This window comes from Salvia miltiorrhiza, chromosome 8, assembly GCF_028751815.1.
Source record: "Salvia miltiorrhiza cultivar Shanhuang (shh) chromosome 8, IMPLAD_Smil_shh, whole genome shotgun sequence".
Classification (NCBI taxonomy): Eukaryota; Viridiplantae; Streptophyta; class Magnoliopsida; order Lamiales; family Lamiaceae; genus Salvia; species Salvia miltiorrhiza.
The window spans coordinates 18,155,254-18,299,432 of record NC_080394.1 but is presented as its reverse complement, the minus strand read 5'-3'; the positions used below and the strand labels follow the sequence as shown (position 1 = coordinate 18,299,432).

The window sequence follows — 144,179 nt, the reverse complement described above, 5'->3', positions numbered from 1 at the left end:
GCTCTTTCAACTTATGCACTCTCCACATCCCTCGGCCGTGACTAGACGCACGAAGATCGAAATTGCAGTTGTCAGAGTGCTTGCACGAGAAATAGACTCGTCCCGGATCTGAGCGGACAACTTTTGTCTCAGTGCCTCGCTTCATGTTCCACAACCAACAGCAATGATCAGGTCGTCTTTGCGTGTTGTAAAAAGAATTCTTCTGCAGATCATCAACTCTAGAAGGGTCACTCTCGCGAGCAACCAGCGAAGCCGAGGCGTCCACTGGAATCAAGGGAACTAACCAATTAGTTAGATCACCGGTCTCGGTTGTCGGATCTCCGTCCGTGTTGTACTTTGTCGGATCCAACCTGCTTGCTCGGTCTCCGTGAAATCGATTAGATCGTCGTCTAATAAATCCTCAGAGGCATCAGAAGCAAGTGCCCACCTCGAGCGCAGGGTCAAATTCTTCGTCATTAGAATCATCATCGTCTCCTGATGCAACCGAGCCTTCAGCTTCGTGCTCAGGTTCATCATCTGTCCGCACATCGTTCAATCTCCCACATACTTCATTAAGCCTTTCGGTTTGATTCCATGCAGATTCGTCTAGCGGTTGTCCATCCCATGTAAAATATTGTCGTGGAGGCGAGCTCTGGGACACCAATGAAAACGACGTATGATGATAATACGACGTCTCATACTGACTGCATTGTGCTTCATCTACGTGTCCCGAAGGTTCAGCAAAATTAAAAGTAGGGATGTAGGCTTCTTCTACAATCGGACCGTTGTAGTGCTCAACGTACACCATGGGATAGTCGGCAGTTGCCAACAAGGCTTCCACGTCATCGTCTGTGGCCAAGCCACATTTCATCTCCCTACCAAATAGATTGGTCGCCAAATAATACAATTGGTAGCTCGAGCTCAACGAATGCGTCCTCATAATATTGTTGACGCTGCACATCAGGCTCTCAATAGTTTCGTTGACGAGGGGAAGGACCTCTGTAGCCCCACCAACATAGTGTATACCATCGACGAGTCCGTTGTATCTCACATATATGTATCTAACGAATTCCATCTATAAAAACACATAAAATGTAGTATTAAAATATGCATAAACACTTTAAAAATTCTCATAAATATAACATAAAACATTCAAACTATTAATTACACAAACAATATATGAGAAAATCACCTCTTCAAGTAGAATTTGAACACCAATTGCACCAACTATCGCACAAACCACTTCTCAAATCTTTGAGGGTTTCAATTTCTCAATTTTTTAACTGAATGCTCTTTCTACGAGTATTTGGATTTATGTTTTCTCATTCACAAGTGTAGCCATTATAGACTAATATTAGATTCCTTTGTACAAATTCACGTGAAATGTATTGTTCATTCATTCAGTACACTTCAATCTATTATTCAATGTGCAATCAAATGCATGCAGAAAGTGAGCATTAAAGCCTCATTACAATCCAAATTTGTGCAGTCACCTTATCTCTTATTTCATGTGGACATGTACTTTTTTGACTAAAACATTAACAAATAAATAGAAATACACAAAAAAGGATACATATGTTACTTTCAAACATTCATAACAAGGTAAAAAAATTTACAACCATATGTATTACTTCAAAATGATTTTTTGCTCCCAAAAAAATATTAGCCGCCACAAAATCGTAGCCGGATTCACTAGCCGTGTGTGAAAAATTTCACACGGCTAGTACGACCGGATTTGCATTTCTGGCGGCTAATTGTTTTTTTAGAGCTCAAATATTTTTTTGGTTACATTTCATGAGTTTCAAGTGTTTATTCAAAAATAGCCTATTATTTTATGTGTTTACTGTATTATTTTGTGTTCAATCAAATCATGCATAAAGTGAGTATTATTACCCCACTATAATCCAATTTTTTGCAGATTCAGTATCTCCCATATTTGACATCAATGTATACTTCTTGTAATATAAAAAAAATAAAATTAAAAATTTAAATAAAAACTCTAAATTAAGGTATTCGTGTTATAATATAATATTACTAAGAGGGCTCAAAAATTCACTATTATGTATATTATGCAACAAAAAAATATTATGAAACAAATGGATTAATTAGCCGCCGGAAGTTCATAGCCGCTGACCAGTAGCCGTGTATATTTTGGACCGCCGGCTACTGTTCACGGCTATGAATTTCCGGCGGCTAATTGTTTTTTTAGAGCAAAAATATTTTTGTGTTTACATTTCAGGAGTTTCAAGTGTTTTCTTCAAAAATAGCCTATTATTTTATGTGTTTACTGTATTATTTTGTATTCAATCAAATCATGCATAAAGTGAGTATTTTTACCCCACTATAATCCAATTTTTTGCAGATTCAGTATCTCTCATATTTGACACCAATGTATACTTCTTTTAATATAAAAAAATAAAATTAAAATTTAAATAAAAACTCTAAATTAAGGTATTCGTGTTATAATATAATATTACTAAGAGGGCTCAAAAATTCACTATTATGTATATTATGCAACAAAAAAATATTATGAAACAAATGAAGTAATTAGCCGCCGGAAGTTCATAGCCGCTGACCAGTAGCCGTGTATAGTTTGGACCGCCGGCTACTGTTCACGGCTATGAATTTCCGGCGGCTAATTGTTTCATTGGTTTCTGAATATTTTTTTGTTGCATAATATACATAATAGTGAAATTTTTAGTCCTCTTACTAATGTTTTTATAACGCAAACGTAAGCTAATTTTTTATAAATTTTCAAACATACAGTATACATTAGATTGTGAAAGTGACGTGAGTTGGGCAATTATTGTCTCTTCATCACATTTTTAACTTGTGAAATTGACGTGAGTTAGACATTTTACAAAAACCGAAGCATGTCAGGTCTGCTTTTCCAAAAAACCAAGCATGTCGGCTTTGACTTTTTGGACTTTGGCTTGGGTGGGTACTTTTGTAAGACAAGTTATAAAAGTGGGTACTTTCGCCTATTCACAGAAAAGATAATTGCAATCGATTATTCGCATTATCTGTAATAACTCAAGATATAAATTAATAGTAATTGCGTCATGCATGCGTCTGGAACGAGACAATAAAAAGCGAGCTCAGCTTGTCCCCAGTCATTGAGTAGAAAATTCGCACAAAATTAAAAAGAGAAGAGAAACTAAAGAATAAAGAAAAATCTAGCCGATGACTTTGTCAGCATTGTGTCCACATTTTGATTGAAAAGGTGTTGACGAAGTCAGCATGACCACTTTGCTCATAATCATGTAATGAAAACTACATTTAGTGCAAGGAAATGTTTATCACGCGGCTAATTAGACACTGAAATGTCCTACTCTAATTGGTGGGCTGATAAATCAACACTATATTCTTGAGTTAAGTAATGATAGGAATATCCCAAAAGAAACATCCTATCCGTAAATAATGATCGGGTTTCCGATTCAAATTCCACCACTTTCCTTAATAATAATAATAATAATAATAATAATAGAAAGTAAATCATATCTATTAATTATTTATACATAACAAAATATATTAGAGTCACCACAATCATTATCAATCTTAAGTTACAATTTTCACAATTTTCATTTTATTTTTCTTAATCTTACAATTTATGACCTTTTGATTTATATTTTTTTTCAATAATAATTATTATGAATATGTTATTGCATAAAGCATAATCTGTGCATTTATGCAATACAATTTAGGATTAATGGTTGCATTTATTCCCTCCTAAAAGACAAAAAACAAAAAATATTCATTAAAGAAAAAAAGCATAAAAATCAAAACTAAAAAAATTAATGCAATTTAAATTTGAATTAAATTGTGTTATTTAAATTTGAGTAATTAAATTTAAATAAAAAGCATAAAAATCAAAACTAAAAAAATTAAGTAAGCTATCAAGTAACCTCACTGTGACCTCCTTACTCATTGTGATCCCCTTCTATCAAGTAAGCTATCAAGTAACTTCACTGTGACCTCCTTACTCATTGTGATCCCCTTCTATCAAGTAAGCTATCAAGTAGAGGTTATCAAGTAAGTCCACTGTGAATGTTGTAAGTGGTGTATATTTTATGTTACTCTTGTTTCAATTTTCTTAAGCTAGCCATCAATCAAACTTGCCACAAATTACATTAATTAGCAATTCTTATAACCACTTATTAAGCACTTTCGGGGCATTATGAGTTTTTATATTATATAGTGTGTCCACAAACATTTATCACTTAGCATGGGTGAAGTTATTCTAACTCTTAATTACCAGCACTGAGTTAAATATTAATTAAATTATGTGAGATAAGAGTATTATTTTGTTCTGAGCCTAATAATGTCAAAGTAATCATGACAAACTACTTTACATTAAAGCACATGTTCACTGGGCTTCGGATTAAATTATTAAGGTTCCATATTTATTTACCACATTCGCAATCGGGCTCGTCTAAGCAGGCTCCAGCCTCCTGCCAGCGAGCCCCATTTGCTGCTGTAACCCTAGCTTCATAGGGGGCTCGTGATTTCGAAAGGCCTTATATATATATATATCTATATAGATGAATGTTATGCTACATACCTTATGTGAGCACCTTATGTGAGCACCACTCACGTTTAGCTATCGTTAACATTATCTTTTTTGTTTTAAACATTTATTTTTATTCTAATACTTCATAAATCGTTATTAGGATCATTAACTTTATAAATAACATAAAAAATCAAAGACTAATTTGTTCTTTTATTAATTATTTGAAGTTAAAGGGATTATGAACAAATCGGACTTTGATTTTTATGTTATTTATAAAATTAATGATCCTAATAACGATTTATGAAGTATTAGAATAAAAATAAATGTCTAAAACAAAAAAAATAATGCTAACGAGAGCTAAACGTGAGTGGTGCTCACATAAGGTATGTAGCATAACATTCATATATATATATATATATATATATATATATATATGTGGCGTGTGCGTCGTCTACACTTTAAAAAAAGTCACTCTTTCTTCTTTTTTTTTATCTCTCTCTCCCTTTTTTTTTTTTTAAATTCGGCCATTGTATTTTTCGAATGTTTTTTTAAATCCAAAATAGCTGTTCAACTGCTAGTTTTTTTTTTTTTTTTTAAATCCCCAAATCTCTCTATAAATATAGACTAATTTCAATCATTTTTCATACAAAATTCATTCTACTCCATATCTCTTAAAATTGTTTTTTTTTTCCAACTCTTCTTTTTACGATACTTTGGAGACTGATACCAGTTAAAAAAAAATTCAAATTTGAAGCACTATTAAGACGATAGTAAGGCATTTAACGCCACAGAATAAAAAAAAATTGACGAAGATGAAGATATACATTTATCGCGATTGTGAAATCACTAACAACCAACTTTATAAATATTACCTCACCTCAGAGCTAGTATGAGGCGACGTTATTTTCCGTCGACGTTTTTAGATGAGGAGATCCTTATTCTTGCGCTGGAATCATTAGATGCATACTTCCAACAGCGCGAAGATGCAATCGGAAGAGTCAACTTCACACCGTTACAGAAATGTACGATTGCAATTAGTCAACTCGCAAATGGTAGTGCAACCGATTAATATGACAAGTTCGTGCGTATTGCCGTCTCGGGACGCTGCAGTTTTTGAAGAATTTCTATCAATGCGTGGTACACATCTTCAGCGCGGAATTCAGGACGCAGATATTATAGGGTTACTTTCATGTATAATACAACATTAATCATAATTTATAACTTTCATGCAAATTCTAAAATATTATGATTGCTTTTTTTTTTACAGTCACAACATCGCTAAAAATTTGTGCAAAAATCTATCGAACGCGTACAACAAAAATGACTTGGTTCAGTCGATGAAACAACATAGGAGTATATATAGTTAGACTGCTAAAAAAATCAAGAATGTTTAATTGCAAATGAATAAAAAATAGTATGGAAACAATAAATTTGAATAAGTACTTTGTTATTTGGTGCAACTAACAATAGTAATTTGATGTGATTAAAGTGAAGGATGCTATTATTGGATAAGATATAACCAATTTCTCTATTATGAAATGATCATTTAACATAATCATATTTTGTATATTCTGGGGTTGGACTATTTTTATAATTTTACTTGAAAGGTTCGAACCATGCAACTTTCGTCGTCAATAATGTATAAATAAATATACCTACAATCACTGTACAACTCATAAGTAGAATATTTACTTAAGAAATGCTATAGAGTGCTATTAATTGTGAAATGTGCTACATTATATATATATTCGAATTTAGTAATAAAGCACACGTTTATTTTGCAAGAATAATTCCAAAATCAAAGTGTATCTTTATTGTTTCTGTGTGGGAGGAATCGAACGTGTTCATACTAGAAACAAGATGCAACCCCCGGTACACGTGTCGTAGCCACTACAGGACAGATAGATAGATAGATAGATATATATATATATATATATATATATATAGAGAGAGAGAGAGAGAAATATTAGGATTATTGGTATCTAAATACATTAATTTTGATCGAATTTTAAATTTTTATATGAATTTTAAATTGAAACTGACATAACATTGACGTGACAAATTGATATTATGGTTATTGGCACCAATTTTGGAGGGATTTTGATTTTTAATATGAATTTTATTAAATAATACGTGAATTTTTAATTTGTTGTGGAGTAAAATTTCCTCTAAATTGAAAGTGGCGTGGTATTAACGTAACAAATTGATATTATGGTTAAAATTGGTGTGTAAAAACACCAATTTTGGACTAATTATAATTTTTAATATGAACTTTAAAAGTTTTTATTTATTAGTCCGAAGTTGATTTATATATACGCAATAACCATAATGTGAATTTATCACATTAATACCACTGTTCGTATCAATTTGACATGTCAATATCATATCAGTTTAAATTTGAGAGAATTTTTTCATTTCATGATAAATTTCAGTTTCACATTTTTTAAAATTTATGTTAAAACTTTATTTCGGTTTACACACTAATAATCCAAATATTATAGACATGACGGAACATTAACTACTTCTCTGTTTAATATGTGTTGCAATATTTTAATTTTAATTCTAAATCTGCTTGTATTGTAATTATCAACGTCGGACTCTAGCAACGTCTTTCAGGTGTAGCTGAGTGCCACAACTACATTTTGCGTTTTTAATTCAATTTGGCTTTCATTTGAAGTTATTTTTTTATTTAGAAAAATAAATAAAAGAGTTGATAAAAAACATTATAAAAGAGTTCATACTAGCTAGTATATAGTATGTGAACTGAAAATCCAATTATTGTATTTATATGAGCATCGTCGGCACCTACCACCATTGTAAAGGCTGCCAATCATACGCTTTGCCTTCCTCCCTTTAAACTGGAACTAGTAAAAGTAAAAGTGTAAAACCTCTCTTCTCTCTCTCAAACCGGGAAAACTAAATCTGAACCCATAAGTAATTTTACTATTTTCGAATTATTATAATATTATACTCCACTTGACTATCAAAACTACAAAAGTTGTCTTTAAAATAAAAAATCTTTTCAAGATGACCTCATAATAGTAAAACTTTTACAATTGGTTATTAGTAATTTTGTAAGCAATCGAGATATATAGTTGGTGCATACAATTACATAATTCAGTACAAAAAATATTTAACTATGAGTAGTAATTTTCTTTCTAGGCGGAAGAAACGAGAAATTTCATTCACTCAAGATCGTTTGATACAATATTCATTTAGAGAAGACAATGATTGAATATACAAGCCGCTAACAATTTCTGAATATGAGTAGTAATTAACTGCAAAGAATTGTGATTTTAAAAATATTCAAATTAAAAATTGAAATAACTTAATAAAAAACACTCAAATGATATACTCGTAGTTGAAAAATGTGGGACACACTCCTGCCCCTCTATGTCGACTTCACTCATCCGAACATTGTTCAATATTATTAGCGTATGAGACTTGCATCAATAATAACGAATTTTGATTTTGTCAATGATTTCCTCGTATTCGAACGTATCGGACTCCGTTCTATCTTCCACTTTCATATTCCTTCGCTTCACGAGATGAGTGACATAGATTTTCATTAAGAAAAATATTATTGAGTGTATTAAAAATCATGAATAAGTATTTTAATTAATATTGAAAGTAGTGAAAAGTGAAAAGTAAGAATAATAAGATATTTATAAGTGGTGGGGCATAGTCTAAAAATAGATAAGAAATTCTTTTGTGGACGTCCCCAAAATGAAAAATAGAAAGTTCTTTCGTGGACGGATGAAGTATTTTTTTTGTTATTTTTAGTTCAGTCTCCCAATTTTATATATTTTTCTATTTTAAAAAAAATTACTACACACAATTTTATAAAAATAGGATTTGAATTCCGAATTTTTTTTTTATTCTCCACAAGTATTTTAGTATTTCTAATGTATTTTGAACTTAACTGCATACGTTAAGACGAACTTCCCAGTGGGTCACCCATCTTAGTCGTGCTCTAATTCAAGCACGCTTAACCTTGAAGTTCTTTTCGAGTGGTCACCAGTACAGAACACGCGTATTATTGATATAACTATCACCTATTAATTAATTTAAACTTTATTTCAATATACAATATCATTTATTCATAACCTTAGAATATGCTGAAGTCATATCTAATACTTGTGGTGCCGACGAAAGAATGACGGTAAATATACGATCGAATTTAAAATAATAAAAAATATTAATATTATAGTTAGTTAAAAATATATATATTATTGTTAAAAATAACAATAAATTTTAAATATTCTCAATACTTTAAAAATAAGAATAAATTAGAATATTAATTAAAAAATAATAAAAATATATTTAAAAAAAATAAAAATAACAAAAAATTAATATTTACCGACGGAATTACCGATGGGATTATTAATTAAAAAAATAAAAAATTAAAAAAAATAAAAAATAAATAATATTTAACGACGAATAATTCCGTCGCTATTCCGTCAGTAAATTTAAAAAATAATTAAAAATAATAAATAATATTTAACGACGGATTATTTTCCGTCGCTAAATAATTCCGTCGGTAAATTAAAAAAATAATAAAAAAATAAATTAAAAGTAATGAATAATATATAACGACGGATTATTTTTCGTCGCTAATAAATTTTGAAAACATCTTCGTCGGAATTCCGCCGTTGTTCCGTCGGTGATTACCAACAGATTATTTTTCGTCGCTAATTCCGTCGGTGTCCGATATATTTTTTTGCAGTGTTAATTACCTTAACGTTATCATAAAAGTGAAATTTTTATTTCACTCACAACACATTCAACTATTTTATTAAAATTTATACTTCATTCGTTCCATTATAAATGTATCAATATTACTTTTGGCATGATAAATTAAGAAATACTTCCTCCGTCCCATAAGAGTGTGACCTTATTTCTATTTTGGGACATCTCACAAGAGTGTACATTTGCCATTTTTAGACACTATCTCATCATTAACTCCTTATTTCTTACTATCATTTTATAATAAAATGAATCACTTTTTCAACTCTCAATACACTCATCTAACATTTTATTAAAACTCGTGCCACCAAAAGTGATGCCTACTCTTGTGGAACGGATGGAGTATATAATTAGTAGATCAAATGAGTTTGTGGTATTATAGCACCCGCACCAGCCATTACAAATGTCTCTATTTTATGGATATTTTTTTAGGAAACTTTATAAATATTGTTAGTATTAGAGCACCCGCACCGGGGCTCGCGCCCAACTCGCGCAAGCCCCCTGCTGTTGTTGAGTTCGGATGATGCATGCTGCAGTGCTTATTCGTGCGCCCGATGCATAGAGAGGAGAGAGAAAGTGCGTGAGTTTCACGTTCAAGAACATTAATTAATCACCCAAAATTACAAAACTACGACGACTAGGCAAAGGGCTGCACTTACAGACTTGGAGACGGTGAAGCATTACATCAAACAATTGGTATAAATTTACCGATTTTTGATCAAACTCTGGTTGAAGACCCAAATAAATTAGATTCAATTGCACGAAAATTCGTCAAATTGAAATCCGCATGTCGATATATCACCATCTGTGATGGAATTTCCTATCAACAAAATCTGTCTAACTCTTTTCCTCACCAAAACTCAAATCAAACTCTAATATGTGAGACTTGCTTGGCTGCAATCGAGACAACAAGATGCGATGGAAAGGATGAGAAGAAGATTATAGAAAGGCACGAGAACTCTTACGACTGCGATTCGAGGAAAAAGATGAGTCAGCAAATCGAAGGAAGAATATCAAGCCAACGACGTGCGAGAGGATGAGAAAAAGATTCTGAAGAAGCACGAGAAGCCCGACGACTGTGATTCGAAAAAGAAGATGAAGCCGGCGAATGTTGTGTACCCAAGGAAGAAGATAAAGCAGACGGCGTGCAAAACTTAACAGATTAATTATAGGGATAAAATTGTCTTCTTTCACAAAAAATAATTAATTTTTTTTTATTTTAATAGATATTTTTATTTTTACTATACGAAAATAAATTAATACTTCGATGTATTTACTTTATAATATATGTAACATTTATTTTCCTGTAACGTGTGTATATAGTGACGTCACAAATGAATGATATCTAGATGACATATAGCCTTCGATTTTATATTCATATATTATAGTGTAAATAAAGAACGTTAGAATATGTTCTCTCCATATTTGAAGTTACTACAGTGGTCGTCAATCGTCGTGGCATGTTATTCAAGAAAACATTTTAGTTTAATATGGTTGCATCTTTCATAAGCTAGCAACTGCAACTTATTAAAACAAAGTATTTTTAATTTATAATAATAATCCAATTGAAGTGGTCTGGTAGTGAAGTTGACGAGCTTAAATTTATCTAATTTATTGTAAACTCGAGAAAGGAGGAGAAGAAAAAAAAATAGCGTGAAGAGAATAAATTTATAAAAAGTATATTATTGTGAGAATTAAATACCTCTATTTATAAAAAGGTACAGACTTAGGGTCTTGGTCATTATTTATAATTGGAAAGATATATGTATTAATGTATATATATTTACGACGTATTGAATTGTCAGTTTCATATATAATTCTTACTCAGTTCATCTGGTCTTCACCTGGACCGCACAACAAATTAATATATCAATGGTAAAAATTTTCACTCTCGCAAAAAATAAATAATTTAATGCTACTTGTAGCATCTTTGAATTTTCGAATAGATCAATAAATGAATAAAAATTCTTAGAAACTTCAGCGCATAAATAATGCAAATATCCATGCAATATATAACTAAGAAAGACTGTGAAGTTGACATAGTCCCGTTGAAAAGAGGTAGTCACCGCACAAGACCAAAAACAAATTAATTTACAATTTAAAGTTGAAAATTAAAAAATATAAATACAAATTGTTTTGACATTTCCTACAATTGAATTGATGAGTCTTTAAATTATTGTTCGATCCAATTGGATATTTGAAATCATGTGCTTTTGGTTGAGTCGTACACCTGTAGCCTCGAATTTATTTAATTACTTAAAACGAATAAAATTAAACTACACATAAGAAAAAATTTAAATGTTACAAAATCCAAACATGCATCTATATTTTGATGGATAATGTACTATTATCCTTTTTAGTAATATGATTTTAAAGGAATCGAGTTACTTAAAGTTTGGTTCAATAAAAGCTCAAATATAGGATAATGTACTATTATCCTTTTTAGTAACCATAAAGCCATCAATGGGAGAAGAGCAAAGAACAATATTGCAGGGCTTCAAGTGAAGGATAGGTGGATTGAAGAACCGTGGGAGGTCAAAAAAGAAATCCGAACACATTTTGAAGATCAATTCAGACAAAGAAGAGGCATCAAACTTTCCATTCCTGATGATTTCGTTCAAAGATGCATTCCAGAAGACTTGAAACCTAGGCTTGACGCTCCCTTCACCGAGGAGGAGGTTAAGATGGCAGTGTGGAATTGTGATGGAGGAAAAAGTCCGGGTCCCGATGGCTTCAACTTCCATTTCTTGAAGAAGTGCTGGGAAATTTTAAAAGATGATGTCATGAAGGCCATGAGTGAATTTCATTCCCATGGGTCTTTACCTAGAGGATGCAATCCGTCGTTTATTGTACTCATTCCGAAAAAGGATGCTGCCTCGTGTTTGAAGGACTTTCGACCTATATCCCTCATCAATTGTCTCTATAAGATCATCGCAAAGGTACTTGCTTCTAGAATGAAACAGGTTTTGAACTTTATTATCACCGATTGCCAAAGTGCTTTTGTCGAGGGGAGATTCATTCTGGATGGGGTTGTGGTGTTGAATGAAATTGTTGAGGAGTCAAAAAAGAGGAAGAAAGGTAACTTTCTGTTCAAAGTGGACTTTGCCAAAGCCTACGACACTGTTGATTGGAGCTTTTTGGATCTCATGATGGAAAAAATGAAGTTAAGCCAACGATGGAGGAAATGGATTTCTGGATGTCTTAGATCAGCTACAGCTAATGTCCTGGTCAACGGCAGCCCGTCGGGAGAATTCCAGCTCGAGAGAGGCCTTCGGCAAGGTGATCCCCTCTCACCTTTCCTTTTCTTGATTGCGGCTGAAGGCCTCAATTTACTCACCGAAAGAGCTGTCCAAAGGAATCTTTTGGAACCGATGGAGATTGAAGTCGATAAAGTTAGAGTTTCACACTTGCAATACGCGGATGACACCATGTTCGTGGCCCCGGGTAAGGAAACTAATGCCTGGGCATTCAAAAGCATTCTTACTCTTTTCGAGAAACTTTCTGGTCTCAAAGTTAACTTCGACAAGAGTAAAATTTTCGGGGTTGGCATCCCTAGTCCGCTCAGCTCCCAGTTGGCTTCGGTGCTTCAGTGCAAAGTGGGCTCTTTCCCAACTAATTACTTGGGCATTCGGATTGGCTCAAGACTGACCAGAGTGGATGAGTGGAATTATGTGGAGGAGAAGATCAAGAAGAAAATCAGCACGTGGAACAATCGAAAAATGTCGCTGGCTGGGAGAACTACTCTTATCCGTTCGATTCTTTCTTCCATCCCGACATTCCAACTCTCTTTTTCAGTTCTCCCAAAAAGAGTTTTACATAATATTCGAGTTTTGCTGAGCAATTTCCTTTGGGGAGGAGGTGGGGGGGGGAGGAGGAGGGGGTCAGCGAAAAATTCATTGGCTGAAATGGGAAGATTTGTGCGCCGATCATAGAGATGGGGGCTTGGGCTTTATTGATTTAGAGAAATTTAACAAGGCTCTCATGATGAAATGGTTGTGGAGATTCTTGAATGAGAAGGATTCTCTTTGGGTCAAGGTGATGAGAGCTACTAAGGGAGACATCGATTGGGATGAAGGGGGTTTCAGACTTGAAAAAAATAGGGTGACAGGTGGGGGTTGGTGGAAGAAGGTCCTGGACCTGAGCAGTGGGGAGGAAGGGGGCTGGATTCGAGAGAACTTGGAGATCCAAATTGGGGAAGGTAATTCTTTTCTCTTTTGGCAGCATGTGTGGGTCGGGGAGACGAGCTTGAGAGATAAATTCCCTAGACTTTTTCGCCTCAATAACAAACCGGGAGGTACTATTTCAGACATGGGAAAGTGGGCGGAAGGGATTTGGGATTGGAAACTGGAGTGGGTTAGAGAATTGAGGGAAAGAGATCTTTGTCAGGTTAATGAACTTCTTTCTTTGATCAACAATGTCTCTTTGATTTCAGGCAAGATTGATGGGTGGAAGTGGAAAGCTTCCCCAAATGGCTCCTTCTTGGTCAATTCCGCCTATAAAGCGATGTGCAGGGATTCAAGAATAAATACACAGCCGAACGAAGAACTGGAGTTTCATTACATTTGGAAAGCAGCAGCTCCTCACAAGGCAAAATTTTCGGCATGGAGAATTCTTAAAAATAGAATGGCGACTTGTGAAAACTTGAGTCGAAGACAGGTGAGCATTCCAATTGCGGATTCTTTGTGCGTATTTTGCAGAGCACAGCAGGAAGACACCAATCATCTGTTCTTCGCCTGCCAAAAAACCTCCGATGCTTGGTACGACATCCTGGCTTGGCTCGGCTTTCAGACGGCTCTTCCTTCATCAGCAAAAGAACATTTTCTTGCTTTCACTAGTCTTGGCAACAAGAGGGATTCAAAATTTCTCAGGAATGTTTGGATTTGCATGGTGTGGTGCATCTGGAACTCAAGAAATGATTGTAAATTCAATCATTTCACCTGGAACAAGGAGCAAATGGTCAGAGAAATTAAGACAAGAACGTGGACCTGGAGCACGGCTTTTGGATCGGACAATTCAGCAGGCGATTTCAAATCTTGGATGAAGAACACCCGTTGCATGGGTTCTTCGTGATTTTGGCTTTGTTCTTCTTGGAAGTCGGTCCCTTTCTCTTTTTCCTGTTTTTCTTTCTTCTTCCTCCTCTACTTCTCTGATGTATTGACTCTCTGGGGTACCTCTGGTACCATTTTTTTTAAATACATCACATTTTCCTGATCAAAAAAAAAAAAAAAGTAATATGATTTTAAAGGAATCGAGTTACTTAAAGTTTGGTGCAATAAAAGCTCATTTGAGCTTGTTAAATCCCAACTACGCTCATGTATAAATTTTTGAGCTAGTTACTTCTATTGTTCATAGCAAAAAGCAAATAAGTTCTTAATTTATGTCTTCTTGTAGTTTCATATTATATTTTTATAATAACTTTTATGGATAAATTATTATTATTTAAACGTAATTTATGCATTTATTCAAGATAATTTATGTATAAGTGATTATATTAGCATATCAATACAATTAGTGATTCAGATTTTCTCTTTTATATATTTGAGATTTTACGAGACATCGTCTACATCATCTATTCATATTTATCTTTTTTTTTTGAAGAATATTCATATTTATCTTAAAATTCTCATTTTGTGCATTTTCAATTCATATATTTTTAAAAATATTAGACACATCAAATTTTTAGTGGTCATCACCGACTAAAGTTCCTATATAAAAATATATACTCCCTCTGTCCACCAAAAATAGTCTTAAAGATGGACGGCACAGATTTTATTATATTGTGAGTGGAGAAAATGACTCACTTAAAAGTAGTGTTTATAATGATAATTAATTGTATTGTAAGTAGAGAATGAGGTCCACCATGTGATAGAAAGTTTTTAAAAATGAAAATGAACTAATTTTTGTATAGACATCCCAAAATAGTAAAAATTGACTATTTTTTGTGGACGGAGGGAGTAGTATACTATAAATAATATAAAAAAGTAATTTAATCTTGTATTCTACATAATGTCCCCATATTATTTATTTTTATTTATCTAAATTCTCAATTTAATTTCTTTATATTTAAATCAAAAATCTTTTGATTAGGAAAATTGTATAAATTCTATATGTTAGAAAAATCGTATAACTTTAGTATTGATTTAGATCGACACAAATACACATAATAAATCTCTTTATGTAATATTATAGGACGTAGATCATGTAGATCCACCACTTATCATAGTATATAGATCCAAAATATGGACCATACAATGTGTGTATGTGGCGCACTAAGAGCGTGACACGTGACATATACCTTTCAAGGCAAAATACACGTAGGGATCAAATAGAAATAAATTTTTTGAAAATTAAAAAATAATAATAATATTTTTTTTATAATTTTTTTGGTTGATAATTCTTTTTTTGGCACAACAACCATCATAATTATGCATATAATTGAACACAAATATATATAAACATAAACACATATATGTATAGCGATTGATAAAAATATGCATGAGACTATACAACCCGTCAGATGCCTCTCGCTACTGGTTATTTTGTGAGTCGCATACTCGCATAGTGCTATGCATATTTGTGTGTAACGTTTACAAATTGAGACAGATAAGTTCCTAAGCCCAACAACTGGAAATGATAATAGGTCCCCAATTGTAGCATGGTTTGTATTCGCTGGTGGCGGTGGCAGCGGCAAAACGGTAGAGTAGACATCAGTTAGGGTTTGCGTGTAGATTTCCAATTAATCATACCGAATCTAATTAGTATTAAATATGTATAGCTTGTACTTAGTGATATGATAATAATTAAAAAAAAAAACATATAGTGTTTTTAGAGGAAATAAATATAGTTTTATAAGGGTTTGCGATGATAAATTAAAACGCACGCAATTTTCATGTAAGAAACATTCCATTCCCCACTAATCCATCTATCATTTCTAGCATTCCCAGTCAGTTTAGACCAAGCATATACTTATCTAGATTTGAGCTTGTTTAATTACTGATGAAGTAAATGCCGAATGAACTTTAATCGAAGCACATGATATTTTTATACTTAATTTATCAGCCCAACCTAAGTTCTAGATTTTACTATCAAATATTCAAAACATGTTTTAACTTATTTGATCATATCATATGCATGGAATTGAGAAACAAACTTGTAACGAACGACCAATCAAGATTTGATTTATTCATTTAACTAGTACACTACCCACATATGTTTTATAAATTTAATAGTAAAAGTTTGCTGCAGATCATATTAGACTACAACTACAAGAACATGAAAATCCAGATCTAAGGATTCAACACGAGCACAATCAACATTGAGCTTTAATAGTTGACCAGAATGGCGGACTGTCCATTTTATTAAATTCCAAATTCATTTTGGAAATATTTTTCTCAATTTATGAGTTTTGAGTCAAAACACATGCAAAACGAAGATAGAAATTGCAGTGAGTATTAATTAGTGGAGAGCAATATTTGTGGGGTCTTAATAAAGAGTTTATATAAGTACATAACAAAATTAAAAGATTTTTAGACAATAATGAAGGTAAGAAAAGAGGGGGAACTTTTGGCAACCCCCTCTTCCTCTCTCCTCTCTCTCTCTCTCCTGACCAAAAGTCTCTTTGACCATTGCCCACCACCTCCATCTCCTTCTTCCCTTCTTCCTCCTATCTGCTTTAATCTTTCCTCTTGTAATAAATAATACTCCATGTCTCATCATTTCAGATTATATTCCCTCCAATATATATTCCTCCCCTTTTGTTCAATTTATCCACCATGTCCATGTGTGTGTACGGCTGATCATCGCTGCTGATTTTCCGTCTTCGAATATTCAGAATCCCTTGATTTTTTATAGAGAGAGAGGGAGGGAGGGGGAGAGAGAGAGAGAAAGTTGGAATCATTGGGGTTTTTGTTTTGCTTTTGAGAAATGGGTAGCTGTTTTTCAACCACAAAAGTTAGTGGTTCCAATAGCAACACCCCTTCAACCACCACCACCACCACCACCGCCACTGCGGTCAACAACCGCCGCTCCTCCTCCGCCGCCGCAGCCAAGCCAGCCTCCGCAACCGCAAACGCTCCGGCAGCTGGGCCGAGGAAGCAGGAGAGCTCTCACAATAATCATCATCAGAAAGCAAGAGAGAATCACAAGAGTCAGCAGCAAAAGCCATCTCAGAATCTCAAGAATTCTTCCAAGAGGCCAAGTGGGGCGATTCCATGTGGTAAAAGAACAGATTTTGGATATGATAAGGATTTTGAGAAGCGGTATACGATCGGGAAATTGTTGGGACACGGCCAATTTGGTTATACATATGTTGCGATTGATAAGTCCAATGGAGATCGTGTTGCTGTCAAGAAAATAGATAAGAGCAAGGTAAGATTTTTAGCTACATTTTTTGTAGTTTGATTAGCTATATTTCTGTATATCGATAGGAACTTTGGCTCATGCGTAATTGTTTTATACTATTGAATTGACTTGTTGGAATTCTTAAGAGAGTGGGAATCTTGTATCTGGTCACTCCTCTATCATTTGTGTTTTCCTGTTTGAGGTTTGTGGAAGCTCGAGTTCAAGTGATCCTATACTCTATAAAGATGTAATATTCAGCAAGATTCTTCTGGTTGAACTTTTATGGTGGTGTTATGGGCATTTACTGTGTATTTTTTGGATTTATCACATGTGAGTGGAATCCAATAATCAATCATTTCCTGCTATTGTTTAGTGGCAAGTGCAACACGTAAATATGCTCGATTGTCTCTACTCTCTTATTAAGCTAACGTTTGAATGAGAAAAGCATAGTTTAGGCCAATAGATAAATTCCTTTTCTAGATAGTCTATATTCTGGAATGTCTTTTCACACCCCGCCTTTGTGGCATGAATCTGTATATATAGCATCTATTTGGAGTAGATGACTTTCTTGGGAAATGTTAGGATTAGCGTTACATAAGGGATATGAGGTGTTCAGATAATGGATACCTATAAGCTGTGTTGCTGACATTTTCTCGAATACATGATTAGATGGTTCTTCCGATTGCTGTCGAAGATGTCAAGCGGGAGGTCAAGATATTGAGGGCTTTAACTGGCCATGAGAACGTGGTTCACTTCTATAATGCTTTTGAAGATGATTCTTATGTATACATAGTGATGGAGTAAGTTTATTTTCAACTTTTCTGGACAAAATTATTTTCCACATTGAGCTGTTTGTGATTGAACTGGTGTTAACGAGATATTATCAACCTTTGTCGTTTAGGTTATGTGAGGGCGGAGAACTGCTAGACCGTATCTTATCGAAGTAAGCACTCCCCAAGTTCTGCACTATCTTTTGTTGTTGCTTGCATTTGTTGTATGAGTTTTTTGCTTTGCCTGAAGCATTTTCTTGTACTTAAAAGCTTATTATTTTAACAGAAAGGATAGCCGTTACACAGAGAAAGATGCAGCAATTGTTGTAAGGCAGATGCTTAAAGTTGCAGCTGAGTGCCATTTACATGGTTTTGTACACCGTGATATGAAGCCGGAGGTATGTGCTAGTGTTTTCCATTGTTTTTGTTGAGAATCTGATTGAAGTCTTTAACTCTTTTTCTCTGCAGAATTTTTTATTTAAGTCTCCAAAAGAGGACTCACATCTGAAGGCCACAGATTTTGGTCTCTCGGACTTCATTAGACCAGGTATTAGATCCGAGCGTGATTATTAATTATGAAGAACCTACTGTTTTACTACCCTGATCACCAGTTCATATTTGAAACTCCATTCTAAACCATCTATGTTTATCAATTGTTTACCATACAAAATCCATGCACAGCATATTATATTCTATGTGAAATGCAAATCTATGGAGATTCTTTGAATTAATATCTCACTCTTCAAAATTCCTTCAAATTTCTATCAGGAAAGAAATTCCAAGACATTGTTGGCAGTGCATATTATGTTGCTCCAGAGGTATTGAAACGTAAATCCGGTCCCGAATCAGATGTATGGAGCATTGGTGTGATTACTTACATCTTGCTCTGTGGACGGCGGCCTTTCTGGGACAAAACTGAGGATGGCATATTTAAGGAGGTGGAATACTTCTGTCTTTTTCACTTATCCATAATCTGGATTATATGATCCCATATTTTGGTGGATATGAGCGTAAACTTGAATTCATGGGTGGTGCATCAACTGAATGTATTTTGCTGTTTTATCTCTGTCCTCCTTCAATTTCATTGATTCCTTGTTCTACTATTTCTTCCAACTGCCATCTTCCTTCTCGGTTCAATTTACAAATCCGGACTTTTATGACACGACGAATCATGATACATGCATGATTTTCAGCTCCGGATAGTCCATTTTGTTATTTGTATGCTAGTCTATTTACGACTTTATCTTTCATGTTTATAGGTTTTGAGGAACAAGCCTGACTTTCGGCGTAAACCATGGCCCGGGATTAGCAATGCTGCAAAAGATTTTGTGAAGAAGTTGCTAGTAAAAAATCCTCAAGCACGACTTACTGCAGCCCAGGCTTTGTGTATGTCCTATGTCTCTCGTTTATCTTTGTAGCTAGTAAATAATTGCTTCAGCTGTCGAGTTAGAGCTTTTTCCACATCTACTATAACTCTTTATATTCTAACATTATGTTTGTTAAACAAACAATTGTAGTTATGTAACTGTGAGCAAAGGTTTCTGTTATTGTGAAAGTTAAATGTTTTTGTTTTTTATCCATGTTATAACAAGTGTACACTTAGCTGCGCTTGGGTTAGTACATTGATGCTTTTAGCTTGTGCAGCACATCCATGGGTTCGAGAAGGAGGCGAAGCTTCAGAGATTCCTTTAGACATCTCTGTTCTATCTAACATGCGGCAATTTGTAAAATACAGTCGATTTAAGCAGTTTGCTCTTCGGGTTAGTCGTTCTTTTAATGCTAGTGAAATAGTGGGCAGTAAAAGATAAATACACGAGGCACGACTTCATTAGTTGTGAATTTAATGTCACAGGCATTGGCTAGCACACTGGACGAAGAGGAGATATCTGATCTTCGAGATCAGTTTGATGCGATTGATGTGGATAAAAATGGTGTCATCAGTCTCGAGGAAATGAGACAGGTTAGTTGCTTTTTGTGAATTTGCTAGACTGCGTTGCTATTTGTTTATTTGAAGTTGTCGTTATTACCTTATTATATGCATTGTACAGGCCATGGAGAAGGATCTTCCTTGGAGAATGAAGGACTCGCGAGTTCTTGAAATCCTTCAAGCGGTATGTTATGATCCACCTTTTTGTTGGAATATGGCTTGAGTTCGTATTCGTGCAGTTCTGAGCTCTGATTGCTGTTGTCTGTTTGTGTTGAGCAGATTGATAGCAACACCGATGGACTTGTAGATTTCTCAGAGTTCGTTGCAGCCACCCTACATGTCCACCAGCTGGAGGAGCACGACACGGAGAAATGGCATCACAGGTCGCAGGCGGCTTTCGAAAAATTCGACGTTGATAGAGATGGATACATAACTCCAGAAGAACTCAAAATGGTTAGTACAACCCCCCGCCCCAAACCCCCTTTGCATCTTTCAACGTATCGAAATTTTCGAAGATCATAACCGGACCTTATATTCTTCAATGGCACCGCAGCACACGTGTCTAAGGGGTTCCCTCGACCCGCTGCTAGAAGAAGCAGACATCGACAAGGACGGGAAGATCAGCTTGTCTGAGTTCCGCAGACTTCTAAGAACTGCTAGCCTGAGCTCTCGGGGGGTGGCAAGCCCGTCTGCGGCCCGAGCTGCTGCGCTCAAGATGTAGTGGGTCGGCCCGATGGAGTGCCCAGTGAGTAGTGATTAAAAAGAGAGGTATGTAATGGCTTCTCCATTCTGCAGCATGTTTCATTGGAAGACTGCTCGTTTTTTGTTGTCTTCGTCATCGTGGTCTTCCCTTGCCGAGTTGTGGTAGTAAGAGCAGCCCTCCACATTATTTTGGCAACAATGTGGAGGGTTGATGTGTCTGTAAATGATGTGGTGCTGCCGCTGCTGCTGTTGTTGTCTGCTTTTTTGTAAGATGTATGTATGTATGATGGTCGTCAATGAAAATCTGTTGTCGTCTGCTTTGGTTTTTTCCCTTTTCTGGGAAAACAAGGATCCCTGATTCTAGCTTGGGATAATAATGTCTATAATCTGTAGAGCTATAAATAGTTGATATGATATGATAGCACGAGACCAACATATTTGAAAAAGCGTTTATACTTATTGTGTTGATACCATAAATACACAAAAGTTTTAGTATAATGTAGTTGAATCCACCTGAGTATGCGGATACTGTATTGTTAAACCTTAATTTTTTTTTTTTGATATAAATAAAGAAATTCAACCTTAATTTGTTTATTTTTGATATAAATAAAGAAATCACAAGAAATAGCCGCCTCAATGACAAGGATCACATTCAAAGACAACAGAAAATGGAAAAAAAAAGCACACTAATAATTTACAGTCTCTTGATATCTTTATCAGCTGAGAAACTCTTCCGATCATCATCGGCAATCGTAAACTGAAACGAGCCTCAATCGCCACCGTTTCTTGGCTTCTCTTGACGTTGTTTGCTCTTGTCTCTCGCTGACAATTCCTGCACAATTTTGCAAAACAGTAAAAAAATTGGAACAACCACTTTCATCTTCACATCACAGCTTCTTGTGTTCAACCTTAGATCCTGGTATCTTAAGCTCCAAATCAGTTGCAACGTCAGTGGAATTTGCAGTTCCAGCTCTTGGCCCAGAAGCTGACACATTCAAGGCAGCGGGCTGGTCGACTCTAGGCATAGCAGGAGCAAGATAAGGAATGTAAGTCGATGGTGTGGCATTGGCAAATAAAGGCGGCACCTGTGCTGCTCGATGATGCATGGGAACAGCTATAGGAAATGGATACGATGGTGCCATCAGTAGTTGAGAATCCCACGGAACCACAAAGCCTTGAGTTTGTTGATGCTGCTGAGCTCTGAGGTTCTGCTGAATACTGGATTTCAGAGAAGCTTTCTCTTCCCTGATCTCGTTTTTCTCCTGTGTTAGCTGTTCAAGAGACCAAGTGAGAAGACAGACAAGGGTTGCAACCGTGTTTTGTATACAAAGATGGTTACCTCGTGTGTTTCTTCGCAAAGTAGTGCATGCTCTTTCTTGAGCCTTTTCACCTCAGAATTCAATTCCTTGAGCACTTGGATTGTGTCGGAGACAATGGTGCCCTTGTCGTTCTTGGGCCTGTCTGGATCTGAATGCTCAAACATATTAACAAAATCGCACGCGTCAGAGCTGTAAACATATTCGTTCCGTCTACTACTCTTGCATATCAAGAACAGTGGATACAAGATTTAAGTTGTTTTTACCTAGTAAGTTGCCCAACTCCAGAAACTGCTCATTTAGCTTGTCTCGTCTCAATTTCTCGCGATCTGCTTTGAGCACTTTTCTAGTTGCTAATGCATTCCCGACCTCCATATCATTGTCTTGTCTGCAATGATGAACATACAATTGTCTTAAACGAGGATAAAAGTGAAATGCAAGAAACAGACCAGGAGATCTTCAGAGTATGCCAGACTTGGCCACTACAGATAAAAGTGAAAAATGGGAATTTTGCCAAATATCCATTTCTCTTTGGAGGCAGAAATTTATAGGAAGAGAGATGGAATCCATTTATCTCTGCAAAGAAAGCTGATGCAAGTATCCTTACTCAAGAAAACCAATTGTGAGGAGCAGAAGATGAACTGCAAGTCTCAACCAAAACCCTACAAACATGTCTCATTTTTAATTCTTGATTCTCACACATAAAACCTCTCAGGCATTTGGAATCTCTATATAAAGCTATTTACTGCTCACAATCTCGCTTCACCTCAATCGCATTCACTTCCAAATTCAGTGATACATGTTAGCATGGAAATTGAAAAGCAGCACCAAAAAGAGGCATTTTCCTATTATTTGGCAATAAATCAGACAACAAAAGATTATCTTCAGATTCGTTTATGATCATCAATCACTTAGCATTTACATATACTGAAACTAGCTTGTCAACTCTATCAGTTATGCTAAAATGATTGCTGTAACCTCAATAAATACTAAAAATGATCATATTGTAGAAGCCAAGAACAATATTAACTAATAAAATACTCCACAAGAAGAGGCATAACCAAAAAAAGAAAAGAAAAGGAAACATAGAAGCAAAATAAAACCTCGGTTCAAGAGAATCTTCACTGGTTTGGCCTCGATCCATTGATTTTCGAGGGTAACTTTATTAAGTATGATGTGGGTTGTGTGATTTTCTTCCCAAGAACTGGAATTCTGCAGCAATTTTTTAAAGTTTTTTCGTCAAGACTTGTGCTGTGCACAAGCCAGCTCGAATATTCTGCGTTGACTGACCTGCTTTATCTAACCGTGGTTTAAGGACCCTCAACAATGGTTAATGTACCCCCTCTCTCTCTCTCTCTCTCCTCTCTCAGTTAGCACCGTTGCTCCCGCCATTTTTCATCCCTACCATTTTCTGTGGCTGCAACTATAATGTGTATTTTGGGCTTGAATTAGTACAACATCCTCTTCGAAAAAACAACATTGCTGTTTTTGTATAAATTGATGATTGCTTTCAAGTATTGGGCCAATTTTTAGGTTGATGGAGAATCAATCCATTCAATACTGCTTCGAGGGTTTTCGTAAAAGGATCGGATTTTAGGTATTTCTCGTGATTTCGGATTAGTGGTTAATTCAACTGTTTTAGCCTTTTCAAGCGTAAAATGAACCCAAAAGAAGGTGAAGAATGAAGATAGTGACGTACAACGTAAACGGGCTGAGACCTCGAATCTCACAGTTCGGCTCTCTTCGCAAATTGCTCGATTCCTTTGACGCCGACATCATCTGCTTCCAGGTTTCTCCAGCATCCTTTCTCTATCCTCCTATACAGTCATTGCCTATGTTTTGATGCTTAATTTTAAACCAATTTCGTTGATTGCTTCTTCATCAATTCTATCGATCTGACGCGCAGGAAACAAAGCTCTCGAGGCAAGAGTTTAGAGCTGATTTGGTGCAGGCTGAGGGTTACGAGTCCTTTATCTCTTGCACTCGCACTACTGAGAAAGGCCGAACTGGATATTCTGGTCATCATCTTCTTCTCTTTGTGTTTCGTCTGTATATTTTTTTTCTACGGCCGTTTATCTAACTCTAATTGCGTATTAGAACTAATTTCCAGCAAACACATTCATGAAATAGTGGATTTTTGTTTTCTTCTGCAAAATATCTAAATAAAATAGCTGGCTTTTTTACTAGGCCACGGAAATAAATAGTATAATCAAAGTTCTTATATGAGCCACCTTCTGCAAGGTTTGTCATCTATAACCATCACACGTCTCTTCTCAAGGTCTAAAAATTGATTCCAGAGGTGAAATAATTATGATGTATTTGAGTTATTTTAAAGGTGGAATCAATTTCATTTATGAACATGAAAACCATGTTAAAGGGTCCAGATTGTATGTATAATGGTTGATTACTGAGACTCCTTTTGTGCACGTGACGCGATTTTGATATTTTAAATGCAAAGCATCGTCTTTTATTCATTAATTGCTCTGTAAACTACCAAAATGAATTTGTAGATAATGATAACTACAGCTGCTTCGCCTGGGTATTTGACTCCTTAGTAAGTCCAGTATAGTATGTGAGTTAGGCTTTATGAGCTAAGCAGTTGTTATAATGGTTAGGGATATGATGCATTTTGCTTCTGTAAAATAGGTACTTTTTAAGTATTTAAAAAGCGAAATTTGCAGCCTAACTGGTTCTATAACTCTGGAAATGCATTTTCTCCCTTTTTATCTGGGATCTGCTTATGTTATCTTGAGAACCAGGTGCATCTAGTTTACATATATTTCTTTTTTAACAAGGTGTGGCGACATTTTGCCGTGTCAACTCTGTGTTTTCGAGTGATGAGGTATCTTTGCCAGTTTCTGCCGAGGAGGGCTTTACTGGTGTTCTTAAGGATTTCTCAGGTTCAGGGTACAGGAATATTGAATATTCACCACTAACGGCAGAAGATGTTTCTGCTGATGAGCTTCTGAAAATTGATGGTGAAGGACGTTGTATAATAACTGACCATGAACATTTTGGTAAGTGACATAATTCTAGTATACTGCAATGGGAGAGCTCCCTATGAAGGCTTATTCTCTGCACAATTGACTTTCAGAATCGACAGTAGCCACTGCGACACTTAAGTAACAGATGGATGTTTTCTTCTTCAGTTCTTTTCAATATATATGGCCCTAGAGCTGTAGCTGATGATACGCAAAGAATCCAATTCAAGCATGATTTTTACAACATACTGCAGGTAAGGATTCGTACCTTTTGCTTGAACATTATGCATTTTGATATGATAAGTTAAAGCGCTGGTGTAGAGATGCCTGTACAAGTACTGGCATGTATCACTTATTCTGCTCTGATCATAGCAGCAAGTGAATGAGAATTTAATACTGGGACATAGCATTCAACCCTTTATTATTGTTATTTTCAACTTCCTTATCATTGTCATCTGTGATGCAATATTATAAGTTAATTTGTTCCTTTGGATCAGTTGATGCTATTAATAGTATAACAGGCTTTTCAATTTAGTTGGTTGATTCTCTGATAAGGTTTGTGCTTTTACAATAATATTGCTGATTTTGTTTTAGAAAAGGTGGGAATCTCTTCTAGATCAAGGGCGGAGAATATTTGTTGTTGGGGACCTCAACATTGCCCCCTATGCGATAGATCGTTGTGATGCTGGGCCAGATTTCGAGAAAAACGAGTGAGTTGCTTTCTGAAATTTTTCCCCTCTTTCTGATGAGTACATATTTTGATGTAAGTGAAGGTTTGTGGTATATTACTGGAAATAGATTACTATAATAAAATTTTCAATTTTGCAGGTTTAGAACTTGGTTTAGATCTTTGCTGGTGGAAAATGGAGGTGGCTTTTTTGATGTTTTCCGGGAAAAACATCCTCAGAGGTTCAAAAGACTCTTGACTTTAGTAGTTATTCTTACTGGTGGAATGATCATATCAATTGTGATAAATACATGTATGCAATCAACTACCATGTGCTGTTTGTTTGTTTCTTACTATCTTACTAACACCTTTTGTTTTCTAATTATATAATAGAAGAGAAGCCTACACCTGCTGGTCGACAAATAGTGGTGCAGAGGAGTTCAACTTTGGGTCACGTATTGACCACATTCTTGGTGCTGGGCCGTGCTTACATAAAGAAGAAAATCAAGAACATAGCCTCATCACTTGCCATGTTAAAGAGTGCGACATATTAGAGCAGTTTAAACGTTGGAAACCTGGTAGTACACCCAGGTAAGTAGTGGATATAGTAAAAAATGTCATTTTGGGTCTTTTGGTGGCAAGATCATACTTTTCTGGTTAAAGCATTTGTTGCAGTTCCCTATGTGTTTGCAAAGTTTTGGACATAAAACATGCCTGTGTTTTTCTATTTAACATTTCTCTTCTATTCTTCATTTCTATTTGGAAACTTCTAGGCATAAAGAACAAAAGACGAGAAATGGAAAAATGGAGGGCTCGGATCATGCTCCTGTCTACATGAGCTTGGTAGATATCCCCAATATTCAGAAACACAATACTCCTTCACTGTCTACTAGATATTGTCCCCAGGTCTATGGATGTCAGCAGACACTAGGTGCTGATTTCTCATAATTACTTAACCATATATGATATATCTCAAGAAAATGTGACCATGTGCATTTTGAGTGTTATTGCATCATTTGATTTGGCACTACATGAATTTGTGAAAAGGCATTTAAAAGGTATTTTGTTGTATATAGACCGATATTGACTTTAAGGAAAACTCCTTTGATTTTATGCTTAGTTTAGTTTTTTATGTAGAGTTTGTTCTAGTTTATTTGACTATTGTGGATTACACACTTTAATATCTTTTCTTAACTGTATTAAATTATCTATTACTACTTGAATTGAATTGATAATCTGAATTATGATTTCAATAATTTAACATGTGAAATATTATGGCATATTTGCGTATTCTTTTGGTTGCCAATTAGTTTTTTTTAGGTATTTAGTACAAAATTATATCAAGAAATATATGATTTGTAAGTGTTCGCACTGAAACTACTATGTAACACTTTCAAAATATGAAGAATATTAGTGAAATGTTGCAAGGTTATTGTACTGAACCATTGATTTCTGAATGCTAAAATATAATTGAATTAATCTAACAACTTTATATTAATATAAAATTTTATTTTCAAAAATATGCATAATTCTTTTCCATTTTTATACTACTGCTAGTCCATTAGTTGGGCTCTCATTCCTCACAATCAACATCCTCTACTATAATCAAGCTGTTTTCTTAACCATGATGCCCAATTTAGACACTGTACAATGCTATTCACAATTAATCACTGAGTTTTAGAAAGGTAGCGGACACTTGAGAGAACTTATCCACAGATTGTCTAGGGTTGCACTGTACACGTGAATATCTTTGCAACTTTGTATACTAACATAAACTAGTAGATATGTTCTCACAACTGTTATCCACGTCTCATGGTTTACAGTGTCGATGTTTGCGAGAAGGCAATCTGCAGAAGATAGTAACTTATCTGGAGGATCCAGTTCCATTTCAGATGATAATGACGTCTTCGAGAAGTGCAGTCAACTCAATAAAAGACCTCTCCATTCATGTAGCTCAGCTTCATCAGACTTCATCCATCAAGGCGTACTTTGTACATCAGGTGTCTGTTACAAAGAATCATTTAAAGAACCATCTTCTGGCTCACAGACTTCCTCTACAATTGGTCATACTAAATCCTCAGTGGTTTGCAAGAAAAAAGCAAGAAAAAGTCAATCGTCTCAGGCTCAGCTTTCACTGAAGTCATTTTTCCAGAAAACAGTAGGTGGTTGTAGTGACTCAAGCAGCTTTTCTTCTGATAAGGAGCTTACTCAAGAAGATATCTCCATTGGTGAACCAAATGAAACATTCACTGAAGGTAGTGAACATGATGATGTGAAGGAATTGCAGGCAAAACAATGTGCATTAGTGCATGAGGATATGTCTCAACCTGCTGAAAAGAAGAAGAATAATGCAGCCCTAGTTGAATGGCAAAGGATTCAACAGCTTATGCAAACTAGCATACCTCTTTGCAAGGGCCACAAGGAACCTTGTGTCTCCCGCATAGTGAAGAAACCAGGACCTACTTTAGGGCAACGATTTTATGCATGTGCACGTGCAGAGGTATCAATTCACGTGCTCTATGTGTATATGTCTGGCTTTTAAGTTTGTTGAAAATGATAGATTAAAACTTTTATCTTAGTGATGCCTACTATAAAAAGTTTCTGTTTTCATAGTTGGTTACGCACTGTATAGTGATAGTTACATCAAATAGTCTGTCCCGTAATAGATATGTGTATTCATTGCACGATTCACATCCGACATCCGACAGTAAAGCTAATTCTGCAGCTTCATTATAGATAGCTCCTTTTTGGTATATAACTTTGATTCCTTCTTGCATTCACGTTAGGAGCGAGCTAACTTTTAGAAAGAAAAAAAGTTAAATAAAAGGGGGTTAGGTAGTAGAAGTTGGATGGGTTTGTAAAAAAGTCTAAGTTGCTCATTGAACTAGAAATGGTAGTTATTGAGCCACTAACTTCAACTAAAATGTTGTTATTTATTGTAGGCATAAAACAATGTAGATATAGTTCATCATTATGTGCAATGATGACCTAGAACCTGCTGTTGTGTCCTAAACTTTGAGCTAATAACTTATAGAGAGAACCGCAAGCAAAAGTTGATGTAGCACACTCTTAACCTCAACTTCTTTAGCCAGATACCAAGTCGCAAACAAAAGTTTCCCTTGGGTCTGTTTCTTTTGTTCTGGGTACTCCACTTGGTGGTGCTTGTCCTTTGCTTAACAGGTACAAGTTCAGTTTACATTGATTGCATGCAGATTTACTCTCTCCCATGCTTTAGGATATATATAGTGTTTACATATGGACAGGTTTGGGGGGCTAATAAAACTAGGATCAACTAATAAAAAAGTTTATGTGCACAAATATATTTTTCTTGATGGAAATTTATACATTTCAGGGACCGGCATCTAATCCAGAAGCAAACTGTGGATTCTTTAAATGGGCTACTGCAAAGTCAAAGAACAAAAGATGATTTTGATGGAACAAACCATGAAGATCTTGATCAATATTAACATTCAGCTATGAAACTAAGTGAGACTTCTCAAGCTCCCTCTGTTGTCTAAGAAGGTACCAAATTTAGTTAATAATGTTTTAATTTTGCATTTTTGTTGAAGGCGCAATTGCGTTGTACTTTTTAGTAATTATGCTTCTTGTACTTCTTAAAATTGTTTAACAGAAATTATAAACAAGATAAAATTTATGTGTTTCAGTAAACTTGCTTAAACCATCTCTGTCCTGACTTTTCAATTTTTTTTTGGGAACCCAAGATCAACCCATCAGCTTGCTAACCAGCAAATTTTGATTTTGAGTTCGGTTTATCAGCTGAGAGGTTACAGTCTTGTAGATTTCTTGTGGCACTTCGACACCCTTAGGCATCACAAAAACCAATTAACCTAGTTAATTCTCCTGATTCTAGACGATCCTTCTTGAGTTAAGAATGTAAATCTTCGTGCACGCGGACCAAACTTGCTCTTTCGTATCATCAAAGGTTCTTTATTTATATGGCCTTAACTTTTCGTGACGTGGATACGGCTTTCCATATCTGAAGTGGGTCGTAGTTTATCATGTGTCCAATAGGCAAAGAAAAGTTTGCTGTATTCTACTTGCCTGATTATTTTCATGATGGTCTAATGTTTAATTTTTATGTATTCTGTGTGAGTGCACATGGCTTTCATATGGTGCCCACAAACATTCCATAGTCCATTTTGGCCCTCTCGATAATAACCTCAACAGCAGATGCCCAAGATAGCAAGAGATGTGACATGTTTTTGTATGGTTGTAGAGATGTAAAAAAAAGTATGTTGGGCTATAGAGCGCAATAAGGGCACGTCTTTGGTATAATCACATAATCTTCTTCCAAAACGATGTGTATCACAACTCTTTGTTACTGGTTATCATTGTGAACTTATCAAAATATGGCTGCTTGAACATGTTACGTCGCACAGTGTATCTTGCAGGAAAACATTGCAGGTGTATTCTATTTTGCCCGATTGGAGAAAACAGCATCATTTAGGAAATCGGAACTGGAGAATCCATCCAAGTTGCACACCAGGCAGGCCCGGTAAGCCCCTCTAGAAGGGTCTAGCTTTTGGCCCTCCCCAATGATGCTCGTGATGTTGACATATCAAATTTGGATGCATTACTAATACTATTTTTGAATGTATTCTTACTATATGTGCCACACATTTATATGACACTTCCCAAGTGTGGACAAGCTATATTATTGAATGAGGACAATATTCACAACACACACATTTTAGTACGGTGAGTTACAGCTGCCTTTATCCAAGAGACATAAAGATCTGTTATATTTAGAAGTTTGCTGATGAACAACTGTATTTTTTTACGAATAATGTGGCACGATTGCTCTCGTCTAATCTGTTTTCTCTCATCAATCATCACATGTTACTATACCCAGTTCTTTTCACACATGTTTGCAGACAATGGCATGTTCTGTTTCAGACATTTTCATAGACATACATTCTCTATAAATATTCCATTTACAGACGCAACACCCGCGTGTATATATGATGCATGTTTGCTTTGCATATACACTATTACTATTATTGTAACAATTGATGTGAGTTTGTAGTGGGAGTGTAATTTTGTTTGAGTTGGAGTTGGAGAGGAGTGAGTCTTGGACTTGGCAATATAGAATTCACTGTATTATTATTAGCATCTGCATCCCTAAAGGAATGTCAACTTTTGTTGTAATAATATTAATGTGTGGAAACAATATTCAAAGCTGTCTTAAAACATACAAATAGGAGTAGTAGATAGCATTTGAATGAGTGATGAGAGCCATAATAGCGTCATAGCTACAGCTGGGGCTTTGAATGGTTAATTCCCTTTGAAATTTTCCATATTCTCATCCTTCAAATAGTATTTCAATTATAGATTTTCTTTCCTAATTTTATTAGGCGGCCGTTAACGGTTAGCCCTCCAAAACAATGTTGCTTCCAGCTTACATACATTTTATTATAAAATATGGACCAACAAAAAAGACAAAATCAGCCTTATATAAAATTTCAGTATAATTACAAATCTTAGCCCTAACTCTCTCTCTCTCTCTCACACACACACACACACACACACACACGCACACGCGGTGCCTTCCACACCAGTCTTCAGCGTGCCACGTGAAATTTTCGGTGCTGAAATTTTGGGCTCAACACAATTTGCAAAAATATTGAAATATTATGTATAAATTTTTCATGCTTTCAATATTTATAATGTTATTATAAAAATATTAAAACGTTATGCCTAATGTTTTTAATATGTTAAACGTTGTTGTAATAGTATTGCAAAAAGGGGTTATTGCCAGAAAATACATATACTTTGTCAATTTTCTGGTTTATATCATGATCTTATAATTTGACCAGAAAATACATCAATTTTCAATTTAATTGCAATTATAACATGACTTTATAATCTGGCCAGAAAATACACAAAGTTTCAATTTATTCTCAATTATAACATGACCTTGTAATTAATTTAGTATAATAATATCAAGTTTAATACATTAAATATTTTTAATTTTCTTTTCATCTCACAATATACTATATATAAATACATATATATTTGACAAATATACATCTATATGTAAATAATATATATTATTTACTTTTTAACATAGTTTCTATTATATATGTACGCAATTTTTTATTGGTCATAATATTTTATAATTTCATAATTTAAATAAATAAATACTTATTATATATATAATATATTAATAGAACATTAAAATCAAATATATATATATATATATATATATATATATATATATATAACAAGATATTATATTGATGGCTTAAAAATACATACATATATATTATGAAATAATTATTATGAAATAATTAATCATCTAACTTAATTTTTATAAAAATTAATCAATCAATTATAAATATTTTGTACATAACAATTTAATATAAATACAATAAATATTAATACATCTATGATGAAAAATAATTTAAATAAGGCCATGTTATAATTGAGAATAAATTGAAACTTGGTGTATTTTCTGGCCAGACTATAAAGTCATGTTATAATTGTAATTAAATTGAAAATTGATGTATTTTATGGCCAAATTATAAAGTCATGATATAAACCAGAAAATTGACAAAGTATATGTATTTTCTGGCAATAACCCCTTGCAAAAATGTCGACAGTGTTTGGTATTTACCCTTATATCGTTTTTTTCTTAAACGGAAGAAATTAACTTAAATGGTAGAACAGTCAGTAATTAGAGTGTGTTTAGTTTCGTAAGATATTTTTCTCAGTTTTTCGTTTCTTTTTATAGAACCATTTTTTCTCAATTTTGATGGTGTGTGAATTAGCGCATCCTTTTCTTAAACTGCATTTAATTAAGTGTACATAATTTTTACTTATTTTTTTAAGAAAATTAAGTGTAAATATTATATTAGAAAAAGAGAATGGAATACCCGTTAAGCCGTTAACCGGGGCCGAGATTGCTCTCTGTCTCACATAAGGGTGCCGTGATTTAAGGGCGACACTTACAAATTTAAAATAACTACTCACTATTGTGAACAGAAGTATGAGTTTATTAGTTTTTTTTAATGAAAAAATTTGTTTATAGTAGGAAATTGGTTATTGAGTTTATCAATATTTGACTAATTTTTTAATACTGAAAATATTTAATTAGCATAATTAAATGGCATATGACATGATCGTTCTACGTCTCGAGTAGATGAACGTAGTATATTTATTTACTCAAAATCGATTTTCGATGAGTGAGAAATAATTATTAAAGTTGGGTACTTGAAATAAAGAGTTGTGTGAAAGAGATAAGCATTAAAGATATATTAATACTTATCTCACATTGATTTGTGGACAATAATTAATACAATATATAAGTCATTACATCGGTACATGTAATAAAACTGTGTGTACATGTGATGGGTTGTAAAGCTCGGACGTGCGCGCCGCCGCTGTCCCGGCCTTGGCTCCCGGCGTCCGGTCCCCGGCCTCGGCCTCGGCCGTGGACTTGGACTTGGATCTTGGTCTGTGTGCCAGACCTTTGCCCCCAACAGATTTGTTATTTTGGATTACCGATTCCTCGACCTTAAGAGATCGAGGCCCAATATGTTGGGCCCGTACGTGCACACGGGGATCCGTTCCCGTCGGGAGGACCCTTGGTCTCCTGTCTCACAACTTGAAACTCCCGTCATTATGGGACGAGAGGGAGTTACATGGCTGGATTCAAACAACCTGCTGTTACACCTGTAACTCCCAACAGCCTTTGAATTTCCCTTAATGAGAGTAATGACTGCAGGCTCCCTCATGGATGGACCGTGTCTATAAATAGGATAATCACACCCTGCATCAATACACTAGAAATTATGCATAACAAGCACTCTCTGCACTCCTGCATTCATATAGTCCAGAGCTCTGCACTCCTGCATTCATTCCAGTTCGCCCAAGCTCGTTTGTCTGTGGTGCTGCTACCCACGAGACGAAGTCGTTTTATCTTTGGAGACGACACGCCAAATCGTGAGCACTATCGGGGCATATCTCGTCTTGCGGACAAAGGATTCTCCTCGACTCGGCCTGCTGTTTTCCTGGTTTCTTTTCTGTAACTTCAATTATGTTTAGTTCATTGTAGTTATGATCTTCTACCTTTCCATTTCATGGTAATCGCCAGCAAGCAGGCCTTATTTCCATCATTTATTAGTTTTACTCTGATTTATTCGAGAGATAGTTTCTTGTACATCTGTTCGCACCGTGCAGATAGATTCGACCTGCGTCCCGCTCTGCAGCCTTGACTCGCGCTCCCTTTCCTACCCCAAACCTTACTTTTCAATTGTCCTCCTCCATCTTCTCGCTCTCTCTCTCTCCTTTCCCCGTCTTCTCGACTCTCGTTCTTTTCCCTGCTTGACAATTCCGCTGGTTTTCGTCACCTATGGCGCATCGAGTGTTGCGGTGCTTCTTCCCCCTCTTTTCTTTCCTACTTCTTCCCCTAATTTCAAAATTCCCAAATTTCTAGGGTTTCAATTTTTTTTTCTCTATGATTCTCGATTCTCCGGTAAGCATCATTGTCGTTGTTGCGCCTTTCCTGACTGATCGCGACCTCTTGAAGTCGTGATGTTACGTTTCTCGTCTGTCTCTCACTTTGTATTCTCTCTATGTGCTCTTTGTTCTCTCTCTATCGTTTATGGCGGTCGCTTTAAATCCTGCTGACGACAAACCTTTTCATGATCCTTCGCAGCCAAATAATCAACGGCAAGCTACTCCACATCAACAACACTTGTAGCGCGCAACACTTGGAACGACTTATACGAATTAGGTTTTTTCGTATCATTTGTCCCAAGAACTGGTGGGGTCTCTTGGGACGAATGGTACGAATTTGTCCATTCATATCATTCGTACCAAAATCTAGCGCACAACACTTGGTAGGAGTGGTACGAATTGGTCCATATTCATCCGAAGAATCGACGCACAATACTTGGTGAGAGTCAGGCACCCAGCATCATGACATGCTTGGTACGAATAATTCCATTTCGTACAACTGAATGGAATATCATGAATAGATCTGGAAAATAAGTTTTTTTTAATGAAGAAACACAAAACTCGACTGGTCGAAAAAGTATATTCAAAACCTAAATCGAAAAAGGAGGTAAAACACAAAAGTAGCTGGAAAAGTATACGGAGAAGATGACCGAAAAAGTACATAGAGAAGATAATCGAAAAGTAAATAAGGAGAACAAAACTTTTAGAAAAATAAACACATGATAATATGAACCCCGTTGCCGGAGAAAATCACCAACACTGGAAGGAGCTGAGTTTGAGAGAGAGAGAGAGAGAGAGAGAGAGAGAGAGAGAGAGAGAGAGAGAGAGAAATATCAAACTCGTATTTTGCTTACTTAACCTTAGGTTAATTTAATTTGATGAAAGAAATAATTTTTTCCCGAACCTCTCCTACTTTATTTGATCTGGAGAATTAGAGGATTGGGAATGAATTGTTTGTAAAAATTGACCAAATGAAAGAGAAAGATATGAGAAGTAAAAGTAAAGGCAAATTGATGCCTTTAGCATAAAATTGACTAGTATTTATAGAAACTATGTTTGTGGACAACTATTGATTTTCACTAACTTGAATAAACATTTTGCTCTATTAACATTATATATAATAGATACCAACCCTACCCATATCTATAAATTTAATTAAAAATATAATTTTAACTGAGCATGTGTGAGTTTAATATAGACAAAAAAAAAAAAAAGAATTCACAATAATAAAACTGATATTATGAAAAAGAAAATAAAATAAGTTAAAAAATGAATATAAAAATAAAAAAGAATTGAAAAATAGATTTATTTAAACAAAATGAGAGGGGGGCGAATTTTGTAAAGTTTTAATCTTTAAATAAATAGTATAACTTTTAAACTTTAAATCTAATACTTGTATAAAATATATAAAATTAAAGCACTTGTCATGATTTTTAAGTTGATATGCTTACATAAATTGCAGATACCATCCAATCTATACTATATTAAAAAAATATATTAAATCTATTTTTAAAATTTGTGTGATAAATGAAAGGTGACTATTTTGATGGGACGGAGGGAGTGTATCTTACTTCAAGACTATTTTATGAGGGAGTTTTTTTCTACGCAATATGTGATAATGTGTAGTATATTTGACTGATATGTCTTTTACTATATATATACCATGTTAATATTGTATTTGCTAACATGTACGATAATATTTGTAATATATAATCTATTATTTGATATGATATATTAAATGGTTATAATTATTATTTGTATTACGTATATTGATGGTACACATAATCAATTTGTATAATGTTTCGAACTTTAAATTTATAAAATACTCCCTTTGTCCCTAAAATAACTTCCACTTTTTCCATTTTGGGACGTCCCCCAAATAACTTCCTCTTTCTTTCTTTCCATTTTTGGAAACCTACCCCACCACTAATAATACTTTATTTATTCTTACTTTTCACTTTTCACCACTCCCAATACTAATTATAACACTTTCACAACTTCCAATAATAATTATATCACTTTTTCTCCACTATCAATACACTTTACAACTTTTTATTAAAACTCGTGCCGTCCCCAAAGAGGAAGCCATTTCAGGGACGGAGGGAGTATATATTTTATACAAATCAAAATATATTAAAATACTATAAATATATTATACTCACAAATTATATTATTGGATTGTACTTATTTGGTTATTGATTTATAATAACATGATTATTATTTGATATATAATAGAATATGTATCTTGTATCTAAAAAAAATAAAATAAAATAATGAGGCGACACTATTTATGAGACGTCCTTTAAAAATTAAGACACCACATATATCGAACATAAAAATTTATAATTTAAAATAGGATTAATTGCCACTAAATCCACGTACTCTTTGGTTTTGGGGTTTTTTCCCATGACCAAATTTTTTTACTTAAAAATGCATGAATTGAAAATTTGGTAGGGAATTTCCCCCGCATTCGTCTTTTCCCCCAAATTAAATCTGAGCTGGCAGTCGAAAAATCAGGGTGTACTTGTCGTCCGATTATTGAAACGATGAGGTTTGACATTCAACTAAAACGATGTTGTTTAAGTTGTTGATGTTGAGAAATTAACCCAAAAATTAGGGTTTGTCTGCATTTCATCTTTGTAAACGCGATTTAGGGTTCTTAGAGCACACCCATGAATTTTTACTGGAGCACAAGCTCGAATTCAGAAGCTAAACAATCATGTAGACGGAGAGGGATGTTCCGATGGAGAGGTAGGGGCTGGTTTGCGAGGGTTTTGCAGCAGCGCACAACTCTCTTTCTCTTTCTCGGACGTGCAGACGCGCGCATACACACACACATGATGGCCAAAACGGTGGTGACCGAGAAGACAGAGGAAGAGCTTCGGAAAGAGATCGATGAACTCCGCCACCAACAGCAGGAGGTACTTCTTTGTATATACAAAACCCTCGCAAACCAGCTCCTACCTGTGTTAATCTGAAAATTAACATACTCAAAACAATTGCACAAAATCTGGAAAATAAGGCAGAGTAGAAATTGTAATTGCTTTCCTTAGGGTTTTCAAATTTTATGATTATTGCATAGATGGAAAATTGATCTTATGTGGCGTCCATGTAATGTTTTAAACTTAACACCTGGACTAAATTTCGACACATTGGATCTGAGTCGGTGGCCGAAAAATGAATGCGAGGAAATTCCCTACCAATTATCCAATTCATGTATTTTTAAGTAAAATTTTTTGATCATGAGAAAAAACCCAAAAACCAAAAAGTAAGTAGATTTTACGACAATTAACCATTTAAAATAAAATAATTCCTTCCAAATTTTCGTAGAGCAAAACTTCCCATTTATTGTACTTTTATTCTTTTCCCCATTCAGTTGACTCGAGAGACTTTTTTCAATTCTTTATCCCCAACATAACTAGTTACGTTCATCTTTTCCCATAACATTACTGCATCAACAAATTTGTGACATTTCATTCACAAAAATTATGTCATATTATAATTGAATTTTTATAATTGATTCATTTGAATTAAGTTCTTCAATTATTATTATTATTATTATTATTATTATTATTATTATTATTATTATTATTATTATTATTATTATTATTATTATTATTAAATGGCATACCCACTTAAAATTGCAGTCAATTATTACACAACGTAAAATATGACCCAAATTTATGAGAAATTCTAGTCAACTTTACAAATGTTTTTTTTATGAGAGGAGCCAACTTTACAAATGTTTGAAAATCATATTCCCAAGTTTTAACGAACTAACTAGGACAACTTGTTAATTCGTTCTATTTTACTTTTCCATACATCAAATCAGAACTCTTATCACCCAAATTTTGCCAACATATCACATTTGATACATTCCTCACGTAAACCGGCACACACCACAGCTCTCCCTCCCCTAAATTAAAATAAAAAAATAAAAAAATGGCATTAAAATAATAAAAATAAAAGGCCCTATAATAATTATAAAAATAAGTGAGATGACGTGTAGTTTATTTACAGAATAAGCACAACCATAGCAATAGCATCTGCTGAAAAATGAAAACAAAATAAAATAATTGTAACGTAAAATGCTATACATGTAAGATGTGCTGTCATGACGAATTTAATTTAGTGGGTAAAATTTGATTACTTCAACACCAGAATTTGTTAACAGTTGACCATTTTGTGGTGGTTGGGCTAAAGAGTGGCCACATTGTCAGAAATAGGGTTTTCTTAAACATGACAGCCGATTATACATTAAATTAAATAAAATTAATCGTCATATTATTACATACGTGTGACAATCCATCTTTACAGCCCATATTTCGTAAATTTTGTTTTCATTTTCTTGCTGTAAATCTTCCAATTTTGTTAGCCTTTTTTAGGAGAGGGTTTATTTTGATCTAAGAAAAGCCGCGTTTGACCTTGTAAACCCCGTCGTCTTCATTTCTTCTCGTCTATCATAAAAATTCGATCTTTTCTTGCACGAATAAATCCAAATTCCCAATCTTGATGCACTCCCGTCGATTTTCTTCAACATCCCAGTTCTAAAAGTCCAATCTTTTTTCGATTGGATCTTTTTCTTTTTGAATTGTTTGGTTTGTGCGATGGGGGATTTGGTGAAGCAGACGCTGGCGACGCCGATCCAGCTGACGGACCAGGTGATAAAGGCGGCGGACGAGGCGGCGACGTTCAAGCAGGAGTGCGCGGAGCTGAAATCGAAGACGGAGAAGCTGGCGGCCCTCCTCCGGCAGGCGGCGCGTGCGAGCAACGACCTGTACGAGAGGCCGACGCGGCGCATTCTGGACGAGACGGAGCAGGTGCTGGACAAGGCGCTGGCGCTGGTGCTCAAGTGCCGCGGCAACGGCCTGATGAAGCGCGTGTTCACCATCATCCCCGCCGCCGCCTTCCGCAAGATGTCGTCGCAGCTGGAGAACTCCATCGGCGACGTGTCCTGGCTCCTCCGCGTGTCGGCCTCCGCCGACGACCGCGCCGACGAGTACCTGGGGCTGCCACCCATCGCCGCCAACGAGCCCATCCTCGGCCTCATCTGGGAGCAGATCGCCATCCTCTACACGGGCTCCGTCGACGACCGCGGCGACGCGGCGGCGTCCCTGGTGTCCCTGGCCCGCGACAACGACCGCTACGGCAAGCTCATCATCGAGGAGGGGGGTGTCGGCCCCCTCCTCAGATTAGTGAAAGAAGGCAAACAAGAGGGCCAAGAAAACGCCGCCCGCGCCATCGGGCTCCTCGGGCGGGACCCCGAGAGCGTCGAGCACATGACCCACGCCGGCGTCTGCTCCGTCTTCGCCAAGATCCTCAAGGAGGGCCCCATGAAGGTGCAGGCCGTCGTCGCCTGGGCCGTCGCCGAGCTCGCCGCCCATTTCCCCAAATGCCAAGATCTCTTCGCTCAACACAATATCATCAGACTTCTTGTTAGCCACCTCGCCTTCGAGACCGTGCAGGAGCACAGCAAATACTCCGTCGTCAGCAAAGCCACCTCGATGCACGCCGCCGTCGTCCTTGCCAGCACCAACGCCGCCGATCACCATCATTTGGATGAGGACAAACCCTTGATGCCGCGCCCTTTAGGCGCCAACAAGCAGCCTAATCAGATGTACAACGTCGTCATGTCCGCCGGCGGTGGCGGTGGCAATGGGAAGGTGAATTCCCTCCACAACAACCACCTCCACCACCCGAGCATATCCCTCTCCGGCGCCAGCAACCGCGCCAGAGAAATGGAGGACCCCGCCACCAAGGCGCAGATGAAGGCGATGGCGGCGCGGGCCCTTTGGCATCTCGCCAAGGGCAACTCCGCCATCTGCCGGAGCATTACAGAATCGCGAGCATTGCTCTGCTTCGCGGTTCTGTTGGAGAAGGGCCCGGCCGAGGTGCAGTACACCTCGGCCATGGCCCTGATGGAGATCACGGCGGTGGCAGAGGGGGACGCGGAGCTGAGAAGGTCGGCCTTCAAGCCCAACTCCCCGGCGTGCAAAGCCGCCGTGGATCAGCTCTTCCGGATCCTGGAAAAGGGGGAATCGGAGCTCCTGATCCCCTGCATTAAAGCCATAGGCAACTTAGCTAGGACTTTTAAGGCCACCGAGACCAGGATGATTAGCCCTTTAGTTAGACTGCTCGACGAGAGGGAGGCCGAGGTGTCACGAGAGGCGTGCGTCGCCCTCACCAAGTTCGCCTGCCCGGAGAACTACCTCCACCTCGACCACGCCAAGGCCATCATCCAGGCCGGGGGCGCCAAGCACCTCGTGCAGCTCGTCTACTTCGAGCAGCTCGTGCAGAGCTCCGCGCTTGTCCTGCTTTGCAACATTGCTATGCACGTCCCCGACAGCGAGGACCTGGCACGGGCCGAGGTGCTCACAGTGCTCGAGTGGGCGTCCAAGCAGGCTGCGCTGTGCCAGCTCGAGGAAGTCGAGAGGCTGCTGCCAGAGGCCAAGGGGAAGCTTGAGCTCTATCAGTCCAGAGGCTCCAGGGGGTTCCACTGATCATCACATTTCTTTCAAATTTTTGGTTATTCATCTTGCTTTTTTGCCACTACTTGTATCATTCTGTTTTCATTCATATGGAGTGTATATAGCATTAGTTGGTGCCTGTGATTCTTTATAAAAAAAAGGAATGTCAAGAATTGGTTTTTTTATTGGACTTGTGATTCATCTGCTGTTAGTTTATGGAAATTTTGATGAACAATTAGAGTTTTTCAAGAATGTGTCTGAATAGGAATTGGTATGGACATGTAGGTGAAAACTAACAGCAAAATCAATGGATTGGTGTAGTAGATGGAGAATGTTGGGAAATCAATGAATTCATGTTTCATCACATTATAATTAGATTGATGTGATTCCAACATGTAGTATATTTTAGATTGTCTTGGTTATGCCAAAGGCACCAAGTCGAAGAAGAGAGTTGGAACTTGAAATGCATGCAAATTTTGAAAACGATTTCATCTTTCAATTTTGGTGTGCTGCCTTCGCCGGCTTGGTTGATTATCATTCATCAAAATATTGGGATCTGAACTTGTTCTTGGAAATGATACACGGTGACAAATTTTTAGGCCTACCATAGATATCATTGTCTTGTCACGTAATTTAAGCACTACAAATGATAAATTGGTGCCAAAATTTCTGGTCAAATACTGTTGATAATCATGTGCAACAAAGAGCATTTTGTTGTAAATATATCTTCTAGATATATCTTATGTGTGTTGACCAAGAAACCTAGAGGGAGAATAACACTTGACATCTTCAAGCCACCGGAGTTGACTGTCCTCCGTTCACACCGGACATGTGTGAACGTTCACACTTGGTTTAACACCTATAAATATGGGTGTGTTGTGAACTTCATTATAACGATATTCGTATTCTCTACTATATTCTCTCGCTTCTCTCTAGTTTATAACACGTTATCAGCACGATAGTTCTAGTCCTCTCATCTTCCTTCGATCGTAAAAGGATTGGAGGTATGCCCTAGGAAAGAATTGTGTCTTTCCAATAAGGTACGACTAATTTTCTTTTCATCTGAATTTCAATCCGTATAATTTTAGTAATCATCTAAATCCAGACGAAAGAAACTTTGAAGTATTAGAATATTATACTGTTTAATATGTTTATATCAATAAATTGGCTTGGAAATAACCAGAAAACGGAATCATGGTAACATATATGCTTTGCATAAAAGAGATTGTTATTGAAATTTGTGCAAATTCCCCTTATATTTGTGGTTTGATGCAAATATGTTATATTTGTTTATTACAAATGATATAATTTTCGTTATTCTTGAAGAAATACAAATAATCCTAAAAGTTATATTTTGATGCTATTAAAATAGCATTTGTTTGAGCATATTAAATTAGTGATGCATTTCGAATGATATTGATCTTAATCATTCCACCAAACAAAAGTGAATTTTGATTGGAATTTGGAGGATATAAAGTAAATTTTTGATCTGTACTTAGAGGGAATATGTCATTTTATGTAAACTTGTATTTGATGTGGTATAAAAAGTCAATGTGAAATAGTAGATTTTAGAAAAATAATAAAGAAAAATATGAAAAGTTCACGCAAAATAGAAGACTATTTTGATAATTGGAGACATAATAGATTCGCCCGATTATGTTAAAAAGATATGATGCCAATAGATTTAATCTCAATATTTTTGTACACCCTTTCGGTGAGATGACAAACATATATAATTGAGTTTTATTTTGTTTGTTAAGAGTGCAATATTTGATTGGATCTTATTCTACAAAATCTTGAATATGATTTACTACTACGTGGCAATTCTTGTTTCATATTATTTTATATAATCAGTAAACTTCGATGTTCTACTACTTGAATCACTATTGATATTATCATGTATTGGGAAATTTTTTAATTCATAGTGGATATATACTTTGTATATTATATATATACAACGTATTTTTTTTAAAATAATCTTGAAAAACTCATTGATGCTATTCAAATAGCACAAGTAGTATTCCTGAAGAATATTACATTCAAGATCTTAAATTGATGCTATTAAAGTAGCACAAGTAATATTCCTGAAGAATATTACATGCTCTAAGAGCAAGTAAATTAAATATTTGGATAACATATCCTTGAATCTTTATCTATTTGATTCATATTGTTGCTCCCGATGTAGCACAATCAATATTCCATGAAGAATATTACATACTCTTCAAGAGCAATCCATATTACATGCTCTTGAAAATTAGACCTTGAAGGTCAAACGGCCCTAAAGGCCGAATGGTTGTACTCTTTTTCCCTTACTAAGTTTTTCCTACGAGGTTTTCTTAGTTAAGGTTTTTAACGAGGCAACTAGTGTAATATATGAGTAAATATATATATCTTGTACTCTTTTCCTCTACCGAATTTTTCCCATAGGGTTTTTGCGGAGAGGTTTTTAACAAGGCATGAATATATATACATTAATATCATATGAAATCTTGTGATATTTGTCTTGGAAAATAAATACACATATTATTCTTCAAAAGAAGAAGTATTTCCTTGAGTTGACATTAGATGAGAATAATGTTAACACAATATCAGGTGCATCAAAAATCATTGAAGGCTCCGGAAGAGCTTGTATCATTTTGCCAAATGATACTAAATTAGATATTGAAAATGCCCTGCACTTTAGTAAGTAACTTACTAAGTTTCAAGGATATCCGAAATAATGGATACCACATCGAGACAATTATGTGAAAGGTAGAAATGAATATCTTTGCATAAATTCTTTTGTTTCAGGCTATAAGCTGACAAAAGAAAAATTAGCAACACTACCTTCTGGAATGTATTACACATTCATAAAAGCAATTGAGACAAACCATTTCATGAACGTAAAGTTCAATGATACAAAAAGCTTTAAGCTTTGTCATGATAGGTTTGGACATCCTGGAGCGACTATGATGCGCCGAATAATCAATAATTCATATGGGCACAACATAAAGAATCAAAAGGTTCTTTCTACAAATGAATTCTCATGTGATGCTTGTGCGCAAGGCAAGTTAGTCATTAGACCTTCATATACGAAGGATAATACTGAATCTCCATATTTCTTAGAAAGAATTGAAGGAGACATTTATGGACCTATACATCCACCTTGTGGACCTTTTCGATAATTTATGGTATTAATTAATGCCTTTTATAGATGGTCCCATGTATGCTTGCTTTCTACTAGAAATGCAACATTTGCTAGACTACTTGCTCAAATCATAAAATTAAGAGCTCAATTCCCAGACAATTCAATTAAAAGAATTCGTCTTGATAATGCTGGTGAGTTTACATCTCAAGCATTTGATAACTATTGTATGGCTATTGGAATTGAGATTGAACATCCAGTAGCTCATGTCCATACTCAAAATGGTTTAGCGGAATCATTTATTAAACGTCTTTAAATTATTGCTAGACCATTACTTATGAAATCAAAACTACCAACTACTGTTTGGGGTCATGCCATATTACATGCTGCAACATTAGTTCGACTAAGGCCATCAGCAAATCATGAATACTCCCCAATGCAAATTATATTTGGCTGAGAACCTGATGTTTCTCACTTACGAACTTTTGGTTGCGCGGTTCAAGTCACAATTGCACTCCCACAACGTACAAAAATGGGTCCCCAACGAAGACTTGGGATATATGTTGGATTTGATTCACCATCGATTATAAGGTATCTAGAACCTTTAACAGGTGATTTATTTACTGCACGTTTTGCAGATTGTCATTTAGATGAAATGACATTTCCAACATTAGGAGGAATAAATCTACATCCAGAAAAGCACAAGGAAATCTCTTGAAATGAGAAAAACTTATCACATTTTGATTCTAGAACAAATCAATGTGAACAAGAAAATGAAAAGATCATTCATTTGCAAAATATTGCAAATCAAATTCCTGATGCTTTTGTAGATACAAGAAAAGTGACACAATCTCACATACATGCTGCAAATACTCTAGCTAAAATTGATGTCCCTGAAGGACAAATAGCTTTGGCAGCAAATGAGTCCAAAATTCGTCAAAAACGTGGTCGACCAGTTGGTTCCAAAGATTCTATGCCTAGAAAAAAGAAAGGGGCAAGATATAAACCAAACAATGACGAAAACGACTAATCAATCAAATGAAAGTGATGTAATTCCTAAAGAATTACAAGTATCTGAAAATCATGAGATCTCAATAAATTATTTACATCAGATACTAGGGAGAGAAAATATCATTGTTGATGATATATTTGCCTTTCATATAGCTCTTGAAGTTTTAAATATCAGGATCCTGAACATACATCTGTTGCTAAATGCAAACAGAGACTTGATTGGCCAAAGTGAAAAGAAGCTATAGAAAGGGAATTAAATTCCTGTGATAACCGGAAAGTATTTGGGCCTATAGCCTTAACTCCGGAATCTAAAATCCCTGTTGGATATAGATGGATTTTTGTTAGAAAGAGAAACGAGAAAAATGAAGTTACGAGATATAGAGCAAGACTCGTAGCACAAGGTTTCTCACAAAAACCAGGAATTGATTATGAGGAAACATACTCTCCAGTAATGGACGCTATTACTTTTAGATTTTTGATTAGTCTGGCTGTGTCACAAAGGCTTGATATGCGCCTTATGGATGTAGTGACTGCTTATCTATATGGGTCATTAGATACTGACCACAAAGGCTTGATATGCGCCTTATGGATGTAGTGACTGCTTATCTATATGGGTCATTAGATACTGACATATATATGAAAATTCCTGAAGGATTTAAAATGCCTGAAGGATTTCAGTCACAACCTAAAAGCATGTATTTAATTAAACTGCAAAAATCGTTGTATGGGTTGAAACAGTCTGGTCGTATGTGGTACAATAGACTGAGCGAGTATCTTTTGAAAGAAGGATACAAGAATGATGATATCTGCCCTTGTGTTTTCATTAAGAAAACCGAAAGTGGATTTGCAATCATAGCAGTTTATGTTGATGATTTAAATTTAATTGGGACTCCTGAAGAGCTCAATAAAACTGCTGAATATTTGAAGAAAGAATTTGAGATGAAAGATTTGGGAAAGACAAAGTTTTGTCTTGGTTTGCAAATGGAACGTATCCGTGGAGGTACGTTTATCCATCAATCCACATATACAGAAAAAGTGTTAAAACGCTTCTATATGGATAATGCACATCCATTAGCATCACCAATGGTCGTTAGATCTCTTGATACTAAGAAAGATCCATTTCGACCAATTGAAGAGGGTGAAACGATACTTGGTCCTGAAGTACCATATCTAAGTGCAATTGGAGCATTGACTTATCTGGCTAATAATACTAGACCAGATATAGCTTTTTCTGTTAATCTTCTAGCAAGATTTAGCTCTGCACCCACTTTGAGACATTGGAATGGTGTTAAGCACATTCTACGTTATCTAAAGGGTACCATTGACCTTGGATTATATTATCAAGAAAATTCTGATAATACTCTAGTGGGGTATTCGGATGCAGGATTTTTATCCGATCCACATGAAGCTAAGTCACAAACTGGATATATTTTCACATGTGGTGGAACTGCTATATCATGGAAGTCTGTGAAACAAACCTTGACTGCAACATCCTCAAATCATTCTGAAATCATTGCAATCCACGAAACAAGTCGAGAATGTGTATGGTTGAGAAATGTGACGAGTCATATCCAAGAGTCGTGCGGGTTAGCTTCATCAAAGGCCAAACCAACTGTTTTATATGAAGACAATGCTGATTGCATCGCGCAACTCAAGGAAGGATACATCAAAGGAGATAGGACGAAGCATATTTTTCCAAAGCTCTTCTACACACACGACCTTCAAAAGGGTTACGATATCGACGTGCAACAAATTCGCTCAAGTGAAAATCTGGCGGACTTATTCACCAAGGCATTACCAACATCGACATTCAGAAAGTTGGTACACGAGATCGGCATACGTCGACTCAAAGATATTCAATGATCTCAAGTTCAGGGGAAGCAATTGTACTCTTTTTCCTTCGACTAGGTTTTGTCCCATTGGGTTTTCCTAGCAAGGTTTTAATGAGGCAACATTTTTTAGGGATTGGTCAATCAAGGGGAAGTGTTGTAAATATATCTTCTAGATATATCTTATGTGTGTTGACCAAGAAACCTAGAGGGAGAATAACACTTGACATCTTCAAGCCACCGGAGTTGACTGTCCTCCGTTCACACCGGACATGTGTGAACGTTCACACTTGGTTTAACACCTATAAATATGGGTGTGTTGTGAACTTCATTATAACGATATTCGTATTCTCTACTATATTCTCTCGCTTCTCTCTAGTTTATAACACATTTAGATTTTTGCTCCAAAACGTCATTTTTGTTGTAGGAAATATACCACTTGGAGCTGGAGATATAAATGACAATAAATGCTATCCTAGAGTAGCATTGTCACAATTGTCATAGTCATGATACACTGGTAGATTTTAATATAAATAATACTCATGTTGATTCTGTGAAACTAATAGTCCACTTATGTAATCAATTTAAAACTATTCAATATCAGTATTTCTCATAGAACCCTCAATTCGACACTATTACTACTTTTTTAAATATCACAAAAAACCAACTCCAAAAGAGAAAAGAGTTACTAATTTACTATTATATACTATTATTTTCCTAAAAAATATTACGTTTTCCTTGTAAACACTTACGAAGTTCTAAGACGTGAACGTCCACCACACGTTTTTTTTTAATGTGTAGTTTATGTTTTATTTGTAACGATGGATCTAACAGAGTAGCACTATTAAGACCTTTATCGAAAAAATTAAGCATACCCCCAATACGACATAATATCCACTATTGCTCTTAACTTGAGTAAAAAAAGATAAACTAGATTGAATCAATTTTATAAGAATAGAGTGTTTTGTAGTAACAATTAAAAAGTGTATCAAAAAGTGTGTCGTTTTTCATTAAACACACCAATACCGTCTTCCAATATTTATTAGCTTAATCTATTTATACGTCAACATCTATAATCTATAATATATTAAAAAGGCAACTTTCCATTTAAAATCAATTTCAAATCAATTTTAATTGAAATTCAATTTAAAAATTAAATGACAATTTTATAGTTATAATAAAATTAAAAGTTAATTTATAAACTATATTTTTTCTTTTTTTTCTTTAACTTCTTATTTTTAATTTTATTTCTTTCCAAATCGTGAATTTCGATTAATTATAAAATATTTGATACTATGTTTTATGTAAATATTTGATTTAAAATATAAAAATTATATTTGTTTAAATATTAAAATTTAAAAAAATTCTCTCTCCTCTCTCATCTTTTTGAATAAATTTATTTATTAATCCGCCTAAAAAATTAATTTTTTAATTATTTTTTAATTTTCTTTTTTCTTTTATCTTTTTTTACTTTTCATTATATCAAATTTTATAATTGTGAATTCTTCTTTATTTTTTTATTCAGTCAATATTCAATTCAAATATATTGAGCGAGAATTAATTTTTTATTATATTTATCAGTATGATAATTGATTTAATATTATTTTAATAGAAATTTAAAAATTTAAAAATATTTTGCCGTGCATAGTATTGAGCATCGAAATAAACAAACGTGACATACAACCCGACTAATCATATCACAGTGAATTGAATTTGTATTAATTGAACCTAGCCCATCAACTAATGATCTCTAGACTCGTCGAGTACTAATCTCGTGGTTTGAATTAATTGATCATTATAAAAAGGTTTTTTCACATAAATGTGGAAATAAACATGTAGTGATAACCGACTTGTTGGATTGTTGTGTAGTTACAATCCGGCATAAATGAAGGTTCACGCTTCTCTTTTACCACTTGTATAGTCTATTCACTACTTTTTCCAACTAAATAAAAGTAAAAAGAATAAAATCTCACCACTTTTTCAAAATGCATGATGATGTTTCGATAAATCAATACTACATGTGACATCAATTATAAGCAAAATACGGATAATATAATATGATAATCAAATATATGTACATAATTACATAACTACAACTCCCTAAGCATTTTTTTGTCAAGTAGCTGAATTTGTGTACTATACATATCGTAAGTAACGTACTTAATGAATATGAAACTAAGTTGTATTCATCTGTACAATATATTTGTGATGTATCAATTTCTTCTTTGAGAAAATAGACTTTTAAGTACTTTTTTTTTTTTTTTTGGATCCGTCTGCCCCTATGTCTTTGCTAAGTATTTTGATCATTTATTTCGGAGCAGCAGCACAATAGCCATTGCCTTCGCTTTCTGGGCCCAAAATAGTACAATCTTTCCAGCTTGGCTTGTTGAACTCCTAAGTCCTAATTTATTTGCAAAATAAGGTATTTATAAATGGTGGAATATAGTTTAAAAATAGATAAGTTTTTTGTGGCCATTTCAAAATAAAGAAAATATAAAGTTCTTTTATGGACGAAGATTTCTTAAGAGGATCTTTCAACTAAGGTAATGTAGTAACCATCGGGCCTAGGTTCCTAGCCGAAGGGTGTTGTTCGAGAGGATGGGCCCCAATGTTTGGTTCCGCAATCGGTAAAAATTTATACTGCTCATTTTCTCAAATTATAAATCATGCAAGTCTTGAACGAGACATTCGAAAACTTGATGCAAATAAACGAATTTTTGTTCTACATTTTTAGGCTATATATAAAAAATGTCCAATTTTATTAAAATATGTATTTTCCAAAATTAAGGTGATTGGACTAATATACCATTGAATATTGATTACTCCCTACATCCACGAAAATAAGACGTAAGGGAGAGTGAAAGATTTTAAGAAAATTTGTGTTGTTTATTTAATGAGTGGAGAAAGGGGCCCATAAATTAAGAAAAGTGGAAAAGTTAATTAAATTAGTGAATAGAGAAAGTAACCCACAAATTATGAGAGGAGAAAGGGCCCACAAATTATTCAAATCATTATTAAAAATAGGTTAGGACACATTTTCGTGGATGGACAAAAGTGACAAATTATGTCTTATTTTTGTGGACGGATGGAGTAAAAGTTTGCTTGGTTTTTGTGAAAAGGTCTTATAATTTCTTATACAATTGTACTTGTAAAAAAGTGTGAAAAAAAAAATTGTACTTCCTCCATTCATAAAAGAACTTCATGTGAGGCACTGACATGAGTTTAAGAAAATGTTGTTGAGTGTATTGAGAGTAATGAAAATGTATTGTAATTAATATTGAGAGTGATGAAAAGTTGAAAAGTAAATGTATTTATAAGTGAAAGGATATAATTCAAAAAGAGATAGGAATTTTTTTTTTTGGACCTCCCTAAATGAAAAGGTAAAGGTATAAAGTTCTTTCTTAGATGGAGGGAGTATTACACCATTATTGTACTGCTTGGACAATGATTTCCTTTTATGAGTTATTTTAATTTTATTTTTTAAATAATGCAGGCGGCTCTTTACTAGAACGTCAAAGTAATACAATATTTAAGACTACCCAATCTCTTAATAATTCTTTTTTTTTCACATATACAATCTATAATTTAATTAAATTCTACAACCTTTATACTTTATCAATAACCCACTATAATCTATTTTTATTTTTTCTATTATTTATTATCATATTTTTTTTAATTATAAAATGCAAATTGACATTATCTCATTTGATTGAAATAAGGTGATAAAAGGTTGGTCTGCAGAATTCTTCAGCAGCCGATTACTAACTTTCTCAATATTTTATAATTTTTTTGATTTTTATTTTTTTGTCCTCTAATGATGATCGGTTGTGTTTGATTATGGATAAATATAACCTAAAATATGATTTTCTGCAATGAAATTTAAGTTGTCGCTAAAAATATAACACAAGCAGAAGCCACGCGTAAAGAGCAGTTAACTAGTTAGTTAGCATTTGTTACAGATTGTTAGCTCAAATCTATATACTCCCTCTGTCCCAACTTTTTGTATCCAAGTAAATACTACTAAAAGTGGATACAAAAAGTTGGAACGGAGGGAGTATTATATAAAAGAGCAGTTTAACGGCTATTTTTTCCCGCCAACTGCTCTCTCCAATTTTAAAATTTTCAAAATTTCAAATTTGTAAACTAATGTAATTCTAGACGTTGTTCTTTCGTAGCTGTCATTTTGCAGATTTTAGAACCCACGATTTTATCAAATTAAAAAAAAAAAATCAGCACCCACGATTTGCGTTGACATCCTCAAAAAAATTTGAATAAAGAAATTATTTTTTAACACCCACGATTGAATTTTCACAACTGCATCAATTAAACAGGTTTAACAATTATTTTAATTTTAATTATGTATTTTAGCACCTAGACATTCATTTAACTACACCACTACATCAATTTAAAAAATTAACTCCCATGATTGAATCAGTTACTCCACGATTTTATAAACAAAATTCATAATTTACACCATCTATAAACATCACTTCTCTAACCCTCATTGTACGAATTCCATAGCAAAACAAATAAAATCATTCTCATTATTTTTATTTTTCGTTTAAATGGCCCCTATGTTCGGCGTTTACATGGCATGTATGCACTTATGACTCACTGATGAAACCAATTTTCAAATAAATATTTTCTTATTAAAATTTAAACCCCAACTAAAATAATGCAGCATCATTATTCAATATTATAAAATCAAACTTAATAAATTTACCATTTTATTATGAAAATGAATCCTGTTTTTTTCGCAAAATCAATTCTTAGGATGTTGTATAGGAACTTTATTTTAGAATTTGTATTTAAACAAAATGACCACATAAATATGATAAATATATATGCAATCCAAAAATATACTATTAAATTATATGCAAACAAATAGTTTTGAACATCTTAAAATATTATATGATGTATAATGATACTCATTATCATTTATACTTACTTTTGATGGTGAATTTATATATTTATACACATCATCAATGAAAATCAATTAATTGGTAATTGAAAATACAAAATTGAAAATTTATATATTTTCGAATTCATGTTTTTTTATTGAAATTATATAGTAGATAATTTTAATATTTTATTTAGATTTATATTTACATATTTATATCTAAATTATATATATTTAATATGTATATTTATTTATTTAAAATATCGTTCAGTTTCGATACTGATCGTGCATCACACGAGAGGGCGTGAGCTAGTTAGGATATAAAAGCGCAGCTAAGAAGCTGATTTTGTATGTTGAATCATACTAGCATTTCTGCCTCAGCAATTATTCAATATATTTTCTTTCATTCAGCGTCTTCATCTTCAATCTCACACGCACGCACTCGCACTAGACTATGGTAACCTTCGATCGTAATTGAGTAGCATTTGGTTTGGAATGAATCAAGGCCAGGGCTCGTATATAGGATCGTCTCATCCTAACCCTCTCAAATTGTCGGTCTAATCAAGCCAGTCTACTACTCAAAACCATGAGCTTCACTAAACGATAAACACTTGTTTGATGCAAATGATGAAGCCAAAAGATAGAAAAGAAAAACAACCTTCTTTCTTTTCTCTCATTTGTATTCTCTCCTTTCCTGTGCAAGGAGTTCTACAAATTCCCCTCTTTGCATGAAGTGGATTCAAGATAAGCATATTGGACTGAAAATCATCAGTCTTCACATTCACTTCTTTCTCCCAGCACAAAATTCACACTTACACTGTTACAGATTAGTTTCATATTATGTAATGTAACCACAACATCTCACTGAATTAACATCAATGTCCTCAACTCCTCATCAAAGCCAACAAACAACTCATCAAATTTTTATAGCAAAAAGGCTGAACTTGGATCAAGATGTCAAGCACAATATATGCAGCATCAATTTATGAAGCAAGCAGATACAGACAGCATATGCTGATTCAAGAGATACCGAGAAGATTTGGGAACTCGGAATTGCAGCCTTTCCTCATAAGCTTAGCATTTATCGAGCCCTTGGTATTCTTCTGATGAGCAAAGACATGTAAAGTTCATCATGGCAAATACGAGCCTTATGCGAGCAGTTCATCAAGAAGTTCAAATGCAGGCAACAGCTTCCTCTCTCTACAGATTAAATCAATTAGAACAGTCCATGTAGGAGGATCTGGCTTAAACCCCCTCTCGACCAACCCAAACAATAGCCTAACAGCATCGTTCACCTTTCCTGCATTACAAAGACTAACTAATAACTCATTTGACGTGCCAACATGGGGTACAAAACCCCTGTGCAGCATCAGAGCCAGAAGCTCCACCGCCTTCTCAAGTTCGCCTTCTTTGCACAGAGAATTCAACACGATTCTATAACTAGCCTTGTTAAGATAAACACCATCACTGGGAAGCCTCTGGAGCATGTTAAGAGCCTCATAATATCTGTTTTCCCTGCACAATCCACCCAGAATGACGTTAAATGTTACCTCATCTGCCTTGCATTCTTTTTCTTTCATCTCCTTAAGCAGCTCGATAGCTTCATCCGTTTTGCAAGACCTACACATCCAATTAATCAAAGTGGTGTAAACAACAGTATCGGGACTCAGCCCAGCGGCTTTCATCTCGTTCAACACTTCCTTTGCTTCCTCAAGCTTACCATCCTTACACAGTCCATTCATTAAGGATGAATAATTGAATATATTGGGATGGCATCCATTTTTCTTCATAAATTCCATTATTTTCTTGGCTCCATCTGTTTTCTGTCCACGACAAAATCCATTGATTAAAGCATTATAAGTCAACGCATCCGGCACTATCTGATGCTTAGACACCATTTCCTCGAATAACTGAATTGCATCTTCTAATCTGCCACTTGCACAAAGACCATCAATCACAGTTGAGTAGGTTATCAAATTCGGTGTAGACACTTCAGACTTCTCCATCTCTTTCATCACTCCAAAAGAAGATTCGATATCTCCTTTCCTACAGTGATGTTTGACCAAAATATTAAAGATGCACGTGTTCGGCTCCAAGTGGAAGTCTTTCCGAGTACTCAGGAGAAACTTCCTTGCCAAATCAGTTTCGTTTGCATCAACCAGAAGATTAAGACATGTACTAATAGCTTTCAGGGAGGGCTGTGAACGAACAATAGGCAGTATAGAGTAAAACATTTCAAGCACTCTCTCATGCTTGGATGCTTTAGAGAAATGTTTCATGAGATTAAGGAATATACCTTCATGGAATTTACATGTCTCATAGGTCATCCGATGAAGAACCGCATCAAGGGCCTGATATTTCTTGCACTGAGCGAGCTTATGAAGAATTATCCCATAAGTGGAATTATTGTGCTGAAAACCCCTCTGCGATGATACTTTATTAAATATTTCCAACGCGTTTTCTGGGTTTTTCTCACGTTTTATGAAGTTGATGGCGGACTCATGGCAAATGTATTTGCTTTTCCTAGTAAATACTGTTTCCGTAGCTGTAGTTTCAGCAGGTGTATCTCCTCTGTCTGTGGAGACCTTCAGGTTTTGGAGAGGAGAGACGAACTGAGCTGAAGATGATGATAATGGTTCGACAGATAATAAGTGGCGGCTCTTTCTGGAAACAACGTTCATTGTATCCACATAAATAACTGGATCTCCGATTATATCATCTAGAGAAGTTATCACCTACCTGTAAGCAATCAGAACTGATAAATGAACACAACGAAAGGTGTTACAAACATAAAACGACAAGCACATATAAGTACAAACATCATAAAATGAACAGGAACCAATCATCACCTTCAAGCTTCATAGATGGCTTATCTTACAGATCTTATAACCTATTATCAAGTTTGTAGAGCAATGTTAGACCTTATTTAAGAAATAAGCTTACTAAATTATTCAAATACTTGCAATATAGAGGGCCAAAATTGAAGGAGTACAGTTTCACAAGATCATGTTTTTAAGAACCTCACAAACACTTAGAAAGATTTAGAACATGCTCAGCTCAATCAAACACAAAAATCTCCTAATGAGTTCACAAATTCAAGCACAACACCATACCACTGATTATTATGCAACAGACAAGGTCAGACTTTGCAGTTTGCAGAATTAGTTCGCTTAAGCCAAAGAAATTAGAACATAAATGAAAACAACACGAACCCTTCAAAACTTACAATTGTCTTCATATAAATGCCGAAAAATCCCACCTTACATTCCTACAAATTCGAATTTGGGAAGAAGGGATTCAATTTCAATTGAGAGTTGTTGCCCGTCACATTATCCCGATTTGTGTGAATGATGAGAGGTGAAAGAAGGGGAAATAATAAGTGCAGAGTTAATCAAGCGAAAGATCAAATGGATTGAGGAAGAAACTCATGAAACTTCACAACTTTAGAAATAAACTATAAACTATGAAAAGAAATGGCGAAAATGAAAAACGCAACAAAAGGAACATAAAGATAAAAGAAAAAAGGGTAATTTTATACAAAACCTCCAAATTTCTCAATATAGCTCTTCATTAAAAATTTAAAATATATAATTGAAAATTTAAAATACTAGTAAATATGCATTTTTACACTTATGGCTTCAAAATTAAATTTTTAATAATTAATTCCAAAAAATATAGCCCCCATTGCCTTTTTCACTTACCTTGAATTTTTCTGGACCACCTTGTTTCCTTCTCTTGTTCTCCACAAGGAAAAGAAAAATATATTAATTGAGTTCGTCGCTAATTCATTTTTCTTAAATGTTTTGTCTAATATGGTCTAATTACTAGTATGCGTAAGTAGGCGAAATTCAAGTCAGACGATTATGATAATGTTTTTCTTGGTGACGATGCCAATAGGGATCAGTGCAGGGATTGGCAGCCCCATTGCTCTAATTGTTGAAGGGATTTTATATTCTCCCAATCACTGGAGAATGAGCAGAAGCCAAATCTCACCAGCTAGGTTCTGATCCTCTCTAAACTTCCAAAACCAAACTCATTCTTCAGCTTATTACAACAATAATCATTTTCCCCCAAAAAACTTATACTGCAACACATTGCAGCAATAGATTAACTATAAAATTAGAGGCAGCAAAAAAAAAGGCTCCAAATAGATTACATGATAGCTATTCAATTGTATGGAGTTCAATGCTCGAGACTTAAGCATATGATTCATTCTTACTAATTCGAATTTTATAAGAAGTGAAGCAAAAACAGAGCCATGTTTTCCACATTCACTTAAAGAAACTTGGGACGAACACAATCAAAATTGAAATTTCTTCTATACAAATATTTTTTGACAACAAAATTAGCTTCAAATTGATCAATGCATCAAAATATAGCCAGCATTTGCGAGAATAAAATAAAATACAACTCACCGGAAAATAATGCAACAGAGGATTGGCAAGACCAAATATGAAACAAAAAAACAGGAGGGCGACGGCGCCGGCGGACAAGCAGGGCGACGGCTGCTACAGTGCGGGTGGAGGGCGGCGGCCGGCGGACGGTACGTGAGCGAGGGACGAGGGTTTTGTGAAAAAGAAAAATAGGAGTGTCTGTGTCTGTGTGCGTAAGCGTAAGAATTACAATTAGAAAATAGGAATTTTTTAATTAATTAATATATATATATATATATATATATATATATAGGATTATTCAGCTTAATCGATAATCGAAATTTTTATAAATATAATAATCAAATAGTATCAGTTCAATTCGATTATCGGCTAACCAAATTTGAATTGATTCGATTGTAAGATTGTGAAATTGAATTAACCCAAAATTATTTAAAACTAATTTTATAATAGTGAAATTAAAATTTACTCCCTCTATCCCATTAAAAATGACGATTTATTTTATTTCACATAAAATACAGAGAATGTATAAAATGATTAAAAGTGATAGAGTCTGTACATTTTTATAGGTTCTATAGTAGCCTTAGGAATGCGGAAAAATGAGTTACAAGCCGAGGGAGTTTGTGGTTGACTTTACCAATAGGCCCAGTATGATTGCAATGAATAATGTTGTCCATGCCGTTGGTCGGATGAAATGGATGATTATCCTGAGTTTCAGTATTAAGTTGTTTTTTTTGTTTCTTAATTTTTGCTATTTTAGTATGTTTACAAAAACTATTTCTTTTTTATTTTTAAATACTATCCTACAACACAATTAATTAATGTGAGACTCAAACTCCGCTCTTCCACCATATATTTTTAAACACTACCCCACAATACACTTTTAATGTGGGACTCAAACTCCACTCACAACATAATTTATTAATGTGAAATCCAAACTTCACTCAACCACCACATATTTTTAAACACTTAATGTGGGATCCAAACTCCATACACAACACACTCACTTAACATTTCTTAAAACTTGCACCAAAAAGTTGGGGAATATTGATAGTGAACGGAGGGAGTAATTAATATTTTTTTTATCCTTGCAAGTTATAGCCTTCATTTGTCATCAATTCTTTTATAAATTACCAAATAAAAAATAAAAAATTAATGACCATACCATGATGAACTCAATTCCAAAATCTCAAACCATGAGCATTAATCACCTATCGTTAAACCAACATACGAACACTTTGTCTTCAATTTTTTTTTTTTGGATAAATTATACTACTTTCGTCCACGAAATAAGTACCTATGTGAGGGTGACACAAATTTTTAGTAATTAATTAAGCATGTGTGAGTGGAATAAGGAACCCACTTTTATTGTGGGTAGGTTGTGTGAAGTAGACTTACCAAAAAAAAAGAGTATTCATTGAATGGACGACTCAAAAAGAAATATGAGTATTAATTTTGGATGGAAGGAATATAAGTAAACCAAGAAATTTTAATTACCGCTTCACGATGAACTCGAACCCAAAATCTAAAATTTTAGATATTAACTACTTACCACTAAGTCAATACAAGCACACTTTATCTTTAATTCTTGATCTTACTTTCTACAAGTGTAAGAGCTGTTAAAATGATTGCGTCGGGTCATCATGTTAAATGTATGTCCAAAAATAGACAGGGTTGCATATTTTCCATCAGATTTAATTCGGCCCAGAACTTTAAAAATGAAAAAATTATTTTCGTGCGAGTCATATTAAAGCACAAAAAAGTAGGGATGAGCAAACCCAAACCGAGCCTACGAGTTTGTTCCGGACCGGACCGACCTAATGTACATGTACGGTCCGATCTGGTTCAAATTTATAGGACCAAATTTTTTTCGAGTCAGTCTGGGTCGAAATCCGATCGATCCCGCCTAACTCGGACCGCCTCATACATTTATAAATAAATTATTTAATTTATATATTTAATATTTATAATAATATTAATAAAATTTAAAATCAAATTTCTACACTAAATATGGAAACTGAAATCATAATAAACCATATTTAATATTTCGAAAACATTGAACTGAGTCAGCCCTAACCTTAGCCGCCGCTGCCACACCACCCACTCAAACCCACCGCCCCGCCCCGTACTGGACCGGACCTTCTCCAAGCTATTACAAAGCCGATACCTGATCAAGACGATCCGATTATGACGGACTATGTTTCTGAGTCAGATTTCGAAAGTGGAGAATTCAGTTCATCATCTGGACAAGCTCGAGTTGTGGGCAACTTACATTCTGGGCAGAGCAAAAATGGAGAATTCAGATTGCCGCCGGAGCAGGCTCAAGATGTGGTGACAGGAAACAATAACTTCCGTTTGGAGTCTGGCCAAACGTAGGACAAGATAATGGATTCACCCTCAGCCGATGTGTCTGTTCAGATCAGGAGTCTTGTAGCTGCAGCTGATGGGTCTGGTGCTCATTCTAGTTCGAACAAGAGCCTTCCAGTGATTGAGACAGACATCAAAGTGAAGCAGGGGAGGAAATGTTTCGTGAGAAAGACAACATGCTGCCTTTTGAAATGGTGAAATGTTGCCGACCTCCAAAAAATTACATGCCGACGGGTCAGACCTGGACCGAATCATACCAGTTGCTCGAATTCGGTCCGGTCCCTGATCGGTCCACACTCAAGATTCGATCCGGATCGGTCCAATATTTTAAAAAATTCGATCCATCAAACTTGATGGGTCGGTCCGGGTCTGACCCGTTGCTCACCCCGACAAAAAAGGGTGAAAGGGAAAAATGTATAATGATTTTTGATTACTCGAATGGGGTAAATCTTGGGGCTCAATCCATTATTTTTTTTCATCTATTTAAATTTAAGGACTATAAGTTTATAGAAATGTACTTATATGAGTTTTGGATATTGGCACACACCAAATCTTCACTTGGGCTATCTACGCGGGCCTCCGTTTAGGGCACTAATTCTAATTTTGGCCCCTTTAGCCCAATAAAAGAAACAGTTAATTTTATATGATCGTTTATTTATCTATAAGTAAGATATAGAAAAATATTACATATTTCATGTGAGCACCGCTCACGTTTAGTCTTCATTATCTATTTTATACATTTATTTATGTTTTAATACTTCATAAATTTATCGAGATCATTAATTTATAATTTATATAAAAATTAAAGTCCGATTTGTTCTTTTTATTAATTATTTGAAGTAAAGGGAATATACGAATCGCACTTTGATTTTTATGTAACTAGCAGAGATGACGTCCATTCGCTTACAAAAATAAATTATTTTAATAAATAATTTTTTATGAGTGTAATTTTTTTTTTTGATTTCATAGTAACATTTGGAGTATATTTTTTAACTAATTATTGGATAATTTTTTTAAATGATAATATTATAAAGCTCATCTAAACTTAAGATAAAAAAATTAATTTTAATTGTTTAAGCACCACCTAATTTTGTCGTCACTATAAAAAAACATGACCAAAAATAAAAGAAGATTTATATGACATTCGTTTTTATTTTCTAAGTTTCATCTCTACACAATTAATTTTTATTTCATGGATTTTAGCAAAATTAAACTTTTAACAAAACTATTATATAAATCCTTTGGAGTATAATTCTAAATTAAATTTACATAATTGAAAATACTAACTTATGTTGTTAGAGTTAATGTTGACTCCGACAATGTTGGGATCAATGTTGATAACATTCGTGTTTTAATGTTGGGTGGAATGTTGATAACATTCATGGTGTCAACATTTCTGGGTTTCAACCAACATTCCGGAGTCTGCCTTGACTCCATACTTTGACTCTACATTGGTAATTGTATATTTTTAATCTTTACATTCCTTTCACGTTTTCTTATTATTTGGTTGTGAAATAATTGTTCTATGCTTGTTGACCACGTTTTTAATAAGTGGATTGGCGGTTATGCATGGTTCAAAGTAGTGGGCAGGTTGTTGCTATTTTTCAGGAACCATGATCTCGTAACCAACATTCCAAGGCTGGTCGACTAGCAGTTTTTGAAGACGGATTGCAGCAGTTATAGGAAGGTTCTGGAAGTGGGAAGTGGATGAAACCAACCACGACATGAAGGCCTATAAATGCAGCAAGAAGCTTCAATCATTCTTATGTTTTGGGAGTGCGTTTTCACCGACCTAACATTCGCTCACAACCAACTCGTCATTTTGTCTTGCTGCAAACATGACACCAGTTCTTCAAACCTTGCTTTGACGGGGGAGTCTTAGGCAGCCCATCAGTAAAGGCTCACTCTGTATTGACGGGAGGTCAAGGGTAAGGGTTGAAGATCGAGGACATCGGAGCGCAGCAGACTGTTTTGTCCGTGTAATTCGGCTGTGTTGTTTCAACATTCCTGCTGCAAACGTGATACCGGTTCTTCAAGGATTGCTTTGACAAAGGGGGCTTAGGCAGCTAATCTGTAAAGTCTCGCTTTGTATTGACGGGATGTCAAGGGCAAGAATTGAAGTACAAGGCCATTGGAGCGTAGCAGGGTGTTTTGGTTCTGTGTTGATTCGACATTCTAGTGCAATGAGTAGATAGGTTGATTTATCTTAGGCAGCCATTCTGTAAAGATAGATCTCCAAGAGATCTCAAATCTGTACTTTGTATTGTTGATGATCATAGTGTTTTTAGCCTTGAGGCACTCGCGGATTATAGTGATATAATCCGTGAAAAAGTATTCCTGTGTGTTCTTTAATTTTCGCTGCATGTTGGTTTCAATGTTATTAACATTCCTATCAACATTACTCTTACGAATTACACAGTGTTACTTGTGGTAATTTGGGGCACTAAATTCTTTCATATGTGAATGAAGAGGTCTAATGGATACTACTACTTAAATAATTTATTCAAATAGAAAACATAAACCATAATATATATTTAGATTTATTATATGTATAACATATTAAATTAAACTATTGATCTTAAATACATATATATGAAGGATACAATAGGCAAATCAAATTTTGTAAAACAAGACTCATTGATAATTGGTATAGATTAATCAATTAATTAATTATCTCAATAACAATTTATAAGACATTAAAATAAAAATAAATATATACTCCCTCCGTCCCACTTCATTTGACACTTTTACTTTGGGCACGGAGATTAAGAATAACGGGTAGTGTGTAAAGTGGGTGGGGACCATTTGTTTAATGTGTGTAGAGAAGGTAGGGACCACATGCTATTTTTGGAAAGTGTCAATTGAAGTGGGACAAACAAAAAAGGCAAGTGTGCCAATTGAAGTGGGACGGAGAGAATATAACATTAACAAGGACTAAACGTGAGCAATACTTATATAATTAAACTATGTTCTATTGAAAGTATAATTTATTCGAATAAGCAGGAGGGATGCGACCCAAAATTGAGGACAACTTCGTTGTTAAATGCGCTTCTGGAAATGACTTGTTTCAATTACAACCATAGGAGAGACAAATTCAAGCCATACAACGTGCAAACTTTTCTACATTCTTGATTTTCGTGCAAGCTCGTAGTCTAGACTTACTAATTACTAACAAAACACAATACATATGTTGCATGCATGCTCAAAAATCTCATATATACACACTAAACCCAGCTAATCATTATAATAAATTCCCTATCATATTTGGTTTCATCCCCAAAATCTATATGTATACTGATAATGTGATAGTCTGCACGCGATACCAAGTTGTTTCTGGCAAAACATAAATCGATCAAATCGAATTTCAAGATCCACTTCCAAAACCGAAGAAAATAGAACATCAACATTTGAATCTTTCCGAACTGGCCAGATGAAAAAATTAAAAGGAAAATAAATATGTTAACTTAAACCTAAAAAAGATTTTTCTGAAAGAAGAAAAGGAAAAGCAGAAAGTAAAAAAGAGAGAACACATGAATGCTCGGATATATTCTAAAAAAAAAATAATCATCTTCTTCACTGCAATCCTACTGCCTCTTCATATATGCAATATATTGCCTTCTCAAATTTAAATTGAAGGATCAATATATATGTATTTCAAAATGGAGATAGATATTTATGAGAAAAAAACTGCCTCTAGCTAATTATTTTGCTATTTCTCATCCCAATTTGGTCTGTTCAACCCCAACGTGAACTCCAGGCTCGGACTCTTATAATTTTCATTCACCAATATCTCGTAGCTCTTAGGACACGAGCTTTCATTCTCCTGCAAATCATAAGCAACATCTACTAGTGAAATAAAATACGAGGTCGAGATATAAGGTAGCTAGAAATGAGCTTTGGGGACTAATAGTATTATAGTTGAAAACCCTCAAAATTTTCTGTCAAAAAAATATCCTCAAAATTTGAACAAACTGTTGATGCAGAATGTACCTCTATCAAAGGACATGCATTTGAATCAGATGGAAATGATGATGATCGTACGAGGCCATGTGATTCACCAACATTATTATTTTGTGCCCAACATTCCCTGTATGTTGAAAACATTTAACATTATATAAGATAACCATATCTTCAAAAAGAAAAGAAAAAAACATTATTATAGTTTTATCAGAAAGAAAATTCAAAAACTGGGAATTTCTGATGAATTTTCAAATTTTCAATTTTTTTTTCTTACGACATCACAGAAATATACTATGTTTTCCAAAAAACCTTGGAAAGCCTACAGTTTGTAAGCAGCTTATGAATTTGTGTCATTTGGAATATCCAGTGGAAAGTTAAAAGATTTAAGTTCTAGGTGAAGAAAAAGTAAATGTATAAAAGAAAGTGGATTATATAATGTACATGCATTAAGTAGCATAAAAATATAATAGAAAAAAAAAACAATGTATCTCTAGTAAATTAGACATTTGGTGCAAGAAATAGATATTGGATACCAGATGGGATCCTCTGTCCCACAATTTAGTTTGTACCACCATGTACCACTCTTAATTTGTCTATTTTATAATTGTTTGTTATAAAAATAAAAATATTATTATATTATGAAATCAAATTAATATTTATCATTAAAAATTAAAATTTTAAAAAAATATATACTCTAACTTTGAATTAATTAACCCAAATAATCAATTATTAATTCAAATAAATATAAAAAAATAATTTTAAACCATAATTGTATGAGTGAACCCTTGTTAATTATTTTTTTATTATATTAAAGCATGACAAATTAAAAATAAAAAAAATATAATTAAAAATTATAAGAAATTAAGAATGGTACACACTAAATTGTGGGACAAAAGATCCCATCTGATAAGATCATACATATATATACATATCCTGATGAATTATAAATCCAAGAAATACTATGTAAAATTTCATAGGAGTATTTTTTTTTAGGCTGTAAAATTTCATATCTTTTCATCTTAATCTAATATCATTTGTAGTCAACTTAGCTCCACATACCTATGTCAAATCGTATTTTTCCATACAAATATACAGACATTATGGTCAACACTCAGAAAATGTCAGCCATTTTAAATTTCATTGATAGTTGAATATAAAAGTGGAAAGTTTTGGATGGGTTAGTAAATTTGTTCCCCAAATTCAGACTTTAGAGATGTGAAAATTCAAACTGCTAAATAGAGTAACATATATACCGAAAAAGGATAATAAACAAGTGAAAAACAACCATGTCACTGCAAGGAAACCTACAAAACTAAGAACCATGCATCCAGGAAAAAATGATAATTACAAAAAAAACAATATCCATATTAGATATAGAATCCGTTTGATTAATAGGAATTAAAAAGGAAAGATTGAATTTTTGAACAAATATAATTGTCACGCGCGTTCCAACAATTCTTTGAATTCACACAGATTATATTTTTCTAATTTTCATGTTTGATTCATCAGTAGAGGGCAGGTGAACGATGACAATATCTAAATCGTACACAACAAAATCAGTATCGTGGTTCGAAAAATCCTACTAATTATATTTGATAAACTTAATTATGAAGATATGAAGAAATAGTGTATTACAGAATTGAGGATAAAATTAAGTCAATATACTGCTTCTCTTTTGGTTGTATATGCATAGATTTGTTACCTCGCGCGTGAAGAGAATAAGAACAAGAGTGTAAGAATTAAATAAAACTTTATGAACAGAGTTAAAGAAATAATTCAAACTAGAAAAAGAAAAAGTACTACAGCTAGCTAAGGTTTTGCGCTTTATTATTTTTAATATTAATTCAGGCTTTTGATTTTTGTGTTTTTCTCTGACCTTTTGTTTCAGTATCCCATCAACGAAATCTCGCAAAATAAAAAAGATTAAAACACGGATTATAAGAAAATTTAACGAAATAAAAAGAAAAGAGGAAAAGCAAAAGCTGCCACACAATTAAGAAGCCTTTTATTGTTCAAAAATGGTGGACGTGAGAGTTGGCATTTTGTAAATTACCATGCAACAGGAAAAGGAAAAATGTTTAATATTAATATGAGTATGATTATATTGTTGGTGTGGTACCTGGATGAGTTGCTCCACAATGTAGAGGCGGCGGTGGATGGATACTCAGCATCTTGCGGCGAAGATTCATCGGACGTGAGCCCTCTTTGATCCATGAACAGCCGCAGTCCCGCCACGTCGCCGCCGAGATCGTCCTCGCCGGACCCATCTGCGTGTGCGTGTGATTTACTATTATATAGCTACGAAATTAATTAATTAAAAGGGTAGAATTTAAGCTATTATGTACCTGAGGAAGCTGCAGGTTTGTCAGTGGTTTTAACAGTTCGATACATCTGCAATGGAACGCAATTTAATTTATAGTAAAAGAAAAAAAAGTAGTTGTCTCTCTAAAGAGTGTAGTGAAGAAGAAGAAGAATAAGAAGGTAGTGTTGTTTGTGCGTCATGTCTTGGTTTCATCATTAATCACGAGGTCCATGTTTGATAAGGTAATAGTTATGAGCTGTATTATTGACAAATTATGACTTTGTCTCTCTTCTTTTATTGATTCACTCTCTCTCTCTCTCTCTCTTCTCGTTACGAACCCCAACACTTCCTTCCCATTCATTCATTCACTCTGCATTCATCGGCTACTGTGCCGGAGCCACAGACGGACTCCCAACCCCCCACCAGACATCACTCTCTCTCTCTCTCATTATTTTGGCTTGATTGTACTAATTCCTTTTCTTTAATTTCTATTTACTTTTTCCCCGTAGCTGCCTAACTAATTGTTTTTAATTAGTGTAGCTACCTGCAAATGGCTCTTGACATGAGCTAGAGTGAGATCTTTGACATCCATGAGCTCAAGTACCGACTTCGGAGTAGCCCCTACATTCACCCAAAAAACAATATAGTACAACAATTAATTTCCACACGATGTATCAATAAATCCAAAATGACAAAAAAAAAAGAAAAATGAATTGAGAGATACTTTCATGGCCGCCGAGGAGCTCAACTGCATGAACGAAGCGCGCGTGGAGCGTACTCGTCCAGCGCATTCGCGGCGCTCTCATGCTGCGCTTGGCCGGCAGGCGCGGCAGAAACCTGGATCTGATGATCCCATGAGGAGAAGAAGGGTCGTGATGATACGACGGCGTGAGGCCATTATACCTGGCTGTCCTGTAGGGCGGCAGCGACGACGAGGAGGAGGCGTTGCCCAGGAACGGCATATGTTGTTGTTGATCCAGCAAGTAAGGCGAGGACGGGTAGGGCATTTGATAGAAGCACATCTTTGGATCCTTGGCGTCGTGCGGCAAGAATGGGAAGGGCCGGTTCGGGTACACCGGGATGCCCTTGATGGGAACTGAGACGCCGTGGTAAGGGTTTTGTGGGTATCGAATTCCGCCGCCTCTCTGCGCCTCGCCGCCGGAGCTCTTTGCTAGATCGGACATAGTGTTGCAGATTGTTGGTGGAGTTGCGTTTGGTGGGCTGATTTGGAGAGATAGATCGGGAGCTGCTTTTGAATTCGACTCCATGAAAATCCCTTCCAAGGGCATTTTTATTTCTTTTTTTCAATTCTAACAATTGATGGGAGCAGAGATTCTCAAAGACCAGTGGAAGATTTGTAGTAACTGATAAAAGTGTGGAAAAGAAATGACCTAGGTTTTCTACAACAATAAATCTATGCAGCCACATTGTGGCCACCCACACACTAATATAATAAGGATAATCTTGATTTATTTAATTTATTTTTTAAATAAAAATAGAATTTAGTTATTTTATTATATTCTCTACATTGTACTTATTTATTTTTATTTTTTTTGCATTTTTTATTTTTAATTTATTTTTTAATAAAAATAAAAAAGTTATCAAAAAATTGCAAAAAAATAACTATAATGTAGAGAATATGATAAAATAAATAAATCTTATTTTTATTTTAAAAAATAAATTAAATAAATTAAATTATTTTCTACTTAGGTAAATTGTGGGTGGCCACAATGTGACTATTTAGCACTACTCTTTCTACAAAGGCTTAAAGAGATATATAATCTGCGTACGTCGAGTAAAGCAAAGAGTACAAGCTCTCTCACTTTATCTGCTAGCTTCAACAAAATCAAATTTTATGTCAGGCTTCAGACACAAAAAGAAGACGGCACAAAACCTCCAACCTAGCTTATGTTTCTGTTTCAGATTTGTTTGGAGGGGCTAAAATTCTTCTGAAAATAGTGAAAAGACAATCTTGTTGTTCAGAAGGAAAAAATGAGGAAAAACCTTAAAAGAAAAGGAGTGCTCAAAGAAGAAGATATGGTGCAAGAATATGAGAGGAATTCCAGAAATGAATGGAAAGGAAGGAGGGGTGGGGTGGGGATGGATTTTGTGTCTGTGTAATTCCTCGAGAGTATATCTTGGAAAATGACACTAGAAGAGAGAGAGAGAGAGAGGCTGTGCTTCAGTAGTCAAAACACGCAATGAATCACAGATAAGATGTAATAGAAACAAGATAGGGAAATTATTGGAGTATTACAAAATGATAAAGAAAAAGATAAAAATTGTCATTTCTTTTGCATAATTTTCCTTCCCCGTAGACGACGGGTTAAAAATTCTTGAAACAGAAAGTAACACCTCTTCTATGATTCCCTTTCCCCTACGCTCTCTCTCTCCTGTTTCTCTCTCTTACCCAATACAGACATAGACATACGGACACAAAAAATACACACACGAACACACATTATTGTTTCTTTTCTGTTTAACTCAGCTTGGAAGGTCATTAAAGAAATCCCATTTTCGTGTTAGCCATGGGCCACACCGCACTGCCACATCTTCTTCCTAGATTAAACTGCTTTTTTCCATCACTTTTCTTTTTCTACTCACTTTTCATTTTTTTAGCTTTACAAATTAATAAACTCTTCATGCCTTCGCCTAAACAATTATCTTACTTTTTCAAAAATTACATACCTTCCTCATTTATTTTCAACATCGTCTTCAATTTGTAATTAACTATTTATTCATTCGCTTCATTTTAATTATTGTCATATGATCTCTTAATTAATATTTGTGTTTTGTCATCACTTCTCAATATAATTTATTATTTATTTATTTTAGGAAAATACATAAAAATAAATTGTACACAGTATATTTTGATCAAAAATATATCAAACAATATTTTATTACTTTGTTTTTTTTTTCTCGCAGAATATATCATGTCCAATTAATTAATATTTGTATCGGCTAGCTATTGAGCTATGACAGTACTAATTTTGATATAAAATACTCCATCCGTCCCAACTAATTTACTTAATATTCATTTCGGCGTTCTAATTAAGTTGATCAATTTTCTTATATGAACATCTAATTATTTATTACTTTATTATTAAATATATTTAAAATATTAATTTTAAAATTTCGTATCGAAAAGAAGTTGATCTGGTATACAGATGGAATAATTAGGATATTATATAACTGCATGGAGAGCAGCTTAATTAATTTATTATGAACCCTAGCTATATATAAGTGAATTAATAAAATATCGAAAGGTCATAGCTGCATATGTATTAATTAATACTATAATCATAATTGTTTGTGAATTAGATGCACACAAATATATGCAGAGAGAGAGAGAGAGAGAATTGGATTGACTTGTGTGATCGAGGGAGAGACCCACAAATTAAAGGTTTGTTTGTTTGGTAGTGGTGGTGTGGAATTAGCAACCAAAATAAACCCACATTATATTACCTTCTAATTCTCGAATTCTTCCATACTCCCAAATATTCCCTTCTAATCTTTCAACAACTTTGTCTGCCATCTTAGGTTTTATTATGTCCTCCTCCACTGATTAATATTATCAAACTGTTGTTTTAATTTATGGGTTGTATTTTGCAAAACCCTAGGTTGGATCGGATCAATGCCAATATTTTAATATTTATATTTGTATAGCTCATTATATAAATAAAAAAAATGATCCAATAAAAAGGCTATTTCGTGAGAATGATAATTGATAGAATGAATAAGTATGTAAAATATGTGAATAAACTTTTCATAATACTCGATTAATCATTTAAATTTGGATTTGAATTTTGGAGAGGACGAAAATTTTACTATATTATCTGGATACGTTATATATATTAAGCAACTTATTCATGAATTTATACCGATTTATTCGGTAAACTCATTTCTCACGAAAAATAGCATCCTCACTATAACTTAAACCTATATATATAAAGAGACAGAGAGGTTCAAATTACTTAAACTGAGAACGAAGAATCATTCTTAACCTTTCGATCGTGATATTCTATGATTGATGCAGCATCTTGATGAATGTATGCAACACCTGAGTTCAAATTCTGAAAGTAGCGAAGGTATTTTTTTTTAGTGCAATAAATTTAGCAGCGGGTACATTAATTTTTACAACATATGAAGTGATTATACTAGTTCTCACATTTTTACGAAAATCATAGTTCTCACTAAAACCACACACACTATATATATTACCTGGGTTCGAATCTTGGAAGAACAAAAATTTTATTATGCAGTCATTATAAGCAGCTTATTCAATACTATATGCTGACTTACGCATTATTGTTATTTCTTACGAAATATAGCATTAAAAGTTTATTATAATGAAAATCGCAATTTAAAATGAGAACTGAGAACACTGCACTGACTTATAAATTACTATATTTACTGTGCAATTAACTGTACCCAGAAAAAAAAAATGCTTCCATTTAAATTGGAATTTGAGATGATGCATCATCCATCAAAATGAAATATCTATTATAAATAATCATGATCCAAAGATAATAATTATTCTACGGTCTTATTTTAAATTATTTAAACTTCTCCGTATACATATGTATAGATATAGATATATAGCATGCAGTTTGAACTTTGAATGCTGTAGGGGTCTTGGATTGAATAATGAATGCTTTATGCTTTGCACCTAGCTAGTCTGTCAATGATTATTGAATGTTGAGGTTATGAGGTTATGGGTGCGCTTTGTGTACATCGGGTGCAGCGTTACGATTCATTTATGTTGGCATGCATATATCTTTGTTCTGGATATTAGCCACCGTGCTTTCTTAATATTTTTTCTTAAAGCATTACCTTCTATGACTCAATAAATCTGTGCACCTATATTGTGATCACTTATAAATTAATTTAATAAAAAAAATTATTTATTTAAGTTATATTTTAAAATTAAAAAAAATTAATTATTCTAATGTGCTATCTATATTGTACCTATTTTTAATTATTATTTTTTGTATTTTTATTTTTTTAAATAAAAAAGTTACAAAACAAAATAACTACAATATGGACAATACAGTAAAATAATTAAATCTTATTTTTATTTTAAAAAATAAGTTGAATAAATCAAAAATATTATTATTTAACTATTTTATTTGTTGCTACAACATGACTGTTTAGCATTGCTCTTATAAATTATGTCTTGCAAGCTTCACGGAGATTTGAACTCCAATATTCCCGATCATTTAAATATTTATTTGTAGATTCACCCCCCCCCCCCCCAACACACACACACACACACACATATATATATATATATATATATATATATATATATATATATATATATATATATGGAAGAGTTCAATAGAGAACAACAAATATTCAAAGAACAAATAACATTGAACATGTCAGTAATTCCCATTGAACGTTAAACGTTCGTACAAATAATTTTATTGAACGTTGAACGGATTTATATCAAGGTTCGAACCCCATAAACCCCAAACGTTCAATAAAATTATTTGTACAAACGTTTAACGTTCAACGGAAATTACTGACATGTTTAATGTTCTCTATTATTTGAATATTTGGTGTTCTCCATTGAACCTAACCCTATATATATATATATATATATATATATATATATATATATATATATATATATATATATATACCGGTGAGTATCTAAGATTTAATGTATGACACTTAATGTTCCATTTTGTGTATCACTTTTAATTTTTTTTATTTTCTTACATATATTTTTCTCTGATTTCAATTTTGGATGCTTAAACCGTCCCTTCGCATGGTATGGCAACATCTCATTCCAATTCTTTCTCTATTCTGAAAAATTTGGAGATCAATGATGATGTTTCCAAACATACTATTGATGATGTTAAGGATATTATCCTGGGAACTAACTCCGACTCGGCCCTGACACCTTCCAACTCGGCTCAAGCAACTGGCAGTCAGCAACCTCGATCCTACACCAATGGGCTCGGGGATGCGAGCTTTGCCTCTTGATCAGGCTCGCCCAACTTCGGACTCGGCATTTCAACAAACCTCGGTTGTGCTTGATACGCCGATTATGGTCGAGCTCACTGAAGCTCCTCCGACAGACGGCAAGCGCGGCCAAGGGCGACCTAAGGGCGACCTAAGGGCGTTACCAAGTAATTCGGGAAGGGGGGAGAAGGATCTTCGATACCTCTATAAAGCACTGGCTACGACATCCTGCTATTCAGAGCTCCAATGTTTGCCTGCCTTTGGATATATCGATTTTTCAGATTAAGTTCCAAGAAGCCACGACCAAAGGTCTTCCTCTTACCGCTTTTAATATCTCCGCTCCCGGGGATGCAGCCGGTCTTGCGATGATGAAGGTCCCTTCTCAACGTTTGGGGGACATCATGGATTCTGATATTCATACTGAGGATGATGCTTTTGACTTTTGATTGTCATGGGGCTCCAGCTCCGGAGCTCCTGCACCATTCATGACTCTTTTTCCTCTCACGGTGTTGTTCCCTCAGGGTCCTCGCCGTTATGGTTTTTCGAAACCCGTTAGTTTGCGTCTGATGTGCCTTCAACGGGTTTTTCTTTAATTTTTTTTCTTGTTTTGTTTTTCGACTTTTGTTTTTCTTCTTTTTTCTCAATAAAATTTCAATTCATTAGTTGAGTTTTATGATTATTAACAAAGATTTATTACATCTAATTAGAATATATATTTATTTTTATCATATAATTTAAATTTTATTAGCTAATAATAAGTTGATAAATTTAAAGTTATGTTTAAATTTAAAAAAATATATAATTAATGAATTTTAGTGATATATTAATGTGTTCTCATTTTCACGAAAGATATCCATTCTTTCGGGATCAACTATATGTCTCTTTCTCTATCTCTCTCCCTCTCCCTCTCCCTCTCCCTCTCTCTCTCTCTCTATATATATATATATATATATATAGGGGTGAGCTACCATGAGAGCACATCTTAAAATAAGAAATAAGAGCAATTTTTAATGTATAAATTTTATGTAGAACACGTATGAATTCGCTGTATAAATATATGAATTGTGAAAAATAATTTTTTGCTACCTTTGGGATTCAAACTCAGGATCATAAATTCATCCAACAGGATTACGAATCAACCGTAGATCTTGATGATCTAAGAGCTGAAAATAATTCTTATTTTATATCTTAAGAAATGCTCTTATTTTAGCCCTTCCCTATATATATATGGAAGAGTTCAATGGAGAACACTAAATATTCAAAGAACAGAGAACAAATCTCAGCCGTTGATGTTATCTAATCTAACGGTCAGTATTTATTCACGCCATGTTCACCGAATTTTTATGTTGAACATGTAGGGAGTCGAAACCCAGAACTCCCAAAAATTCAATATATTTTGATGAACGTTCAACAAAATGACTGATATGTTCAATATAATTTGATGAACATGGGCGTGTTGGTATTCTCCATTGAACGCGACCCTATATATTATATTATATTATATATATATATATATATATATATATATATATATATATATATAAATATGGGTGGGCTACCGTGATAGCACATCTTAAAATAAGGAATAAGAGCAATTTTTAATGTATGAACTTTATATAGAACACGTATGAATTCATTGTATAAAGGTATGAATTGTGAAAAATAAATTTTTGCTACCTTTTGGATTCGAACTCGATTACGAATCAACCGTAGATCTTGATGATCTAAGGGCTGAAAATGATTCTTATTTTATATCTTAAGAAATGCTCTTATTTTAGCCCTATCATATACATATATATATACACACACATATATATATATATATATATATATATATATATATATATATATATATATATAGGGCTACAGTGAAAACACTTCTTAAAATATAAATATAAACTTTTTTTAATGTACGAATTTTATCCAACAGGGTTACGAATTCATCTAACATGGTTATGAATTGTGAAAAATAATTTTTTGCTACCTTTGGAATTCGAACCCAGGACCACGAATTCATCCAACAAGGTTACGAATCAACCGTAAATCTTGATGATCTAAGGGCTGAAAATTATTTATATTTTATATTTTAAGAAGTGTTTTTATTTATATATATATATATATAGGAATGGGATCATATAGATCCCAATGCTTATAATAGATCCCTAGATCCAAATCTTGACCACACATTTATGACATGTGGCGCATCAAGATGGTGACACGTGGCAAGGAGCTTCCAAGCATTCCAAGGCAAAATCTGGAGGGGTAAAATTGGAATATAATTTTTGGATTTAATAATTAAAAATATATATATATATATATATATATATATATATATATTTTTAGATTTTATCAAAATAGATATATTTTAGATGCATATAGTTTCACACAAAGATGCATAAAGTTTTCACATGAAATGCATAACTTTGAACAGAAAAATGCATTTAATTTTTCCAGTTTTGGTATTTTCACCACCCCACCCCATACCACCCCCCAATCCAGCCCACACCACCCCCAAACCTCCCCATTACCACCCCCCAAAAATAGGCATGTTTCACATGCATATAAAATCAAACAAAAATGCATAAAGTTTTCACATAAAAATGCATTAAATTATACAAAAAATGCATTTCATTTTAATAAATCTGGTAGTTTCGCCACCCCACCCTGCCCCACCCCCCCCCCCCCCCACCCCCAATTTTTTTTTCAAAAACTGATTTTCTGATTGCTGGCCCACCCCACCCCCACCCCCCATCCCCAATTTTTTTTTAAACTGATTTTCAAAAAAAAAAAATTTGGGGGGTGGGGGGTCAGTGGTCAGAAAATCAGTTTTTGAGGAAAAAAAAAATTGTGGGGGGAGGGGGTGGGTGGGGGGGTGGGGGTAGGGGTGAGTCAGTGGTCAGAAAATAAGTTTTTAAAAAAATAAAAAAAATAAAATTTTTGGGGGGGTGGGGGGTAGGGGGTGGGTGGGGGTGGGGTTCTGGGGTGGGGTGGGGTTCAGGGGTGTGGGGGGTGGGGTTGGGGTGGGGTGAAATCTTATGCATTTTTATATGAAACTTTATGCATTTTGATATGAAAGTTCATGCATTCTCGTATGAAACTTTATGCATCTAAAATATACCTATTTTGAGAAGATCTAATATTTTTTTTTTATTTCGAAAATTACATTCCAATTTTACTCCTCTCCAGATTTTGCCTTGAAATGCCTTGCCACGTGTCACCATCTTGATGCGCCACATGTCATAAATGTGTGGTCTAGATTTGGATCTACGGATCTATTATAAGCATAGGGATCCACCGAAACCCAACCCTATATATATATATATATATATATATATATATAATGGTTCGGCCATATTATATCCTCTAATAATATTTATTTAATTTTAGGGTGGTTGTGAATATTATATTTTACTTTAAGTGTGTACAAATTATGATTACTCCGATAATGTTTCAACTTATTTCAAATTTTAAAGTTAGGTTAATAATTTCGTATACATATATAGGATTGAGTATATATATTGCTAACACCGTAGGTAGTATATAACGAGAATTCCACTTTCTGTTCATTTTTTAAATATAACGGAGGAATTATCATAAAAATGCATACCCGATGAATTTAATATACATTTTTCTAATTTAATATTATGCATTTTCTGTGTTTAATATTAAACATAAAAATATGAATATACTCTGACTTCATAATGAAATCTCATTAAAATAAGAAGGGATCAGCTCTAGAAAATTGTACTATAATTTTTAAATGAGATGGTCTCCTGTAGGATCATCCACATCGTGTGGAGTCTGTGGACGAATCTGACTCACCCAGAAACCTGTGCCCGCCCAACCCAACCCAACCCAACCCGATCGATTGAATCTATTTTTTTCGCCTTGTTCCATCTATTTATTATGCACGAATGATACTTTTATTAACAACAAATGACACTTTTATCAATAACCAATGAAATCTTGCATAAAAGATATAAAATAAAATTTATATATATTTTTACGACCATTGATATTTTTCTTAAATGCAAATGATACTTCACAAAGGATATTTTTTATGAAATCAAATGGTACTTTATATAATATAAATTATCATTACGAATGACACTTTTAATAATAAAAAATGATACTTTTCTTAAATGCAAATGATACTTCACAAATGATATTTTTTATAAAATCAAATTATACTTTTTACTCTTTCCGTTCCACTAAAAGTGACTTGTATTCTATTTTGGACCGTCTCACTATCAGTGGCCTATTTCTATAAATGGAAAAGTTTTACCAACCACTTTTAACCAATTTTACACATTCTCCTTAGTTCTCGTGTCGAAAAGTTTTGAGTTACTTATAATGGGACGGATGGAGTATAAAAAAAATAGGACAAATAACGTCAAAATCCCCATACTTTCCCCGTTTTCGCATATTTCCCCTGACTTTTAAATTTCGCGATAGAATCCTTAACCGTTGATAAAATTAGTAATTTTCCCTTAATGAAGTTTCCGGCGACTTACTACAATGACGTGTCACCTATGTGGCATTATTTTGCTGAGTCACTTAAATGAAACGAAAACGTCGTCGTTTTCCTCTCCAATTAATTAACTTGTCGAACACCCTCTCCACGCCCAGCCACCTCCCTCCTCCTCTGGCAGCCTACTGCCTCCGTCTCCCTCCGCCACCGAAGACCGCCAACCGCCAGCAAAGCCCCCATCCATCTAGCTCTCTCACTCACATACAAACCACCCTCTTCTTTTTTCTCTCCTCCATCTGGCGCTGTCTCTCTCCCTCTAGCGTTGCACTACCGTCGCCGCCGGACTGCACCACCGGTTTCCGCCTTCTCTCCGCACACCCTGGTCAGCCGAGTCGCCGTCAACCGCTGCCGACGCCGCACAAGCTCGCGCCCTAGCTGCTGCCCTCAGCCTGCCCGACGCGCAGCCGGACTCCAGCCGCTCGCAGCTCTCTCTCGTTCCTCATTCGAAGCTTCAAGCTTGGAGTCCATGGCTGCACATAACTCAGCCCTCGTGGCTGAAATTTCGCCGGGATGATGACGAGAAAGACATGGATTTGGCTGAAGAAGAAGAACCCAAGAAGAATAACCCTAATTAGAGTAACAAATCAATTTCCCCCTAATTTTCTATGTTGGATTACATTTAAATCCCTAAAAAAGGATAAAACGACGACGTTTCACGGTATTAACTAAAACTACGTCGCTTGCTACGCCGAAATTTAATCCTACATGGATTTCCGGGATCCATGTCAGCGTTACTTAAACCGCCGGTCAATTTTAAGGGAGAAACGCGAACGGAATTTAAGTTCAAGGATTCTATCGCGAAATTTAAAAGTCAGGGGAAATATGCGAAAACGGGGAAAGTATGGGGATTTTGACGCTATTTGCCCAAAAAAATACATTACAAATAATATTTTTAATGCATACAAACGACACTTTTAATAAATAAAATTGATACTTTGTTGTATGCGCTGGAAAGGGCCGGGATGAAAAAAGGAACAAAAGAAGAAACCCAATCAGACCGGTCGGAACCGGATCGGCCATATGTATGGCCGGATACACTACAAGAATTCAGCTGATAGACAACAAAATATAGACAACATGCTTTAAAACCCATTGTCTAATATGATTTTAGACAACGGTTTAACGAAATCCATTGTCTATTTGTGGCGCTCATAGACAACGTTCTAGAAAACCGTTGTCTATTACCATATTAGACAACGGTTTAGCGAAATCCATTGTCTATTTGGGACGGTCATAGACAACGGTCCAAAAACTCGTTGTCTATTATGTAATAGACAACGGTTTTTGGACTGTTGTCTATGACCGCCCCAATAGACAATGAAGTTCACCAAACCGTTGTCTATAATCATTTAGACAATGAGGTTATTTTAAGAGAGAGAAAAGTTGTGTGTGCCCTAATTCCCGTTCTCTCTCTTTTTCGCACGCACAAGCACAATTCTGGAATCCCAGCCACCTTTCCCACGACACCCACCGGCGTCCAAGCCCCAGCGACCATCGTCCCACGCCATTCACCGTCGTCAAGCCCCATCCTTCATCGCCCGCGCTACCCCCGCTGTCCAGTGAGTGGCGGAAGCCCTCACCACTCACCGGATCTATTCCCGCCGCTTCTTTCGTCGGGGATTCCCACCCTCGGCTACCTATTTCCTTGCCATATCGCCGATTTCCGCCCTCGGCCGCCTATGTCCAAGCCTGAGTTGTCGGTCAGAACTTGATTCCTTCAAGACCAGACCAAATCGGAGCTTTTTGTGTAAGTTCGGTGGTGGATGAGTTAGAACTCACGCCTCTCACCAAGCGAAATCAAAACTAGGTATTGAATTTCTTTTCTTTGTTTTTCGGTTTGATTGTAGTCGAGATTGATCGATTTTTTGTTTGAAAATATAGGGGTTTTTTGTTCATTTTCCTAATTTGTGTAATGGATTTTGAATTGAGAAGAGCAAGAGAAAAGCTGGAGAAGGAGCAGATGGAGAGGAAACAGAGGGCAAAGCTCAAGCTAGATAGAGAGAGAAAGGTCAAGCAGGAAGCTGCTCGGCAGTGGGAAGCAACAAAAGTGACTCAGCGGTAGCGCCGCCTCGATGCTGCTGAAGCTGAATTCAAGGTTAGATTTTCTTTTTCTCCATTGATCATTTGCTAGTGCAGTTGACAATGGGTTGAATTTGATTGCATCTTTGATGTTTCAGTTGCTTGATAAATATTTGCAGGTTAATTAATTGCTTTGGATTTTAGTAAAATGTGATCTTTAATTCAAGCAACGGTTAATCAAGCAGAGTGTTTCACATTTTCTATGTATTCTCAAGGTAACTAGCAGAGCTACTCTTTGTGTGTTTTGTTGATATAAGACTGTAATTCTCAAGTTCTGTGATGATTGATTCGTTTCCCTGTATTCTACTCATGAATATAGGAACTTGCTTTAGAATTGAAGTTGTTTGGATATTTGGATTGTGTGCTTTAGTAATTTTTGTTTGGTTCAAATAGAAGAGCAATATTTTGTCTAATTATTCTTGGTTTGCCCGTCTAAGCTGAATAATTTGTTGACATTACTAATTCTAGATGCAACAGTACTAATCTTGTTGTTCTATATATATGCCAAAGACAAATAGCATTTTCGCTTGATGAGTTGCAAGGCCAGATCATAGTTTAGGGTTGTGGCTCTTACATACTTTTATGGACTAGAACTCAATTATAATAATCGTTTTGCAGATTCAATATTCTCAAACCTTAATTAATGATGTTGTTTGTGATTACAAGTTGAAGGCGACATTGCATACTACTTGATTTTGTTGTTCTCTGTGAAGTAACATGCAACTTTTTTCAGAATAAACACTCCAGTAAATTAAAGTAGTTTTAGGGTTATCAATCTTGAGTATTTGATTCAATTTCGATGAACAAGCGCGTTTCCACAAGCGTTCTAAACCTTGTCGTCTCTTGTTCAAATCTTCTCCTTGTTCAAATCTGTTGCTTGGTGCTTCATAAATTGGTGTTTTGTCACTTTATATTTCTTAAATGCTAACTAGGAGAACTCTTTTAAATTGTGACTAGTTTTAAGTATTGGCTGCTTGTTTAATTCGACCTTTGAACCGTTTGTTTAATTGAAGATCAATTAAATTAATCAATTATATAATAGTAAATATTGTTTATTATAATTTGTTTATTGGTCTGCAACTTATGTTAATTGGTATATATTTCATAATGCATAGGAACTTGATTCAGGGTTTGACACTCTTTTAAGAGTCTTGCTTTAATTGATCTTAATTCATAAGTTATTAGACTTTTCTGTTATAAGTGATACACTTCCATCCTTTTGCGTGCTCCAAATATCACTTCAAATAAATCAAGTGTGCTGTAAATAAATAATTTCTGGATTTGGCATAATAACTCAACGAGTTCCTTACTGGATCCTATTAGGTATATTGTTTGCCAAAAGTATGAACATCAACTAGTTGAAATTATTTATTTCAACATCTAAATATAGGTGGAGAGTGACGAGACTTATTTGCTTCCTGATTCAATAATATCTTGTTTACTTAAAACACTTCATTCTGTGTTTTTGAATTGCTAATGACAGGTGAATCAAATTAAAGCTTATGTGCCTTCCTCCTTATTGCCTTCAGTTTTTTGTACTGGCCCCAGTAATTCGTCTGTCCTAATTCCGTCCAAGTTTACTTACAGGTTACACTCCTTTCTCTCATTTATTAAAGCTCTTTGTTAGGTGACATCATTCAGCCCCAAGATTTGAAGGAGCTCTGTTCAGTGCTTGTTGTATATTCAGGAGAAACTGCAAGAATGCTTGCAGGTATAAAGGGGTTTGAGGATGTGGATGTTTGATTCAAATGTTAATGTAGGACGATGAACAATGTTTCAATGTAATAGGATGATGATGTTTGATTCTAATGTAATGTAGGATGATGATGTTTGATACCAATGGATGTAGGATGATGATGTTTCATTCTAATGTATGAATTATTATTATTAATTTATGTATTTTGACTTTTTATATTATATTTTTAGATTTAATGAAATATAGATCGAAAAATAGAAAATTTTAAATATAATTGCAAAACAAAAATTGTGACATAAGAAATAGGCAACATGTCTCTGGACCGTTGTCTATTAGAGAATAGACAACGAACACGTGTCCGTTGTCTATTTGCATATAGACAACGAGTCTATGGACGTTGTCTGTCAGAGAATAGACAACGGTTCAAAAACCGTTGTCTATTTGAGAATAGACAACGGACACGAAACCGTTGTCTATCACCGCCCATCAATAGACAATACCTTCATTTACAACATGCGCTTTTATAATAGACAATGGTTTTCGTCCGTTGTCTATTAGCGTTTTTCTTGTAGTGATATTTGTTTATTTAAATTTACTTTTATGCACTTTTGTGTTCAACGTTATTTAATTTTCAGTTTAACATTATGCATTTTACATGTTAAAAAATATGGCTATATTATGACTACGTGATAAAATTTCGTTAAAATAGGATAAGCTCAGTTTTAGAAATTGTAATTTTTTTAATTTACTTTATGCATTTTTTGTTCAACATTATGTGTTTTTGTATTTAACAGAATGCATTTTTTATTTAACATTAATAGTTAAATATACATTTATACATTCTTACCACTAAAACTATGTTTAAAACTTAAAAAGATGCAGAAAATCTTAAGAGAGCACTTTTGAAATAGCCATTTTGAAGAAAGAAACACAATATTTGGCCACTAATTGAAAAAACACAAAATCTGACAATTTATTACGCGTAAAGACTGTTTTTCCCTTAATTGGGGCGGACCGAATTCGAGTCGAATTCGAGTTTGCGCGCAGGTTAGGCACATATGGCACTATTAGTTCCATATGTGCCAACCGAAAAAAAAAACTAAGTATATGACACTAATGACACTAATATGGCCATAAGTATCATTCGTGCAACACTACATAAGAGAGTATATGACACTAATATGGCCATAAGTACCATTCGTGCAGCACGGTGTATCTAAACCCTAAATGGATAATCTAAACCCTAAATGAGGAATCTAAACCCTAAATGATAATCAAAACCCTTCGGGGAAGTATTCAAAATGGTCATATAACTGTACTCATCTAAATAATATCAGCACACATGTATATGCTCTAATATAGCCATAAGTACCATTCGTGTGATACTAATGACACTAATATGACCATCAGTACCATTCGTGCAACACTTAGTATATGACACCAATGACACTAATATATAGTGTCATGTGTGCCTAACCCGCGCAAACCCGAATCCTACCCAAATCTGGGCCGCCCTAATTAAGGGCAAAACAGTCCTAAAACGTAAAAAATAACCAGATTTTGTGTTTTTTCAATTAGTGGCCAAATATTGTATTTCCTTCTTCAAAATGGTCGTGCGAGTATGTTGTTTCAAATTTTAGTCATTTGATAAACAAAACAAACGGATGAGATTGAGTATTATATACTACCTAGAATTTGAATACTACATGATTCATTCTTTATTCATATACGTACACATATATATGGGAGATGATCAAATAAAAAAAGTTCTCCTTGACTTAACCAGGAACCATTGGTAATTGCATGGTCTAGAGTTTCATATGAAGCATTATCATAAAAATAAAATAAAAAATAAACGCAATAATTATATACTCATTTCGTTCACGATATCATTTTCACATTATGGACGGCACGAATTTTAAGAAAATAACGGATAGTAGTTGATAATAGTGGATATTGATGTAAGTGAAGTTTGAGTCACACTATAAATGTGGAGGGAAATAAAGTGTTATGTAGACTCTACTGCTATAAATAGAAGTGAAAATTATATCATGGACGTATCAAAATAGTAAAAATGGAAAAAATATCGTGGACGGAGAGAGTATATATATATATATATAATCATAAAATTAAGAAACAGTTTAAAAAATTTCTGTTATTACTCATATCCATATATATTAATGTATATATAAAACATTATACTACATTATTTACATTTTTCTCTGTATATATATAAGGCTAGTTGTATGCTATCTCGATCCTCCTGGAATTAAAAGAACAAAATACCTATATCCTTACTTTTTGAAGGATGAAATTAATAAAAGGGAAAGAACAAAATCTGCACTTCAAAATACAATATTTTATATTTATTTTGAAATAAAAATTAAAGTGCTTTAAAAAAGAGACGATCGAACATTCAAAAAAAAAAAAAACTAAAAAGAGACGATCGAGTTTCGAAAAATCATACAAGTACCATGGGTTGTTGTATTTGATTGAAATTAATAAATGTAAGTACATAATGAAAAGACTACAAACATATACTTTGTCATAATTAACAATGCCACATTTTTATCACATTGCACGTACAATACAATATCAATGTCTACATGGGGTGGAATGCAATTTTGGTCCCTATTAGTATTATGTTTTTACCGACATACATGTTCTAAGAAAATTTATCAAAAAAATTGAAAGGTCAATTATGTATGAGGATAACTTTCTTTTCTCTGAAGGTAAAAAAAAAATCTGAATTCTTATTTTTTTTATGGGTTAAATGCATGTAATATCACCAACTTTGATCGAAATTCAAATTTAGCACGAACTTAAAAAGTTTCAATTTATATGGGTAACTTTACTCCGTATTCAATTTTAGCACCAATTTGTTTTTCGGCAAAAATTTCAGAACCACGTGGCAATGACGTGTCTTCTAAATGACACGTCATAATTTGTAAATTAAAAAAGTACCATTTAAATGTGTAACTTTACTCTATGTTCAATTTAAATGTATAACTTTACTCCGTGTTCAATTTTAACACCGATTTTTGTTGATTTGGTTGGCGAATAGAGAGACGAAACGAGAGTGTGGCGGCGATAGCCGTGGGTTCTCCTGCGGTTGTTCAGAGGCGGCAAATCTAAAGCCATAGTAATAGATCTAGAAATTATAGGTCTTGATTTGTGAAAGTAGGTCTACCAAGATCTACAACCGTAGTCTTTAGATCTAAAGCATGAAAGAAGAAAAGAAGCGTGCTGAGAAATCCTTCTATCACTGGCGCCTTCTTCACCTCCGCCGCCATCGCCAAAAATCGAAAAAAAAGAAGAGTACTGGAAAAATTCGAGGAGGGGGGAGCCGTTGAGGCGGCAGGGGCGCTGGGGAGAGTTGGTGGGTGGCGGCTGCCGGTGGATTTTTCTGGGGAGAGAAGCTACGAATTTTTGGGTGAAGGTGCGCAGTGGAGGAGGTGACGCGAAGGTGGAGGCGGCGCGGTAAAGGAGGCGACGCTAAGGTGCAGGCGCTACAGAAAGGTGAAGGCGGCGCGGTGGAAGAGGTGACGCGAAGGTGGAGGCGGCACAGTGGAGGAGGTGAGGGTCCAGGCAACAGAAGTGCAAGATTGACAGAGAGAAAGAGAGCGACGAGAGAGAAAGTTTGTAACGAAATGCAACGTTCTGCTCGCCGACCGAAAAATACTAAAACTTGTGCTGGTAAATCACGTCAATGACTTATAGGATCGAAGCTTGTGCCGATAAGTAATGTCAAAAATCAACGCTAAAATTAAACATGTAATAAAATTATCCATATAAATTAAAATCTTTTAAGTTCGTGCTAAATGTAGATTTCAATCAAAATATGCGATATTAAATGCATTTAATCCTTCCTTTATTTGCTCGAGGTCTGCCGTTTGAATTTTATTAGAAACAAATATTTTACTTTATAATTATGTTAATAAGTTTAAAAGGCCGAAATTCAGCGTGACACCTTCTACGATGTTACAGAAAATTACGCGAATTCTAAGACAGTGTTTGGCTGGTGCAATTAATGCTGAAGGGTTTGTTTAATTTTTAGGGGCTGTTTGGCTACGTGTTTCACTTTTTGAAAACATATCAAGGAATATAAATATCGTCGCAGCAATGAAAATCATGCACAGTAGTTACGATGTTCAAACAAAGAATTTTTCTGCTGCGAGTTTTTGTAGTTTGGTTTCTTTTGTCTGTTTTATCCTTCCAATTATTTCCTCTAACTGATGTAAAAAATGGAGAAAAAATTCCAAATTAATTTAATACGCAATAAATTAATATGTCAAAGTAAATACTACTATTACATGAACTACAGAGTATATTAGATTATTCTAAAATAAAAAGATTTTTTTTCTCTTGTTTAATATTGCTACCACATCTCCTCAATAATATTGCTAGCACATCCCATTACATGAAGACCTCTCTCCAACATCAAAATGTTACTATGATACGGAATCCCAATTTGACCGTGCTGAAAATTAAACTAGTGGTATGGAACCTAAGAATTTTGTCCAATTACTTGAGCGAATAATGTAATGATTTGAAAGTCGATTAATTACGGATATTATTTATCTTAATATGCAATAATACTCTTCTTTCCCCAAAAAAGAAAAATTGAGTTACTATTTGATTGTCAAAGGAATATCCTTGATGACAATCATCAAGTCAAATTTTCAACCACAGCTTTCTCATCTTGTATCTAGCTAGTTTTGTAGGTTTTAGGGGTGACATAACTGAAATATGACTAATACCATATCTTTTCCATCTGTATATTAATATCTATATGCATCAACAGTGGTGTATTTAGAAGGTGCGGGGAAGCTTCAATATCCACCAATTGTTTGTAATTATTCTCTCTTTTTTAGGAATTACGAAAAAAACAATAGCGAATTCCGGTGAAAATTGTAATTTTTACATAAACTTTTAGTCAAGTCAAAAAATACATCAATTTATATTTTAATTGTAACTTTTACCTGAATTTGACTTCTAACGAAATTAGAACTTAATCTGATCCAAAAAAAATTGATTTTTAATTCAAACTATAAACGAATCTTCATATTATATGCAAAATATAATAAAAAAAATGATAAAAACATAAAATATTGAAGTAAAAATTGAGTTTTTTGGATCAGACTAAGCTCTAATTTCGTGGAAAGTTAGACTAGGTAAAACTTGCAACTAAAATATAAGTTCATGTATTTTTTGGCTTAATTGAAAAATAAGGTGAAAATTACTATTTTCACTAAAGTTCGTGTATTTTTTTTTTACCATAACATTTTTTTTAGAAACAATATACTTGTTCATTATTTCGTGTTCAATGTTCAGATATTTTCTTCTCATTAAGGCCATTGTTCAACATCAAGATATACAACATATGATTTGTTCATTGTTCATTGTTCATGTTCAATGTTCATGTCACTCTTGTTCAACATGAGATATGTCACATTTGTCGGCGCCGGAGATGAATAGACTGTTCACAGATTTGGAGACGAACAGTCGGCACCGGAGATGGAAGGCTGTATAGTAACAGAGAATATGACCGATAATAAACACGAAAATGATGAACAAAGCAACCCAAGGAAAAAAATAAAACAAAAAAACAAACCTGTTGAAGACGCCGGATTTCGAAGCTTCTAAAATTCAAAATGAGAAAGATGATCGATGAGTGTGATAGAAATGGTTGGTAGGTGAAAAGAATTGGAGTAATTAAATTCATTCATGGTAATTAAGGGATTTGGTGTATCTGTTAAAAAAAAATCAAATTCTATTCACCAAAATGCCCCTCAATATTATAATTCGATTTTTTGTTCATTTTTATTCTAAATCTAATTAAATTAAAAATCAAATATCCACCCTTAGATCTCGAGTAGTTAATGGACTAGATTGGTTCCTAAGTTTCACAATTAGATAAAATTTACACTAGATACTAACCATATACATACATACATACATATATATATATATATATATATATATAGGAGGGCTAAAATAAAACACTTTTTAAAATATAAAATATAAACAATTTTCATCCCTTAGATCATCAAAATCTACGGTTGATTCGTAACCCTGTCGGATGAATTCATACGTATTCTACATAAAATTCACACATTGAAAATTGCTCTTATTTCTTATTTTAAGATGTATTATCACGGTAGCCCACCCCTATATATATATATATATATATATATATATATATATATGGAATGGTTTCACTGAGATCCATCATATATGATGAGATCTTAAATTGATTTATAGGTGTTGATTTAATGTATTCGATGGTTGATATTTATCTGGAGGGGAAATTTTTTTACATGATTTTGAATTCTGAAGGAAATAAAAAATTTATTAATTTTTTAAATATCATTTTTGATTAACACTATATAATGTCTTATTTATTGAATCTCCATATATATTTGGTTACATGATTCATATATATATATATAGGGGCACGCTCCAGTGAGACCCCCTATTTTTCGTGTAACATGAGTACAATGAATAAGACATATAATACTAATGAACAAAACGTATATCTAATGAACAAGATGTATATACAGATGAAAAATAAAATTTAAAAAATTCGTAATGAATAAGACATATATACTGATGAACAGGGCCGTATATATTAATGAACAATGCAGTATATACTGATGAATAACAAAATTTAAAATATTCTGCTCCCTCCAGGATTCGAACCCTGTGAAAAAAAATCACCCTCCAGATACAATATCAGCCATAGGATTGATAAAATAAACACACCAGATCGTGCCCTAGATCTCACTAAAATTAGGGGGTCTCATTGGAGCGGCCCCCTATATATATATATATATATATGTTGGAACAATGATTGCACTTACGTGCACTTTCGAAAGGAAACAAAGAACTAATTAATTAAATCCAAATTTCTTATAGATCTGCAAATATGAGGAACCTACATACATACCACTGAAATATAATTTTACAAAAATGAGAAAAAGGAAAACGAACCTGCAAAACCTTTCAAAACATAGAGAAGTATAGAGCTAATTGTTAAAATAGGATCGTAATTTTAAGTGTTTTTTAAAAAGAGAATCATATATTTCAAAATTTTAAAATAAGGACTATATGTTACAAAATTTGAAATAGAGGACTATACCTTCCATCTTTTATATTTACACTCCTATTTAAGACATCAAAATGAGGACTATAACTTCCATTTTTTATATTTACACTCCTATTTCGGGTTGTGATGGAGGGTTTACAAATAAATTAATCAAAGGAACCTAAGGTTAAGGTCACATGAGGCCAATTCAATCGATCACAAAAATCGGTGATCGGGGCTATTTTCTATCTTCGGGGGAAGAGGGAAAGCACTCGTACTTTCGAGTTTACGTCAAAGAGAACCCTTGAAGATGGAAAGATTCCAAATCAACAAGGCAAGAGAGAGATTTTGCACCGAACTTCAGCCCTTTTGAGTTGGCCAAGGGGACCTCTTACGCCCTACACCATTGTGACGGGCAGGGGCTGAAGCAGGATAGACTCATTGAGGAAGTGAGCTCCCGTGAGCTTTGCTAAGATTTCGCCCATTTGTCCGATCCTACAACCTTTATTTTTGGAAAAGATGATTTTTTCTTTCGGACAAGCTTGATTTAGGTCTAAAAAATCCTGATGAAAAGGCCCTATGAAAGCGTGTACGTTGTCACCTCCCACCCTTCATCCGTAAGGATGGATTCGGGCTTAAGCCAACTCGACCAAGTACTTTCTTGATTCTTTTCCTCTATTTCTTCGATGAGAAATGCATGTGAAAAGTAATTCACCTAATTTATCTATTTGGTTGTTCCACCTTTTGTTTCTAAAAGAAAATAAAATAAAAATAAAAAGTAGAAGATTTGGGAGAAGAGGTGCCTCCTCACAAAGGGGGTTGCAATATTCTTGTTTTAGTGACAGGATTGGAAAGATCAGATGTTAAGAGAGGGAAGCAAGAAAACGGATGCACTAACGCTATACGGCTTTCGCGCGAGTGCGCTCGTCCGTTGCTTGTTGAGATAGGCCCGAACGACAAACTGGTCGATTACCGACGGAATTTTTGAGATAAGACATGACTCTTGTCTTGTACTGAGCTACGAGCTACTGAGTTTTGGCTTCGACCATAACTGAGGGAAGTCGCATCCGTCCCATCGCAACAAAGTGTCACTTCGGGAAACATGGGTATTGAAAATCTTAAATGAATAGCCATTGCTGTTAAGAACAACCGAGATCCGCGCTTCTGCTTTTCCTTTAGTCAAAGCTCAATCGCTATCAAAGTCAGCAATTATAGAAAGACCTCAGGATTTACATTTACTCTCCTATTTCGGGCCATGATGGAAGCTATAGTCCTCATTTTCAAATTCTGTAACATATAATCCTTTTTTCTAAAAACACTGAAAGTAATATAATCTTTTTTTCTAAAAACACTGAAAATTACGGTCATGTTTTAACAATTAGCTCGAGAAGTATATTAAAATTCGAACCTCATTAAAATCTTACATACATACACTACTACAAGAAAACATCTTCATTTTACGGACAAATAAATTCCAATAGGTATAAAACCTTTCATTTCATTTTTCTTAAATATAATAATGGGATTCCAACGGAAGAACCTGCTCATATATTGAGCTTGTTTGTTACAAGTAATAATGATCTACTCCCTCCACTACAAAAAAATCGTTGATTACCGACGGTGAAATGCCGTCGGTAACAAAAGACGGCCGCCGGTAAATAGTGTTACCGGCGGCGATAACGGCGGCAAGCTCCCGCCGCTAAACGGTTCGTCGGCAACGAAAATAACGGCGGCGAACATCCGCCGTCGGCAGTTAACGGCGGCGATGCCGCCGGAATTGTCGCCGTTAAACGGCGGAGCCTAGCCGGAGAATTAGCGGCGGCAGCCATCGCCGCTAGTTACCGAGGGCGATTTTGCCGTCGGTAGAGAGCCACCGGAGTCCGGCAGACCCTGCCGGAAAACTAGCGACGGCGATTACCGCCGCTAACTAGCGGCGGCAAAACGCCGTCGGTAACAGGCTACCGCCGTCCGGTGGGTCTTTGCCGGAGGATGGCCGGGTATTTATCGAGGGCAAAAGCCGTCGGTAACTACCGACGGCGTGTTGCCCACGGTAACGTTTTTAATTTTATTTTTTTATTTTATTTTATTTTATTTTATTTATTTATTTATTTATTTTATTGTATATTGTATATCCACAATTTATTTCCGTATTTATACGGTATTGCATACTTTAGACGAACTTCCCAGTCGGCGACCCGACTTCCCAGTGGGTCACCCATCTTGCTTGTGCTCTGTGTCAAACACGCTTAACTTTAAAATTCTTTTCGAGTGATCACCAGTACAGAACACTCGTATTATTGATATATCTACATCTATTTTTTTTTTTTTTTTTTTGATCGGGCAAAGTCATGTTAGATGTTAGTAATTAGTTCCTTATCCACTCCAAGAACCACCTTATCTCTCCATTCACCAAAATTCACCTTATATCTCCAATCTCCAATTCGCTCCCAAGAGGGATCGAACCCGGGTCACTTCACTTAAGTGAGGACCCGGTGGCCAGTGGACTAAGCCCCCTATATATCTACATCTATTAATTCATTTAAATGCTATATACTCACTCATATAATTATAATCTTTGAATATGTGGAGATAATACCTGAAATATGTTGTTAATTAGTGATCGAGTTCATTTCGGTCCTTATTTTTATCGTCGGTAAAATAATTAATTAATATTTAATAATTAATTAATTAATTAATTAATTATTATTTTTTTTTAACATTAATACACCAAAAGTGTTTTAATTTGGTTATTATAATGTGATTTGAATTTAATTAATATTTAATAATTAATTAATTAATTAATTAATTATTATTATTATTATTTTTTTAACATTAATATACCAAAAGTGTTTTAATTTGGTTATTATAATGTGATTTGAATTTATTTGTTTATGTTAAATGCAATCATCATCATCATTGCCATAAATATATAAAACATATATAGTTTTAATAATTAAAGCACTTGAAATATATAGTTCAATAAAACATAAATTTGAAAAGAAAGTGCAAATGTAATTTTGTTTGAAAACATAAATATATAGTTTTAATAATTCTAAGCATCATCATCATCATCATCGGCATCAGGCCCTGGAGGTGGCTGAGCATTATACATCCTCATAAACGCCTCCAATTGAGCCATGCGGTCCTGCATCTGTTGGCGTGCTGCTTGCTCTGCCGCCATGCGGTCCACCATCTGTTGGCGTTGTGCTTGCTCTGCCGCCATGCGGTCCTCCATCTGTTGGCGTTGTGCTTGCTCTGTCGCCAATCGCTCCTCCAGCGTGGAGATCCGTGTCTCATAAAGCTGCTGAGACACCGCAGAACTGCCCGTGCTGCGGATAGACCCCCTACTAGCCTGACTCTGCCCGGCACTCCCGACGCCGTAGATCCGTGACCTATCCGGATGCACCACCTCCAAATACACCTCGTCTAGCCGGTCCTGTCGTCCTGTGGCAGCGGCCGGTTGATGAACCTCCGCCTAATTCATACATAACAATGCATAATTATTAGAAAATAAATACATTCACTAGATATTTGAATAAACTTAAACACTTACGTCAATTCTTGCATATCTCGGAGACGTAAAACTTCCGTCGGGGTACATGTGGAGGCGGAGGAAGGTGGCATAGTTCGGTGAATCCTGGGAAAAATCAGGCTCCAAGCCCTGTAGATGCATTTATATAAGATAAATAATTTATATTAGTCAAGATATTAATATAATTTATATACTTAATTATTTGTTAATTACATACCATATACTGCTGCAGGATACGAGTCGACTGGGACCCGCCCACGTGCCTACTGATCCCTGTACCCTCCCCATCGGGCTCGGACATCCGGTTGGCACGTGCTCGATTTGAAACAACCTCAACCTCGGGCTGATGCCAGTAATCCCGGAGTCCAGTCCAAAAATCGGGAGTCATCCAGACGGGCCTAGACATCTCTCTCCCTTGGCGGATACACTGCTTGAGATCTGCCTTGTAGTCGCTCATCATGTCGGAGTACCTTTTGCGGGCGTTTGTCTCCCACATTTTCCTCACGTCACGCTCATCATCGGGCTGCCACATAAACTCTTTCTGTTGAAAGAAAGAGAATTAATTTAATATCAAACATTTTAACAATTTAATATGATATATTTATATGTATTATAAATTTAATTGTACCTGTAATTCATCAAAAAATTTATCCTTCATCGCCGGGGGCGTCAACTTCCATGTGTACCCGTCTGGGTTATCAAACATCTTAAATGTGCGCGTGCAAGCTTTGGACAGGCCAGTGGGCTCCAACAAAACACTGTGTACAAATTATTTTATCACTTAATCATGGTGTACGGGAAACAATAATTTAAACTAAAATACTTACCCAGTCGTAGGATGCCTCTGAAATACCGTCCTCCCATCAGGTGCCTTAACCTCTCTCTCTAATAGTGGCAGCTGTAGGGCCCCTAGGCCTTCTAGCCCGTGAACTACTAGAAGCCTGGGGAGTCTCGGGAGTCCCAGAAATATGCGTCCCAGACCCATCAGATGTATCTGCTGTAGCTTCTGGCGCATTAACGCCAGATCGCCTCCCAAATCCCAAGAAACCTCGAGAGGTAGGCATGATGCCTGTTGCATACAATTAAATTAACAAATATATAGCGAAACATAACATTAACAGTAACTAACAAACATAACAAATTTGCAATCAAATTCAACCAAAATGTGCATTTACATTTATTCATAAGCATCACTACTATCATCATCACTATCGTTAGATGTCAACGGGGGATCATCATCTTCTGCTTCATCGTCATCTTCAATCTCAACGACTCCACCGAGGGGATGAAGGAGAAGTGGTTGTTCAATGCCTACACTTGTGTGAGTAGGCATAATAGTAACCACTTCTTCTTGAAATGGTTGATCTAATGTTGATGTAGATGCTGCAGTAGACACTTCAACCTTTGATCTTGCGTTGACTTTGCATGCTGACCACCAATTTTTCTTTGATTGGTTCGTACTGGGATAGAGACAGTAAAACACTTGAACTACTTGACTCGCCAAAACAAAGGGATCATACTTCTTATATCTTCGTGTGTGGTTCAGTGAAACTAACTTGAAGTCTGTATCAATAGAAGTTCCCTGAGCCGACAAGTCAAACCATTCACAGTTGAACAAACTCTTGCAGACTCCCATAAAAGTCTAGCACATCTCTATCACTACCATAGACCGAGCCTTTTATGCAAACGCCACTGTTCACAGTCGCACTCTCTCTATCATGATCAGTTGTGTGAAACCTGTAGCCATTCACGAAATAGCCGGAGTATGTTTCAATCTCCCTTAATGGTCCAGCTGCAAGCGACCTAATATAAGGGTTCAACTCGTCGTTACAAGGACGAACAACCTGTTTCACACAAATATCATTTAAGTTTGCTAGCCAATTTTAGAGTAAGTAAATGTATATTTAACATAAATTTATCGTCTCTTACGTAATGGCTAAACCACACAATAAACTCGTTGTGAAATGCGACTTCAAACTCTGCATCAGTCATGTAAGGATTTGCATATCGTTTTTCCTCCTCGAAGATCCTTGGATACAAAGAATCAAATAAATATGTTAACACCTATATATGATGAACACTTCTTATACGTAAATTGAACGAGAATACTCACTTGCTATATGTCTCTGCAACCTCTGCACAATTGCTCAAAATATACATGTGTGCAGCAAGCCATTCGCGCTCATCCATGTATCTCTTCGTCCCTCGGCCAAGTGAACGCCCATTAGGTTTGAATATGGCGAGACAAAGAGCATCATCATTTTCAGCAACGGGCATCTCAATATTGCGAGGCAAAGTTGTCCACTTTGTAGATATTTGATCTTCAAAGTAAAACGAAGAGAAGGTTGACATTTCTGCAAGTAAGTATGCATTGGCGATAGACCCCTCAACCTTGGCTTTGTTTTTTATATGATTTTTTAATGTCCTCAAATATCTTTCAAAAGGATACATCCACCGATATTGCACTGGACCAGCCAATCGTGCCTCATCTGCCAAATGAACTGGTAGGTGCTCCATTGAATCAAATAAACTAGGAGGGAAGATACGCTCAAGTTTGCAAAGAGTAACAGCTATCTTCTCACTCAGTATTCTCATGTCATATATGGCCACGTTGCGGGATGTTAATTCTCTGAAGAAGAAACTTAACTCTGTAATTGCCTCCCAAACATTCTTAGGAAGAAGTTCTTTAAATGCAACAGGCAGAAGGATTTGCATGAACACGTGACAGTCGTGACTTTTCATGTTGTGCATCTTCAGGGCGTTCATGTCAACGCATCTACTAATATTTGACACGTACCCATCGGGAAACTTAAGACTCTTGATCCATTGAAGTAAGATCTTCTTCTCTTCCCTGTCAAGCGTATAACATGCTTTCGGATACCCTCGGATTCCATCCACTTTCTTCAACTCTTTCCACTTGCAGAAGGTGTTCAATTCTTCTCTAGATTTTTCTGTATCTTTTGTCTTCCCCTTCACATTCAGGACAGTATTAAACACGTTATCAAACACATTTTTCTCAATGTGCATGACATCCAGATTATGTCGAATCAAAAGATGTCTCCAATAGGGTAGATCCCAAAATATGTTTTTCTTTTTCCACCCTACATCTTGATATTTGGCGAGTTGAGCGTTCCTGCCATCGAAGTCTTCGGTAACCTTCACGAAGCCTAACCCCTCGATTTGATTCAAGATTTGTATTCCTGATCTTTGTTCTGGTGGACCAACATTGCATGTCTTATTCCTCAAGAATGAAGTTTTGTTTCTCCCAAACACATGGTTAGGAGGTAAGAACTTCCGATGATTATCAAACCACGATTGTTTTCCACTCATCGGCAAAGTGAATGCTTCTGTATTCTCCATGCAATGTGGACATGCCAATTTCCCAGCTGTACCCCACCCAGACAACATAGCGTACGCTGGAAAATCACTGATAGTCCATATCACAGCTGCTCGCATCTGGAAATTTTGCTTCAACGATATGTCGTAAGTGTTCACACCAACCTCCCACAGAGATTTTAACTCGTGTATCAATGGCTGTAAAAATACGTCCAACTTCATCTTTGGGTTTGATGGGCCAGGCACGAGGACTGTGAGAAACATGAATTGTTCTTTCATGCACAACCACGGAGGCAGGTTATACGGCGTGACAATAACTGGCCAAGAAGAATATTGACGCCCTGATTGTGCAAATGGGGCAAAACCATCTGTAGAGAGGCCCAATCTCACATTTCTGATCTCCTCGGCGAATCCAGGAAAGACTGAATTCAAATGTTTCCATGCCGGAGAGTCGGCCGGGTGGCGCATTATCCCATCGTCTGTGGAGGTCGCATGCCACCGCATATGTTCAGCAGTTGCAGGAGATGCAAACAATTTCTGCAATCGGGGCGTCAAGGGAAAATAGTGCATCTGTTTGGCGGGCACTTGTTTCTTTCTGCGACTCCCAGATGCACGCAAGCTGTCCTTATATCGTGATTGGTCACAGAACATACAACTATGTAGCTCACTAGTTTCCCCCAATACAACATGCAGTTATTAACACAGCAATCGATCTTCTCTACTGGCAAACCCAAACCACGTAGATTTCTTTTCGTACTATAGAAGTCTTCTGGACAGTTGTTACCCTCTGGTAAAGCAGCTTTCATCATCGAAGACATCTGATTGTAAGTCCTCTCTGACATGTGGCTTTCAGTCTTTATGCTCATGAATTGAGTCATCCAGCTTAATTGTGTGTACGTGTCACATCCTGCGTACAATGGAGTATCCGCTGCATCCAACATGTTATAAATCTGTTGAGCGTCATTATTGGGCGGCTGCTCCAGATTTGGAGGATCTTGATAATTACTAGGTCCAGCATGGTCATGCACCATCCTTTCGTAGTTATTGTATAATCCATCATCCTCATTCATTATAGCATGTTCTCTCGGCATATACAGCGGTGCTTCCCCGTGACAAACCCAAACTTTGTAATTCAGGGCAAATCCACGCCTACTAACATGTTTTCTGACCGTAGGTACATCTAAATACGCTTGATTCTTGCACTTCTTACACGGGCACCTAATGTTACCTTGTCCATCTGTGTACGCCGTTTGATTGAACGCCCACTCAAGGAAAAACTCAAGCCCCGTTTCAAATGCAGTACGATCATTGTATCTCGCGTACATCCACGTACGATTATCACTCATTCTTGCAAATTCTAATTGAAAAAAACAAATAAAATATAATAAATTACTTGAAATCTAACAAAATTTCGACAGCATAACCCCACTATCCTAACTATCAAGTGCTCGACTCTACCAGCAACTATAGTGACCATAGTGGTCCTAATTTACTAAGCCTATACTAGGTCTACCCGGCCCCCCAATGTCGAAGCAATAATACAATACAAATAAAAGCAATAAAAATCATGGTAATTAAATTAAAAACAATCATTTGTTGGGAGAAGATCCTTAAGAAATAATCAATTTCTATCCCAAAGGGAGAAGATCCTTAAGAAATTGATTAAATCTATCCCACAATATTATCCAACATATATAAATTATTCTAACAAACAACTTAAACTAAATTGATTAAAATTAATATAATTTAAAATTAAACTAACAACATATACTAATTGATTAATATAATTTAAAATTAATCATGCTTCAATTGATATAATTTAAAATTATTCATGCTTCATATAATTTATTTATAAACAAAGCCAATTATAAATTAATTATTAACTATATATAACAAATAAATCTATTTAATTAACATATAAATACATAAATAATTAAATAAATAATTAAACAAGAGAGCGTACGGTGGTGGTTTCCGGCGGGTGTCGTGAAGAAAGCGGCGAAACGAAATCGTCGAACTAAAATAAATTAATAATATAAGTCAAAATTTAAAAATTATATATATATATATATATATATATATATATATATATATAGAGAGAGAGAGAGAGAGAGAGAGAGAAAGAGAGTTACCTGGGCGGCTGGGCACGGCGGCGGTCGGCGGCGGTGGTCGGCTGGTGGAAGCAACAGGCAGCAGCAGCAGGGGCGAAGCGGCGGGGGGGTGGGGGGATCTGTTCTGCGCAAAAGTGAAAAAAGGAGGTTACGCGTGCCCTAATATTGGCCATTACCGACGGCAATTGCCGCCGCTAGCTAGCGACGGCATAAACGCCGTCGGTAATTGTGTTAATTTAATGTTTTATTATATATTCGAAACTTATCGGCGGCGGCGCCGTCGCTAGTTAACGGCGGCGAGTTTGCCGTCGGTAAATGGCCGGTAATTTCGAAAGCTCGGGTCGTCTGGAATGCCGCCGCCGTGCCGCCGTTAATTACCGACGGCAAAATCGCCGCCGGTAATTTTCGCCGGTAATTACGCATTTTTTTGTAGTGCTCTATCCATCAAATGAGTATCTATTTGAGGGTGGCACATGGATTGTAAGAAATTGATTAAGTATGTGAGTGGAATAAGGATCTCACTTTTATTGTGAGTGGATTGTGTGAGGTATATTTACCAAAAAAAGAAATTAGTACTTATTTGATGGACATATCAAAAAAAATATATATATGAATACTCATTTAATGGACCATATATCTAAAACATCTTAAAATTTTGTTATTGATTCAAAAATATAATACTGATGTGTATTATACAAATTTAATTATATGAATAATGTACCACCTCTCGAATGAGATACATAATACATAACATAATTACAAATATTCTAATATATTCTACCAAATAAACTTTGATATCTTATATGCAAAAAAAAAAAAAAAAAAAAAAACAAGTCAAACAAATCATGTCTTATCTCATATTCCTTCCGTCTCTCATAAATATGCATAGTTGACTTCGACACGGGTTATAATAAAAAATTGTTTGAAGTATTGATTGTGGAGACATGGTCCCACATTAAGGGTATTGTTGAGTAAATTGTGGATAAATATTGTATGTTATTACAACGATAAAATTGTGAAACTTATGTATGGTGTAGTGTCCAAAAATAAAATATGCATAAATTTGAGGTACATATACATATCAAAAATAGAAAGTATGCATAAATATAAGGACGAATGGAGTATTACTTAGCAAACAAATCATATACAAGATATAAAGAAGAATCAAAGTTACAATGACAAAGGAAAAGGAAAAGGAAAAAAAAACATAGAACAAATCACTTTCCACATGCTTGATGGATGTAATATGAGGGAAAAAGAAAGGTTGGAAGTTTCAAGTGGATAAAGCTTTTCAGAAAGAGAAGCGTTGAGAGAAGTGGATAATCACCAGAAAGAGAGAAAATCGAACCAAAAAGGCTTGGTTAAACCATTTGCATTTTCTTAATTATCTAAAAGCAGATAATTAATGAAAGCAACCCTACTCCAATTTATCCGGTTTCTTTTCCCAAAAACTCAAAATTTTCTACATTCCGAATGTATTTATTCCAAACATACTACTTACAGCAAAGGGATATGACACAAAAAGTATAATGATGAAATTCGAAGGAATCATCAAAGATTTGATCACTTTTAGTATTATATGAAATATTTTGTGGGCATTGAATTAACTCCCATGCTTACTTTAAATAGCTAGGGCCAATTATAAATTATGAGTCGATGCATCTGTAAGCTATTTGAATTTCGGGGTCCACAAAAACTCGTCTATTCAATTCGATTATTTCAATAAACAAGTTAAGCTTAAAGCTTTTTCGATCTTGAATTATACTATAATCAACGTATTAAACAAACTAAAAAGTGAAATTATGTGTCCGCCCGGGCGGACACATGATCTAGCTGTCCATTGTTCATATGTATTCTTGACTGTTAGCTGTCAAATCGTTGACTTTTATGATTGATAGCTGTCAAATCGGTCAAATATATAAGACTTTCACAGAAAACCAAGCAAACCCATCAAATCAAAGGGTATTTAAAGAATAGGGCATAGAATGATTTGTATAATAAGAGAGGACATTTTTACAAAAAAAGATAAGGAAGTGGGCAATTTAAATTTTTACTCAAACTTTTTTAGTGAAGTTCTGAGTTAGTTAAGAGTCATGCGACAAACCAAATTCGAGCGCAGTTATAGAATTTCCATTCGGGCTAGGAGAAATTAATTAAGTTCAAAGAATTCCTAGCTCGAGTTAGTTGTGAGATTCTCTTTCTTCACTTTTGATGCATCAATTATACATTTTCATTTTGCTTTTCAACAATTTCCAATATTTAATGTTTTCACTCCTAATTTTTTTTATTAGTAATATCTATTAAAGTTGATTGTGCATTATTAGTTAGGAATAATGAGTTATTACTAGTTTTTAGTTTGAACATGTAAGAATTAATAATTAAGATATGATTATTTGGCAAGTCAATATCACTATTGATAATAGTAGTCATTAAAGAATGGCATGTGAGTATGTTGAACACGTACAAGTGGTCCATAAAAGAAATGGCTTAGAAGATTCGGTTTGTGCTAAGGTATATTATGTCTTCAACTAAAATTGAGTTCATGTAATGACTTTTCCCCTAACAATTTGAAGTTGATGGATATGTCATATATGATATTAGGATTATATCACATCCAGATATACACAGACATGGATATTTATCCCTCTCTTGATTTCGTGATACTGTTACAGTCGAGTGTGTAAAGAAATGTTCTTGACAAGTCTTGCTCACTTTTGCTCATTTAATGCGCGCAAATGATACTTTTAATGTATGCAAATAATATTTTTAAATGAAACAATACATGATATTTCACAAATGACACTTTTAATAACAGAAAATGATACTTTTATGATACATAATGTTACTTCGTAAATGATATTTTTATAAAATCAAATGATACTTTATATAAAAATAAATGGTAGTGTATTACAAATGACACTTTTAATAAAAGAAAATGATACTTTTAATCATACAAATGATACTTTCGAATGAGCCGATGTAATTCGCAAATAATCCATTACAAATGACACTTTTAATAATATAAAATGATACTTTTAATATAGAGTGAAAATTTAAAATACCCTATTCCTTAAGTTATACTCCCTCCGTCCACCAATTCAAGGCCTACTTGCCTTTTTGGTCCGTCCACAAAAACAAGGCCTACCTATTTTTGATAAGTTTTTATTCATTATTTAATCAAAAAAGTCAAAGATTCTTTACAAAAAAGTGGGACCCTTTCTCCACTCAACTAATAAAAATACACTTTTTTCTTAAAAAGTGAGACCCTTTCTCCACTCAACTAATAAAAATACATTTTTTTTTTCTTAAAACCCGTGTTTTTTCATATAGGCCTTTAATTGGTGGACGAAGGGAGTATGTGAAAATGTCATCTTTTATTAATATAAGCATTCTATGCCCTATTCTTTAAATACCCTTTGATGTTAATGAGTTTGCTTGGTTTTTTATGCAAGTCTTACACATTTGACCGATTTGACCCAAATCATGTGTCCGGCCCGGCCGGCCACATGATCTAGCCACTCACCGGTCATATGTACTCTTGACTGATAGCTGTCAAATTGTTGACTTTTATGACTGATAGCTGTCAAATCGATCAAATGTGTAAGACTTTCACAAAAAACCAAGCAAACCATCAACATCAAAGGGTAAAATAGGTACTTCACATAATTTGGGCATAAAATACTTAAGTTTATAAAGTATGGCATTTTTCATATACAACATAAGAAATAGGGCATTTTTGCCTATTAACACTTTAATATATGTAAATGATAGTATATGTTTTAAGAGATATTTTTATAAAATCAAATGATATTTTGTACAAAAATAACTTATACTCCTATATTATAAATCATACTTTTTTGTATACACATGATAGTTTTGAATTAACTGAGAAGGGTGAAAAAATTGATATAAAAAAATGTAAACCGATAATTAAAAAAATAGAACAAAAATATAAACTGAAAATAAAAAAATACAAAAAAAACTATAATTGCAACATGTGAGATTTGAGATAAATTATGTTTACATTGTAAGTAAATGCATTCCTTTAATATATAGGCAAATCAATATTAATTGGGTGGTTTTCCATGGTGAGCCGAACTCATGGGAGTAGGGGTATGCAGAAATCGAATCGATCGAAAATTGGTTGAATCTATCGATTTTCGGTCAGTTTTTTTATGGTTCGGTCAATTCGGCTGATTTTTTAGAATTTTTTTTATTCTTTCAATCGGTTCGATTTTTTTTGAATTTGGTCGTTCAAAAACTAAACCGACTGAATATATATATATATATATATATATATATATATATATATATATATATCTTTAATTTAATACATTTTATGTAAATAATGGATTTCAAATGTAAAGGTTTATTTATTTAAAACTTGAAAACTTAATAAAATTCTCTCTCCTCTCTAATTTATTGAATAAATCTATGTTTTCAATTCTTTTTTATTTGTCATTTGAGAACTAAGCGTTAATGTATCGCGGCGACGTAATTCTTCTCAACTTGTTAGTCATATATAAATTACATATATATACATAGGGGAGAGCTAGAATAAAAACATATTTTTTTGTATAAAATAGGAACAATTTTCAGCCCTTAGATCATCAAAATCTACGGTTGATTCATCACCTTGTTGGATGAATTCAGGTCCTGAGTTTCAATCTCAAAGGTAGCGAAAAATTTATTTTTCGCAATTCATACAGTTACACAACCAATTCATACGTGTTCTACATAGAATTCATACATTTTAATTCGTTTATAGTTTATACAAAAAAATGTGTTTTTATTCTAGCCCATCCCTACGTATATATATGTAATTTATATATGACTAAAAAGTTGAGAAGAATTACGTCGCCGCGATACATTAACGCTTAGTTCTCAAATGACAAATAAAAAAGAATTGAAAACATAGATTTATTCAATAAATTAGAGAGGAGAGAGAATTGTATTAAGTTTTCAAGTTTTAAATAAATAAACCTTTACATTTGAAATCCATTATTTACATAAAATGTAGTATTAAATTAAAGCTCATGTCATGACTTTTAAATGTGGTTTGTATATAAAATATTTTATAATTAGTAAAATTTTACAATTTTAGAAAATAAATAAAATCAAAAATAAAAAAATAAAGAAAAAGAAAATAAAAGGAAAAAGAGCACAATTTACAAATAATCCTTCAATTTTATTATGATCATAAAATTTTCACTCAATTTTGAATTGAAAGATTTCTTTTTATATACTCCTTTCGTTCCGTAAGAGTGTATCACATATGGAATGATGTGAGTTTTAAAAAAAGGTTGGTAAATAATGTGTTGAGTGAAAATGAGTGGTTGTGGTTGAATTGATTATGAGGTTATGTAGAAATAAGTGGAGGTAGTTAAAAAGAAAAAGTGGGGCCATGTCCCCAAATGAATGTGATACACACTTATGAGACAGATGAAAATGGAAAATGTGATACACTCTTACGGACGGAGGGAGGGAGTATTATAGATTTTGAATTTTCGGATTTTCAAAATTTTGGATTTTTTTTTACATTTCGAATTGAATAATATGGTTTGAATTGAATTTCATATTCTCTAAAATTTGGAAATTCAAAAATTCGAATAAGATTAGATACAAATTGGATCCGAAATGTGAATACTCACTCCTAAAATTCCAGCATCATATTAAGATGAGAATGGGAGTTCTTAAAATAGAACTTGAACACCTCATCATTATTTAAAAATTGCACATGAGATGACAAAGCGTGCGGTTGTGTGATTTAGGGAGCTCAGAATTAATTGATTTTCAGTGAAGGGAGTCATGACTCATGAGCTGATTTAAAAACACATATACATGGGCACACAAATTTGATTATATATCTATTTGATGGGGCCTAAATAATTATAAAAGTTTTAAAATATTTTATTATCGTCTTTGATCAGTCACAGGGCCTAAATAATTATAAAAGTTTTAAAATATTTTATTATCGTCCTTGATAAGTCACAGATATGTCGTGCATGTGCAACATTCTTCATAAGGGTCCATCAAAATGTTTCCTAAGTCTCAATCCCAGCTGTTTTCCTCAATAGCGTCTTCTAGGTTAGGTTTATATATTTATCTTAATTATATACAGGGCGAGGTTAAAATAAAAACCTTTAATCATGAGAACATAAGAATAATTGCAATGCATAAAATAGATAAACTACTTACATAAAACGTATAAAATAGATGCACTATGATTCTACACTAAACGTAACTATAATGTTATTATAGATGAATTACATTATATGTTAAATGCATTTACTTTATATGTTCTGTACAAATACTTTATATATTCTATGCAAAGATTCTAACACTCTCATGTAAGATAAAAAAAAAATATTTAAACTTCTTCCTATATATATTTATATATATTAAAAAATTTATATTTACTATATATAGAGAAAGAATGAATCCAATCAAAATGGACATATATATATTTATATATAGACCTAACAACAAACCTTACTTCGATAAGGAACAAAATCATAAAAAATGACTTTTTCTATTAATTAATATACTAATTAAAGGGCCAAAGGTTGACACTTGCAGAGGGGCTCGAGCCGATCTTTGGCAGGCCCCTTGGCTCAATGGGCGGCACGATGAAGAGAGCCCGACTCGATGCAAAACTTTAAGGCACGTGCAACGCACACGCCAGTTATTAAAAAAAACATTAAATTTAACTTTTCAATCGTTAATTGATTTTTTAATTTTTTTTTGTTAAATACCCTTCCCAAACCAATAGTTTTTTCTTTTTTTTATAAAATATATTTTTCCTTTATATACCTCCTACTTTCATTCATTTTTACACCACAACTAAATTTATACTACTTCGTTCTTCTTCTTCTTCTTCTTCCAATTTAAATTTCGTTCTTGTTCTTACTCTTAAGAAAATGGAACATGACTTCAACTATTGATTCACCAACCAAATTCAACATTAATCCAACTTTTTTTCATCTCGGATTTCACCGTTATCTCAAGCCTCCAACGCATTCAACCCTCAAGGTCTTAAAGCTATAAACTTGAACGAAACTCTATTCATTCAAGTTGACGAAGTTGCCGAGATTTATGTGCTCCTGAAAACGACGAAGTCAGGCACCGGCTACACCCCGCGGGAGAATGAGGTAATTTGCTCACAATAGGCTGAGGCGACCCAAAGCGCTATCAAGGGTGACAATCAAAATGTACTTGTCTATTGGAGAGAAATCACGAGACGCTTCAACGAAGGTCGTCCTTCCGGCACCCCGGCGCGCGAAAACAAACAAATCAAGTCGCACTTCCAAAGTATGCAACATGAAGGTTTGGAAGGTCAATTATAAGATTTATTGAGTTAATTGGGGGAGCGCCATGAGTGATGACCAAATCACCCAACAAGCTCAAACAATATATCAAACCAACATCAAGGCTCATTCTAAATACTTCAGGGCGTAGCGTATTCTCTGTAAACCTTAACGATTCGCCTCTATTGGCGACGACATCCGTTGGACGAAGTACATGAAGAATACCTCTGAGGGGAACATCCTTCGATCCGAGCGTTACGACTACAGTTATAAGCCAAAAGGCGGTAAAACACGATAAAGAAAAAGGTAAAAAGGTTGCATCGTTGTAGGTGCACTCGGACAAGGGGAAGTACGTCAATATAATGTAAATAATCACTGAGAAGCTCGACGATTACAATAAAACGAAGTGCGAATAGCCGACGCCCAAATTATTGCCCTCGGCATTTTGTAAATGAGGCTGATTCAATTAGCCATTCATAAGGCAATGTGTGCGAGGAGATCGTAAAACGTCGAGGATTCAATTTCTAATTTACTATTGCAATTTTTTCTATTTTAATTATTGTAATTTTTTAATTTAAATTTATTGAAATTTTCAATTTTAAAATCGATTTTTCAAAAATAAAATTAAAATCTATGGATCCCTTTATAGAAGCACCCTTATTAAATAGATGGTTTTAAGGTGGGCCCCATCTCTATACAACCCCCAAGGGGCTCTCCATTTTACATGTTCTAATGAGCCTGAAACCATTAAATATTAGTTACATACCGTATAAATTAGAGTAAAGCGATGTGTATTTCTCATCTAGTCATTTCGTTTCTGAAAATATATTATCATTTTTAAGTCCAATGCTAAAGTCACTTCCATCATGAATGTTACCGACAACCGCATGCTATTCGCTTTGTGGGAGAGGTGTCTACATAATATGTAAGAATATAGAGGACCTGCATGCAATATTTGCATGCAGAGTTAGTTACACAGCTGGAGAGTGTTGTTGCAGTTATTTTCTTCTCTTATGTGTTTCAGTCTGTCTTTCCAATGTGTGTCGTGTATATGTGAAAATGAGTGGATTCCATTTTCTCTCTAAGTTTAGTGAAGAACAATGTGAATCAAGAAGACAGAGAACTAAGCTAGGAGATATGGCTTGAGTGTGATTTTTCTCATTTGATTTTGCGTGAGTTGTATACTTCTTTCACCGATTAATATACTTCTCCCTTTACCCTCCATGGACGTAGGATCTTTGATCCGAATCACATTATCTTGAGTGTCTTGTGCCATTGCTTGTTTTGTTCATACTTTACTCGATTATTTCAGTTGTGTTCTTGCCGATTTCATCAACAAGTGGCGCCATCTGTGGGAATGTGAGATCAGCGTGGCAAATTGGAGATGGTGACAGCAAAGTCCGAGGCTAAAAAGTTCACTAGGAAAAATGATTCCAACCTATGGCCTTTGAAGATGAAGGCCATGCTATTTCAGCAAGGCATCTTTGCTGCACTTCATGGTGAAGCTGGATTACCAGAGGAAATGAAAAACGGTGACATGATTAATCTAATGGAGAGAACTCATAGCGCTCTGATACTTTGTTTGAGTGACAAAGTGTTAAGAGAAGTCTCAAAGGAGACAACAACTACTAGAATTTGGCAAAAATAGGAGAATACTTACATGAAAAAAAAACCCTCACGAATCGATTATACATCAAACAGAAGCTATATTCTTTCAAGATAATTGAAGGAAAGAGCCTTGATGACCACATAAAGGAATTCAATAAAACTCTAGATGATTTAGAGAATATTGATGTAAAGCTTGATGATGAGGATAAGACAACTATTCTATTGAATTCTTTGCCTATATCTTTTGAGCATTTGAAAGATGCCATGCTATTTGACAGGGAGAAAACCATTTCACTCGAAGAAGTTCATTCAGTCTTGAGAACAAAGGAACTGCAGAAGAGCAATGCATCCAAACAAGAAGGCTCAACAGAAGAAAGCTTGGCAATGAAATCAAAGTTTTCAAAGGCTAAAACCAAGAAGTCGGGAAGAGACTTCAAGAAATCATCATAGGAAAAAGGAAAAGATCCAGCAAAAAAAGAAATAAGGAGCTGTCATTGCATTATTGTAAGAAACAAGGGCACTCGAAGTAAAATTGTTTCTCATGGAAGAAGAAACAAGAAAATCATGGGCAGAAATGTGATGAGGTCGATTTGGTGGAGCAGGGTCAACCTGTTGAGATACTAAATGTAATAGACTGTGGAATTGTGGATGAGTGAATACTAAACTCAGACTGCGGTTTCCACATGACTCCACATAAGGAATGGTTCATGAACCTATAGGAAGGAGAACATGGCCATGTACTTTTGGGAAATGACCATACCTGCACAGTGAAGGAAATATGAGACATCGAAATCAAGCTAAAGGCTGGATCAATTAAGATACTCTCTGAAGTCAGGTACATCCCAGAGCTTAAAAGAAGCTTGATCTCTTTTGGTGTTTTGGAATCAAAGGGCTATTATTTTGTCTCAAGAAATGGTTTCACTCATGTAAAGAAAGATGACAGAATTATCTTAAAGGGGGTCAGAAAACATATCTTATACTATCCTGATGAATGCACTGTAATGGGGAACTGTGAATCTAGTAATGCAGATAACTCTAGGATATGGCACATGAGGTTAGGCCATGTGGGAGAAAATGGCATGAATGAATTGATGAAACAAGAAATTGTTGATAATCCTTGTAGTTTCAAAGTGAAAGGATATGAGGGGAGTGCATCATGAACAAAAGTAAAAAAGCAACTTTTTGGAAAAAGAAGACATGTCTCAAAGCCACCCCTTGATTATGTATATTTAGACCTGTAGGGCCTTGCTAGAACCACCAGTAAAGGGGATGGGAAATTTTTCATGAGTATCATAGATGATTACACTAGAAAATTGTGGATCTATATACTGAAAAGCAATGATGAAGCATTTAAGAAGTTTAGAGATTGGTGGAATGAAGTGGTTAATGAAAAGGAAAATGGTGTCAAGTATCTAAGAGCAGATAATGGCTTGGAATTTCTCTTAAAAGAATTCCAAGATTTTTGTGCTGAAAAAGGGATTAAAAGGCATAAAACTATACCTGGAAATTCACAACAAAATAGCGTGGAAAGGATGAATGAAATAGTTTTGGAAAAAGTTAAATACATGCTTCTGAGTTCTGGAATGCCAAAGCATTCTTGGGGAGAAGCCATGAAGACTGCATTCTTATCAACAAATACCCTTCATCTGCCATCAATTTTAAATCGCCTGATGAATTATGGAGTGCACATCCTCCTGACTGCTCATACTTGAGGCCTTTTGGGTGCAGTGCATACACTCACATATCAAGCAGGATAAGCTTGAATCAAGAGTAATAAGGTGTGTATTTCTGGGGGTATCCAATAGGTGTGAAGGGCTATAAACTATGGTGCACAGAAGCAAGGACAAACAAATTGATCATCAGCAGAGATGTGACTTTTAAAGAGGAAGTCATGCCTTATCTAGAGGCTAAAAGAAGTGGCACAAATTCAGAAAATGAGGACTCAGATAGTTCAATATTTGAGGTGGAGCTCCTGCAGAATAAGGCTGACTCAGATGTTCAAGTACCTGAGAATGGACATGAACTAGATGAGAGTGAAAGTTCCAGTTTATCTGATTATATACTAGTACTAGCAAGAGATAGACAATTCAAGATATGGAGATGCTAACCTCTTAGCCTATGCTTTAACTATAACAAAGGAGGTGGAGTACCAGGAACCCAGCAACTACTCAAAAGCTATGAAAAACAAGGAAATAAATCAATGGATGGTGGCAATGCAGGAGAAAATTGAATCACTTCTTGAGATTGGTGCATGTATTTTAGTTAAAAGGCCTAAATCTCAAAAGTTAGTAAGCTGCAAATGGATTTTCAAAAGAAAAATAGAGGTTACTAACAAGGAACGTGTGAGATTTAAGACAAGGCTGGTGGCCAGAGGTTTTACACAGAAAGAATGAGTGGACTTCAATGAAGTTTTCGGCCCAGTAGTGAAGCATTGCTCAATAAGAATTTTATCAGCAATTGTGGATCATTATGATCTAGAATTACATCAATTAGATGTAAAAACAACTTTCCTTCATGGAACTCAGGAAGAAATGTTGGGAACTTAATGAAATATCCTAGCCCTAGTTTTGATGGTACCAAAATCCTTAGGTTTTCTTTGTAATAGATTAGAACCTTTCGAACTCAAGTGTTGGAGTTCTCCTTCTAGATTGTATAGTGTTTTGAAGACTGAATACTGAATATCGGAGGATTGAAGACTGAAGACTGAAGAACTCAACTGATGTTTGCAATTAAAGGCAAAGTCAAATACGAATGCTTGACTAAACGAGTTTCTCAACAGAAGAATCAGTCATAACTGATTCATCAATGCTGACTACGTGAATTTAGCGGACTGATACTAAAGTCAAGCATCAGTTGACATTCTTCCTCGGACTGAATCTCCAGAAGTTTAAAGGAAGCCACGCACTCCAAGTACAGCCGCATTAAATACAAAAATACAGAGGATCGTCCTTTCTCTGCAGAGCATTCCTTTTTGGTGATTACTTTTCAGAGGCGTCTTACCACCTGTACCTGAGACGCCGTTTCTCACCAAACAAGGAACCTTGAAGATTGAAACCTCAGTCTAAATTTAAATTACTCTTACAATGGATGAATTCTTGAAGACCATCTCCGCCAACAGATCTATTCAAGACCTCTCCTATAAATAGCGCTCGAGGACCACTTCAATCTTCACCGATTCAAAAGCACAAGCTGAAACGCTGCCAAAATTGCACCTCAGCCATTCGAAGCCATCAAAGTTTGAATCGAAGAAGAGAATTCACAAAGCCAAAATCAGACTACCTTAGGCAAATATTTGTAATATCCAAAGCTTATGTTCCAATTACAAAGAGTCTGTTCTCTGTGATCTAGTTGGTACTTCGAACCTCATTTCAACTAAGCAAAAAGAGAGTTTGAAAAGAGCGGAGTTCAGACCAGTGTTCTGACTCCAAGAGATCTTAGTCAACCGCTAGCAAATGCATTGTTGTGTCTTAGCGTGCTAAGAGTGAGCGAGAAATCCAACCCAGTGTGTTGGTACTGAAAATTTGATTTTCAGTTGTAAGGTTTGTTGTGCACCCGTAAGCACAAGCCCAGAGTGTTTGTCAGTGTGATCAACTGATCGTGGACGTAGGAACTTGTTCCGAACCACGTAAAAATCTTTTGTCTTCTATCGCTTTCAGTTCTTACTTTCGTCTCTGTCCACAAACCTGTTATTAACTGAAACCGATTAATCACAAAGTGAAACCTTAACCTGACAACGTGTTTATCAAAATCTTTTTCAAAAGAAAATTTTTCCGCTGCCAGTGTTGTAGTCTAACTGATAAATTTTCGGATAATCAGTAAGATTCATAACACTCCTCTATTTCTAAATCAAGACTGAAGCTCTACATGAATATCGGTTAAAGTCTCGTGCTTAACTGATATCTCTTTATTGAAGTCATCTTCAGTATCAGTCTTCAACCTTTGTTTAACTGAAGTCTTCTCTTTCAGTTAACTTCAAAAGGTTGTTCTATTTTGTGGTTTGAAAAATATCTTATAGGTGTATTCCCCCCTCCCCCTCCATACACCTATTCTAGACCTTTCGGGACTTAACAAGAAACCATCTATATGACTCAACCAGAGGGGGTTTATACTACCAGGAAATACCTATAAAGTATGTTTGTTGAAAAGATCCATGTGTGATTTAAAGCAAGCCTCAAGGCAATTGTATCTTAAGTTTGATAAGTATATGATGCAACTGAGTTTTACTATGATAGTTGTGTGTACATGAAAAAATAGAATGATGGAAACTACATATACCTACTGCTCTATGTAGATGATATGTTAGTGGTTGAAAATGATCTTATTGAAATTGAAAGATTGAAGCAAGAGTTGAGTATGGTGTTTGAAATGAAGGATCTTGACTGTGCAAGAAGAATTTTTGGAATGGATATCAAGAGAAACATGAGTGAAGGATGCTTGTGGCTTAATTAGGAAGATTACATTATGAAGACTTTGAAGAGATATCATATGAGTGAGTCAAGAGCTATTACTGTTCCTTTAGCTTCATACTTCAAACTACCAAAAGATCAGAGGCCTTCTACTGTGGAAGAAACGAAGGAAATGGTAAGGATTCCATATGCTAATATGGTCAGAAGTGTAATTTATACAATGGTTTGTAGACAACCAACCATGTCGTTCCATCAGTGTACTTAGTAGGCATATGACAGAGCCAGGAAAAGAGCATTGGTTAGCATTGAAGTGGTTGTTCAAATATTTAAAGAGAAATGTTGCACTAGGAGTTATGTTTGAAAGATCTAAATCTGATGAACAAAACATCTTTAGTTAGTTTTGTGGACTCAGAGTTTGTAGAAAATTTAGACTCTAGGAAGTCACAGATTGGAAATTTGTTCAACTTGTTTGGGTGTGCTATAAGTTGGAAATCTCGCCTGCTGCAATCAGTTTTTGCTCTATCAATTACCGAGGCAGAATATATGGGGCTAACAGAAGCTGTGAAAGAAGTCATGTGGCTTAAGGGATTGTTGGAGAATTGGAGTGCAACTGGGGAAGGTGAGTGTCTTTTGTGATCAGAGTGCTTTGCACCTTGCAAAAGCACCAAGTCTTCCACGAAAGATCCAAGCACATTGATGTGCGACTACATTTCATAAAAGACACAGTGAGCAAAAAGATTGTTCAGGTTTTGAAGGTCTCGATAGATGACAATGTGGATAACAAGCTAAATAAGGCACTACCTGGATAAAAATTTAGGTACAATCTGAAATTAGTAAACTTGATTGCATACTGATGATTCAAGTGGAAAGCTTTGCGATGGGGCTAAAGGATTGAGGTGAGTTGTCTCTGAAGCATATTGCACATTACTACATACAAGGTGGAGAATTGTGGGAGGGGTGTCTGCATAATATGCACGAAGATGGAGGACCTACATGCAATATTTGCATGCAGAGTAGTTACACAGATGGAGATTAATGCCGTTGCAACTATTTTCTTCTCTTCTGCTTTTTAGTTTGTTATTCCACTGTGTGTCATGTATGTGTTAAAAGAGTGAATTCCATTTTCTCTCTATGTATAGTGAAGAACAGTGTAAATCAAGAAGAGGGAAAGAGAAAGAGAGAGAGAGAGAGAGAGAGAGAGAGATAGAGCTAAGATATAGCATGAGTGTGATTTTTCTCATTTAATTTTGGGTGAATTGTTGTTAAAAAAAATTGCGTGAATTGTATACTTCCTTCACCGATTAATATACTTCTCTGTTTACCTTTCGTGGACGTAGAATCCTTGATCCGAACCACGTAATCTTGAGTGTCTTATGCCATTACTTGTTTCATTTATACTTCGCTCAATTATTTTGGTTGTGTTCTTGCCGATTTTATCAACACGTTTAATACTTGGTCGTTAAATATGCATCAAACGACATGTGCTTCCAATATATGTAACTTGATAGACACGGACATAATATTGTTGTAAACTCTTCAAATTCAAGTCATGAAAAGATAAAATTAATTTAGTTACTTCACAAATTGAATAAGATTGAAGATTTAAAAATGGATTAATTGGTCCAACATGTTGGACTCGTTGGATTTTCGAATCGATTTCAGTGCTTATCTTAATGAGTATAAATAGTACTCCCTCCGTCCCAAACGAAATGTCCTGTTTTCCTTTTTCGGCTGTCCCAAACAAAATGTCCTGTTTCCTTTTTTGGCAATACACTCTCTCTATACTTAATATTTAAATAATTTCCACCAACCTACTTTATCTACTTTATACACATTTCTTAATCTTCGTGCCGAAAAGAAATAGGACATTTCGTTTGGGACGGAGGGAGTATTAATTTGTGTATAAATGATATGACTAATAATATAAATTAAAATAGAAACTGATCAATACTTTAGGATGCGTTTACTTTTTATTATCCCTCTAAATGAAGGGATAATATAATAAGGTATAAATTTATCACTTAAAGTGGGGATCATATTTTTTTATATCTTATTTGATTTGAATGATAATATACTAATTTATCCACTCCTTATATAGTGGTATAAAATTATACCATCTTTTCATAGGTATAAAGTTATCCCTTTTTCAAGAGATAAAGAGCTGTCCAAAAAATTATACAACATGCTCAAATTTTTTCATACATAAATATATATATATATATATATATATATATATAGGGAGAGGTTCAAGAAAGAACCATAAATAAAAGAAGACCGGAGAACCATTTTCAGCCATTCGATCATCAAGATCTACGGTGGATGCATCATCTTGTTGGATGAATGCAGATCCTGGGTTCGAATCCTGAAGGGAGCATTTTTTTTTTTTAATTTTTTTAGTGCATTAATTTTAACAGCGAATGCATTAATTTTTACAGTGGATGCATTAGATTTGATGGTTCTCCCGTTCTCACAAATAATGTAGTTCTCTCTAGAACCTGAGGTCGAGGTCGTGGATACAATCATGTTGCACCACATCGCATCCACAAGAAGCAAGTACATCTCAACAAACTCCAAAAATACAACAAACTTGTCACAGGTGTGGGTGCGAGGGTCATTGGAGTCGTACATGTCGCACCGAAGCATATCAAATGTTGCAAAAGAACAAGAAAGGCAAGAAAATTCGAAGTGAAATACATCATGCCAGTTTGCCTGAAGCAAATTTGGAGTTTAATGCCGATGATGATGATTTAATGCAACTTGATCTTGAAGATTATGGAGATCAAAAGTAATTTGATTTGTTGGACTATTCAGACATTTTAGGATTTTATTTATGGTTCATGTTTTATTTGCAAACTATTAGTAATTTAGTTTGTTTTTGTGTGTTTGCGATACTTAAAATTCTATTATTATTGTGACTTATTTGCTATCTTTATTTGCTATTTTCTTGATTTATATTTTACTTCTTTGCTTTTAGAATGTCAAACTCAAACTTGCAACTCATGGAGAATGAAAGTACATTGTGTCTAGTGGATAGTGCCACAACACATACTATACTTACTGATAGAAAATATTTTCAAACTCTTACTGAAAAAAGGGGGAGTGTCACTACAATTGCAAATGACAATATCCTTATTGTCGGCTCTGGAAGAGCTTCTCTAATACTCCCTATGGGTACAGAATTAATTATCAATGATGCACTTTTGTATCCACAATCAAAACGTACCCTTCTTAGTTTTAAAGACATCCGACTAAATGGTTTTCACATTGAAACTGAAACCGATAACAATAGTGAATTTCTTCTCATCACTCAAAATGTTGGATGTAGGAAACAAATTCTTGAGAAGTTCCCTTCTTTCTCCTCTGGGTTGTATTATACTCATATTAAATCTAATAATCATGTTGCGTTAAGCATAAAATTTAAAGACCCAAAATCTTTTATATTATGGCATGAACGATTGGGTCATCCTGGGCAAAATATGATACGTCGGATTATTAATAATGCTATTGGGCACAATATACAAACAAAAGATCTATCATCTTCAAATGATTTTGTTTGTGAAGCATGTGCAAAAGGTAAGCTTATAGTACGACCTTCTCGTACCAAAGTTAAATTAGAATCTCCTTCTTTTCTTGAACGAATTCAAGGAGATATATGTGGACCAATTCACCCGGCGTCCGGACCATTTCAATATTTTATGGTCCTGATTGATGCTTCTACTCGATGGACGTATGTATGCTTGTTATCTACTCGCAATAAAGCATTTGCAAAGCTTATTGCCAAAATAATCGAATTAAGAGCTCAATTTCCTGATTACCCAATAAAGTCCATTCGAATGGACAACGCCGGTGAATTCACATCAAAATCTTTTGATGAATATTGTATGTCATTGGGTATTAAAGTGGAGCATCCTGTTCCATATGTCCACACGCAAAATGGTCTAGCTGAATCCTTAATCAAACGTTTAAAACTAGTAGCTAGGCCATTGCTACAAAAATCAAACTTACCTATTACTTGTTGGGGTCATGCGATTTTGCATGCTGCAAATTTGCTCCAAATCCGACCAACTGCATATCATGAATATTCCCCAATACAATTAGTACGTGGTAAAGAACCAAACATTTCCCATCTGCGAATATTTGGTTGTGGAGTTTATACTCCAATAGCGCCACCAAAACGTACCACAATGGGACCTCAGCGTAAGCTAGGTATATACGTGGGTTATGAATCTCCATCTATAATTAAATTTCTTGGACCCATGACTGGGGATCAATTTACTGCCCGGTACGCTGACTGTATTTTTGATGAAGATCATTTCCCGACATTAGGGGGAGACAAAAGCCCAACTTTAACACAATGTCGAGAAATTTCATGGAATGAAAAGAATCTTCACTATTTAGATCCACGTACTAATGAATCTGAACTGGAAGTTCAAAGGATAATTAACTTGCAATATTTAGCAAGTAATTTGCCAGATGCATTTACTGATCACAAAGGAGTGACAAAATCTCATATTCCTGCTATGAATGCACCACAAAGGATTAAAGTTCCATATGGACAAAATAAATCAGCTGATAATCCCGAACGCCAGAAGCGTGGGAGACCTATTGGTGCTAAAGATAAAAATCCCCGCAAAACGAAATCAAATAAGAATATAATGTCACTCCAACAACCTCTTGAAGAGGATCATCTTGTAGATGATAATCCCAGTACTTCTAAAAGTGCACTAACTAATACTGGGATTGCGGAACAACCAGATCATAATATAATGGGAATTGATAAAAATCTGGTTGATGTCAACATTGAAGTTGCTATGAACTTTATAAATACGGGAGAAACTTATAACAGAAATGTTATTGTAATAGACGATGTATTTGTCTCTACAATTGCATGTACTATTTCAAATGATAATCTGGATCCAGAACTAAAAACAGTAGCACAGTGCCGGAAGCGCTCTGATTGGTTAAGGGTGTGGTTCTAGAGAGAACTACATTATTTGTGAGAACGGGAGAACCATCAAATCTAATGCATCCACTGTAAAAATTAATGCATTCGCTGTTAAAATTAATGCACTAAAAAAATTAAAAAAAAAATGCTCCCTTCAGGATTCGAACCCAGGATCTGCATTCATCCAACAAGATGATGCATCCACCGTAGATCTTGATGATCGAATGGCTGAAAATGGTTCTCCGGTCTTCTTTTATTTATGGTTCTTTCTTGAACCTCTCCCTATATATATATATATATATAAAATGATAAATATAGTTTATCCCTTACTTATACCTGAAAGCAAACACGTCTGGCATATATAATTGACGTATAAAGATCCAAAATGGCCTTTATTGATTCCAATATTGAATAGGGACATTTTGGAAGCTCTGTGTTCCGCAACTTTTGCTTTTCTTTCTACATCGGTCCACAAATAATATCACAGCTAATTAATTTGACTGTTTTCCAAGTTGTAAACAAAAAGCAATATAAATAGACTAAATATATTACTACTATTATTTTTGTTTTGGTGAAGCATTATATGTCCTTTTATTCATTGGAGAATTAGCATCACATCATTTCCAAAACTGAGATACTACTTCTAAGAAAAGGCTGTTGGAAACTTTCAACAAAGAAAATGTATTTACTATTCGAAGTATTCGGATCCTTGACCTTCCGCTTGTATTCATTGATCTATATAACATACATCTTACATTTCTGTAGGTACAGTAGGATTAACAAATTCATGCTCAAGTGCATGCATAAAAATATAACATGTGCTGCACAATCAATGTGAATGTTCTTCTCCTATGCCTATAATGAAAGCATAAAATGTTAACACAACACACACACACACATATATAAGATTAATTCAATTTATTACAATTAAAAATTGAAAGTTGAAATAAATTTGTTTAACTTACCAAATGCTCGGCGTGGTTGATGGTACCTCGCGATCCTCTGTGATGTATGTCGAGTCCTGTACCGAACGCCGGTTCTTTCTAACATGCTCGGATATGAGCCTAACTTCAGGAATATTCCACTATGCTTTTCAAGCCTCTTCAACCATTTCTTTGAGATGTGTTGATGTTTTTCCTTTAAGGACGAACTTCTTCGTCGAGTTTAGAAAGTCTCTATATGCAGTCCTAGTCATCTTGATTCATGCCAGGTAGATCACATCTCTACAGTACACAGATGAGTCCCATTGAAATGCATTATGCATATTTTAAATGATGTTACTTTTTTTACAACATTAATATTATAATAATGTTAAATAAATACTTAAACAAGCACTTACCACAAATTGATTGAAATAAACTTCAATTGTCCCTGTAGTGAGTGCCCTCCATGAAGTACCAGTGATCTCAATATTGGCTTGGAAGGAATGCATTGTATGACGCCGAATTTTATTACTAGGTCGCAAAATCCTTCAAGTGACAAATTGGAGGTTATATATTTGTATATTAAAACATGGGTGAGAATTTAAAATACCCACTTTCACAACTTCTATCTGAAATATACCCACTTTCATAACTTTTATCTTAAATATACCCACCTTCATAATAAAAATGATGAATTTATCCAAATTTATGTGAAGTACCATTCTTAGCCTTGAATGTTGATAGGTTTGTGTTGTTTTTTGTAAAAGTTCTTACACTTTTCTTACACAAATTAAGATACTTGTGTAAGGAAAGTGTAAAATTATTAGCGGGAATATGTACAAAATCGTAAAATGAGGCAATTATTGGTAATATACGCTACTTTCATCTAGTAATTGGTGAAAAAAAAAACATGTAATATACTGTAGGTGTCGAATTTTTAAAAAAATAAGGATATGTTTGTCAAATTACAACATCAAATAAAGGTGAAAAAAATTAAAATATTATACATATATTCCAATCTTAAATTAAAATATCTACCTAAAAAAGTTATTAGTCGCCGAAAATACATTGACCGACGTTATTAGCCACTGGAAATCATCAGCGGCTAATGGTGCCGGCCAGTGAATTTTCAGCGGCTAATCACATATTCCAGTCATGTTTGTCCCAAAGGTAAGAATGGTATTTCACATTAATTTAAATAGATTTAACATGTTTATTATAAGGGTGAGTATTTTTCATATGATCATAAGTTAAATCTTTGTAATGTTTTGCCTCGCAAAACTTACACTAATTTAAATTTTGATCAACCCCCAAAAAAAGCATGCAATTATTCCAATGGCAATCTATCTTCTCTACTGACAAACCCACCACACGAAGCAATTTTTTTGGCACTGTAGAAGTCTTCTGTCACCAAATTATCTTCAGGATCAAGCTCCTTAATTAATTAACTCACAGATTTGATCAACACAACGCTCTGACATGCTGTTTGTTCTCAAACTCATCAATTGTGCTACTAATGGAAGTTTTGTGTGAGTTTTACAATTGGGCTACAACGTAACTCTCTCTTTGCAGCCTTTAACATATCATACAAGTGTTGGGCTGCAAGATTTGGAGATTCTTCAATTAACAACGCAGTGTTGAATAGAACATTAGCTGCATCAATTATAATCAATTTATACCAATTTACTACAGTTTCGGGCATATTGATTTCTACCTCATATGAAGAAAGGGGTGTAATTAGGAACAAAACCATATTTTACGAGATGAAGACTCACAGTCATCAGATGATCATATTTTCGATTTTTGCATTTAGTGCACTGACACTTAATCTTTTCCCCATTTATGTGTTTTGGTTGAGAACTAGCAAAAAGCAAAAAAAACATCGACACCCTCTACGAATTCTATAGTTAGAGATCCATTCGCAACATGTCTATACATCCACCATCGATCTAAACTCATTTCTAAACGTCCTGAAATAGAATTATAATTAGTGTACTAGCTTGATTATATTTTATTGTAGTTGAGGGTTGAGTGTTTGTTATTGTTTTTGTTCTTAATTAGAATTGATTTTTTAGTTCTTATGTTTCAATCACAATAGTTATTAAAAATCAGGGCGACTCCCAATTCTATCACATCCGCTTTTATCCCATCGGCGCCCCTACCTCCAAGATACAAATTCGCCTCTCCCCCACTAGCGACACAAGTATGCTAATATTAAATTTAAATCATGCTCAACAGAAATATTCATGCTTATACGAATTCAATCGAACATGTTATTCGCCTCTTCCTCATCGGCGGAACAATTAACATAAATAAAATCAATTACAATAATTTAAAACATAATCATACCTAAACCTTATCTAAATCATGTAACCTAACACAGCTAATTCAACTAATATAGCCTAATCAATCTAAATAATCTAATCTAACATTTAAAAGGCCATAACTTGTGTGAATCAAAGTTCAATCTAATCTAAATCATGTAACTTAACACAACTAATGTAACCTAATCAATCTAAATAATCTAATCTAATATTCCAAAATCATGCTTTAATTTTAAAATAATATGCAAATTAAGTAAATAATTTGCAAAGGTTAATTAACACATAAATTAAGTAAATTACGCATGTATTCATATGATAATCCTAAAATTTGACACATAAATCAAATAATTTTATAAATAATTAAATACAAAATACTAACCTTTTAACAAAATTCGGCGATCTCAATCTTGTATATTTCAAAGTAAATACACCCTAATTAAAGAAATACTAGTGCCAATCAATAATTGTATGAATTATATAGAAACAATCCATCCGGCTGGCCATAATGTAGAACAAAAATCAACTTTTAGCTCCTAATCATAAAACATCAAAATCTGGCCATTAATTAAGCGGTATGCCTATTATACCCTTTTTACCCGCATGATCCCAGCCCAGCCATATGCTTTTACCCGTCAGATCCAGCTCAACTCGGATCCGATTGTACTCCTCTCTCAGTCTGATTCCAATTTCGTAGCCGACGTACGTGTGATTCTCCTATCCTCCTCATCTCTTTCTCTCCCCCGTCAACGAAGAGAGGCGATTCTCGTCTCCTCTCTCTCTCTCGCCACTTTCAACGAATTTGCAGTGATCCGGCGAGTTTTGGTTCGAGATTTTTTTTATTTTTTGTTTGTTTGCTTGTTTCATGTGCTTCATCTTCTTCACATCGTGATTTCTTGATTCTATTGTTGTTGTTTCTGTATTTGTGCTGCATGTATAGCACTTATGGCACTATTAGTGCCATAAGTGCCAAAATGACCATTTTAAACACTTCCCCGTAGGGTTTAAATGTTCCATTTAGGATTTTTTTTTTTGTTTGTTTGTTTCATGTGCTTCATCTTCTTCACATCATGATTTCTTGATTCTATTGTTGTTGTTTCTGTATTTGTACTGCACGTATGACAATTTTAGTGCCATAAGTGCCAAAATGACCATTTTACTTGGTTTTATTTTGGATTTCCGTTAGCACTTATGACGCTATTAGTGCCATAAATGCCAAGATTTTACTTAGTTTTATTTTTTTATCTCCCTTGGCACTTATGGCACTAATAGTGCCATAAGTTCCAAGAGGACTATTTTACTTGGTTTTATTTTGGATTTTCGTTGGCACTTATGGCACTATTAGTGCCATAAGTGCCAAGATTTTACTTGGTTTTATTTTGGATTTCCTTTGCCATAATTACTTGGTTTTATTTTGGCTATCTCATAATTTCGCTTAGTTATATATGTGCTCGATCGCGTAGGAATTGATGAATTTTAAAATATTTCTGACTGATTGTCAAAAAGAAAGACATAATAACAGATTAATGAAATTTGCATTCAAGATTCACTATTCTCCACAAATACAGATTCGAGATTCTTCAGCTCCTTCAATAAAATTCCATGTGTATATATATTGATAGCCTCATTTTTATATATACAATATATATTTGTAAGATTGTGGTGAATAAATGGGATAGTGAGATGAAAGGGTTACCCTGATAAGCAAAAGATGCAGTCCAATTAAATTAAGCCCTTTGGGAAGCTTGCTCTACTAATATATTCTGTCCAAAACTATTTCAAAATATATATATTCTATCCAAAACATGACATTTGTAAAAGCTTGTCCTCTACTATTATGAAAAATTATGAGAAAAATGCACCAAAAGTTTCACCGTCGCCGGCGGAGCAGGGGACGGTGGGGAGGGAGACTGAGAGAGATGACAAAAACAGTGAGAAAAATCTTTAAACATCATTTGTATTTTTCGTACTTTTTATAGTTAGATTCAGAGCCAAAATGGATGATTTCTTCTGTCAAATCTGGAACAATCAACTTCAATGCACCCACCGGAAATGTGAATTAAAAAATATGATTGCTTCATGAGTATTGCTTTCTCTCGACGAAGTTAAGACCTGTGAGGTTGGCCCATTTCTCATTTATCTTCTCTTTCTTTTTCTGGGCCATCATTTAAGCCCAGAACCGAGCCCACTCAATTCTCCCAGCCCATTCCCAAGCCCTAGCCCGCTCCCCTCTGATTTACCCCACCCCGCCTCTCTCTCACTCTCACTTCACTCAGCGCCGCTCCACTAACCCTAATCCTCTCATCTCTCTCTCTGACTCTTCGTTTTTCCCACTTTCCCACCGCCCTCCTGCCTTGGTTACTCCACCGCCTTCAATGGCGTCTCACCCTACCGTTGTTGCTACCCTCCTTAAATCTCTGATGCTCTCTCATGTTGGGATAACGTATTATTAAGGACAGAAAGGCTCTGCTATTTCTTTTGTGGTTGATTCCTTAATAATACGGGATTCCCTGCGTGGGTGGTGGTATCACCGGGCTTTCCTGTCCATCGGAGCCCTGTTTGGTGGTTACCTGAGTAGATCTGAGTCACCGGAGTTCTGTACTTGGCTCCTGCTATTGGTGACTCTGTTGAGATCTGAGAAGCTGCTCCATAGCCGTCACTTTGGCCTTGATCGAACTGCTGCCGGAAGGGTTGCCTAGTTCTGGGGAAAATCTGAGCCCCTGTGTCTCGAGGACACCTTTTCCCCTTCTCTGACTTTCCTTTTTTCTTTCTTCTGACTTTCCCTTGTTTCTCTTTTACTTGCTGCCTGTCTTTGTGTGTTGCAGAGAAGTGAAGAAGAAGCAGCGAAGTCACCGAGGTGGCCGAGCAGAGGAGCCGAGACTCCAGAGCAGAGAAGTCGCGCCACTTCAGAGCAGAGGGATCGAAGCTCCAGAGCAGCGAAGTCGCTTCCCCGCTGACAGAGAAGTCGCTTCCCCGCTAACAGAGAAGTCGCTTCCCCGCTGAACAGAGAAGTCGAAGGAGCAGAGCAGAGGGATCAAAGCTTCAGTGCAGAGGGATCGATACTTCAGAGCAGAGGAAGTTCAAGTGCTTGAGCACGAGTGGGGAAGACAGGAGGTTCAGGAACCAAGAGGTGTAACCCTGGCTAGGCGAAGATACCCAACAGTGGTATCAGAGCCACGGTGACCTAGCCAGGGCACCCTTCGAACACATCTTTCCCACCCCGCCGCCCTTTGGCTGCGCCGAGTCGCTCCCGACGAGCAAGGAGAAGGGTAAGTCCAGCTCTTCCTCCAGAAGAGTTTGGCTCTGGTAAATCGGCTGAAACCCTAGCTCCTAGATCTAGGCTTGGTCAAGGTGCTGCTTTTCTTTTCTTTGTTGGTATCTTGCGTTCCTGAGTTTTGTTTGCTTCCGCTTGTTGGCCTCTTAACTCGATAATCCCTTGGCATTTCAAAGCCTAGTGAGATCTCCCTTGTAGTTGGTCCAGTTCGTCTGGATTCTCCTTTAAAGGAGTCTCCTCGTGCGAGTAACCTGAAAAGGAGTCTCAGTTTGGCTGACTGTGTCTTGCTTTCTTGTTACCTTCACTGTGTGTTTGAGTTCTCTGAAAAGGTCTGTGTGCCTTAAAAACTCCCTTGGACTGAGAGTTTGTGGACTGAGATAGTCCTCTTGGAACCTCTAGGGTGACCAGTGCGAACCTTTCTCCACAGATCAATCTGTGCTGAGATCTGGGCTCTCCACTGCTCTTTAACTCTAGGTGGATCTTCTTAGGTCAGTTCTGACCTCTTTTTGTTGTGTTCTTCCTCTGTGCCTTTGCCTGCTGTATTCTCTTGCCTATTGCATCTGCATAACCATGAACAACATGCATGTAGTGCCATTTAATGGCAGGGATGATTTCCAGGATTGGAAAATCAAGATAGAGTGCATTCTAGTAAAGAAAAAAGTAAAAAGGGCTATAACCACTAAGATTGATGAGTCAGTCACTGATGCTAGGCAGCATGAAATGAATGATAGTGCTAGGGCCACTATTTTGTTAAACTTGTGTAGCTCTGTGGTCAGAAAAGTGTCACACCATGCCTATGCAAAAGATTTGTGGGATGATTTGAACTCCATATATGCTGAACCTACTGAAGTGTCAACTTGGTCTTTGCAAAATCAATTCATGTCTTTTCAAATGGATTCCTCAAAAGATATTGACACCAATATGGATGTTTTCAATAAACTGTTGCATGATTTAAAACTTGCTGGAGATGACTCCATTGAGAAATATGCTCCCCAAATCCTTTTAAACTCTATACCTGAGCCTTTTGCTGAAGTAAAATCTGCTTTGAAATATGGTGGGTCAAAAGTCACTTGTAAAATGATTACTAATGGATTGCTGATAACATGATAACAGGATGTGTTGATCACCTTAGTTTTCAATTCAAAAAGGATTCTGAGCCTTTCTTCTCTGCACTTAGGAAGGGGAATTTATATGCTGTGCATGCTGAATTTGTGCCCTTACATGTTGCAAATGTAGTTCATGATGACAAGACTGCACTTTGGCATGCTAGACTAGGTCATATAAGCAATAAAGGCATGGATATTTTGAAAAAGGCTGGTTCTTTTGGAGATGACAAGATTTCTGACATCACTTTTTGTGAACCCTGCATTTTAGGAAAGCATCACAAGTCTGCATTCCCCATTTCTGTTCCCTATCCCAGAAAACATGTTAGCACTGAAATTCTTGAATATTTGCATGCTGATGTCTGGGGCCCTGCAAAGGTGCCCACTCATGGTGGTAATGTGTATTTCTTATCTGTGATAGATGACTTTTCTAGAAAAACTTGGGTGTTTCTCATGAAGCAAAAATCTGAGGTGTTTGATAAATTGTCTAAGTGGGCCGTTCAGATTAAAAACCAAACCAGAAAAAGCATTAAATGTATAAGAACTGATAATGGTCTTGAGTCTTCCATGGATAAATGGTGTTCTGAGTTAGGCATCATTAGGCATAAGTCAGTCCCATATACTCCACAGCAAAATGGAGTTGTTGAGAGAATGAATAGAACTCTCCTTGAGAGAGTTAGAAGTCTCCTTGTTGCATCTGGTCTCTCTAAGCATTTCTGGGGTGAAACCCTTATGACTGTTGTCTACTTGATTAACAGATCTCCTTCTGTGCCTCTACTTGGTAAACTACCTGAGTCTGTATTCTGGAATAAACCCATATGCTTGAAAAATCTGAGAGTCTTTGGTTGTGCTGCATATGTGCATCAAAATCCTGACAAGCTTGAGCCTAGAGCTAAGAAATGCATCTTCCTTGGATATCCTGAAGGGGTTAAAGGATATAGGTTGTGGGATAAGTCTGTACCTGGTTTTAAAACCTGTGTCAGCAGAGATGTTTCTTTCAATGAACTGAGTTTTCCTTGTTTGTTGAATTCCTCACATTCTACTGCTCCAAGTGAGGTGGAGAGCCTGAATGCTTATGATGCTGCTAGATATGAGTTTATGTTTACTCCTGTGATTCCTTTTGAGGTGGAACCCCAGCCAAACCCTGAACCTATCCCTCCCCCTGAACCATTGATTCCTGAACCTATTGTGAATGAACCTGCTCTAAATGATGTGCCTATGAATGACAACTTGAATGATTATCAACTTTCAAGAGATAGAGAAAGAAGGCATGTTAGGCAGCCTGCTAGGTTTGATGATTACAACATGTCTTTGTATGCTTTCAATGTGTTTAATAATGTGGATCATGCTGAACCTTACTCTTATTCTGAGGCTGTTAACTCTGATGAATCTGCTAAGTGGTTAACTGCTATGGAATCTGAAATGAACTCTCTGCATAACAATAATACATGGATTTTGGTCCCTAAACCTGCTGACTGTTCTATTGTTGAGTGCAAATGGTTATTTAAGATTAAAAATGAGGTGAAAAATGTCAGATATAAGGCTAGACTTGTTGCTAAAGGTTTCACTCAAAAAGAAGGCATTGATTACAATGAAATATTTGCTCCTGTTGTGAAATTTACTACTGTGCGCATCATGCTTGCTCTCTGTGCTCATTTCAACTGGGAATTGAAACAAATGGATGTCACTACTGCCTTCTTGCATGGAGAACTTGAAAATGATATTTACATGAAGTAGCCTGAGGGTTTTGTTGACAAGAATTTTCCTGATCATGTGTGTCTTCTCAAAAAGTCTTTATATGGTTTAAAACAGTCCCCTAGGCAATGGAACTTGAAGTTTGACCAATGCATGAAAAGCTTGAATTTTGTTAGGAGCAGCTTTGATCACTGTTTGTATCACTTGGGTGGTGAGTCTCCTGTGTTCTTGCTTTTGTATGTTGATGATATGCTTATTCTTGGTCCCTGTTTACAAACTATACAGCATGTTCAAAAGTGCCTTTGTGAAATGTTTGACATGAAAGACTTAGGTGATGCCAAGAAAATCCTAGGCATGAGCATAGAAAGGAATAGGGAGAACTGCACCCTTTTGCTGCATTAATCTGAGTATGTGAATCAAGTCTTGCATAAGTTCAACATGTTTGATCTTTGAGCTTAGTAAGAAACAATATCCCTCCTCTGACACTGATCTTGAAGAAATGAGAAACATTCCATATGCTAATGCTATAGGCTCTGTTATGTACTTGATGATTAGCACTAGGCCAGATATTGCATATGCTGTTTCTTGTTTAAGTAGGTACATGTCAAATCCTGGTCTCCCTCACTGGGAAGCTATGAAATGGCTCTTTAGATACCTGAAATCCACTATGAAACATGGTCTGCTTTTCTCCAAGTCTAAAAATGGTGTGAAATGTGTGGGTTATGTGGATTCCAATTATGCTAATGACAGGGATAGTAGGAAGTCCTCCACTTCTTATGTGTTTACTTTGTGTGATGCTTGCATTAGTTGGAAGTCTCAGTTACAAGGCATTGTGGCCTTATCTACTACTGAATCTGAATATATAGGTGCTATTGAAGCTGTGAAAGAAGCAATGTGGTTAAATGGTGTGGTCTCTGATATTAATTTTGTTGATGATAAACCTGTGCTTTTCTCTGATAGTCAGTCTGCTATACAACTATGCAAAAATCTTGTCTTTCATGATAGAACTAAACACATTGATGTCAAGTTTCATTTCATCAGAGATGTTGTAGAAAGGGGAGATGTCATTCTGAACAAAATTCCCTCTGAGTTCAATCCTGCAGATATGGGCACTAAGTGCCTACCAGTTGCAAAGCTGGAATCTTGCAAAAGGACCTTGAACATTGGTCCTGGTTGATCCCTATGTGTTTTTGTGACAAGTTCAGCCTTTGTGGCTGCTTGTTTCTGTTATTTTCTTTTGTTGTCTTCTTGTTTTCTGCATGTGTTGAGTCTGTTGCTCTGCTCTGTCCTGTGTTTGTGTGCTCTGCATGTTTTTCTTTTGCTCTGTGTGTCTGGTCTGTTGTGAGTCCTGCTTTGTTCTGTTGTCATGTGTCCTTGTTCTTTCCTGTGTGTGTGTGTTGTGTGTGTGCTCTGCAGAGTCTGTTGAGTCTTCAATGATAACCTCTTTTGGTTTGAGAATTGGTGATTTCCCTCGGGTTGGTCTCTGGTGTTGAGACTGAGATTAATATGTATAATATTTCTCTCACCCTCTCTTGTCTTGACTTTGTGGCAGATAAGAGTAAAAATTGGGGCTGTGATGATAACTCCAACTCAAAGGATGGCCCTTCCATGGTGACTAAATGAGCAATGTGCCAAAGGTGGATATGTGAGGTTGGCCCATTTCTCATTTATCTTCTCTTTCTTTTTCTAGGCCATCATTTAAGCCCAGAACCGAGCCCACTCAATTCTCCCAGCCCATTCCCAAGCCCTAGCCCACTCCCCTCTGATTTACCCCACCCCGCCTCTCTCTCACTCTCACTTCACTCAGCGCCGCTCCACTAACCCTAATCCTCTCATCTCTCTCTCTGACTCTTCGTTTTTCCCACTTTCCCACCGCCCTCCTGCCTTGGTTACTCCACCGCCTTCAATGGCGTCTCACCCTACCGTTGCTGCTACCCTCCTTAAATCCCTGATGCTCTCTCATGTTGGGATAACGTATTATTAAGGACAGAAAGGCTCTGCTATTCCTTTTGTGGTTGATTCCTTGATAATACGGGATTCCCTGCGTGGTTGGTGGTATCACCGGGCTTTCCTGTCCATCGGAGCCCTGTTTGGTGGTTACCTAAGTAGATCTGAGTCACCGGAGTTCTGTACTTGGCTCCTGCTATTGGTGACTCTGCTGAGATCTGAGAAGCTGCTCCATATCCGTCACTTTGGCCTTGATCGAACTGCTGCCGGAAGGGTTGCCGAGTTCTGGGGAAAATCTGAGCCCCTGTGTCCCGAGGACACCTTTTTCCCTTCTCTGACTTTCCTTTTTTCTTTCTTCTGACTTTCCCTTGTTTCTCTTTTACTTGCTGCCTGTCTTTGTGTGTTGCAGAGAAGTGAAGAAGAAGCAGCGAAGTCACCGATGTGGCCGAGCAGAGGAGCCGAGACTCCAGAGCAGAGAAGCCGCGCCACTTCAGAGCAGAGGGATCGAAGCTCCAGAGCAGCGAAGTCGCGCAGAGAAGTCGCTTCCCCGCTGACAGAGAAGTCGCTTCCCCGCTGAACAGAGAAGTCGAAGGAGCAGAGCAGAGGGATCAAAGCTTCAATGTAGAGGGATCGATACTTCAGAGCAGAGGAAGTTCAAGTGCTTGAGCACGAGTGGGGAAGACAGGAGGTTCGGGAACCAAGAGGTGTAACCCTGGCTAGGCGAAGATACCCAACAAGACCGATGGGAGACTATCGACAGCGGCGGGAGGCGGACGTTGGAACGGTGGAACAAGAGGCGGGGCTCATGGAGCCGAACACGGGGCGGATCAGAGGAGGTAGACACCGGCAGTGTAGTAGTTAGGAGGCTGAGGTAGGCGGATGCGCGATGGAGTAGGGGGCGGACGCACGGCATAGTTTCACTTTGACAGGAAAGGGGAGGCGGCAGCAGCTTTGGGTTCGTATTTTTAGGGCAACTGATTTTGGGAAAGGAGATAATCGAAAATTAATGATGGGGTCTCAATGGAAATTCAAAAAATTCTAACGACGACGGGATCTCAACGGACTTTAATTTTTTTTTTAATTCATATTTCTCGACAGGCTTACAACGAGAACCAAATTTTAAAAATAATATTTTAAAACATTAAAAGATTACAACACCAAATTTTGAAAATAATATTTTAAAAAATTAAAAGATTACGACAGGTTGAAGATGGATTAACGACTGTTTTTAAAGGAGTAATGCTAAACAGCCACATTGTGGTCACCACAATTTATCTAAATAGAAAATAATTTAATATATTTAATTTATTTTTAAAATAAAAATAAGATTTAGTTATTTTATTATATTCTCTCCATTGTAGTTATTTTTTTTTGCAATTTTTTGGTAACTTTTTTATTTTTATTAAAAAATAAATAAATAATAAAAATAAAAAAATAAGTACAATGTAGAAAATATAATAAAATAACTAAATTCTATTTTTATTTAAAAAAATAAATTAAATAAATCAAAATTTTCCTTATTATACTAGTTTGTAGGTGATCACAATGTGGCTGCATAAATTTATTATTTTTAAAAACCGTCATTTTCTCGACGGGAACAGATCCGTAGTTAATTTCCACCGTTATACATCTACGAGTTTTTTTGTAATGTACCACTAATGAATATTTTTACACAAGTTCGTGTGTTTATTAATGAGTAAATAATGGATGGCGCATAATATAATTAAAACTGCATGAAAAGGACTCTCGGATGCATAATGGTAGGTGGAAACATAAATTATTTCCATCTTTGCCACGTTCGTTTTCACAAAGTTAATTGTGATTTATATTCTTTGCGCCAACATAATTTAATTTACAAAAATATGTATGTTTATACATAGTGTATATATATATATATATATGTATTAAATTATTTATATAAGACAAAATATTTACATCAATGTACGATAATGTTTTCATTTACTACTACAAATATTATCATTTAATCAATATCATTGATTATTTAAATGCAACTTTTGAAAAAATATACTAGTATATTATTAATTATGACCTAAGGAAATATAATAACATTGATTATTTAAATGCAACTTTTGAAAAAATATACTAGTATATTATTAATTATGACCTAAGGAAATAAAAGAAAAAAGGCCCTTTGGCTTAAGTCTTGTCACTAGGCATTTGCTAGTATTACATACTTTCACTTTGATTTTCTTTAAGCTTTTAGTTATATTCCCGAAAATGAAACATGATTAATTTGCAATCATAAAAGGAATAATGTGGAATAATTTGGGACCTATCGAAACCAAAATTCAACAAATTGGAATTGTTCATCACGTCAATTTCATTGGAAACGTCGACAGCAATACTACTAATAAAGCAAAGCTAATCACCTTTTTCAAAAGTGATTTAATTCTCCTTATGTCCTTTCACTTTCTTCTTTTCTTCTCATTGAGGAATTTGTTTTTGCTATATATTTCTCCCCGGCCCTAATAATAAATCAATCCCTCACATATATTTCCATGCATTTCTTGGTTGTTAAAATTAAAAAGAAAAAGGAAAAATGCCATATAGAAAGCTACATTAGTTTGAAAATTACCTAAACAATTAGTACATTCTCTTACATATAGAAAAGGGTAGTTATGTCGAGTCAACATTGCAAATGATTTAGTTATATAGTAGTTTTTTATTTTGTTCGTACGTTGTCTTGTTTTAGTTAATTAAGTTGATGATATTATAATTTAAAAAGTATATATTTATTCGCATGCTTTATGAAATGAGACAATAATTATCGAAACCTAAGTGATTAATTAGTTGGAATTAAGAAAATTAAAGCGAAGAGTTTTTTTTGGAGACAATATGGAAAAGACATTGATGTAACTCATTGGCATCCGTTTTCAACATTTTTTTTCTTCTAATTTCAACCACCTCGAGACATATTAAAGTAAGATTTAATTCTTAAAACCGTCATTAACTATTTAATGAGCAGTGCCGTGATTAATACTCCCTCCGTCCACCAAAAATATGCCACAATTTCCTTTTTCGTCCGTCTACAAAAAATATGCCACATCCATTTTTAGTAGTAGGGTCCACACCATTCCACTCACATTTAAAGTGGGATCCTTACTTCACTACCAACTTCACTCACATTTTATTAAAACTCGTGCCGAAAGTAAAGTGGCATATTTTTGGTGGACGGAGGGAGTAAGATATTTCACTCCTGACTTGATCTAGCTAGCTATTGGCATTAAAACTTATTTTAACTTAATTAAAAATAGTTACTATTTCCTAAAAAATAAATAACTTAAAAATGGTTCCATCTTTAATCCGATATTAAGTTTACACCAGACAGCCTTAATTGTATTTAGTTGGAGTTTTCAGAATTTGAATTTCAGCTGATATCATTCTGACATCAAATGAAACTAGAACAATATATAAATGAATTATTCATGTACTTGCTTCAGATGATTGAATCTAAATGTAAGATATAAGAAGCTTCATTAGATCATTAAGCAAAACGCGCACGATATATATATATATATATATATATATATATATATAATGCACATACAGTATATAAAGGAGTTGGACGAATTAGCAAACATCAGTGTTGGAAGGAACTAAGGTGTAGAGAGAGAGAGAGAGAAAGTGTGAAAAGACCCATTCCTCGAAAACTGAGTAATAAATGCAAAGGGGGCAGAAGGGTACACCACCTTTTTTGGCAGAACAGAAAAGATGGATGTGTTTGGGAGATTGTAAATCATTTTGTAATCGATTGCTTCATGATTGAATCAAAGTCCACCCCAATACACACATTGATATTAATACATATATTTATTCATATTATATATCTGCATACACAACACAACAGACGTACATGTGATTGAGAGAGAGAGAAACAAAAAATAAAGTGGTGGTGGTGACTAGTGACTCTGAAGAAAGAAAGAGAAATAAAGGCCTTTTCCTAAAGAAAGGCTTTCTTGCCTTTACTTTTTGTAAGGACAAAAGTTAAGACCCCCTGTGGGGTGGGGGGTAGGGGTAGGGGTAGGGGTTAGGGGTGCTATCATGGCGCTATGATTATCAGAGAATAGAATTGTGGTTTCTTTGCACTTATATTTATTGCCACCCTACCTAGGTTAAAACATACCATCAAAACAATTACCCCTCACTTCAAATCATTCACGCTAGATTATTGTTGACCTAGGCTCTAACATAACTTTGTTAGATTAACTATCAATAGTTGAAAATGTTTTCGTGCATAAGGGGACACCAAGCGGTGCGAACTTCTGTCTACGAACAATGAGGTCCAGAGATCAAACTCCACCGTTCTCCATCCCCCAAAAGTCAAAAAAAAGTTGAGAATGTTTTCGTTAAAGCCTTAGTAATTTATAATTTAAAATGTTGAGTCCAAATTACAAATTTGAGAAGTTGGATGGATGATATTATGATCTCCACATCAAGTTGAAGTCGACGAAATTAAAACTTAATAGTGGAAAAGGAAGAAAGAAGGGATAAATAGGGCACATGCCCACACCTTAGGTGTGTGTATAATATATGAGCTTTCACATCAAGGAGGGGTATGAGAGTAGAGAGTGAAATTGTCCTTGACGAAAGTCGCTGACCGTATTGTCTACCCCGCATTTAAAGCGCGCTATTTGTGCTTATTGACAATACATGCATTGTCGCTACTTGCACATACTACCCCTTTTAACTTCTCTCTTAAATGTTAACCCTTCTACCTGTCTACTCTCTCTCTCTCTTGTATATATATACATTTCATTTTGGGTTAATGAGGTATAAAGATTTTAACCGTACGTAAAACCACTCGAGCATATTCTTATTTTAAACTCTAGCTAACAAAATAATTTGTACATGTTCTGGTTTTAACCTCTAACAAAATATCTTGTGTATATAAATATTTAAACTTTTATTTATTCAAATTTTAACTACGAGAACGGTATCCGACATTTTAATCTTACGCATGTAAATAACTGATGTTTCTAATAGATGCTAAACAACGTTGTTTCATACTTAAAAAAAATGAATAAATTAGATCTACCTTAATTACAATCAAGCATAACGTACCCTAATTAAATCTACTTATGTGACCGAAAATTGTTCCCATTGTTAAAATTAGAAACAACTAATTAAAATTCAAATATTTATACGCAAAATCTTTTGTTAGAGGTTAAAATCAGAATATGCTCAGACTTCGTGGTTTTACATGCCATAAACCTTTTCATTTTTTTAATCTAAATAACGTGTTCATTAATATCCCTATATATTATTGTATGTGAAAATTATCGCCAACGTAACTGTATTATTTTTGTACTCCCTCCGTCCCACTGTATTTGAGACTCTTTCTATTTTGGGCGTCCCACTGTAAGTGAGACTCTTTCCTTTTTGGGTAAAAGTTTTTCCCTTCAAACACCTTTTTACTTTTTTACCTACACACAAAATACACTTTTCTTAATTCTCGTGCCCAAAAAAAAGGTCTCACTTACAGTGGGACGGAAGGAGTATTTATTTATATGTTAGTTTCAATTTCAAATGTGTAACGTAATTAAGTGGAGCTTTTCCTTTTCGGGGAGAAAGGTTATTTAATGTTGTCAAATGCAACCAAAACTATTTGCTAAATCTGGAAAAAAGAAATTTAAAAAGGCCCAACGACCAGAGTTGGGTTGCCGAAAAGCCAGTGAAAGTTAATGCATGATAACGATTACCACCGGGGCATATTTAATTTTTTTACTTTAATTCACACTGAATAATTTAAATCCAATTGGAGTTAATTCAAGTTTTATCACTTCATTCTCAACACACACATATATATAGAGACTATAGTAGAAGTGTTACGCCATACACGCAAAAAAAGTAAAAAAATGTATATATGCGTGCAATATTTTAATTATCTGAGAGAAATTGCATGGATGGTCCCTGTCACATGTATAAAAATATGGTAGAGGAATAGGGTTTGAGGGAGAAAATTACTTTACCCTATGCCTGCAAATTGATACACAAACCAATTCCAAATCTTCAGAATAGCAATTGATGAGACGTGTCTATTGATATGTGGAGTAAAAAAGTGAAACTGAAAATGCTACAACCTTTGTTTTTATTACCTATATATATATCTTTCATTTCTAAATAAATGGCATATTTACAATTGTTTTTGAATGATTATATATCGCATATTGTACCCTTTAATGAAATGACCATGAGAAAATACACTATGGAGAATAATATATACAGTTGAGATTTAATTAGTTATCAACTTCAAAGAAAATTAATATATTATTACACCTTGGAAAAATTAATTATATATAGAAAATATTGTACCCTCTTATAATTCACTATTACACTTTGTCAAAAAAAAAAATCACTGTTATATATCCTCCTAAAACTTAGACTTTTCAACCATTCTTGGACCCAAACACAACGCATCACGGGCCCTAAGGAACTCGACAAAAATACATGACATTTCATGTTGTATTAATTTTATACACAAAAATCGGCCTCGACACATCATTATAAAGTATATTAAGGAAAATATGTATTTGAACAAAGGATCAAAATGTAGATAGATGCACATCACAGCACAAGACAATAAGTAGTGGCAATGTTTTGCAAGTTTATTCTTATTCTCCCACAGTTTTATAAGTGGACCCAAATTTTCAAAATTTGGTTAGATAATTAATTTAAACATTGAAAAAGTGGGGTCACTGTCAGCCTCATATATTTATTTATGTGACACATTGTACAAGGGGATGTTTGGAAGAAAAACAGAAAGGGCCAAATGAGGGAATTGAAAGAAGATGTTGAAATTTGGATTTTTGGAGAGAGAGAGAGAGGGCTTAATATGCTCAGGGCTGCAATTCAGTATTGGCTGCCTTCTGGAATTTCTTTGGTACTTGATGTGTGTGCAGATATTTGGAATTTAGTATGCAATTAATAGAATTTAATGAAATTATTTCAATAACCAGAAAAGGGAATAATAAGTAATAATCTCAACTTTCAATTTCCAAACATGCCTTTGGGCTCAATTTGGATCATCTGTCGAGTTGATTAGGTCCATCAAAGCCCAAATCCTTGTCAGTTAATATGGCCCAATGTTGGTGAAGAAAGATACAGCATTGGCCCACAAATGTTTATAGCTTATATTTATGTTTTGTAAGTAATGGCCCAATGTCAGTGTTTTAAATGTGATTTCATGCGATAAGGTTTTTGATCTGATACTTGAATTTATTATGTATCTTTCAAATTTTACTAAATAATTAATTAGCTTTTCTTGGGCTATATTGATATAACATAAATATATACTTTTTTTGAAAGATTTTAGCTCTCGAACAAGCATGATATATCAACTTTCAAATTCGTTAGAAATACTTTGAACATAGATATAATTATAATCAAATTAATAGATTTAACGAGAAGGTGTCTTCAACATCGTTTTACGTTTATATTTATTGAATCGTACAGGGAAAAAAGTCGCACATTATCTAAATCATTGATAGATGATAAATCATTATAGTAAGAAGTCATAGTGATTGCTTATATTAGTAAAGCTGGATGAATGGTAAATTATTAATGAGAAATATACAGAAAGATAGTGAAATATTAAATTTTAATTATTAGTGGCAAAAATAGCGTATAATAATTGGGCTGAAAACATCATTATTTTTCAGTCGATGTTAATACTTGAGTTAGTGGATGTTAATAAAAAACGAGTTAACAAAATTTAAAGGAGTAGTTTCAAAATAAAAATAAAAATTAAAGGAGAAATCTTGATGGATGGCTCAATTATTATGTGGCCCAAGTAGACGTCTATGAGAGGTAGTGTTTTGCAAATAGCTTTCAGCCCAATGGATTACCCAGCAGCTTTCTAAGCCCAATTTTATGAATTTGTAAACACGTAACTTTATTCATTTTCACCTTTATTTAGTGGATCCTTTTTTTTTTTCTCTTACTAATCTTTTTGAAGCTTAATTGGTAGGGTGTCTAGTACATCCTTGCATAACACTCCCTCCGTCCCAATGGTAATGTCTTACTTTTTTTAATTGGGCGTCCTAATATAAATATTTCATTCTCTTTCTGGCAATATATTCTCTTTTTATATCTAATATTTAAATAATTTTCATCAACCCATTTTATCTACCTCTTACACATTTCTTAATTTTTGTGCCTAAAAGTTATGAGACATTATTATTGAGACGTAGGTAGTATGCATTTTAGTAGGTGCTTGTATTTTTAGGCTAAATACAAAAACATATTGAAAAAAAGAAACAGTGTGGGGTGGGGGCCCATCATCATACTGCAGTACTCTTTAAGCTTCATAAGCCAATATATGGCGGACACATTATTCCGAATACTCAATCGTACATCTATCACTATAAAATCATATCATAATATAAAATAGGAAAATTGCATATAAAGTATTAAATTTTTATTTTGTATACTAATTTTAAAAATATATTAAAATTATTTAATTATTAATATTTTTTATTTGCACTTGTTGAATTTCAACCTGGAGACATAATATAAATATGCTCACGTGAAAAAATAAAAACAACACCATACTATATAGTTGAATAAAAACGACGTCGTTTTAAGCTGTTAGAAGATAAGAAGTCTAAAAACTCTTTTATCCCTATTGTGTTCCCTCCCAATCACAAATTATCTAATTGAAATTGTAGCAACAATTCCTTGAATTCCTTCTTGTCGTTATCTCTCCTCTCGCTTTCTCCACTACTAGAAAATACGCTTGTAACAATCGAAAATTTCGATCGTTACAATCTCAGTGTTAACGACTAAATTACGATCGTTATTATTTTATTTATTTATTCTAATTAGTTAATTAAAGGATCAAATCTCGATCGTTAATAATAAATATATATTTGTTTTAATTTGATAGAAAAACTTACAACATATATAATGGTCCTAAGTTTCATATTCTTTTTTTTAGATCAGTGATCGTAAGAAAACAATCGTTACTTTTTAGAAAAAATAATTTTTTACTTAATGACAAATTACTTTGGTCGTAAATAATTAAAATTTAATTTTAGTTTTCTAATTACTTAATAACCGTTTTTAAACCTAATAACGACGGAATATACGGTCTTAATCATTATTTAATTTTGTTTTATTATAAAACAATTACCGTTTTTTCTCTCATAATTTTTTTAAATATTTAATTTTAACGACCGTTTTTTATCATTATATTTTACATTTCGGTCCTTATTTTTCAATTTATATTTAACCTTAATACAATTGCACACAACACAATTATACTTGACCTTAATCGATCTACTAACTGCTGCCTAGACCCGCCCACGTTGTCCGTCTGCGCCCTTCCCTGAACCACCCTGCCGACCCCTCTCTGCCCTTCCCCGCCACGCTATGTCATTCTTGCCCACGTTTGCCCTTGCCCGTGCCACCCCTATCAACTAAAAGGTATACTTTAGAGTTAGTGTGTATGGTTTTGGTTAATATTCAGGTGCATTTTAGGTTAATTAAAATAGGATTAATATGCAAAAACACCCTTAACGTTATCACTCCAACTACATTTAAACCCCTAACCTAACGTTGATAGCAACTAACACCCCAAAGTTCATTAAGTACTACAATTAAACCCATAAACAAACAATTTCTTTCACAAAATTAAGAAATTCATTTTTTTTAATCTATATAATACTCCCTCCGTCCACGAAATGAGTACTCATTTGTGGACGGCACGGGTTTTAAGAAATGTATGGAGTGTTGTGTGAATAGTTTAAGGGTCCCACTTTTTTAGAGTATTAATTAAAGGGTTGTGTGGGGTACACTTGCCAAAAAGGAAAATGGGTACTCATTTCGTGGACGGACGAAAAATGAAATATGAGTACTCATTTCGTGGACGGAGGGAGTATATAAAAGAGGAGTTTTCTCCCACCATTTTTTTTCTCTCTTCTCCCATCAATTTTTTCATTATTTTTCATCTTTTTTTTCTTTTACAATTTTAATAGTTTTCTAAATAATATCAAATTTAATTTATGAAGAAATATTTAATAAGCATCTTATATTAAAGTTTGTAACAAAATATTTAATATGGTATAAAAATTACTAAAAATAAATTTAAAATAAATAAGTTATTAAAATTTTAAAATATTCTATTTTCTTTCTCTTTGTTAAAATTTTACAATTTTTTTTATTTGTGTCTGTGAAAATATTTATTTATATGAAAAAATTGATGGGATAAGAGAGAGAAAAAATGATGGGAAAAAAATGGAGGGAGAAAACTCCCCTTTTATATATTATATAAATTTTAAAAAATAAATTTCTTAATTTTGTGAAAGAAATTTTGTTTATGGATTTAATTGTAGTACTTAATGAACTTTGGGGTGTTAGTTGCTATCAAAGTTAGGTTAGGGGCTTAAGTGTAGTTGGGGTGGTAACATTAGGGGTGTTTTTGCATATTAACCCATTAAAATAATATGTGTATAAGTATATAATAATTTGTTTAATGTTTTATGATACTTTAGTTATAAATGAAAATATTTTTATGTGTTTCAGTTATGTGTCAAGTTTTATCATCGATGATTTGGTCATGCCAACTCAATTAGGAATTCAGAAAATTTAAAATCGTACAAAAGCAGAAAAATTAAAAGAAGATCGTGGATAAATTTTATTAAAATATTTTTAATGTAAATATTTCAATAAAAAATATACTCTCTTTGAACGAAAAATTTTATCACAATTTTTTAAGTCGATTTATAAAAAATTGTTACTTTAATTTTAATTTAAAGTAATAAAGTTCACACAATTTTACTAACATTTTTGCTCTCCAAAAAAAAATTACTAACATTTTAAATGAGATTATTTTATTAATAACTTCGTTCATATTATACTTCCCCCGTCTCATTACAAATATCTCATTTTTCATTGGGATGCCTCATTTTATTTTTGACAATATATTATTATTATTATTATTATTATTATTATTATTATTATTATTATTATTATTATTATTATTATTATTATTTTGATAAATTTACAATATACTACTCCCTCCGTCCCAACTTTTAGTATCTAACTTTTTTTTTTGGCCGTCCCACATTTTAGTATCCATTTTTATTTTTGGTAAAAGTAGGTGGGACCCTTACTCCACTTTAATTATTTTAACTCTCACATATAATGTGGGACCCTTATTCCACTCATAACACATCAATCACTACATCAATCACTTTATTAAAACCCGTGTCGTTCTCAATTGGATACCAAAAGCGGAGGGAGTATTATCTTTCCATATCTAAAAAGTGGAAGATACGATGAAATTGTGGTGTGGATAAGGGAACGTGGACAATGTAAGCATCACAAAAGTATTCAGACTGCAGCATTTCATCATTTTCTTTTCCTCGCACCAACAGTGAAAGCGAGGGAGTAGAAATGGCGGAAAACGAAGGCCCAATTCGTTTCGGGATAATGGGATGCGCTGAGATCGCCAGAAAAGTGTCCCGAGCCATACTGCTATCCCCCAACGCCGCCCTCGTGGCCGTCGCGAGCCGCACCATCGACAAGGCCAAACAATTCGCACTTGGCAACAAATTACCGGAAAGTGTGAAGCTCTATGGAAGCTACGGCGAATTGCTGGACGACCCTTTGGTTGATGCAGTGTACATGCCGCTGCCGACCACTCTGCACTCCAAGTGGGCGGTGATGGCAGCTCAAAAGGGCAAGCATCTGCTGCTCGAGAAGCCCACGGCTCTTGACGTTAAGGTGCTCGACGAAATGCTGCAGTCGTGTGAGACCAATGGGGTGCAGTTCATGGATGGCAGCATGTGGTATCATCACCCGCGGACCGCTAAAATGAAGGACTTGCTATCCAACTCCCATGTTTTTGGGCCTCTTAAAGCTGTCAGTATGCTTCATTTTTGCATTTTCATTTTTTCTAACCTACAATGCCACTTGTATAATCAACTAGTTGCTACATTTTAATTTTTGTTTCTGGAATCCTGTGTCTATGATCATCAGTTTGAATAGGTGATGCTTACATTTCCATAGTCTATGCAAAATACCTGAGAAAGAGAGAATATGTGCTTTAATATCAAGATGGTCATCAGTTTTGTTTGGCTAAGCACAGCTGATTTTAGCAATACTTTGAGGGAGCGTTTACTTTGAGCGAGAAGATGGATAAATAAAAATTATTTAAAGTAATCTATCATTTATTTTGATGGATTGATTAATTATGAACTTGTTATGCTATTTAATGAGCTAGTTAATTTTGTGTGGCTTCTTAGATCCACAGTTCTTCGTCGTACCACCCACCACCTGATTTTCTTGAAAACAATGTTAGAGTGAAAGCAGAGCTGGATGGGCTTGGTGCCCTAGGTGATGCAGGATGGTACTGCATCGGTGCCATACTGTGGAGTATGAACCGGAAACTGCCCACGACCGTGACTGCTCTGCCCACCGCTGTTAGAAACTCAGCTGGAGTCATCTTGTCATGCAGCGCCTCTATGATATGGGACGAAGATGAAACTGTTGCAACCTTCTTTTGTTCGTTTCTTGCTCATGAAACAATGTCCCTTGCAGTGTGTGCCTCCAATGGGACGCTTAATGTTGACGACCTCATAATCCCTTACGAAGAGACTGCTGCTGGATTCAGCTACACATCGGGTGCTAAGTTTGTCGATCTGCATATAGGGTGGAACGTGAAGCCTCAACACGTTCAAGTGGAAACGAAGCTGCCACAGGAGGCTCTGATGATTCAAGAATTCTCCAGGCTAGTGAAGGACGTTAAATACCATGGAGGTCGACCGGATACGAGCTGGGCTGAAACCAGCAGAAGCACTCAGCTGGTGTTGGATGCAGTCAAGAATTCCATAGATGATGGTTATAAGGCAGTTAAGATGTAAGTTTATATGCTCGAACTTGATGTTTATAGCTGAGTCATGATTGATTTTTACTCTTCACATCCAATCTTTTCATATCACCATGGAGAAGTTGAAATTTGTAAAATCTTCATTTTGTAACGTTTATTGACAATACAGTATGTATACATCAAAGATAATTACTGATGAAATATAGATATCCATGCATCTAGGGACTACATGATCATTAGGAAACAATCAAATCTCATTTATACAGATCAAGTTGTACGAAAATTAGAAGGTTCAGCCAATCCTGCTAATATCTCTAAGGAAAAAAAAAACAAAGTCGCTCACACATGGAAGCTGAAGATGCACACACTACACCACAGGTTGATACCGAGCTTTCATAGCCGGAGCGTGAGGTCTGGCGTTGATTCTGAGGTAAATGCTGCTGTTTTGTCAAGAAAAGTGACAGGTGACGACGCGTCTGCACTAAAACTACCTGGCCACAAGAGGTGAGTATCCTCTTCCTCCTCCATGTAGATGGGCTGGAAAAGGTAAGCATCTCGGAATTTTGGGGTGATTCTAGAATGTTCCGGTGGCCTAACTGGGGGCACTAAGGGGTGGTGCAGTGAGGCGTGTGACTTGATTCCTAGACACTTGAATGGTGATCCATGTAGAGGCAGGGAAGCCAGGCTAGCATATCTATCGGAGAAGACACCCATTCTGATAGCGCGTTTTGCTAGACTTCTCTCGCGTTTGTGTGCGTTTTGGTGGCCTCCTAGCGCCTGCGAGCTGTAGAATTTTCTTTGACAGAAATTGCAAGGGAATGCTCTTGGTGGTGCTGTTGGAGTGTTCTCGCTTGTGCTGGATGCCACAGAGTCGGCGCCTGCATCCTGGCTCGCTTTGAAGGTTAGAGATAGGTCGAGGGAGATTGAGTCGGAGCTCAGCTCAATTAGGCTGCAGCTGCCTTTGGAAGAGTCTTGATTCGACATGTCGATAGCATCACAATCATTTTCCACTCCATGATCGGATTTTGAGCTTTTCATGTCAAAGATTTCCTGCATCAAAAGTGGACTCAATGAAGCTCAACAAAGCAAGAGAGAGAACAAGTTGATGCATCTTAAAGAAGCTCAAAAGTGGAAGGCCTTTTCTCTGCTCTTGATTTTACTCTATGTCTGCTTATATCATAGAAGAATAATAGATGCTGACATATATAAAGATGCTCAACTTAAACACAAGATCAACCAAACATCTTATCTTCATCTTAGTATTAAAGGCAACTATTTTCTTCTAAGTTATATCTAAAGCTGGATAGTATACAGTTCTTTTGGAACCGTGGAGTTGAGATCATACCGTTTACTTAATGAAATATGGAAACTGAAATCTTATGTATGGTAAATATAAGTAGTTTATGTTAATTAGATTATGAAATTATCTGCAATAAGTAATGCTACTTTTATACATCCGAAGTAGTTGTTCTGCTCTCCATTAGCTGAATTTGATTTCATGTGGAAAAGAAACTGGGATTTTTCTTTTTGTTTTGCTTAACATGTTGCAGGGAAACCATTTCAAGAGATATAGTATATCAAATAATGAACAGAAAATAAGATAAATTCAAGAACTAATCTCAACCAAGTAAATCCATGCCTGAGAAAAACATGTATATCTATAAAAAGAGTGACAACACATAATGCAAATGCAAAAACTCACTCACCAGCCTTATGTTTGCACAAATCCACCACTCTCAGTTCTTGATCAGATGAAACATGTTGAGAGAGAGAGAGAGAGAATGGGTTTGATGTTTAATAATGACAAAGCAAAACAAAGGTAAGAGGAGAGTGGAGGAGAGCAGTGGTGGGGAGAGAGAGAGAAGGAGGTGGTGGAGGCTCTTTGTTAGTTAATAAATAGCTTAAAATTTATAAAAATGAAATGAAGTGATCAAAGTGTCAGCATGCCACCCACCTCTGTTTGTTTATGTTTTGGCTTCTTTTCCCCATAACAAACTACTGCTTCTTCTATTGCAAACATGCCCCATGCAACACTTGTATTTCTCTCCACAACCATTTTCTTTTACTTTGATATAACATTTCTTAAAAATCATCTTTGATGTAGGCTGTCAATAATCAACTATAAAATAGACTTTTGAAGATTTCATATATATTTGGAGTAAATTAATATTATTAAGTTATTCTATGCACTATCATGGTAAGGAGGCGTTTGATAAGAAATTTTATTTTAGTTCAATCCTGTATATAAACTAGGAATTGAATTGGGGGTGGGGGCAGAGATGGGAATGGGGAAGTTCCTAGATGAAAACGCCAGTTAGGTCACGTGGCCGTACTAATTTCTTACCCCATTCTTAAATTTTCGGAACCCTGACTGTCACATCTTATTTAAAAACTTAGGTCCAAATATTTTTTTTTTGTTTGCTTGGTCTTTTTTTATTCTGTAAATGTAGAATGTAATACAGATATCAAAAATATTCCACAAGTCGAAGGGTGATCCTATAAATCATGAATTCGAATTTTATAAATATCTTCTAAATGTAATCATTCAAGTTCACTAGTATCAATAAGGAATAAATATCTTATCCGAACTCGAAAATCAAATGAACGAAAGAATAATCCTTCAATTCATAAAATAATTAAGTAAAAAAAGGTAATTCCACGTCTGCCAAAAACAGTGCTCGAGGCGCCGCTTTTGGCCCTTGAGTTAAGGACTAGACTCTTTAAATACAATTCCACTAAATTATGGTATCAGATTGGGTATAATTTGTGTGTTAGCAAGATAATTTAGTTTAATCATTGGTTCTAATTAAACTGTATTACTGTAAGCCTCCCACCATGATGGTGCTATGGCTTTATTTCTTCACATGCTTATTTCTCCTTTTTTAACTTTAAATAAAGAATTTAATGATGGGATTATGCGCAGATGAGTTTGATCCTACTTTGGAGTGGCATTAGCATATTATTCCTTGGCATTAGATTCTCTTTCTTGACTTTTTAAGGATATATAAATACTAGGTTGTCTTTCTTACCAAGTCTTAGTCTTCATTTCTTCATCTTATAGTTTGTATGTGTAGTATTCTAAATTAACATATATGTGCACACAGCGAAGCGAGTGTGTTAAAGTAATTAGATATTTATGAATATAACTTTTGGAAGTTTTAGAGCACTAGATCTTACTACTTCTACACCTGACTCGGGAGCCATATCTTTCTTATATTTACATTTAATTAAATTATTGAATTTCTATTTCCTTCTTTTCTTTTGACCTTTTTGTAAAGGTGTCAATGTCAACTGAACCGGCCGGTCTACCTCGGCCAGGATGTGCAACCCAGTTGGGCTCAGCATTTCTAGGGAAATGGTTTGGGCCTACGCTAGGACTTTTTTTCTAATATTTTGGCCCAGCCCAGTCTACGCCTAGTTTCCCGGGAGCAGATGCACAATGGGTCTTTGTCGGTTAATATGGATTAGGTTTTGTGGGATTTATGTTTAAGTGAATTTTGTATAATTTTTCTAAGGTGTAAATTAAGGGTTAAATTCAATGTTTTATGATTTATCAATGAGTCAATGACCACTCCAATCACTCAACCACAACATTTTATATAATTATTTTCTTATTAGTTTTAATTATAATATTTTTAATTGTGTTAAACATGTTGAAAAACTGAGCTCTTATCACAAACTCAATGATCCAACAAAATAACAACTCTCAATACTCTGTTTACAGTTTGCAAAAGAAAGTTCACAAACAAGAATTGAAAGTAAAAGTTTGAATGCTCTAAATTGAAAAACAAGAATCGAGACACCAAGAATTTTTACGTGGTTCGATCTCAACAGAGATCTACATCCACGGTAGCACAGCTACAGATGAGTTTTCACTATGAATCAATCAAGAATTTACAAGTTACAAAACAGCAACGAAAGAAGAAAATCTCACAGCTCACACAAGCTACTTTCTAGCTACTGAATATCATCAATCCTAACACTCTAATCTACAAAGAGTATATGTACAGAAATATGGGCAAAACTAACTAAACACCACGAAACCCGCAAGTTGGCTGCTTGCAACCGAGTCTGTTAAAACAGATTCGATTGTAATCTTCAGCTTATTGCAAGTGGCTCCTCCAGCTTTCAGTATTTTCATTTAAGTCCCTGTATATATGTATGAGATATGAAGTCACCTTCAACAAAACATAAAATTAAAATAACAAAAAGTTATAATAATTCAAAAAAAGATAAAATAATAAAAATTCAAACATTACAAATTAAGAATAAAAATTACAACTATTAATGCGAAATATGAAATTGAAAATACAAAATCGTTGTCCCTTTGTGCTCCAACCACACAAATTTGCATATGCCGAAAAATCATTTATCATCCATAATAAAGCAACATGTATACTAAAGTTCTGATTTATCTCAAAAAAAAAAAAAAAAAAAAAAGTTCTGCTTAGTAGATGTATCATATGTATCAACCCTATTCCACAATTATTTTAATTGCTCTATTAAGGGTTGTATGTATGGGGTCCAGGAATGAACAAAGTTAAAATGAAGAAGGGTTTTTCCATACACATCCATGGGGCATATTGTATGGGGTCAATATAACATGCCATGTACTATGAGCAATAGTAATTGTTAGGGGTTGTGCATTCGGTTATTCGGTTCGGTTTTTGCTAAAACCAAATCAAATAAAGTTTATGTTTAGTTTAAAAAAAAAAACGAATCGAACCGAATAAACCGAATAAACCAAAAATTTTAAAATTAAAACCGAACTGAACCGAAAAATCGAATTAATCGAAAAAAATTTATAAAATTTTGAAACAAATGCTCAAAATTAGATTATACATTTTATCATTATTCATCATTCATTTTAAGAACATATAATTAAAATATTATAATTAGGGTTAGACTAGAAGTTAGATATTAGAAAATTATAATTAAAATATTATAATATATATATATATATATATAATATAAACATAATTCGATTTTCGATTTTGTTTGGTTTTAAAAAATCCAAACCTAACCGAACCGAAAAACCAAATTTTTATTGAAAAAAAATAAACCGAACCGAAAAATCGAAAAAATCGAACCATATTTTCAAATTTTGGTTTGGATCGGTTTGGCTATTCGATTTTGGATTTTTTGCTTACCCCTAGTCATTGTTCTAAACGGACTAAACCCATCAGTAGCTAGACCTAGCCTCACATTTCTTGATTCACGAGCAGTATCACAATGTTAGCGGTCAAAATCATCCCAAATAGGAGAATTACTAGGATGTCTCAAGTAGCCATCTTTAGTGCATTCTTCTTTGTGCCAACTCATGAATGATGTAGTTTTAATTGACATAAAAAGTCTTTGCAATCTAGGTTTGAAGGAAAAGTACCTCAAAACCTTTGCTGACACTCTTTTTCACTTTAAATATAAATCATCCTCACTTAATGAATTATTTTCAGTTTGAACATATCTGGGTGTATTGCAAACATGACATAACGTGTCATTCTCATATATGTTCTTTCCAATACAACATGCAGTCATTCAAGAATCACCAATTCTCCCAATTCCCCTATTATCTTGTGTACCTCATAGTAAGATGTGAGTAATGACTGTGTCAAATCTAAAAATACCTCTTTCAATAATTCAAGAAGCATTGTGAATGATTTGTTAGACCATTTTCCAATAACTTTCAAATGAAAGAGTCTAATGATAAACTTTTAGCTTTGAAAATTGCTTGCACCCCGTATATAGTTCATCTTAAGCATCATCTATCAACTTAAAGAAAGCTCTTTTGCAACTTCTCTATTTACCCACTTTGAGTTCTTACAGTGTTTGCATGGGCATATGATTTTTCCACGAAGACTTACATTATGAAAAGTCATATCAAGAAAACGATTTATGCCATTTTTATATTCAGCAGATAGTCTATATTTTTGCATCCAACTTTTGTCCATTGTGAACCTACTAAAACAGATAACTTAATCAATTATTGAATGCATAGAATGAAATAAGTTAGCTAATGTAATTAAATACAAAGTAATTGTGAAATAGCATAAAATCATTTTATGGCAGAGTTGGAAGAATCGGTAAAAAATAATAGGAAAATCAAATAATCATAAATGTATACATGCTTCCATAAATAACTATATCTAAGCATTTTATATATATAAAAAAATTAAGCGTCGATAAATATATAACAAAATTCACAATGACGTTTGGATTGAAGGGAGCTCAAAACTGCATAAATTTAATAATAATAATAATAATAATAATAATAATAATAATAATAATAATAATAATAATAATAATAATAATAATAATAATGATGATGATGATGATGATGATGATGATGATGCATCAGACGAGAAACAAAAGAAAAAAAACATACTAAAAAAAAGAAAAAACACCTACAAGTCAACTTAAATATTTTTGCAAAATACAACTAAATTCCTACACTATATCAACAATTCAGCAATTATTTAACGTATCTATAGATAGATATATGTAATATATATGTGAAATTATTGTTCTCAAAAAGTAATTCGTTCTATTTTTATTTAGATAGATCAGAGCCCATCCTTGGATCGGTCATGAAATGTGAAATTATATCACATTTAGGTTTCAATTAAAAAAAAAGACCTTACTTTTTAATCTTGATAATAATGGATTATGCACTGATTATAATGGCAAT

The 144,179-nt window shown here is 34.9% G+C and overlaps 9 protein-coding genes and 1 long non-coding RNA gene across 20 annotated transcripts; 6 read left to right on the top strand and 4 right to left on the bottom strand.

Annotated features, from left to right (window-relative positions):
- The first annotated feature begins 16,712 nt into the window (after window positions 1–16,712).
- Window positions 16,713–21,420, top strand: LOC131001561 (calcium-dependent protein kinase 18-like). Its single transcript, XM_057928026.1, has 12 exons — window positions 16,713–17,602; window positions 18,245–18,375; window positions 18,477–18,518; window positions 18,632–18,743; window positions 18,814–18,892; window positions 19,114–19,283; window positions 19,605–19,731; window positions 19,990–20,105; window positions 20,198–20,305; window positions 20,394–20,456; window positions 20,552–20,725; window positions 20,826–21,420. Exons 1-12 carry the CDS (start codon window positions 17,159–17,161, stop codon window positions 20,991–20,993), a joined length of 1,734 nt encoding a protein of 577 aa, XP_057784009.1. The 5' UTR covers window positions 16,713–17,158; the 3' UTR covers window positions 20,994–21,420.
- Window positions 21,421–21,549: 129 nt separating this feature from the next.
- On the bottom strand, window positions 21,550–23,534 carry LOC131001668 (transcription factor bHLH121-like). 2 transcript variants are annotated; one of them, XM_057928231.1, is made up of 5 exons: window positions 23,394–23,534; window positions 22,557–22,678; window positions 22,314–22,441; window positions 21,883–22,245; window positions 21,550–21,806 (listed from the first exon to the last, which is right to left on the bottom strand). In XM_057928231.1, exons 1-5 carry the CDS (start codon window positions 23,432–23,434, stop codon window positions 21,744–21,746), a joined length of 717 nt encoding a protein of 238 aa, XP_057784214.1. In that variant the 5' UTR covers window positions 23,435–23,534; the 3' UTR covers window positions 21,550–21,743. The 2 variants fall into 2 exon arrangements, with proteins under 2 accessions (XP_057784214.1, XP_057784215.1); XM_057928232.1 differs by having other exon boundaries at window positions 21,550–22,245.
- A 406-nt stretch (window positions 23,535–23,940) lies between these two features.
- On the top strand, window positions 23,941–30,643 carry LOC131001554 (DNA-(apurinic or apyrimidinic site) endonuclease 2-like). Of its 3 annotated transcripts, none has more exons than XR_009093966.1 (11): window positions 23,941–24,079; window positions 24,197–24,308; window positions 25,086–25,307; window positions 25,440–25,525; window positions 25,866–25,981; window positions 26,100–26,180; window positions 26,332–26,529; window positions 26,712–26,869; window positions 27,762–28,438; window positions 29,291–29,460; window positions 30,351–30,643. XR_009093966.1 is itself a non-coding variant. In XM_057928012.1 (10 exons), the coding sequence occupies exons 1-10, from the start codon at window positions 23,972–23,974 to the stop codon at window positions 29,363–29,365; spliced, it is 1,833 nt and encodes a 610-aa protein (XP_057783995.1). In that variant the 5' UTR covers window positions 23,941–23,971; the 3' UTR covers window positions 29,366–30,643. The 3 variants fall into 3 exon arrangements, 1 of the variants encoding a protein (XP_057783995.1); XR_009093967.1 differs by having other exon boundaries at window positions 30,339–30,643; XM_057928012.1 differs by having other exon boundaries at window positions 29,291–30,643.
- Window positions 30,644–38,652: 8,009 nt separating this feature from the next.
- LOC131001551 (uncharacterized) lies at window positions 38,653–41,071 on the top strand. The gene has a single exon (XM_057928008.1). It carries the CDS (start codon window positions 39,027–39,029, stop codon window positions 40,917–40,919), a length of 1,893 nt encoding a protein of 630 aa, XP_057783991.1. The 5' UTR covers window positions 38,653–39,026; the 3' UTR covers window positions 40,920–41,071.
- Window positions 41,072–52,503: 11,432 nt separating this feature from the next.
- Window positions 52,504–56,368, bottom strand: LOC131001572 (pentatricopeptide repeat-containing protein At5g18475-like). Of its 8 annotated transcripts, none has more exons than XM_057928047.1 (3): window positions 56,166–56,361; window positions 54,977–55,018; window positions 52,504–54,489 (listed from the first exon to the last, which is right to left on the bottom strand). In XM_057928047.1, the coding sequence occupies exon 3, from the start codon at window positions 54,429–54,431 to the stop codon at window positions 52,899–52,901; it is 1,533 nt and encodes a 510-aa protein (XP_057784030.1). In that variant the 5' UTR covers window positions 54,432–54,489; window positions 54,977–55,018; window positions 56,166–56,361; the 3' UTR covers window positions 52,504–52,898. The 8 variants fall into 8 exon arrangements, with proteins under 8 accessions (XP_057784030.1, XP_057784032.1, XP_057784027.1 ...); XM_057928049.1 differs by lacking the exon at window positions 54,977–55,018 and adding an exon at window positions 54,600–54,640 and having other exon boundaries at window positions 52,504–54,505; XM_057928044.1 differs by lacking the exon at window positions 54,977–55,018 and adding an exon at window positions 54,600–54,640.
- A 5,664-nt stretch (window positions 56,369–62,032) lies between these two features.
- Window positions 62,033–66,184, bottom strand: LOC131001634 (transcription repressor KAN1-like). Its single transcript, XM_057928180.1, has 6 exons — window positions 65,495–66,184; window positions 65,315–65,391; window positions 64,814–64,859; window positions 64,588–64,735; window positions 62,499–62,595; window positions 62,033–62,331 (listed from the first exon to the last, which is right to left on the bottom strand). The coding sequence occupies exons 1-6, from the start codon at window positions 66,057–66,059 to the stop codon at window positions 62,218–62,220; spliced, it is 1,047 nt and encodes a 348-aa protein (XP_057784163.1). The 5' UTR covers window positions 66,060–66,184; the 3' UTR covers window positions 62,033–62,217.
- Window positions 66,185–76,811: 10,627 nt separating this feature from the next.
- LOC131001719 (uncharacterized) lies at window positions 76,812–78,937 on the top strand. The gene is made up of 3 exons (XR_009093998.1): window positions 76,812–77,081; window positions 77,207–77,568; window positions 78,837–78,937. It is a non-coding gene; the product is annotated as an uncharacterized LOC131001719 (long non-coding RNA).
- Window positions 78,938–105,921: 26,984 nt separating this feature from the next.
- Window positions 105,922–109,245, top strand: LOC130998151 (uncharacterized). The gene is made up of 3 exons (XM_057923583.1): window positions 105,922–106,069; window positions 108,831–109,055; window positions 109,157–109,245. The coding sequence occupies exons 1-3, from the start codon at window positions 105,922–105,924 to the stop codon at window positions 109,243–109,245; spliced, it is 462 nt and encodes a 153-aa protein (XP_057779566.1).
- A 26,684-nt stretch (window positions 109,246–135,929) lies between these two features.
- Window positions 135,930–137,695, top strand: LOC131001625 (uncharacterized oxidoreductase At4g09670-like). The gene is made up of 2 exons (XM_057928163.1): window positions 135,930–136,527; window positions 136,911–137,695. Exons 1-2 carry the CDS (start codon window positions 136,060–136,062, stop codon window positions 137,526–137,528), a joined length of 1,086 nt encoding a protein of 361 aa, XP_057784146.1. The 5' UTR covers window positions 135,930–136,059; the 3' UTR covers window positions 137,529–137,695.
- LOC131001679 (zinc finger protein 4-like) lies at window positions 137,668–139,490 on the bottom strand. Its single transcript, XM_057928245.1, has 2 exons — window positions 139,201–139,490; window positions 137,668–138,544 (listed from the first exon to the last, which is right to left on the bottom strand). Exon 2 carries the CDS (start codon window positions 138,530–138,532, stop codon window positions 137,888–137,890), a length of 645 nt encoding a protein of 214 aa, XP_057784228.1. The 5' UTR covers window positions 138,533–138,544; window positions 139,201–139,490; the 3' UTR covers window positions 137,668–137,887.
- Window positions 139,491–144,179: the final 4,689 nt, after the last annotated feature.

Coding starts and splice junctions, on each gene's coding strand:
- LOC131001561 (XM_057928026.1), top strand. CDS start 17,159: ATGGGTAGCTGTTTTTCAACCACAAAAGTTAGTGGTTCCAATAGCAAC. Junction 19,732..19,989: donor TACTGCAGCCCAGGCTTTGT/GTATGTCCTATG, acceptor TAGCTTGTGCAG/CACATCCATGGGTTCGAGAA. Junction 20,457..20,551: donor TTCTTGAAATCCTTCAAGCG/GTATGTTATGAT, acceptor TGTGTTGAGCAG/ATTGATAGCAACACCGATGG.
- LOC131001668 (XM_057928231.1), bottom strand. CDS start 23,434: ATGGATCGAGGCCAAACCAGTGAAGATTCTCTTGAACCGAG. Junction 22,246..22,313: donor TTTGCGAAGAAACACACGAG/GTAACCATCTTT, acceptor TCTCTTGAACAG/CTAACACAGGAGAAAAACGA. Junction 21,807..21,882: donor TTAAGATACCAGGATCTAAG/GTTGAACACAAG, acceptor AAAATTGTGCAG/GAATTGTCAGCGAGAGACAA.
- LOC131001554 (XM_057928012.1), top strand. CDS start 23,972: ATGAAGATAGTGACGTACAACGTAAACGGGCTGAGACCTCGAATCTCA. Junction 25,982..26,099: donor CCAGATTTCGAGAAAAACGA/GTGAGTTGCTTT, acceptor TCAATTTTGCAG/GTTTAGAACTTGGTTTAGAT. Junction 26,870..27,761: donor TGGATGTCAGCAGACACTAG/GTGCTGATTTCT, acceptor CATGGTTTACAG/TGTCGATGTTTGCGAGAAGG.
- LOC131001551 (XM_057928008.1), top strand. CDS start 39,027: ATGGGGGATTTGGTGAAGCAGACGCTGGCGACGCCGATCCAGCTGACG.
- LOC131001572 (XM_057928045.1), bottom strand. CDS start 54,431: ATGAACGTTGTTTCCAGAAAGAGCCGCCACTTATTATCTGTCGAACCA.
- LOC131001634 (XM_057928180.1), bottom strand. CDS start 66,059: ATGCCCTTGGAAGGGATTTTCATGGAGTCGAATTCAAAAGCAGCTCCC. Junction 64,860..65,314: donor ATGTCAAGAGCCATTTGCAG/GTAGCTACACTA, acceptor GTTCCATTGCAG/ATGTATCGAACTGTTAAAAC. Junction 62,596..64,587: donor TTGTGGAGCAACTCATCCAG/GTACCACACCAA, acceptor TTCAACATACAG/GGAATGTTGGGCACAAAATA.
- LOC130998151 (XM_057923583.1), top strand. CDS start 105,922: ATGCCTTATCTAGAGGCTAAAAGAAGTGGCACAAATTCAGAAAATGAG. Junction 106,070..108,830: donor TGAACTAGATGAGAGTGAAA/GTTCCAGTTTAT, acceptor AAACATCTTTAG/TTAGTTTTGTGGACTCAGAG. Junction 109,056..109,156: donor TTGGAGTGCAACTGGGGAAG/GTGAGTGTCTTT, acceptor ATTTCATAAAAG/ACACAGTGAGCAAAAAGATT.
- LOC131001625 (XM_057928163.1), top strand. CDS start 136,060: ATGGCGGAAAACGAAGGCCCAATTCGTTTCGGGATAATGGGATGCGCT. Junction 136,528..136,910: donor TTTTTGGGCCTCTTAAAGCT/GTCAGTATGCTT, acceptor GTGGCTTCTTAG/ATCCACAGTTCTTCGTCGTA.
- LOC131001679 (XM_057928245.1), bottom strand. CDS start 138,532: ATGAAAAGCTCAAAATCCGATCATGGAGTGGAAAATGATTGTGATGCT.